Below are 144,179 nucleotides of genomic sequence, written 5' to 3'. Positions count from 1 at the left end.
CATACGCAAGTAACAAGGTATGATAAAGTAGACAGGCCATTTGTGATCATTACAGGTGTGAGAAATGAGCTGTATTCTATTCAGATTTAGATTCGACCTGAATCGGGGACAGTGATTCAATTCGTTGATTCGGATCACTGTCCCAATTCGATTCGGCTGAATATGAATCTGAAGATTCAATGCTGATAGGGAGAATCAGCAATTTGGCCATAGACACAGCTTTAAATGTTTTTTCTACATACCATGAGGTACCAGGCATGGCTTATGAACACTGAGATGGTGAGGCAGATGGAGCATCCCACAGAAGCTGGGGGGAGGGCCCCTACATGCTCAGCAGTGAACCCAGAAGTGAACCAGAAGTACTTCCGGCCCACTTCTGGGTCCACCACCAAGCATTCTGGGTGGCCCCTCCACATCCCCCAGGCTCAGTGATCAGCCATGGGTGGACCCTGGGTACCACCCCCAGTCCCAGGAGGTACCAGTTGCCAAGACAGGGGGCTACAGAGAGGCACCAGCATGCTCCCCAGCGGACCCAGAAATGGACCGGAAGTGCTTATGGTCCACTGCTGAGTGCACAGGGGACTCCCCCATGCTCCTGTGGGATGCTCCATCCACCCCACCTTCTCAGAATTCACAAACCGCCTGGTACCTTGAGGTATGTAGAAAAAACATTTAAAGCTTTGTCTATGCCCGAATCATCGAATCTTCCCAAATCTCCCCGAATCGATTCGGAGGGTTCCGACTCAATTTGGAGAGATTAAAGGGTCTCCTGATTTGATTCAGATTTGGAGATTCAGCCACCAAATTGGGCTGAATCTCCACTGAATCGAATCAGCAACCGAAGCTTCGCACAGCCCTAGTGATCTTCCTATATAAAGAGGGATAATGGTTAGAATTCAGTGAGCTGAATTTAAGTATGCTTATAGGTGTGTTAGTGAATGGGATGTTAATTAGAATCAGATGAAAAAAACAGGGAGCACATAGGCTGCATTAGTATGTTAAGTATGAAAGGAGGAAGAGCATGAGTTCAAACATGGCAAATGAAAATGATGAAATGTTTTGTGGAGTGCTTTTTCTTAGGCTATGTAATAACCATGTTTGAATGAAACTTAATATTGCCAGGCAAAAGGTATTTAATATACTATTAATAAAAACTTCCTGAAGTGTCAAGAAGCAGCTCTAAGAGATGTAGCTCTCAATGTTACTTTTGTCTCAGCTGAATACAAAACTTGTAGTTTTATTACTTCATTTATCTGGAACTCTCCTCTGCAAAGCAATCTTACCACTTTCTTTATTTTTCGTCTTACTATCTCTCATTCCTTTTCTGCCCTTTCCTTCATATATGGAGCTGTCTTTGTCTCCCCCTTCATAATACATTTGTGAAGCTCTTTCTGCTCTCTCTACAGGATGTTGTTACTGACAATTATAATTAGCGTCCAGTCATGATCCCTGAAGAAAATAACGTGCTACAGTCCCACTATGGGTTGTTGCCTCTTCAATTACTTATATTATTGTTCTTGAGAACTTGTTAAAATTATATTTAATGACTGCTGTTTAGATTCGTTTATCATGAAACCTTGTACATGCAGCTTATTCACCCATTTAGTTTGCCATCTCTCTTCCATCATTTTTCATTTTATTAAGTCTGTTACAGAAGTTCTGCCTGCTACTGTACTAATTCAGTTCTTTATACCAGTATATATTTTACTGTAACCTACCCTGGAACCTAGCTGTTATACAGATCAAAAATACACTTTGTTTCCCTCACTTCATTTTCCCAGTCAATGTGCTGTGTGTATTGGCTGAACAATTTTCTTTTGATAAATGTTAATGTTAAGTAGAATCTCACACTCCCTCACAAGTGTGCTTCTATATTGCCATCAGTAGTTCTGTCCTGAGAATGGGTCCCAACCTTGAACGCGTTCCTTTCACAGGGTGCTTATGCCCTTGCCCTGGTTTCAGCAGTTTTGGTGTTTCCCTTGGAGCTGCCCACTTGAACATGAGGATGTGGGCATCACTTTGGACCAGCCTCCAGGCTTTTATTACATATCATTCTGAGGAGTAGTGAATGCTGTTCCATGGGCCTGGTATATGGGGAGCTTAAGCCATCAAGTCACCCTTTCCAATCCCTCCCCTGCTTTCTGGAATGCTGAATTCTTCAGAAGAGGACCGGTTACTGTAAGAGTCTTCTTATTCAGTCTCCCTGCCTCTCATCCCCCACCTCCCAAAAGCTTTTCTGACCCAGAATACCCATCTATACTATTTGACTTAATTAAGGTAGTCTTGGTAGGTCTGCTTATAAATGAAGTTCTTAGAGTCTTATCTTGGGAAATGTCACTTATTATGAAAGGACTCAAATGCTATAATCTCATTCCCAGCAGTGCACTTCGGATCCACTAGTATACTACTGAGTCAAGGAAAAAATACCCAACCTAGCAAGCCTTCTGCAGGACCACTCCAAGTCGCACCTATTTAGCACATTTCTTTGACTATTTTCTTCTCCTCTGAAAAAGCCAAGATAGATTCTCTGATGTTTTAGCACTTTATGTTCTCATTGGCAAAGTTAGATCACCTTGACATTATAGCAATCGGGTAGTTCAAAAACATAAATTATTCTTGAGGCAAGCCATTGATTTTTATTATGAAAGATCTTTTCTGTCTGATTTGCGTTCCTGTCTTACCTTTTTCCAATCACTTCTCCGTACAGAAAAAATTTTCCTACCATTTTTCTCAATGGTAGAAAAGATGACCACTAGCCTCATTCTACCCATCTGCTACCTGTGCTTTCTTTCTAATCTGTTAAAATCTTCCTGAGAACATATTACAACTTTCCTGACAATTCCAAGGTAGCTAGTCTGTATTTAGTGACTTGTAATAGAAACCATTCTTCTCATTTACAACTGCTTCTAAAAGATTAGCATCCAAGCAACAAACTCTTTACATACATGTAAAGTCAGTATGAAACAAAAATAAAATCAGAGAACAGAATATTCAATTTGAACTTTTCCTACAATAAAGTTTTCTTCTTATTAGCCTCACAAGCATACATTTAACACATTGGTAACACGGGTGGATAACACCATCTCGGAGAATTCAGAAGTATCTCTGATCTACCATGTTTACTACTTATTTATTTGTTTAATTAATTTAATGCATTTATAAAACTTGAGAAATTGTCAAAACAAAACAAAAATGTAAAATACTTAAATGCTTTTAAAACCATAACTTCCTGCATAATTTTTGCCACCTCTTCACTCTACACAGCATTATTGCTTATGAATCTGTAAACATCAAAAGGCAGTAGTGTAACTTGTTAGTCTGCTATTCTGTTCCTACTCTCACAAGTCAGTAACTGCCTAGTATAGCTAAGAAATATTAACATTTAAATAAAATAAGTAAGAGAAACAGCAGAAGTCCTCATTATACAATGAATTTCCATTAATAGCTAGTGCTGATATAAAGGAACTATTATCAAATCAAATTAACAATAGAATTTTACAGGAAAGCAACAAACAAGATTTCTGATGAGTTAAGTTATACAAAATATTCAAAAATATATTTAATATTAAAGGTGAGTGATAATTCATAGTAAATGATTTATCCAATAGAAGCATTTTCTCTTTCATATGTTGACTGTGAACAGCTTATAATTGCTTCTAACTTTATCTTTTATTCAATATTTTTTCACTAAATTGCTGAGGTCCTCTTCGTTTCTAAAATGTATCGACATTCTTAAATGCATTTGATTTTCTTATTGTTACTTTTCCTCAAATGAGTATACAGCTCCAAGAATAAAGTCTTCCTGTGTGAAAATTGACATTTGAGCTAGGTTGGCATTCACTTTTTAGTAACGCACATTAATAATTACTTAGTATCCAAAATTTCCATGAATACTTAAGACACCCGACAATTTGGGGGAAGCGCACACACAAGGCGTATGATAGGCAGCCCAAGCAAAAGTGGTTCTTTCTTTGCTGGAGTGATTGCCAGTGTATCACCCCAGCTCTGTTAAACATTCTAGAGCTGCAGTTTGTTTTTTGCTGAGTTACAAATACTCTCCATGAAATCCTGGCCCCATTAAGAATGACAAAATATCCTTGGGACCTAACCATTTCCCCTCATGTTACTTTCCATGCAGGAGAGTTAGGTATCACTGATGCTGTTGCAAGCCTGAGAAAAGTTTACAGTTGCATAAGGAGCAAACAATGGAAATTCCTAAGCCCGTGCTTCTTCAGCAATCCAAAGCAATATTGATGCCACCTATTTTTCTGCAGACTCCTTCAAACAGGGTAAACTTATCTGATGGTTGGTCAACAGTAATAGTAGCCAAAGAAAGCAAAGGGGTGGTGGTCCTGAGGCAGGAAGGCTCAAATGCTTGATGCATACAGACCTGCCCATCCAGTGCCCTCATGGACCCTTTTCTCTTCCCAGCATGCCTAGTATAGCTAAGAAATATTAACATGAGCTTGTTATGAATACCTCACTCAAAGCCTAAAATAAGGAAACCAAAGAGAGGTATAGATAGCCATATTAGTCTATCAGATGCATCTCTACCATGCCTTCTGCTTAAAGGAAGCAAGTCACACTTGTCATTTGTTTCTCTAGTCAATAGTTTCATAGTAGCTAGGGTCAGGAGGGACCTGAACAGATCATCTAGCTTGACCCCTGCCACAGGCAGGAATGAATGCTGGGTTCACAAGACCCCAGACAGGTGATCATCCAACCTCCTCAATACAACAGGAAACCCCAGTACTCTGAATGGGTCTAATTTGATTTATTATGAAGTCCCCAAATAGGTTGTGCACTACAAAACAAGTGGAAATATTTATATAGCTTGTAATATGAGTCACATAAAAAAACCCACAAAGAAGTAACCTAAATCAAACGTAAAGACCTATTCTGGTTTTTATTTCATCACCTTCTTCTGCTCTTGTAATAACTATTTCTATTTCTTGAAAAGTATCTAAATTAACAATACATATACCATCAAAGGGTGAGAGAGAAATCATTTCCTGAAGAATACTTTAACCTAACCTTTACTCTGGTATCAGTTTTAGTTTATGGCCCCTTGCCTACCCCTTTTTTCATATGATTATGCGTGAAAAGAAAGTGAAACTAATAAAATATATTTTCCTTGTTTGATTGTAATATTCAATCTGACACAGCATTTTTGAACTTGATATTGTACTGAAACTGAGTTTATAACACTAAAGTAATTGGCTTTTATTGATAAATAATGTTTCATTTTCTTCAGCATTATATTTCAAAAGTGCATAGGTACTACTATACAAGCAATCAGAAATGCATTTTCAGGCACAAGAAACTAAAAAGGCACAGATTTTCCTCTTGCCTCTCCTGCCTAGCCCCCTCTCCCCAAATCTACGCTCTAGCACAGACACAACCCAAACTTGTGCTTTGATTATATGGCACTGAATCACAAAACGGAGTTTTCTCTATGTAATGTCTCTATGCTGATATCCATATAGGACTCCTCATATTAGGCCAGGGATGTCAAACTCATCCTGCCTTGTGGACCAGATGCACAGTCTGGAATGGGCCCACAGACTGCCCCTCCCTGCCCTGCATACCAGACCCAGCACCTGCAGCATCTGGGCTGGGAGTTTTTCAATGCAAGTTGCACATAGCACCCAGTCCAGCATGCAGCACAGGTTCAAGACTGACTGAAGAAGGTACTACGTGTAAAGCAGTCCTGTACCAGACAGAGCAGGCACTGGATCTGGCATGCAGAGGACCCACAGACTCCCACATGCTAGATTCAGAGCCTGCTGTTGCCAGTCTGGAAGTGCACTGCCTGCAGGACTCGCTCTGGGACCTCCACTGCATGCAGCACCCAACCCACACTGGTTGAAGTGGAAGCTGTGTACAGCTCTCATCCCAGACCAGCCAGAGTAGGTGCCAGACCCTGGACTGGCCTCACATGGGTGCCTCATGCAGAAGCCAGAGGTGGCATGTGTCCAAGGTCCTGCACACACTGCATGCAGCATGTGGGCCCACTTGGGACCCAGGGCCAGCACCAGGGGCCAAATGATGTGGTTCCATGTGCCATATGTTTGACACCCTGCACTACACAATAGATTTCAAATGTAATGAAAAGAATCCTTCTTTTCAATTGTGTAAGTGTCTGGCCTTGGAAAATATTCAACAACAAATCTATTAGGCCCAGGGTTCAGCTTGTTTGTGCAAATAATGGTACAGAGGTTCCACCTTCCCAAAAGGAAGTCGTTCAATGCATTCTCCCATGTGGCACTGGACAGATTCTACCTGTTTTTTGGTCTTCACTGGATGCCTTCTGCCTGACACTACTTCTCACATCTTTGCACCCTCTTAAAATGACTCTCACTGGGTCAAGACATAACCCTTCTTGGCTTCTGAACCAGGTAGTGTTACATCACAGAAGGAAGCTGTCTAAACTCATTCTACTTCTCCTGATGCTGCCACAATGAATGCCCTGAAAGCTGTAGCTTTTGCATGATCTGCTTTCTGATGCCACTGTATGCTCTGGGGAGTTAGGGCAGGGGGCATGCTTTGAATCTTCACATGCCAAGATGAGGAAAATCAATTTCAATGCCCAAAGGAAGAAATTACTGCTGGAGAAGGTCACTAACTACTACAAGTTGTTCTATCATCATGAAATCTTGGAAGGAATCCTACAAAAAATTAGATATGTGGAATGTGATCCGGTAAGTTATAAATAGCTTGGGATAATGTAAAAAGCACTTAAGGGAGCTAAACTTTAACATAAGGAGTAACATTTGCTTTTGTATGTTTATTCTGATAAAGGCTTCGGAACAAGAGCCTCTGTCTGAGAAGTGTATTCATATATCATGTAGTATAATATCCTGTTGAAGAAGCAACTACTACATAAAACAGAGAAAGTGTGTCATTGTGGGATTTCTGCCATATACAACTGACACGAGAGACAATGAGGAGACAGTCTAACTTCAAATAATAAAAAACCTTTGTTTTCCAAAAGTATGCCTTTCTTCATCAATTCATATTATTCAGAGGAGGATTTCCTCAGTCTTTCTTTCCCATGGTCTTTTAGGGTCTGTAATGCCTTAGGGTCCCATTGCCTTCAGTTCAAGGAATAGATGATTTGTCTTCACAGATGGTTTACACACATAGTTCCACAGGCAGAGAAGTATCTTGTGCACAAACAAGTGCTGTAAACCCTGCTATTAATGCTCATCCTGGTAGAGTTACACAAAAGAGCTATATTGCTCACCATTTGCTAAGGAAATCATCCTCCAAACAGGACAAGTTAACAAAACTGAATATATATGTTAAGAGCAATATAAAGTAATTGTGATATGTTGCTGACCAAGCTTAAAATAGATTCATGGACCCAAATAACCCTTACTAGAAGCTGGGCTCATGCGTGGACTTAACACGGCCAAATCAGATTGCTGTAATAAAAATGGTTTGAACTTAATCTGATCCAGATATAGTAAAATAAGCAGTGTCGTTAACTCTAAATTGTGTTGTGAATTTACCAATATTTGATGATTTTCTCTTAAAGACTCAGCTCCTGGATCAACCTAATCATGTGGGGGGAAAAAAACTCATATTTTTTTCATTGTGGAAAAAAAGGGGAAGTGGGAATGAATTAGGACTTTAAAGTGAAGAGTAATTGCTTGTTCTCGTGTTATTAAAGAAAGGCTTGAAAGTGCAACTCCAATTTACCTAATAGTCCAAAAAAACAAAAACAAATAAAGTTAAGTATTTTTATTATGATTTTTGAGGCCTAACTTATAATGTTTGACTGCTTGGGGTTGGCAATGTTGAATAGGTTAAATGAAGATTCAGAGTCCAGACATGCCAGTCAAAAATAATCAGCTAATCCAAGAAGTATTATTTCAAACTGGTAGTGGAACGTGTGTGGAAGGGGGAGCAGGGGCAGGGCTAAGCAAAGGAGAGGAAGAGAGAATGGAAAGGAAACCGAAATCAAAGTAACAGGAACAAATTCCTCTATATCAAACTGGTTAAAACTGTGTCAAGAACTGCCAAACATTTGGTCTGTTGTGCTATAAATGCATCAGGTAGAAGTCATTTCCCATTGGCATGTGACAAAGTTAAGAGCAGCCATATAATTAGACAACAAATGAGGGTCTGCAGACTTTTTTGCTGGTAAAATAGCTTCAGAGCACCATTGAAAAATGGCCAATGCAGCCAAAAGTTAAAATGGCAGATTAGCAATTGTAAAACTAAATTCTACAGTGGAACACAACTGTGTTTTTAGGAAAACAGGACCCAACACAGTAGCCTAAGAAAGCCTAGGAAACTGCTTGGAAATCTAATGAAAAACTTGTCACATTAAGGACATAAAATAATTAGTGAAGAAGGAAGCCACAATTAAAGTTTGCTTTAAAAAGCAGTATCACTAAATTTCCCAAACAGTAAATTCAAATAGTAAGCTCAGTAAGTTATACAGTGAAAAAAATCTCAATCATACACACCCCTCCCTTTCTGCACCTCATCAGCAACTCCACCATGTTCATTGCTTGGGGTGTTCTAAGGCAACAAAAAAAAAAAAACAACCTGGTACAGAGGTATAACATATTGCTAGGACTGCTCAAAAATCATCACCAAGTCTATAGTTTCTACAGAGCATAATAGCAGATCTAGACAGGTTGGAAAAGTGGGCAGAACACAATAGGACGCAGTTCAATAAAGACAAATGCAAAGTGCTGCACCTGGGGAGAAGGAATCACCAGCATGCAAACCTTCCAGCATGCTCAGCAGCACAGTAGTGGAAAGGGATCTTGTAGTCACTGTTGACCTCCAACATGAACATGAGTCATCAATGTGACTCAGTAAAGCTAGCAACACTTTATCATGCATTAGCAGGTGCATGACAAACAGGTTCAAGGAGGTGATACTTCCCCTTTATGTGGCATTGGTCAGGCTGCAGTTGGAGTACTGTGTCCAGTTTTGGGTGCCACACTTCAAGGGGAATATGGACAACCTCAAGGGGGTTCAGAGGATGGCCATTTATATGGTTAGGGGCTTGCAGGCAAAACCCTACAAGAGTGATTGAGGGCCCTGGTCTCTTCAGCCTCCAGAAGAGAAGACTGAGAGGTGATCTTGTGACTGCCTACAAATTCATCGGGCAAGGGAGGACAGCAAGGAATAGGAGATGCTCTGTTTACCAGGGCACCCCTTGGGGTAACTAGGAACAATGACCACAAACTGACAGAGAACAGATTCAGGTTGGACATCAGGAAGAACTTATTTACAGTAAGGGTTGCCAGAATCTGGAATGGGCTTCCAAGGGAGGTGTTGCTTTCCCCTACCTCGGGGATCTTTAAGAGGAGGCTAGACATGCACCTGGCTGGGGTTGTCTGACCCAGGTGCTCTTTTCTGCCCAGGGCAGGGGGTCGGACTTGATGACCTGCTAAGGTCCCTTCCAACCCTAACATCTGTGAATCTATGAAATTCAAGAAGGCAGGGATTTAAAAGCAGTATTCTGGTGTTACGAAACAGAACTAACATGAAGTTAAGAGCTTAGTTAGAAAGTTTTTAAAAAGTCCACAAAACACTTCCTAAAAACCCACTAAAATCTATGTCTTACCTTCATCTTAACTTTGCTTCATCTAAAGTATTAAATGATAGATATTACAGCTGTACAAAATGGCTGTGCTTCAATTTGGATTCGGCCGTTTCAGAGAACAGTGATTCATTCTGGTGTTTTGGATCAATGTCCAGTTTTGTTTCGGCCAAATCTGTTTCGGAGATTCAGCTCCGCCGAATCTCCTCTGAATCTGTTTTGAATGCGCTACAAGGGAAGCTTCACACAGCCCTACCCGGCCACACGGGGCTTGGAGCCAGGCCCCAGCGGGCAGCAGGATGGAGCTGTGGGAGGGGAAAAGGGAGGGCCATTGCCCTCCATGCAGGCAAAGAGACCCCCACACAGATCTCTGAACCCTGTCACACCAGGTCATGGGTCAGGGAAACAGCACAGAGCAGCAAGCAAGCCTGCTGGTCCTTGCCACGTGACTCTACTCCCCAGGAAACAGAGATCAGTGCCGGGGGTCTCCTCAGCACTGCTGGCCACCCTGCACTGCCCCAGCAATGTGGGACGGCACGGGGTGGGCAGCAGCGGCAAGGAAACGTCAGCACAGATCTCTGCTTCCTGCAGAGCCAGGTCATGCAGCAGGACAGTGCTGGTCCCTGCCATGAGACCTGGCTCCACAGGAAGCAGAGATCTGGGACTGCATGGGGCAGGCAGCAGTGGGGAGGGGACCCCAGTGTGGATCTCTACTCCCTGTGGAGCCAGGTCACACTGCAGGGATTTCCCAGCCCCCCGGTTCGATTCCCCAGCTCTCTGATCATTCCCCCAGCTCTTCCTGGGGGTGCAGGCCCCTGGATCTGCACCCCAGGTTTCAGCAGGCTGCCACTGCAGGCTGGAGCCAGCAGCAGCACTGCAGTCTTCACAGCACTCAGCATGGGCTGCGCCTAGCAGCTGCCGCTGGCCCCAGCCTGCAGCAGCAGCCTGCTGAAAACCTGTGCGCAGATCAGGGGCCTGCGCCCCCCAGGAAGAGCTGGGGAAGCAATCAGAGAACTGGGGAACTGAACCGGGAGCTAAATGTCAATATCAGAGCAATCCTTCCGCCCCTCTTTCCCCTCCCTCTTCTTAGGTTTTTGTTTCCCTGCAAACCCGGCTCCGAAACTCCAAAATTCTCCAAAACATTTCGGAGCCTTCCAATTTGTTTCAGAGCTGTTTCAGAGACTTCTATTTCAATTCAGTTTTGTTATTTCAGGTGCCAAAATGGCCTGAAACACCTCTGAAATGAAATGGCTGCCAAAATCTTGCACAGCCCTAATAGATATAGCATAACAAATATTACGTGCTTGAAGCTAATACAGTAACTCTTGCAAGCGAGTCTCTCTCATTTGCACAATTACTTTATCATCAGGAAGTAATAAATAATACTTGAGATATACAACATGCTAAATAAATAGTCATAAAGTCAAATTATTTGATATTTATTTTACTTGATCTTTTCATACAGTAGACATTGCTAGGGCTATTTTATGTATGTTATTATAATTACTATATTAGCATACTAGTTATCCTTTATATTAAAACACCTTACAAAAGAAAGACTTACTACTTAGAAAAAAAGGAAACAACACATTTTTTAAAATATTGTATAAGAAGTACTATGATTTTTGGATGCAAGAGAGTTACTATGAAAATATAGTATACAAAATGAATCTTCACTCAAAACTTGTACTGCATCTCCTTCCAAAAGAGATGCTGTCTGGTTAAAAGCAATTATTCATATCAACCCGTATGGAAATTAACTGACACAAAGGGGACCAGAGATACTGCTAATTTGCACTCATTGGCTGTGTCCCGTTTGTTCTGCAACGAGAAAACTGACCTTGCTCAGCGCCTCCCAGTTCTTCACCTAGGGAGAGCTGAAGGCTGGAGTCAGCACCAGTGCTAACCCCATCAGTCTTAGCTGGTGGCCTGGAGCAGTAGGGGCACAGGCTGCGCAACGAAAAGGCCTGGTCAGCAGCCAAAGCATTGCTTTGGATGCTCCAGCCTGCGTGTATTCTGGGGCATGCTTTTGAGCATGCATTCCACCACTTTTTGCTCCATTTTGGGGTGGGGTTTTTTTGTTGTTCTTTTTTTGGGGGGAACAGGGGGGGCTTTTTTTGCTACCAGGAAATCCCAGTTGTAAATTTTGGTCCTGCACTGCAAATCTGCTGCATGGGGCAAATTTGAACATTCACCATGTGCAGTTTGTGGCACCACAAAGAGGTCTGTGTCACCACAGACTGCATATGCCTGCACATAGAGACCTGCCCATTCACTGCAAAGAGTTCTAGGAAGGTGCAAAGCCTAGCAAGTGGCTTGGTCCATAAAACACATAAAAATCTCAAGTCTTCTCTGGGAACCATAGCTATGCACCAAAGCCAATGCACTGCCTCCTAAACCTTCACTAAAATTTTCCACCCTTTGTGATTCTGACAGTGCTACATTTTTGCTGGCTCTCCTCCTGGCCTCTCAGAAACTTCCAGAAATTTAAGAAAAGCCGTAACATCAGCATTTCTCGAACATTTTACAAGTTGTAACCATCACAGATTTCCCTCCCACTTGGAAGAGCAGACAGTCAAGTCTCCCAAGATTAAAAACCCAGCAACAAGCTCAGTCCAAATCTTTCTGTGTATTTGAGATAACATGATTTGAACAGACAGACAGACACAGATGATTTATACACCCACTGATGAGCAGCTAGGCTACTGAGATCACCCTCCAGGTTACTGTTGCAGAGCCCGTGGGAGCACTACTCACCCTCCCTCTGTTTCCCTTCAGATTTTTCTAGGGTCAGCAACAGGGTCCAAAGCAAAGGATCATCTGCTCCAGCCCTTGGCTAGACACAGCTCTTCTTCTCAGGTCCATCTTCTGGAGTTTAATACTCATCAGCACTCTTCATCTTCAGCCAATCTTCCTTCCAGGTGGCTTTCAGAGAACCATCTCAGCACCTACAGAAAAAATCAGAGATAAACTAAAACACTATTCCCAAAGGAAACAAAACCAACCAAACAAAAAAAGACTCCTCTATCTTTCCAAAATTCCCGTTCCCACTCCCCCTTCCTCGCACAGTGCTGCCCTTATAGAATTTCTCCCTAGAGTCCTATTATCAGTCTGGCTCGCCACAAGCTGTTTTCCATGGATTCCTCCAACTCATCTACCAAGACTCTTTCCAATCACTAGAAGAAACCCTAACCTTTCCAGCTCAGTCTTCCAAATAAGCTCTTCCAGTACTTCAGAGTAACCACCTGACCCCTCCCCACCTGGTGCACTACATGTCATCCCCAGCTAGGGCTGCACAGCTAATTGATAGCCAATGAGACTGAACCCACATTTCCTTAAAGACCCATCAGCCTCTGAGAATGAAATTAGAAAACCTTTGACATTGGCATGTCCCCCCTGCTGTGGCAGAGCTGTTTCTTTACATGTGGCTGATTGAAACTAGTGTTGGAGGATGACCTGTAAAGCGTACCAGGGAACAGAGGTTCTGAGCAGAAGCAGAATGAAACTACAAGCAGGGGCAGGGCCTCCCCAAATATTTTCCCTTTGTGTTCTTCTAGCCTCCCCCCAGCCCATCCTTTTCCTCAGGCCCCTGATGTGTCTTCTTTCTCATGCGTGTGGGCACCCATGCCAACCTGGCTGGCTGGGTAGTAGAACTACTGCAGAGGCGGGCATTGAGAGCAGCAGAGGAAAGTCTCCTTGCTTATGGCACCGTCATCACAAGTAGCTAGGCAGATTCAGTAATGAGGAATCCTTGTTCACGCCCAACAGCCTGGCTAGGTGCAAGGAAGGACTGACTTAGAGGAGGAGAAAGTACACAGGAAAAGAAACTAATGTAGTCATTTGTACTTTCAGAAGTAAAAAGATACTTGTTTCTGCTTCCTTCATCAGAAGCTACAAGCTGCATAATATGACAATTTGTGCTTGCAGGGACACCACACAGTGCAGAAAGAAAATATGGCATGCTAGCTACAACACACATTTAAAGTTAAACTATTTGTTTATAGAGATAAACCATCTATGATCAGGATGGTATTGAGTGTTCCTCTTCTTCACAGTTTAAGGATTTTGAGATGCACAGTTGTTCCTGGAATTGTTACAAGGACATTTACGTTTGGATTCATATTCTGATTACAAACTTCCTTCCCCAGTTTTTGGTGGGTATATTGTCTATGATTTTTGTTTATACCCATCTGTAGTTTTCATTCTCGTGAGATTTCCACAACAATATAGCAGAAATGGCTCAGACTGAACAAACCAGTTCACAAACCTTTACTGAAACTCCATGTTAGGAACCCCAAAAGTATACTTACAATATAGGCAGACACATTTTTGGTTGTGGGCAAATAGGTATTTACGTCCATAATGCCTGTACATGCAGCTGCCCTCAGGTCTAAGATTCCATTTGTACAAAAAGGTGCCAGCATAAACTGTGAAAGCATCCATAGAAGTCTTTAGCAATTAACCCAAGCTTCTCATCCCTTCTTTAAATTTGATTTTAAATGTGGTATTTTAAGTGTTTTAGTGACCCTTCAACACTCACCCTTTTTCTAGCCCTCAGTTCACATCATGTACACAGCACAGATTCCTATTAAATTAATTCCTGCTGGATGCACCTACCCATATACTTTAATGCGCAGCAGACTATTTTACTGCACATTAAAGCATCACATAAAAATGTGACATTGTGCTAGTGTGCAGTAAAATAGTCTACTGTGCATTAAGCATCACTAAGAAAGTGTGCAGATGTGCTACTGCACATTAGCACAGCCTAATGCACATTAATTTAGTACCTCACATTGGAGGTAGTAAATGTAATGTGCATTAGAAAAGATGCCTTAATGCACATGTAGATGAGCCCAGTATTACTTTTTATCTCAACAGTTCTTTGAGATTTTTTTTTATTCCCCTGGGCCTAAAACTCTGATGTTTTGCATTGCTTATGTAGCTCAGTTGTAAGCCTAATGAGCTATATTCATGGAGTGAACAAGCCAGTCAGTATTATCAAATGCTTATAAGCTCTAAGAGGTTTGGTTCACCAGAATTTACCAATCCAGTGATCCACTTGCCAAAGCACAGGGAATTTTTTTTCTCCATTGTTCAGATGCTTATTATTTGATCTCATTTACACTGTGACACATGAGTTGACACAGGTTGATCTCTGTGGTCTTTAAATAACAAGCTGTAAAGGAAGCATGACTGCTGAAGTAACACTGTAAGTAGATAAACCAGTCATCTAAAGCCAGTGTCATGTAATTCCCCTTTAATGCAATCAAGCCCAATTCAAGGGAGTTTAGATCCATAAGCCCTCCAGAGGCTGATGACACCCCTTACTAAGAGCTTTCTGATGACAATGTCAAAGCCGTGCAGGCCTAGATCCACTGCTACCTCCATGAGATAGAAACAGTTACGCTTGCTTCTATGATCCTTGAAGCTTTTCATTAGTATACAAAAGCAGAAGTTGGAATTTCAAAAGCATCCCCAATACTCTCAAATATAAAAAGTCAATAGTCAAATGTTACTTTCAGTAGAAAGAATGAGGTCCCAGTCACTAAACTTTGGATTTTAAAGATATGTCACACAGGCATAATGTTATATTAATAATTCCTCTATTATGTTTCTTCAATCTTTGTTTAATAAATTGAGTCTGTCAGCACTACAGGTAGCAAAACTTAAATAACAAACAACCAGTGAAAACTCATAACATTTTTACCTGGCAGTACAACAGACTCCAAATCTGATCAATGCACAGTATAATAATTTATTTTAAAAATACTTACTTACACAAAATGTCACAAAAAATATACACAATTTCAAAAAGCTTGTTATTTAGCTGCATGGCAGGAGTAATGAATCTAACCTGCTGATCTGGGTTTGCCAGGACCTATTTACATTTCCCAGATACATGGGGGTCCTTGGCTTTCCTGAGTCTCTTCAGCTCAAGTACTAGACCCTTCTGCCGTCCCCCCTACTAGGCCAGTAGCAGGGATAAACCCTTAAAGGACCAAAGAAAGTCTCTGTGCTTTCAAGGTGGTGGAGAAGTAAAATCTTTCACATAACAGGTATCAATAACTCATAATGTACATATTAAGATTCTTATACAAATATTTTCTACGGTTTACTACTGCTGTACTTGTTGTTGGTTTTTTAAAGTCAAGCCCTGAATTGCTTCTATTTCATTACAGAACAGGCATTCGAAAAGGTCTCTGTGTACAACAGGCAAAGAAAAGTCTATGGCAGGGGTGGGCAAAATGCGGCCTGCCAGGCCATTCTACCCAGCCCACAGGGCCCCTAAAAACATTTGAAAAATTAATATACATCTGCCCGGCTGCCTGTCATGTGGCCCTTCAAAACTCAATAAGCAGCCCTCTGCCCAAGATAATTGCCCGCACCTGGTCTATGGCACCATGAACTCATATCCAAGCAGAGTTTATCTGATGGCAACTGAAAGATCAGAATGTTCTCGAAGCACCATCTTGTTATGTAAAAAGATGGACAACCTCAGAGGCTAATTTGTGGTGTCTTCCAAGAAGCTACATAAGGAAATTAGGTCAATTCCACTCTCCAATATGGACTGTAGTTTCATACATATAAGGATGTATGGATATGTACGCAGATCCCATATACTAAGTATTCAATTGGGCATAAGGACAATGAGCAGACAAAGCTAGCAGAGTGTGAGCATGGGGTGCTGCCTCTTGTAAAGACTGATCATATTCCAAATCAGCAGAAAAGATGAACTGTAGAGAGACAGTGTCTCACTGACACCCACCTCTATGCAGCCCTCAGGGCTGTGCATGATGACACAATCTAATACCAAAGATTTAATCCTACACTGAGTCAGGCAAATTGACTTCAGCTGTCAAAAGATTATGCCTTAAGTGATTAGGACAAAATTCAAATCAGTTGCACATCCAGGAATAGAACCAAAAACCACTGAAGACAGCCTCCAGACAGCGCTTACATGCTAAATCTCTGTCTAAAGCAGGTATTTAGTTTTGGATACTTGAAAATAAAAACTGCTTACCAGTTGACTGACACCGTTTGCATTGCATCACCATAGCAATTTCCGACAAGGTCCTTAAATATCTGGACCACCTGTTCTTCCTTGTATTCCAAAGATGTCACTCCCTCCCCCCCACCTCCCCACCCCTGCAGTGCTTACATTTTGGTCAATAAATTATTGTAAACAAGATATTTCATCATACAGATTTTACCTCAGTTCTGTCTATGCACATTTTAGATAAATTAGGATGAAATAAATCCATTTTATTATACTACTTTGTGCCACCTCTATGAAATAATGCCTGTCCCTGTATTTTGTAAGGAATGCTGACATGCCTGAAAATGCTGCCTGAAGTGTAATCTTTGAGGATAGCACTGCTTGAAAAACCAAGTCTAAACTTGTGTTTAAGTCTCTAAGTGGCACCATTTCTGACTCCAAAGCACCCATCCCCATATAACCATACTATAAAGTTTGTGCTATAAAGTTCATACAATCGATCACCAGTCCAGCAATGAAAAAACTAACAACTAACTTTGTTTTCTAAGCATGTGTTTATTTCCTATTACAAAGCATGCTTGAGTTTGGTAATTATAAACCTTTCGTAGCAAAGCTAAATTTCACCTTAAAAGGGGCAAAACCCCAAGATAGAATCAAAACAAATACAAAAAAATTCTAAAGATCAAATGCCCTTTGAGTAATTTAGTTCAAGTCAGAACCACAGAGCCAGGCTTTATAAATTGGGGTATCTTAGGCTATATTGATATATTGAAGTATTTGGATACTAAATCTTCTTTTGGTCTATTTCTGTTCTGAAATCAATGACAAAACTTGCAAGGATTTCAAATAGGAAATGAATCACACCATGCATCCATCAAATGCATCCTGGACATACAGGCTACGTCCAGGTGTGCACGGGCATGCACTTGCAGCAGCAATAATAATAGCAGCACAAATTTGTGCCACTCCTTCCTGCTGTGGTGCACTACGCATTAGCTTTGGTGAGGGAAAAAATTATCCTGTTTTAGGCAAACTGCCCTTGCCCGGCTCCTGCCTGCTCATGGAGTACTGGAGGAGCCAGAGCACAATTTCATGAGTGGAGACGCTCTGGCCGACAGCCAGAGCATCCCCCTGAAAGACCGAGTCCTGGCGCATGTTCTTGTCATGTGCACCATGTGGCTTTTTTTCCCCAGAGCTTTTTTTTCTACTAGGATTTCACGGTGACAAAATCGCAGTGCATGGTGTGTTTTAATGTCTCCTGAACATGGTTTGTGGCATGACAAAGAGGTTTGCCGTGCCACAAACTGCATGTGCCTGTATGCATGGACAAGGCCATAGCGTGCAAATCACTTGCAGTCTTAAAGAAATACTCCAAGTTAACAGGATATTAATTTCATACATCCCATTGTCTCTAGCATAGGCTTCCTTAGATGCACAAATGTAAAAATACCTTGCTAGATCATTAGATCACTTGTGACAATTCAGAGATATTAAAGTAAATAATCTCAGGCTAGACATTGTCCCATGCATTTAAGGTGTGTCAGTAGCCCTACCACCATGATGTTTAAGCATTGTTAAATAAGGCTTTAATGGCGTCACACAACTCCGCCGCATAGCTAATACAAACTAGTATTAAAAAATGAAACCTCTTTCAGGCCACATTTAGGTCAACAAGAAAGTAGCCTTTGATATTCTCAGCCAACTGGTCCATTAGAAGATAGTCATTCAAATGCAGTCACTTAAAGTTAATTATTTTACTGAAGAACTTTCAGTCTTAGCTATTTTTATTTAAAAAAAGGAGTTGGCTGATAGGCTCAGCCATATATTTTTCAAAACTTACTGTTCACATAATCTTAAGCCAGTTTACAAAAATCTAGGGCAGTAGAAGGAAGGAGGATTCTATAATCATGGAAATTATGTTCTTAATGTCATCACATGATATGCTGGACTGTGAACATTTGCTGTGAAATCTGTACTACTAGGTGGCATGAGGCGAAAATAACCCTTAGCGAAAGGGACAAGGGTAGCTTAAAGTGTTGATTTCCCAATAGTCAAAATAGAAAAACTCCCTTGGCTTGTTCTGGCAGTACTAGTACTGCTTTAGCCTTAGTTCTGCATGTCTCTACGTGAACAAAGATATCTTTTGTGTCTACAACATCAGTGAGCTCTCCCCAAAGCTCTCTTCAACATCACCCATTGAAAAGGTGAGTGGGGGGTCTTTTTCTGAGAGCTGTGATTTTCAGTGCCACTTGGATTTTGTTCAGTTCAAATGCATAAATTGGGAAGAGGCTGAACTAGGCATGACAGTTTATTAATCAAATACTAGCTTCAGAAGAGTTCTCTACCAGGCTTATTTGATGAATAGGGACATAAGAGAGCTTGTACAGAGAGAGAAAAGTTAGATTCAACATGATTTCACAACATCTGCTTCTGTTATGTCACAGGAACAAAGCAAGAACACAATTACACCTCCTGAGTCAATGTCTATCACATCACCAGTATGAACTTAAAATAGGACAGATAAAGAGTGACTCCTTCATAGGAACATTCTCTGCTAAAACATTCGTTTTTTCCAAAATCAGGTACAGCACCTAGGCCTGGCATCAAAATTTTGGCAACAGCCACCGCCACAAAGACCACATAATGCTACAGAAGATGCTACACCCAACCCAACTCACTTTCTGTACTACTGGAAAGGGTTGGAACTTTCACTTTTTGATTTTCTTGGTTTTTTAATGGAAAATGTATCTTTACCTCAAAACATTTTTCATTAAAATATATCTTTTTGGCTTGCTTTCTGAACAGTTCTGTAACAACATAGTCAAAATACAAGTTTTTTGAAAAAAAAATCTTCACAAAATGGACTAGTTGCTTTAGCCACACCACTTTTTAGCCAGAAGATTCCTGCTGACATTTCCTCTGTCACAAATACAAAGTGCATTTCAAATTAGGTAGAACATGAACTTCATTTGGATTAAATGGGCGCGTCTACACAAAATACTTTACTGCGCAGCAAACTAAAATCCTGCACAGTAAAGCATCACCATCTACATATGCATGGCAATTAGGGCACAGTAGACTAACTTAATGTGCTGCTGGATAGTCCTGTCAGATACAAGTGGTATCTAGCAGCACATTAAATTACTGTGCTTAAACACATGTGGAGACAGTGATGTCTGATTGGCTTACTCCAGCTCAAATTGAGCCAGAATATATTTAGTCACATAAACTGCGCAGGCAGATGTGCCACTGTGATTAATTACAAGCTTGAAATCCAGTGCCATTAGCACTGGCTTTTGAACCATGGTGGGGAAGACAGAATCATAAACAGGATGCTGAGCCATATTACCACTCTGGCACAACTCAAGGACAAATAGCCTGTAAGAGGTCTTCCTCTATTTCATGTATGTAGCCATTTAGGGTTTTTTGGCCACTGGGACTACAGCTATACTGTAATGCAGAGCATCCAGGTCCTACAGCTTCAGAATGCCAAGTGCTCCTGGGAGATGAGGCCAAATCACTAGAAGGAGAGAGAGAATGTGAGAATACCAGAGCAGATAGGTAACCTAACCAGTAACACGCATCTCAAAACAGGGTTCAAACTTCCCTCCATGTTTCCAGTTATTTTTCCCCACAAGAACCTTCCTGAGGCAGCTGTCCAGCTGGTTACAGTTATGTTCCTGCTGGCCAGGATTCCCAGCCCATCTTTATGTAAAAGACTTTAAAGGGAAAAATATAGTATCATCTAACTATTGTATACAGGAGAGATTGCTAAAGTAGACTAGTGGGGCTCAGCAAAGTCCAGAATGTGCCAGATCATGTGGGTATAATTTAACAAGCTTCCTTTTTTTTACATGTGCATTTGTCACCAACTGCTCTAGCTTAAAATTAAAGGCTGACTTGGGCACCCTACTTGGGTGAAACTGGCCATAGCAAACAACATGGGAGTTGTATTCTGCAATTTCAATACGACTAGCACCTCACCTCCATGGGCCCTAGATCATATATAGGGAGAATCATCATGAATCCATAATCATTTTGAGTAACATTTTCAAAACTACCTAAGTAATATAAAAGCCAACTCCTATTTTCATAAGTGTCTTTGGCTCTTAAAAAGCCCAACTCTCACTAAAAGTCAATGAAGCTTAGGCTGTAAGTGCCTAAGCCTAAACCCCGTTGCAGGTAACAATGCACCACCATGTTACACCAGTCAATAAGGCTCAGACTCCTAGGTCACCTTTGAAAGCTCTCCTCTAGTGCTTTTTGCTTATTGCACATAATTGTTGTTGGAAAGAAAATGTATAATCTGCAATGATTTCATTTAATTATTTCATTACACTTACACCACAAATTTGAACATTTTTATTATATTGCAGCCTTGCAAAGTATATTATCATATTTCATTATGTAACACATATGCAAATTTGTCATATGAACAATGTTCTATTATTATAATGAATTCTGAATATCTAGTATAAAATTGTCAGTGTGATAAAATAATGTAAAATCTGTGTCACATTAACTGCATAGTCAAATCTCTATAACTAAAGACTGCAGTTTAACATTCATACTGTTATTCTTTAGTTTGTCTAAGCAAATTAACTATATTTGTGTAAAAAACTGTTAGTAAGATTCCATTTTCTTACCAAGCTTTCAATGTATCATTTGTTTGGTCAAAAAAGTGAAAGTTTTGCACCATCTCCTTGTCCATAATCCACTTCATTGTCCAGCTCTTCAAATAGATTTTTTTATTTGAGCAATGGATCCCAATGACTTTACTTCACCAATCATCAGGTAGTCATCAACAGAGTATAACTACTTGTCATAATTTCATACTGAGTGTTTGTTTGAATTCAGCATTGCTGTTTTCAAGACTGAAAGTTACGTGTTAGACAAAAGACAGACAAAATACAGCAGGAAATACTACAGGTATGTTGCCTTACAAAAGTACTTTTCAGCTAAATTGTTTGCAAAGCACTTTCTAAAATGTTCATTTGCAAGGTCCCATATAAGTACAAATTATCATTTTTGTTCAGTATTATTACTAGCTATTAAAATAATTTTGATACTTATGATGTAGCTATTCATTAAATCCAAGGTTTTAGTGTTTAGAAGAGTCTTATTCAGTTGAACTCTCTTGAAGTGCAGAGTTGGAATCTACATTACAATTTCCAGTAACCAGATAAAGATGAGGAGAAGTTTCCATCACTTCGTATGAGACAGTCCGGTCTTTAAGATGTGATCATGAAGTTGTCTGTCATACTGGACTTAATCCTGCTCCCACTAAAACTGGCATGTCTGTTCTCAAATGAATTAAATGAGAGCAGGATGCACCTGTTCATTCCATTTCATCCCACTCTTCATGGCTATCAACTTATATATGCGCAGTGTGTACCCTTCAAAATCAATAGCCTGATACAGACATTCAGTTGCTGCTCTTCCAGTAGAAATCATGAGTATACAGATGTTCAGGCTTTTTCTCTCATGATAAAAATGACCACTTCAGGGGAAAAATAACCTGGGCAACCATAACTCCTGGGAGAGTTTCTCTTTGGAAAGCAAATGTCTGTACATGCTGTGGCTTGTCTCAGAAGACAGCATAGCCCTCCAGCATGCCCCCCATCCTCCCTTCCAGGGATTCAGTGGGTGCATCTCCATAAGACACTTTTTTACTGAGCAGTAGCATAATTTACTGCACAGCAAGCATGCGCATCTACACTTGCAGATACTTACTGCACAATAAACTTCACTACTTATGAGTAAATTTTATACCTGCAAATGCAAGTAACAAATTCAGTCGTAAGCAGTTACTGTGCAGTAACACGTGTAGATGCCAAACCAGAGCAAATTTGCTCCTGGTCAGCCCTGCCACTAGGGGGCCAACCTGAGCTCAGCCCCAGGGCCCTGGGGCAAGGAGTCTCTCCTGCCCCAGGGCTGGACTGGCTCTATGGCAACCCCAGCCCCCAGACCCTTAAAAGCCTGCAGGCATTTTGAGGCCTGAGGCACAAGAGCAGGGAGCCTGGGGTGACTGTTGGCCTCTGCTGCCCCTGCGCAGGCCATAGGCTACCTGTGGCAGCCTGCCTGCGGCAGCCTGCCTGCACCCTGGTGCCACTGCCTGCCACTGGGGCCAGCTCCAATGGCCTGCAGCTAACCCCAGAAGTTTGCCTGAAGCCTAAAGGTGCTGTGGGACATTGCCTCACCGTGCAGCTCCTAGTTCCATGATGTGCCCCTGCACTGAGCACTCAGGCCCAGCAACAGCTGCAGGGAGGCCCTGATGGCATCTTCACCCGTGCCACCACCCGGGGCCCCAACTGGTCCATGGAGGAGACTGGCAACCTTGTGGCAAAGGGGGGTGCAGTGGCAGTTCATACAGGGTGGGTGCTCCAACTTACATGTCTATGAGGGGCTGTCAGGCTGGATGTGGGAGCATGGACACAACCAGTATATGCGGCAGTGTTGCATGAAGATCAAGGCCTTGTGGGCAAAGTAGGTTACGATCACCGACCACTACCTCAGTCAGGGAGTACCTGCAAGTCCACGTCCTTTATGCAGCAGCTGACTGATATCCACACACCCCAAGACCCAGGCTGCAGCTGTGCTGTGTATTGCAGCAAGGACGGCCTGCCCAAGCCCCCGCTCTAGCCTGACACCTATGGTAACAAGTCACCAGGGGAGGGCCCCTGAGGACACCAGCAGTCTGTCCCACTGAGCTTCCCACCCCCAGCCTCTACCAACAGCTCAGGCAGCCTGTCCCAAGAGCCACATGATCTCAGCCCCAGCCAAGAAGCATGGCCAGCCATGTCACCATCAACCACCAATAACATCAGCTCCCCCTTAGTGGGGAGGGGTGGGCTGCCTGGGCACCCACAAACCACATCCTGCTGCCTGACGAGTGATGTGGTCTCAGGGTCATCACCACCCATGCCCAGGGCTCTGTGGGCAAAGCAACTCTGTAGAAGGAGGATCCAGGACTGGACCCTCCTCCTGGATCAGCTGGGAGATGCTTGGACATGGTGGGAGGACATCACCTGCTAAGCCAGGTGGCAAACAGAGGACATGGCCTGCGAGGATGCATGGGACCAGGGAGAGCGGGAATTCAGGGCACATTCCCGGGAGTGGGACTATGTGGAGGCCCTGTGGCTGCAGGCCACACTCATGGCCAGAGCAGAGCAATGGAGGCCACAGAGGAGGACTGCCAGGTGATGGACACCATCATGGCCCTGGCAGTCACCTTCATTCTGCTTACTCCCAGGCCCCTGACCATAGCCCACCTGCTCCCTGGCAGCTGCCTACCTCCCAACAGAAGCTGCCCCACCCCCTCCTATGGGCCTGGGTGGAGGTTCAGAGCCACCACCACCTGCCAGGACCCCTGCCTCAGCCCCACCCACCCACCTGCCACCCAGCCCTTCCACCTGGACCCAGGCTGGCCATTTGCCCCAGTTCCACACAGGCGTGAAGCCAGAGATACCTGCAGCGGGGCCACAACTGCATACTGGCCCTGCTGGCTCTGGCCACTGGCTACCAGAGAGGGAGACACCCACACCAAAGGACATGCAGTCACTGTTGCCTCTGGGCAAGGCCCCCACCTACTGGGCTCACCACAGCATTCACATCCATGGGGGAACAGCCAGAGGCTGAGGTACTGGCTGCCTGCCCCTGGCTTCACCCTCCTAGGCACCCTCACCTCATGACAGCATGAACACAACCACAGCACTTCACTTGTTGTACATATTTCACATGGGGAAGAGGGTGTTTTATTGGTGGTGGGTGGTGGAGGGGCTTTGGTGTTGGGGAGAGAGGAGAATAGGCTCTGTTGCTGGGAAAGAAGGGAGAGGGAGCTGTTTGTTGTGAAGGCAATAAAGTTTTTTTCTGAGAGCTGTCCACAGTGAGCAAGGAGAATGGTGCTGGAGGTGGGGCAGGGGGGTCCATGGGCAGCTGTCCAGGAAGGCTACAGTAGGGAGTGTGAGAGGTAGCCAGTGCCTCTTCCACCCTGTGCCCTGGACCCCTCCGATGGGTATGCAGCTCGCCCAGAGTCTTGGAGGCAGGGGCCCATTGTGGCCAGCAGGACCAGAACCATGGCCAGCAGGAGCTCAGAGTATACTGGGCATCAGTGCCAGGGGCAGGGGCTGAAGCAGCCATGGCATGGGGAGGCAGAGACTGTGGCAAGAGAGCTGCCATGTGCTGGTCCCTGCACACTGCTCCTGGACAGAAAAGCAGCTAGCCAGAGAGCAGGGCTGCCTTTTAAAGATGGCTGCTGGCTACTGGCAGCAGCAGCCAGAGCCTTGAGTTTCCCTGGTGGCAGCCATGGCCCATTGCAGGAGCTGCATCTGTAGGCACGTTCCTGGGAGTGTTTACGCCCAAGTAAACTAGTCCCAGATCAAATGGATGCATAGACACACCCAGTGTGTCCTTGCTAGACTCTGCTGCTCCAACAGAAAACAGAACACACACCCTTCGCAATCCCTACATTGTGCTGCAGGGAAACACAAGATGACCATGGGCAGTCTGGGTCAGCCAATCAGACCTGCTGCCAGGAAGACTAAGGAAGCCTATAACACATGCTGAGATACACCCCCTGGCTGCATAGTGTCAGAACTGTAAGCTCACCACTCTTCAGGGACTCAACTCGAGTACATACAACCCTAGGTAGATTTTTTTACCAGGAGAACAAACCTGGAAGAATTCTCCTAGATTATTTCAAAGTGTGTACACAGTCTATAGAATGAATGACTGTCACTCATATTCAAGTATAACTACTACTAATGCTGGAAATGAGTTTCCACATGTAAGGATCAGGAGACATGCCAGGGCATATTAGTGTCTATGTTCTCTCCTACTGTCTGCCCAGGTAGCACAATGATGTTCTGTTGCTCATTCTGCTTCCTTCATGGCAGAGTGCCAAGCTCACCTATCATGGGCCATATGCTCCCAGGACATTAGGTCCAGCTTATCAATCTGTATATGCTGAGTAATGCAGTCCTTGTAGCAGAGTTTGGGACAGCCACTCTTCCTACTGCCTTTTTCAAATCCACTGTACAGAACTCTCTTAGGCAGTTGATTGTTGCCCATACATATGACATGGCTGACCCAGGTAACTTGCCTCCATGCTAGCTTGGGTTCAACACTTGGCATGGCAGCCAGTCATAGCACTTCATTGTTGGTGATTTTGTCAGACCATTTAATACCCATTGTACTGTGTAGATAGTGTTGTTGCAAGTAGTTACATTTTTTGATACGGCAACAATAAAAGGGGCAGGTCTCTAATGAGTTTAGAAGACAAAAGGGAGCATAAAAGCTCTGTAAACTTGGCATTTTGTATATACTTTGACTTCCAGCTTGTCAACAGTTTTTTTTGTAGGTGACCAAAAGTTGCGGCAGCTGACTTCAAGCGTGGTGAAAGTTCTTTGTTAATGCTGACATCATCGGTAATAGTAGGGCAAGCACAAACTAGGGGCAAGCCTACAGCCCAGTTTAACCCCATGGCCTTCAGGAAAGGCATCAGATGAGTTAGTACCCACTGATACATGGGCCTGTGTGTTGTCATGGAAGCAGTGTATGAGGTTAATTAACTTGATTGGGCAGCCAAACCTTGTAAGAAGGCACCAGAGAGCAGAGTGTCCAATAGAATCAAATGGCTTACTAAAGTTGACAAATGCAATGTACAGGGCATTTGTCATTTGGCAGCTTTCTCCTGTAACTGGCATAAGGTAAATATCACATCAGCAGTGCTGAGTGATGAACACAAACCACACTGGGATTCAAGGAGTACATCATCTGAAATAACCTGGAAGTTTCTCAGCAACAACTTACCAAGGGTCTTACCAGCAATGGAAAGGAGAAAAATGCTACAATAGTTGCCACAGTAATGTCTGTCTCCTTTGTGCTTGAAGATTGTTATGACTTTGGCATCTGTAAAATCCTGGTGTAGAGCACCATTTTCCCAGCAGAAAGTAAACAGGTCTAGCAAAGCTTTTTGAAGTGTAGGACCGCCATATTTAAGCACTTCAGCTGTGATTTTGTCAGCTCCAGCTGCCTTTCAATTTGCAATTTCCATAAGCACATTCTTAGTCTCCTCCAGAGTTGGGGGATCTTTGAGTCCATATAAACTGGTCTTTGCTCAGTTGAGTCTACTATTTGATCATTTGCACTCACAATTGAGGAGGGTTGCAAAATGTTCTTTCCATCTTTCGAATATCATGCTGTGCTCAGTCAATAGGGTGGTGCCATCAAAGAATAGAAGGACTAGAAGGGACCTATAAGATCATTGAGTCCGGTCCTCTGCCATGGGCAGGAGGTGATTGAGTTCAAACAAGCTCAGCGAGGTTCCTGTCCAGCCTTCTTTTCCACACCTCCAAGGATGGCAACTGCACCACTTCTGCTGGGAGTATGTTCTAGATTCTAGATACCTTTACAGAAAAAACATTTTTCCTTATGTCCAGCCTAAATTTTTCCCAAACTAGCTTGTGTCCATTGGACCTCGTCCTCCCAAGGGGTGCCTTTCTGAAGATTTTCCCCCCAAGATCTTGGTGTTTGCCCCTGATATACTTATAGGAGGCTATCAGGTCACCTCTCAGTCTTCTCTTACTCAGGCTGAACAAACCCAGTTCCCAGAGTCTCTTTTCATAGGCCTATCCCCCAGGACCTTGATCATGTGGGTAGGCTCTTCTCTGTACCCTTTTGAGCATATCCACATCCTTCTTGAAGTGTGGTGCCCAGAACTGGACACAGTACTCCAGCAATGGTCTTACCAATGCCAAGTAGAGGGGGAAGAGCACCTCTCTGGATCTATTGGTAACACATCGTCTGATGCACACCAGAGTTCTATTTGCCTGGTTGGTGACTTCATCACACTGTTGGCTCATATTCATCCTCTGGTCAATTGTTACCCCCAGGTTCCTTTCAGATGCGGTGTCAGCCAGTGAACCACCACCCATCGTGTAGATATGATGAAGTTCTTGCTACCCAGATGAAGGACCCAGCACTTATCCCTATTGAACCTTATCTGACTGCATTCAGTCCATTGGACCAGCTTGCCAATGTCATCATAGATCCTTGCCCTGTCCTCAGATATGCCTGCATTTCCTCACAGCTTGGTGTCATCCGCAAACTTAATCATTGTGCTTTCCACTCCCTCATCCAGATCATTGATAAAGATGTTAAAAAGTACAGATCCAAGCACTGATCCCTGGCAACACCATGGGAGACAGACCTCCAGGATGAGGCCATCCCATCAATTACGACTCTAAGCCAGTTACTAACCCATCTCACTGTTGACTGGTCCAAGCCAGTAACAAAAGGCCTTGCTGAAGTCTAAGCAGATGACATCAACCTCATGTCCCATGTCCAGCCAGTTAGTTACCTGGTCATAAAAAGACACCAGGTTTGTTAGGCATGACCTCCCCTCGACAAAGCCATATTGGTTGTTTCTCAGTACCCCACCTGTTACGAGCTTGTGGTTGATAGCTTCCTTGACAATATTATTCACCCTACCAAGTGTCCTCCATCTCCCACAGCTTTTCTTCAGTGTCAACACAGTAAAGGATAGGGCTGCGGGCCCTGGCAGCCCTGTGCCTGACCAGAATGGGCCATGGATCAGGAGTACAGTTGCCTTAGCCTCACTGTGGAGATACTTGATTCTTTCCTGCCACATCTTGGTTTTAGATGATATTTTAAATTGGAAGGTGTTTAATTTCACTGCAGCTGGCTGAGGAACCACCAGGATTGGTCCTTCTTCTGGGGCTCCAACCTCCCCTACACCCTGTGCTATCCAGATATTGCAACCCTTGGATGGTCATGCCCTTGGATCTCAACGGGTGACTTGACAGGTGACTCCTTTCTTTTTCTTTGGCCTTATAGGCTCATGGTCACCTTGAGCCCGTTTCCCTTGGTAAGATGGACCATTGGGCCCAAAGAGTCCCCTGGCAGAGGGTTGTAATGGTCAGAAGAACTAAAGAAGAATACAGGATTTTTACTCTGAACTCAGGTAAGTCTCTCCAAGCTTTGGGACCCAGCAGCTTATGGGTGGAGTTTATCCACAGCTGCACTCTTGGGCCCAGAGGGCAATGATGTCTCTCCCTTACTCGCAGGGCCTGTCCTGTATGGGTAAAATGAAAAAAAAAAGGAACCATGACTGGGCTAGCCTTACCAAGGTGTAGAGGCTCCCTTCAGCCCTGAGTGCTTCCATCCCAGATCAGCATCTCCCAACCAGGTCTGAACCCCCTAAACCTGGGCCTTTTCTTGGCCCTGCCAGGTTAAAGGTGCCCAGACACTCAAGCACAGTGTCCAGCCTGTCCCTTTATTTTTCCCTTAGCCCATGGCCAGTTCCTTACTCTTTTAAGTCCCAGAGGTTGGGGTCCAGCCTAGCCATCTGTCTTCCAGTTAACCCCCAATGAAGAGAAAGTAAAAAAAAAAAAAATGGTGGAGAGAGAAAGAAAAAAAAAAGAAACAAAACCTTAAATTGAGCACAGCTGCTTCTCCTGCAGCCAGCTCATCTCCTGGCAAGGCTTCCCACCAGCTCCCCCCACTTTTCCTGTGGTGAGCTCAATGCCAGTATCTCCTGGCTCACCAGAGCTACTCCAAACTCCCACACTAGCATGCAGCCGGCTCCCCATCCTCCAGAGCCTCTCCCCTGGTGTCCCGGTGCTCCTGCTTCTCAGCTGTCTCTCCAAGCCTGTCTTACTCCCTGGATGGTCTCAGTGGCAGGCCTGAAATACCTGCACAGCTGTGGGGTGGTCCGATCTGGACCAAACAGCTGTGAATAAAATGTGATTCCTGTGGCGTTCCTTGTTTTCTTGGTGTCGCTCATTGCAGCACGGCAGGTGGGAATCCAGCTGCAGTGGGTTCAGCTGGGCTTTTTCTCTTTCCTTCACATTCAGGATTTTGATTTTTAAAGGATTCTACAGCTATGAAAGAGGAAAGGTTGTTCAATTTAATTTGATGCCACAAGGAGTGCTTGAATATTGTTGTCATTTGCATCAAACCTGTCCACATTTGGTTGAGTTGGGACACCAAGGACTTCTTTAGCTGTTGATTGCACAGCAGTTCAAGAGGTGCCTCACCTTTCATCAACAGTTCCACTTGCTCTTGTATTGACACAGTTTGATAGTGCAGCATGAGTGGAAGTTGCTAACTGAATTCTCTTCTCTTCTGTGCAAAGTTTCAAAAGATTAACATGGTTTGGTTTTGGAATAGATTATCTGAATGTTTGTATGCAGTCTATAAACAATTATCATAATCCTCACATGGACAATGATTGACTCAAAGTTTTATATTGGAGTACTCCATTACCCACTAAGACTATCTGATCTGTTTTGAGTAACATAAGCCCAGAACTCCCCAAGTAAGGGTGTGGTCTATGTTGGCTTGGAAATGGCATTTGAAAGTCTGTTTTTCTGGGAATTGACTTATAGGTATATAAATATATGCATTATAAGGTTTCAAGATGGGCAGCAGGGGTTAATTGATTTCTAAAGAGCCTGGGTTTCACACACACTGTGTCTCATAGCCCTGGAAGTAAACAGGTTGTCTAGCATGACAAGGCCAATAGATGGACACAGCCTGAGAATTGTGGGGGGCATGCCATAGCATGAGATCACAGCCTTCAAGGCAGATAGGTTATCTAACACAAGAAGGACACAGAGCCTGGGAACCAAGGAAGTATGTACCATACTCTCCCATAACATGAGATAAGTGACACCAGCTACAAGGCCCAAGAGCAGCACGGGGGGCTGAGTCCTGGTTCGGTGGAAACAGATCAAAATAGGAGAAGGCCGAGAAGGCTATGTGGACCACAGAGAGACAGCCAACCAGAGATAGCCATAGATGAAGAGTCATCAGGAGTCATCAAGGAGGGAAGGAGAATACAAAAGCAGAGACATGAGATTAACAAAGGGTCCATCCCTTTGTCCTGTCGCATCCATCCCTCTTCTTCCTCCCTGTCTCTCCCTATCCCTGAGAGGGGTCCCCATCCCCATCCCCTGAGAAGGGTCCCCGAGGCCACCATGGATCAAGGGCATGCCAGCAGCCTGTCTCATGCACCCCACTGGAAGGCAGCTGTGGGCCTCAGCATCCAACCTCCAGACTGCTAACACCCAAGAGAGAGAGCCTCAGAATGGAGCCTGCATCCTGACCAGATGTACTTTGACTCTGATGACAGCCCTAGGATTGGTACATATAGAATTACTTGACTGTTTGTATTGTTGCTTCTTTGTTATCTCTCTATATCAACTGGCAGGTGTTGTGGTCAGTCTGAGGGTTATGCTCACCTGGAACAAAGGTATAGGGTCTGGGTCCAAATCCAGTGCCAATGGTCTAGAAGTTCTGTCTTTGTGGACAAGGATAAAAGTGTAGTGTGAACAGAACTAATAGGAGTACTATCACTGAAGTTCTACAAGGAGAAGCATTCACTGGGAAATAGCTATATTGAGTACTATACTGTAACACGTCCAGTGCTCCAGGAGTGGCCATGACGCCCCCTGGCAACTACATGGCTCCTGTTCAGCTCTAGCTTTAGGGTCCTCCCTCCCTTCTCTCCTACCTGCTACACCATCAACGGAGAACATCAAGATGTTCTCCATTGATTGTTGAAAGGGAAGCTGCCCAAGCAAGCTCCTCTCTATCCTACCAGTGAATCCCTCTCAGACTTCACTGGTCCTCAATCCTGTCCTCACTCTAAGTTGGCCCTCCTGACTCATACATGTCCCCCACAGCACCTGTATGAGGCTAATCACAGCCTCTGACCTCCCCAATAGTCATGCCCATGCCTTGCAGGTGTTAGCATATCATTTTGTCCCTTATACAGGCTTCAGCTCTCCCGGCTTCAGACTCCCTTTCCTCTAGCTGCAAGACTCCAGCCCTGGCCCACAGATATGGGTCCAGCTCTCTTAGTTTCAGCCATTAGTCAACAGTGCCTCTGTGCCCCTGGCCCTTGCATCTCTTGTTCTGCGGCCCTAGCCCCAGAATTCATCTTTCTGGGAAGCTGGTCCACTGGCACCTGGTCTCTGCCATTCTGGGCTGATCTCACCCTTCCTGTTTCTTACCCCCTGGGCACTTGTTTACCCCTCACAAGCTACAGGTCCCTGACCATAGTTCTCACCCCTCTGGGGCAATTGTTTCACCCTTCCCAAGCTGGGGTCCCTGATCGTGGTTTGCACTCTGCTTGGGCACAGGACCCTTGGCCCTGTCTCTGCTACCCTTGCCATTTTAGCCTGACCCCTGGCTGGGCTCAAGGCAGTCACATGTCCCTTAGGCATAGCTGGGACCTCCACTTCCCCAGTTACCGCAAACCCAAGCCAGCAGTTAAAACTCAAATAGGAAAACATAGGCACTCTGGCTCTAATGCAAACTCTCAGCTCACTGGCTGCTTCCTAAACTCTTCCTTCCTTCTGGGTCTCAATCCATCAGCAGGCTTCAGTTCCTTACATGCTGTTCTCAAGTTTAGTGGATCTCGCTCAATCAGCCAACCAGCCAGCCAGCCACCTCACTGTGGAGCTCCTTCCCCTTCAGGCTCTGGGGGTTGACTGCCTGGGCTCAAGCCCTGGGTTTATGCATCTCCCAGGCCCCACCTCTCTCCAGTTAGGTGACTCCCCTGGACAGGCTACACGTGTTCCCTAAGTAGATTTGCTTACTGATCTCAAGGGTAGCCTGCTGCTGCTGATCTAGCCACTGTAGCATTGCTTTGTCTCCTAAGCTGGATCCTGCCTTGCAGTACTATTATTGATCAGCCAGCACTGCAACAGGCACTCTGCTGCCCATCCAGGCTCTGCTTTAGTGAACTACTGGGGTGCAGCTTGCTCTGCCATAGGCACTCATCAATAAATCCCTGGGGACCTGCTCTTCTGCAGCCTATAATGGGTAGCCTTCCCCACCTGGGGATGTTCCTGCTGCTGTTTCTCCCTTAAAGTAACAGGAGCCTTAGGCTCCTTGTTATAAGTACATTAAAAACCAAATCTACATTTCAAATCTACATTTTATTTTTTTAAAGAGTATTTGTTTACCAAGAGATAATGAACTTCATAAGCCATAGGCTATTTTTATTAATAATGGCTGTTCAGACAGAACTACAGTAGAATCATGAGAAAATGACATAGAATCAAGTCTTGTCAAATGTGTGATTAAGTCAGCATCGCAACTATTGATTTGACAGATCACCTTCCTTTTCTTTACCTCTTCATAGGCACATGAGTTTAAAGGACATTTCATTATCCAAATGATATTCCTTTGTTTAAGTCTTCTATGTGTGAGCACATCAGTGTATTTATAACTGGGTAACAATTATTTGGATCTCCATATTTGTTTCATATTCTAAGTTTGCTCCTGTTCTTTTCAGTCTATTAGTGTCAATTAGGCTTAAAAAGACATGTGAGCCTGACAGGCAAAATCTGACAAAATGCTTGGGTTGATCTTCCAAAGATCTAATGCTACAGTATTTGTTTTTGATAAATGACTGCATTTAATAAACATTTGTTTGCACATTTTTTATCATGCTAATTAATATAATTACTATTATTTCTGCTATAAAACTACTATTCCATTTTGATATATACATCACTTACATATGTATCATTAGTATTTTGCATACTGGCGAGTTGAAGAAGTGCTTGGACTTAGGGATAGAGTATTATCCTTCATCCTGCAGATAATTAAGCAACTTTCCACTGAAAAACATAACAGTATAGAGCAGTTACTGTTTCTCTAACCACAGGTACTAGACAGAATGGTTTAGTGGCATTTTCCATACAGACCATCCAGTTCAGTTAATGGAACAAGTAGACATATTAATATCCCACTCGTTTTTGTTTTCTTAACTAAAAGTAATGGGGGATTTTTATTCCTTTACTCGTGCTGAGTAGTATCTTACTCCACAAGTGATCCTATCAACTTCGTCAGTGGGATCAGGACTGATCCTTTTCTGTACAGTGCTTAATTTTATTTCCTTACTTCAAGTAATCACCCCTTATCCTACCATGAACAATTCCTCTGCTGCCCACAGGGGGACTATTCATGGACCAAAATGTGTAATGAGTGTAAGGGTTTCTGAATCTGGCCTTAAATGCATGCCACAGGTGTAAAAACATTCACTACAACCATGCAGTGGCTCTACATCTGCAAATCACAGGAATGTAAATGGAAGATTCTATACATGAAAGGCTAGAGAATAGGGTATTTGAAACATAATTGCACAAGATGCAATATAAAATTGCTTTCTGAATAGAAAATGTGCAATTTTTTTTAAATAATTTATCTTGAAGGAAAAGTAAGCTGATGAATTTTAATATATATTTCAATGTTCTGTGTTGATGTCCCAGTATTGTGATGTACTGCAGTGTGTGTCTGCATAACTGTGCAGAGGCAAGCAAAAACCAAAACCACCAATTTCAGTCTTTGGTGTCATTATAGTATCAAATTTATATCCATACATAAAATGTGGTAACAGCCCTGATGGCAACTTGTTACTTTACTATACTCACCAGACTTTAAAGAAGTATTTGGCCCCAGTATAGTGTCATTTCATGATACAACTGAACTGGACAAATATTCCCCTTTGTACAACTGCAATTATCTGAAATAAATAAGAGATAAGATATTTTAAATATTCAGTGGGCAGTTTTAACAGTGTGCCAGTCACAATACAAGAGAATTTCCTTATTATGAACTACCTTCATTTTACAGCACTGTGGGTACATTCTCCAAGCAAGAATTCATCTTTTGGTCAACTTCATGTCAGTGAAATCCAAAGCTCTAAGCAAAAGCAAAAAACGTAAGTTAATTATGTCTTAATCATCTACATATACTAGTATCTAAATATATAGATATTTTTCTGGTTCTGTGAAGTAGACCTTTTTTTGGCATGTAGGCAAGCCAAGAGGCCATACCTAGATTCCTTGCACAGCCAACACTTCGACTATAGTCTATGGGAGTTCCAGGTGTGCAAAGTATGCAGAAGCATATATAGTCAGCCATTCTTTATGGATATTAGCAAAGAAGAGTGCCAAGCCTAGTTTAAACAGGGATACAACAGACATTTGCATTGCTGATGAATTATATTTGATGCCCACCACATCTTGAACAATAAATACTCTTTCAAATTTCACTGTAGTTTAAGCTATAAATAAAAACATGGGTGCTGTAATATCATTTAGCTAGCTATCATTGCCAGACTTTCATATCTCTTCTGTTCCAGTGTATGGCTGTATTAATGAGCTATCATATCATTATTTTAAAATAACCAAAATTTGTTCTGAAATCCTAGAATTAAATGTTGGATACAGAATGAGTACACCAAGAGAGGAGAGTTTACCACTTTATTAAAATTGTGATTGTTCACATAAAGACTCAACCAGGTCACATATTAATAATTATCCCTGACAATCTTTAACATCAGACTAAACCCACAAGTGAAGCAATATTACATCTCACTCTCTCATTTATCTTTACTGCTTATGGCCCCTCTGTGGTCAGCATGCTGTGAGCTTCGTGGACATTTAATTATGAACACATCATAAATGTGGCTGACAAGGCAGAAGCTGGGTTCAGATGCTCCTGGGATGAAGGCAACATTGTTGAAACCACTTAGACTTGCAGTACTTTCCTTCTGTTACAAACATGTTCTCAGTTACCATATACGCTTTGAATACAGAGAACCTCCTTTCCTTTCTCATTTCGGATTTTAGTTTTATCAAGCATTCGATCACATCCAAGCAATTTTCATGGTCTTTTAAATATATTTACCTTTCAAATAAGAATGGTGTAAGGGCAGTGCCGCTGTCAGTGTCATTTTGATTGTTGGGAAAGGAAGTGGAAATATAACACCCAAGTAAATCATCCTGCTCAGCAAGGTCATGTGATGGGTGTCTCGAGGAGCTCTAGAACATAGGAAGAAAGGTGATCAGTAGCAATTATGCTTCCTGGTCCAAGGTGTATTACTCTTCTCACCCAGCGCTTGCCCCCAAGAATGCACAGGCGTAGGCTAACCAAGCCCCCCCAGCTCCTACTGCACCAAAAAGTACTGTGGGTACATTAGTTTAGATTCTGCCTGGTTGCACTGAGTAAGAAAAGAGGCTCCCAGAAATTATACTTTTAAACTAGAAAAGTTCTACCATAACATGCACATAGGGTTTTTTCCTTTGCTTGTTTTTTTTTTTTACAGAAAACACTGCATAATGATCAAGCCCATGGAGGATGTGTTTGATTTAAGGGGAAAAAAAGCAGGGGGAGTAGAACAAAGAAATCCATTGCCACCAACAGTGCAGGACTAGAATCAGGGCCACCCGTTTTGAGAAAGAAAATTAAACACTGTAATATTGTAACTCCAGTTAGTTTCATATTCTCATAAAATACCTTTCCACCTCCTTCCTTCATTTTTTTTTAATCTGAGGAAAATTCCCCTATATCATATAGTAGAAACACTTTTCTCTGTTGCACTAGTAGTCTTGAAATATAATGCATAAAGCCTTTAAATCCCCATCAATTTTAAGCTTTACTTTCCAAACCAACAGTTGATAAAGGAGCATTCATATTCCACACGCATGTCAAAGATGACATATAAAGACGCCAACTCTGAGGTGAATTTTTGATAGAGAATAGCCACTATGTTGAAAATTAATTAACACTGTAAATTGATAGTAAACAATAAAAGCTAGGCTAATGTCTAAACACCTAACTAAGAATAAATGTGCATGCAGAGAACTAACCAGTGTCATGTTTCAAAGCAACTGTCCTCTGTAGTGCTGAGGTACATATTTCTATACCTCCCCAACAGACTAGAAATAGAAAAGACAAAGCATATAATAAAGCCAAGCACAATGAAAGAGCTCTGAAGAGAGAGCTGAAAAGTAGCTATCATGTTGGCAGATAAATTCTACACACAATTATTCATTCCTAGCCTCTTGACATGTAGATTAATGAGTTTGATAACCCAGGCTTCTAAGAAGTAGATTCAACTCTGTTTCACTAGCTTTCTTCTCCTCCTTTAACTACAAACAACACTTTGGTCTATTGAGAAAAAAACAAATCGATACATTTGCACCAGTCATCAACATTTTTGCAATTGAAGATCTATGTCAAAAATATTATATTTACTATGGGATGGGACTCTTTACAGGCCCTGTCAAGAATTCACAGGGGATCATGTGATCACTGGAGGGAGGAGTTTTGCTTCAGCAATCTGTGCTTCCACACCAAGTTCAAAGTCACATAGTAGTCAAGAAAAAAAAAAAATCAGCTATTCTGCTAGTTATAATGACCCTGTACTCACTGCAATGTGTTGTGTACATAAAATTTTCTATTTCTTCCCTGAGGCCAAATGACCTTTTGTCGACACTTTGGTTAATGCTCACTGATCAAAGTGTATTTTAAAGCAAGTACTGTATCAAATTCCAGCCATGATAACTTTACAAGGGGCTGTGTCTGTCTTAAACCACTACACACAGGGATGCACTCCTTTAGCAAGAATAAAAAAAGGCTAATGGCTTACAGATTTATTCTTTGTTAAGGCAAGCTTTGCGCAGTAGAAATGTTTCATTCTTGATTGGTGAGCAGCTTTAAGTATTTGTTTCAACCCAAATGTTATGAGTTCAAATTCTCTTGAGTAATAAGGGTCTTATGCAGCTGCTTGGGATTTATCAGGAGTTTGGGGGTTTTCTTTATGTTTTTTTCCCCCTTTGCTTGGTTAACTGCAGTGGAATGTCTAGTATTCGTCTCTCTAGGAAGGAAAAAAAAGAGAGAAGTGTTTTCTCATTTCCCTCTGAATAAATTATTAGCATTTTGCTTAGATAATGGGATTTTTGGCATGGTGTTGGTAAAGTTTAGTGCCATGTAATTATAACATTTTTCATCCCCTAAGAATTCTGACAGTGCTGGGGTGCACATTGTAGTGGGTGGGGAAGTATTCAGAGTTAACCTAAGCCAAGGAAAAAGTTTTAAACACCCAAAGACTCTAGATAGTCCATAACAAACTACCTGTATAAAGAAACTGCAAACACACTCAATAGAGTTCAAGTGTAGTTTACTCCCTCTGGTAGGCAGCAATATTTTTCACAGTCTGTAACAGGCTTTTTACTGCAAAGAATCTTAGCAGTTAATGTTTTAATTTTTTTATGCTTGCTGCATGGCTCTTTACTGAACTGAGTGAACATGCTTTTGAATAACACATTACTTTGTACCAATCACTGTAAAGCATTTTCTGACCTAGAGCTGAACATTATTATAGGAGTTCAGTGTGTGTAGTATTACTGGATCTTAGTTGGTATTAAATTCAGTTAAATTCCATAAAAGAAAACAGAAGTAGTTTTAATTGTGGAATGCATTGTGGTTTAGGCAGTGTTTTCTCTTCTCTTTAAGTATCTGTTTTAAACATTCTGGATATGGAAGATGGGCTATCCTGCAGTTGCAGTGAGTGGAAGTCATGGGCTAACAGGATCCTTTCTTGTCCACAACTTATGCCCTGGTGCCACCCACAAACTCCAAAAAAAACCTGAAAAATTGTGTATGCAATAGTAGGGGTCTATGTTTGGTTATGCACAGTCACGTTTGTTATCAGATATATTTTCAGATTAATGCTTGGAAACCAGCTTCCTAGGATGCTACTGGCCCACACTAATGAAATACAAGTGAGAGGAGAAAGCGATGTTTTTGTTCTAAAAAAAAGCTGAGGGCTGAGGTTCTGTTAGTCTAATAAGCACCTTGTGCTGTTGTGTCCAAATGTTACAAAGCCCTGAATGCAGGAGTGGCTATACAAGAAACCAATGGAAATTGTATTTACCCAATAGAACTGTAGCATCTTCATTACACTGTCCTTCCCACTATAAATGGGTCCATTACAGACCTCAAACAATCTGTGCCACATAATCTACGGAGTAACTTCCACACAACTGAGGGGCAGATGGGTTGCTTTATTCAAGCAGAATGAATGCAAAAGCAACTTCTGGACACTGTGGTTTCCAAGATGTGCTAAACACTCATCTCCTCACTATTGCAAATTCCCACTGAAGTCAGTAGGAGTTTGCTGCCTAAGTAAAAACTGAATATGGGCCTTTTTTTAATTCAAAATTAGTTTGCAAGGTTTAGGCAATTTTATATACAGATTATTTTATTGGAGAAGCTGATTATTTTTATTTAAAACCCTCTCTCAGTCAAATGAGTTTAGGTACAATATCAGCTACATTTTCAATTCATGTTATATCATGCAGGTACCTTCCTGTCTCATGTGAGTTTGGGACTCCACAGCAATTTGCAAACAGTATTTGCATGCAACAGAGAAAGGAATGATGACAGCAGCTACTGAACTCAGCTGCTTGCTGCCATTAAAAACGCATCTTAAGACTACCACAGATATTAGACTGGATAGACAGACAGCAGGGCAAGCACAAGCAGCGTTTCACTTGTACCATCGGAAGCCGCAGCATTGAAAATTGGTGTTGTGGAAACAATGCCCTGAGTATAGATGTGTGCGGGATTTATGAAAATGATTCTGAGGAAGAATGTCTTGCATTCGAAAGCTTGTCTAACTTTATCTCGACTACATAGCTGATCTAATAAAAGATATCACCCTAAGAAACACTTCTCTCTCACCAATAACAGGGAGCACCTGAAGTGAACCTAGACTCACAGTGAAAAGACTTATCTACTGATCTTTTGGCAAAGCCAGAAGACTGAACACCTGAAGCTGTTATCACAATGGCTGCATAGTGCATGCTACCTGCCTATGGACAAGACCAGAGACCCTCAGGAACAGATCTGAAGAGCAGAGAAGGGGGAAAGGCAAATTGATGCAAGAGTCTAAATATAATGAGTATAACATACAAGATACATGTGTACACTTGACCCAACCCCTACCATTGCATTCTTTTCCATTTCAAGGTAATGTTTTAAGAATAAATTTGATAAACTGTAGCAATACAGAAGAAATAACATTTTTTACTCCAAGAATCAACCCTGGTGTTTCAGAAGTGAACACTCTTACTGTCCCCCACCCCCAAACAGATTCACAGGATTAATATGAGACTGGCTTGAGGGTTTTACCAGTAACTGCTGCAAAACAAGTTCTGATTGGTTGATTCAGAAATTGGGATTCTGGGCAGTGTTTTATAAAAGGATAATGTATCTTTAAGCCTAGGTGCCCTTCAGGGAAATGTATTGGATAAATGTCTTCTGAAAAGCCTGTAAATATTCCATCGCCTCACTGTCATTACTACCATGAAATGATAATGAAGCATGAAAGAAATATAATTCCATATTCAGATGACAGCATTAGCCTTCATAAGCAAACTGAAATATTTATTAGTAAAATGTTCGGTATCTACGCCTGTAATCTAAAAAAAGGACAAAAATGTTTTATAATAAAAAAGAGATTGAATGCAGAGGTAAAATCTGGTTGGCTGATTTTATTGCTTATTATTAAATCCTGGCAAAACAATTATTTTTTTCTTTTCATTAGTAAGGCACCCAAATTAAAACTATGCCCTCAGGCTGTGAGGTTTACAGTAGTGATTAAAAACAAGAAATTGTGATGCATGGGGTTTTTGACAATGGCATAATCAAATTCATTCATATTGTTCAATCTTTCACTGACAAATATTTTTACAGTGAAATATACCAAACAAAGAAGCACATACAACTACTATCAATACAGAGAAATTAGGGAGACTTCTTATTATTTCAGTAGTGAATTGATACAATGTTTCTATAATCTTGAATACAAACATTATAGTGTAGTTAATTAGGGTAATTATTGTCTAAATTGTGCCTAATTGTTTTTTATACTGAAAAGCATTCCTGAAAGAAGCCTCTTGGATTTCTACAAGGCACAGAAGTGAATATTGTGTAGTTTAAGTATTTAGATATAATTTAATAAGTTTTGATTGTATTTCCTATAAGTCAGAAAATATATCCTGAAGCAGGCTGAGACAGAGATAAACACAAGCCATATGCCTTGACCTCTGTTTCACCTTATTGAAAAAGAGGCGTAAAATAGTCATTTAGTACACTAGCATCAGAGAGCATTCACGTACTCTAAGCACATTCTTTAAAAAAAGGTCTTTGAAGTGAATGAAAAATTAGAAATTCAAGTGACCACGATCAATTCTGAAACACTGCACAAAATTAATTACAGTTTTGCATCAGAAGCAAGAATGTAGATTTCAGACAGTCTGTGTCATTTATCTCAAGCTGTACAATATACAAGGCGATTAAAAAGCCAAATCTGTTCCCACCCCCCAAGTCTAAGGCCTATCAGAGGCTGTGAAGTACAAATGATTAACTCCAAATTATTCAAGGGATTGTACAGACGCTTCAACTTGAATGAAATTTGCGGCAAGTCATGGGGGCTATGGAGGGACAGATTTGCTGCTCTTTATCAAAATCTAGTCTGACTATCACTGACAGAATCCAGATAAATTGCATAGTAATCTGGCAGTGGCTGTGGAAAGCTTGCTCTGCAAAATCCAAATCTCTAATTTCTATCTGTTTTTAATTGCTTGACTTAAATTTGCATTTTTATACAATTGGCTTAAAGGATTTATTAAGTTCTTTAGGCTACTCCAATAAAATTGGGTCCCATTTCGCACGGTATCTTAGAAACCTACTTACATTAAATAAGCATATTACAAAATATTTACCGCAAAAAAAAAAGGAAAAGAAACAAGATTACTTCTTATATGGCATTCAGAATTTTCTAAAGAATACACATTCCAAGGATCCCTTTTTAATTCCCCCAAGAAAATATCTCATACCAGAAAGAACTGGATTGCACAAAGAGTGCAACCAGGACAGACAGATGGACAGTCAACACAAGATAATTAGTGAAGGGAAAATGCATGGTCTGCACCAACCTTATGAAAGGCCTTGAAAAGCAGCGAGTACATCAACGATTCTCAGCCAGGGTACCATAAGATCCTTTTAAGTGTGCTGCGAGATGCCACATAATATTAGCATGATTAGGTATACAAACATCTACACATGATTCACAAGATAAACCCAGAGATTTCAAATAGAAATCCACAATATGAAAAACATTCTGACCTGTTGTGGTCTTCCTGAGTTCTTTGCAACACAAAGGCACAGAAAGAAGTGCAGCTCCCCAGTATAACGCATGGTGCTTCACAGAATATGTCACGAATTAGACCCTTCCTGCCAACCCAACAGACATTAGCTGTTGGGTCAGGGAGAGTGAGGGATCGAGCTTCAATTTGGAGCCAATCCAGCAAGACAGGCTATGTCTCCACAGCCTCATCCTCTAGCCCCCACTCCTCCTCCCAGCTCTAGTGCTGTCTCAAGATTGGGGGGTGGGGAGAAGAGAGGGGAGGGAGGTCAAACTGATGTTTGCTCAGCCTGTGCTGGAGTGGGGGCAGGTGGTTTGGAGCCCACCTTGGGAGGCTCCATTCCACCCACCCCGACTCGAGCACAGGCTGGGCTATCACTGGTCCAAGCTCCCTTCTCTCCCTTCTTGCTCTCTCCATCCTGAGACAGCACCGTGGATGGAGCTGGGCTGCAACAGCCCAACTGCTAGAGCAGACCCAAGTTAATGAAGATGTTCTCCTTCACTTCTAAATTAGTCTTTTCTGTAATAGGCGAAGATGCTTCCCACATCCCCATCCGCAGCAGCGTGCCTCAATGTTCTGTCCTGGCTCTCACAAAACATTTAGATTTACAACAATCTTAACAAAGTTCACCCATAATTCCACATACATTTAACCAGCACCTGAGAATACCTCCATTTCCAACCTTTCTTCATCCTTCCCCTACATTTTCAAATACAAACTTAGAAGAGTGCAATGGAACCTGATTTTACCCCCAGACACTCCTTCAGTCTACATTATTACCATGCAAACAGATGATCTCATGACACTCCAGTAACAACACCACAAACTTTTCCCACACATTCCTCATGCTTGATACATAGTTGTATTCCCATCCAATGGCTCTCTGCCCCATACCTTGCTCACTGTTTGTCAGAATGCAGGCAAGAACTCAAATCAAGTTAAAGGGCACCAAAATGCAATATGCACTAAAATACCCTAGGCTTCTAGAGCAGCAAGTAGGGCCTCCTTCTTCCCCATGTACCTCCCCGCATCAGAGTGATCAAGGTATGTCTACACTGCAATGTAGAGGTTTTACTGCAGCATATTGGAGCCAATTTGACCTAATTAGCTCAAGTACCAGTAGCAGTATAGACTTCAGCATAGGATATGTAAACTGACCAGAGATCCAGGTTTTGTATTATTGCAGTTACGCTGGGTTACTTTTGGTACCCAAGATAGCTAGATTAAAATTGGCTCAGGTAGGTCCTTATAAATTTCTACTTCACCGTGGATTAAAATGCAACTGTAGTGAAAGATGTGAAGACAGTTGCCTGAGCAATATTACTTTCCTTCAAGTTTCCATGTGCTCCTCTAAACTATATAAAGGAAAGTACAAATCCCGTTAGTATGTCTGTAAATAAATCCCCAGTGCACCAGGTAGCAACTCTGCAAAAGTCCATTATTGGTAGGGGACAGAGAGATGATGAGGGAAGGTCACTGCCCAGGTTCCATGCTTATAGTCTTACATACCCCAGGGGTGCAAGCAGTCAGGGTTAATCTGAATGATGCAGCCATAAGCAATATGGGATAGAGACCAAAATCTTATGCAGAAGCCACTTTGCTCCCTGTGCGTGACTCCTAAAATTCTGCATGAGGTAGGGCAAATGCCATTTTTATCCTGGCAAACATTTGCTGTCTCTGCAATGAAAGTCGAGAACTCTTCTTGGCCATTGCATATAAAGGATGGGCTAGCTCAGGGATCGGGAAAATATGGCCCATGGGCTGGATCCAACCTACCAGTAATTCCATCCAGCCCACAGGGCCCATCCATAAGTCTTCAGTAAGGCTTGGCCCTGGACTGCCCCGCTGAAAGCTAGAGTCTCCATGCAGGAAGTGAAGCGCTGCTTGCTAAGTAACCAACCCCCCACCCCAGCTTGGCCCTAGCCCTTAGCCAGGGGCACTAGAGACAAGAAGCCGCATTTGCCTGGTCAACCCAAAGCTGTTTCCAGCCCTCCCTCTCTGCAAGAGTGGAAATTTAGGTAAGGGCCCCACTCGGCCAGAGTCCAGGAACTCCTGATGGGGTAAAGGGCGCTGGGAGTGCAGGGAGCCATGTGCCATGGGGCCGGGTAAGGCTGGCCCCACACACGGCAGGAGTGTAGCTGTGCACTGCCACTACATGTGGCCACGGATTCAGGCAAGAGCATGGGAGCTGTGCACTGTGGGACCAGCCCCACATGCTGTAACCATGTGTGGCTGAGGACTTGGAGCATGGGTTCCTCCCGGAGTAACAAGGAATAACGGCCATAAGCTGTTTGAGAATAGGTTCAGACTAGACATCAGGAGGCACTACTTCACAGTCAGGGCGGCTAGGATCTGGAACCAATTTCCAAGGGAAGTGGTGCTGGCTTCTACCCTGGGGTCTTTAAGAAGAGGCTGGATAGTTGGGATCATATGAGCCCAGTATTCTCTCCTGCCCAGGACAGGGGGTCGGACTTGAAGATCTACTTTGGTTGCTTCTGGCCCTACATCTATGAATCTATAGGAGCTGCAGCTGTGGGGCCACCAAGTGTGGCCAAGGACTTGGGCAGGAGCACTATGGAGCTGGGTGGGGCTAGCCCTGCTTGCTGCCACCACATGCAGCCAGGGAGTTGAGCAGGAGCATAGGAGCTGTGCACTATGGGGCTGGGTCAAGCAGGGGGAAGGGCACCTATCAAAGGGTAGGGCTACCCTTGCAACCCTCGACAACTCACCAAAAGTCATTAAGCGGCCTTCCAGCTGAAAACACTGCCCACCCCTGGGCTAGCTCCATGCTCCCAGAAAGTCAGATGAAGCCTCGCAGACCCAGTGATAATCCTAGCCACTTAACAACAACTGCCCAAAAAGAGGAGGGAGTCCCTGGTCCCAAGAACATCCACTATTTTTAGGCTTCCATGGTGGGGTGCTTAGGTGAGAACCATGCATCCATTTTTTGTAGCTGTCAAAATGAGTTCCCTTATATTGTGCCACCACAAATAAGCAAGCTATATCTTTATGTTCTCCTGAAGAAACCTAGTATATGTCATAGCTATTTAGCTCATCCTTTGAGAATATGTGGGATCTTCACATATGCAAAAATACATCTTATTTTGCTCTACAAAAGAAAACAAAGGCTGACAGACTCTGCAATTTTGAACTACATGTACTTTACGTGTAGGACACACATGCAACACTGAACTGCTTTATTGAGCCCTGGATTTTTATTCACTTTAACACAAATCGCTAGGGAGGAAAGTATAGTTTAAATTTATAAATTTATCATAGCCTAAGCAGTGAGTAATACAATGTTAACAATTTAAGTTTGAATTTTTGAAAATACATGCAAAGTAATCAAAACTCAGGATACATCTTACATGGTATCCAGCCTTCCTTATACTTTCTGACAATTTTGCTATTACTTTTTTGTACTATTTCATTCCATTACTATGTTTTTATAAGGTAATTTATATAAATCTTCTGTAAGATTAGAGATAAAAATTCCATTTAACTGTTGAGTGCATCTTATACGAGTTTCACAATGATACATAATTTTCTAGCAACAAATTTCACATTCACCTCTGGATATTAGAATGAAGTAAGACCTCCAAGATTTCTAGTGAAAGTTCCCCATAAAGCAGAATATTTTTATTTTTGTCCCTTGATATCGGAAGAGTATGGTAACATAAACTCTAATATAAGAAATCTTTTCTAATACCACAATATTTATTGTCTTTTCTTAATATTAGAAGCTTCATATTTTATGTTAGCTTAAGAGTTAATATCTGATTTCATTTTCAGCTAAGGAAAGTGGTTGGTCTAAAGTGCCCCTCCCTTTTGACATTTCTCATCTTCAATTCTTTCAAATAACTAGGGTGTCAACAATTGGAAGTAGGAAGATGCATTCTGCTGAAACAGGATTCCCTAAAGCCGATTCTTGCCATAGTCAGTCAACATCCATTATATACTTTCATGGTTCTGCCAGCTCAACAATGCTGTGGCAATGTGTCAGCTTTACAGAATTTCATTCAGCTGCAGGTTGAAAAAGCAACTAGTGTTTCCTTGCCCTGACTGCACTAGCTTTCATTACAGAAACAGGGCACTGATTCTAACATAAGGACCTAAGATCAACTTCAGGCTCTAACCTAGCTTCTGCAGAGCTTCTCTGAAATGTTAGCTGACAGCAGAGGTGAGGCTAAGTATGTTCTCAGTGTCTGGTCACAAGGTTATACAGGGCCTGGCTGCTTTTACAAGGATTGCTCTCATCAGTTCTATCCCACTACCAGGAAGGTACGCAAACGTCAATGCACCTCAGGTAGGCGTATCAATTTGATTTTACTTCTTTGTTGTGCTGGCACCACGTTTGAATGTTTAGATGCTCTAACGCAAGTCGCATCAGACTCCAGGAAACTCAGATATTCCAGACTTATGTGCCTAAAAATGGACAAAACAATTAATGTCTACAGGATTCCATTCCAAAGGACCACATTGCCCACAGGTGATGGGCCAAAGAGCTGAAGACTAGCTTGAAGCCAGTGATAGAGAGCAAAAAAGGAAATACAGTAAATGACCACTATTTCCATGATACAATCCTGTTCATTCACAAAGAGTATAGAAAGTCTTTGCTCACAAATGTATTTTACCAAGAATGCTCACTTACTTGTTCTCTTTTTTGTTCTTTCAGTCTCACTCAGCTTTTCTCAAAGCCCAGTTTCCAGGGCTTTTTCTAGCCAAGTCCACAGCTTTTCTGTCCCTTTTTCCTCTGGTTTTTCCCCAGTTTCTTTCTCTGATTCTCTGAATTTTTGCCTCTGTTTCACAGGCACACAACCCTGTCCAAAACAATAATCAGGACACTCCTTATAACAACAACAAGGCTTTCATGAATATGCATATTTGTATTTCTGGAGGTGATTCCACCACATATTTATGGTGGAAGTTCCTTTTTTTCCACGTTCTCATTCCATAAAGGAGCTTAACTGCCTTCTTACAACTATCTTTAAACTAGCAAGTATTCTCTAATCTTAAAACCAAAGTACATTATTTTTAACTCTTAATAGTGTTTTCCCTGCATTCTTGTGAAAGAGTTTATAGCTTCAGATCCAATTTCCACGTGCTGAAAGATTACCATAATTTCTGAAACATATTTGCCAACTCAACCAGGCCAGATACAAAATCCCTACCACTCTAATATTTCCTTCTCACCAAATTTACCTGGAAGATTAAAGAAACATGCTCAAGGCCCTCAATTCTGTTGTCTTAATGGAAGCAGGTTTCCACTCTCTATATCATTAAAGAGCTGGCAAGAGTGTGCATAAAATCATTAGAAAAGAAGACCCAGTTCTAATCCACAAGAAATAAGGTACTTTAAGTAACTAAATGCTTGAAGTAATTTTTGAGAGAAACTATGAAAAGAAATGCAAACTATGTTAAAAATGTCATTGATAAGGAATGGTCGATATCATTTAGTATTTTCACATTCTTTTTTCAGGACACTACTATTTTTAAATATTTATAACCACAAATAGGATGTTGATGTTTTGCAAGCTTCATACATGTTATAGCATTATATTTTTAATTCTATGTCATAGAAAAGACCTATATTTGACCTACACATCAACAATTATGTGAAGGTGATTTATATAAACACCAAGAGAATAAAATCCATCTAATCTGAGAATAAAGAGATTACCTGACTGAATTCTTCCCTAGTGTAACTCTTCACATTTGATCAGCTTCTTCTAAACACCAAAAGCCATGCAAAGTGAAATGTATAATTAAACCATCATTATTACCCAGATTATTTAATACTGTGACTCCACCCTGAGTGACACAACACAGGGATCTCCATTGCCACTTCAGGACATACAGAGATAGGAAACAGCTGACAGAATGTGATAAGATGTCATAAATATATAGGCACATCATCTCTATAGTATGGAGGTATGAAAAAGTATTAACTATTTATTCCTCTAGGAACATTTACAATAAAAATAATAATACATTAGATTGAGTCACATAAACTAATGCAACTGCTTCAACTTCTTTCCAAACAAGCCAACAGTACATAGAATTTTACATGATGAAACTGGGCTTTAAAATTCACTGTGATTAGGAACAGTGGGGCTAACCTTTTTGGCAGGTGTGCCACAAATTAGCCCCCCACCCTCTGCAAGTGTTACTCTATAACCCTTTCCCCACCTTATCTGCTGTTCTGCCTTCTGCTCCCTGCCCAATCTGTGCTGTTTTCTGCTTTTTGCTCTATCTGCCACTGTGCTGCCTGTTTCTCCCCCTCCCCCTCACCCCAAGCTGCACAAAGAGGCTGCTGTGCCAGTTGTGGCACTCGAGACACAATTTGGCCACCCCTGGATTAGGTAATACTTAAGGACCAAACCACAATCTGTTTCATAAACAAAAATTGTCTTCTTAAACTGTACCTAAAAACAAAAATTGTGAGCTATTGCACTCACTGGAGCCACTGGGTTAGTGAGCACCATGAGAGATGCAATTTTAGTTGGATGAACTGCCTGGAGTTTCCATGCGTTGTTCAACAAGTAGTTAAACTTGCAATCTAAAAGAGCTTCAATAACTTGGAGCGGGCCAACACTCTGTCAACAAAAGACACAAACTGCAGGCCAGTGCCCTTTAAGCACTCAGAGAAACTCATCAATCTAATAGGACTCGCAAGCTGCAAACAACTATGTGAACGACTAGAATCAAACATATTCCCTCAGTCAACAAGGCAGTCATCACCTGCACCATTCTACTGTTTCTCCCAGATTTAGTCTTACCTAGGCAAAACGTCTTCAAGCAACGCTTCAGTTTTTCTTCTGTCATATTCAGCTAGTTCTCATCCAAACTCTCAATATGCCAGCGCAGTACAAATGCACTCCAAATAACATTTAGGTGATTTAAAGAGCAAAAAACAAGTCATACAGGCTTCCACACATCAAAATCATTTTGCTCAAATCACTCAACCTCTCAAGAATGAACCCATAATGCTGACTGAGCAAGCACACAAAGAGGTCCCAGGACAGTCCATATGGAATAACCACCTGTAAATTGCACTGATTTGACAAAGCTATCTTTTACTGCTGCAATGGTATCACACAATAAGTTTGAGTTCATTATTATATACAGCTGAAAAATATTAACTTACCGAGCAGCTTAGCAATCAAATTTAGAACTTGGCCTACCAGTTTGTTTGTAGATGAAACTAACCAAAGGTTCTGTGAAATCTGTCTTTATTTCATTAACTTAGGGGGTGGGAAGGCAACAACTGAAACTCCTTATTCTATAATTGGAAACTACCTAGAAGTTAAAGATAAGTTATTCTAGAGCATAGGTACAAAATAACATAAACCACAATTGTTGTCCTAATTTGGAAGGGGGACAAATCTACCTAGGTATTTGAGATTAAAAGCATGTGTCATACAGAACATTTGACACTTTCAGAAATTACTTATGCAGTGCACACTTCTAAATTCCATTTTTGTGTATCTCAAATATGCGCTCTGTGGTATAATACGAGTATAGGGAAATGCTTTATAAAAATGAAAATGCAATTGTCTGACCAATAAAAGGCATTCCTGTATGTAATCCCAGTAATAGATTTTTAAACCCTTACCATTGGTGCATTATTATATATTCATGGTTATTATCTTGTCCAGTTCTAAATCCTGAAAGGTTAGATTGTTTAAAGATTTGTTAGCTATGAACTACTTAAAAAAGCAAAGTATTAAATTTGCCGCTAATTGAAAAATAGCATTTTATCAGATTCTCCTTTGATGTTATATTATAATGATTGTACTTAAGGTACTCACAATACTTCAATAAATAGTGAAATTAAAAATATAACATCTTTAGGGCTTTGCAGAGACTGTGGCTGTTAACAATTTATGCTGCTTTTTTTTAACCATTATTTTCTTATATTTCCCACAATGCTTCACATCAGAAGCAAACAGAAACTGAATGATTACCCCAAAGTGTGCTAGATGAACTGGAAAAAGTCTATTCAAACAAAGCTCATTAGTTTTGATACCTCCAGGGCTATGACAAATTAAGCGGCTGGTGAATATGCTTGCAGACAAAAGGATGATGCAAAAACTAGGGCTTGTGCTAGGCATTGTGTCAATAAATTCTACTGAAAAAGGTAAAAATTACAATTGAAGCTAAAATGGAATCCCTTTAAGGAACATGTACAAAATATATCATCCTTTTTTCTTAAATACATTTATGAATGATTGTGCTATAAATAATAGAGGGACAGCTTATTGGCTACTTTGAATGTGTACTCTGATGGGTCAACAGCGATCTTTGCAAAATTTCACCCCTGAGTTAGTAGAACACATACAGAGTACAGAGTCTTTAGACAGAGTAGTCTGGATTGTTTTGCCATAGTGAAAGTTTAACTATATTTCAGGAAAAGGCACAAACACCCTAAGTTCATCCCATTTATTATAATATCCTGCACTGAATGGAAAACAGCCATCACCAAGCTTATCATGGTGCCTTTTGAATTTTTCAGTGAGAATGAACGTGAAAGTCAGTACAAACACTGGAGATTTATATCCTCATTCAGTACAATCTGATCTGATTTGATCCAACGTGATATAATACAATAGGATATCCTATTTCAAGCTAATCTCAAGGCATACATTACACCTGCTGTTTGATGATTGTACTGGATATGTTCTTGTTGTAGGTTAAAAATGTGCATTTCTCACAGTTTGGATCTGACCTATAAAATCCACATTGCTCCCTATGCACCATTCCCACATATATTGACCACAGTGTGGCATTTCCTTCTGTCAAACTCTAGATTACCATTCTGGCAAACTCAAAGCAGGAAGTCAAATTTTTATCCCTGTAAGATCACCATGGGCACATCTACATGAGACCCTAACAGCACAGTAGGCTAATAATACTGCGCAGTAGCAAGTCACAGCACAAACAGTGCTATGTAACAGTGCTACGTAACAGTAATATGCTACTGTGCAGTATTATTAGGCTACTGCACAGTAGCATCACTAAAAAGGTGTGAGCCAGTGCTACTGTGCAGTAACTTTGGTCACTGCACATTTATTTAATACTTGATTATACAAGTAGTAAATTAAATAATGAACATATAGGCATACCCCATGAATCCAAAGTATGTCCATTGGCTACTCAAGGCTGTAACCAAGAGCAAAATGTGGCCTTTGGAATCAACTTTCCTTTCTTTTGCAAACTATATTTTCTTAACTTAATGAGCAAATAATCAATGAGCAAAACTTACATGTCTCTTAATTTAAATTCTCCAATCTCCTTATCATTCATTCGTATTTATGCATAGCTACAGGGTTCAAGCTGAGCAACAAGCTAGTAATTGTATCTGGGTTTATCATACAGAAAGTCTCTCTTGTTCACAGTACATCACTACAAGAAATAGCGTCCCTTTATTTTGGTTAGCATTGTCAGGGCAGCACCGGCTGAAGCCAAGGGACTCGGTGTCCAGGTGCCTGCCCAGGTCAGACTTTTACTTGCCATCAACTCACCGCAGAATTACCAGACTCTCACCTGCCACATCTTGATGTTTTATGATATTTTGAATCAGGAGGTATCTGACTTCCACCACAGATCAAGCGAGTGTCCAGATAGGAACTTCTTCTGGGGATCCAACCTCCCCTACACCCCATTCTAGTGTGACTCTGATATTACTTCACAGATTGCACCCTTAGATAGTTTCATAGTTTCATAGTTTGTAGGGTCGGAAGGGACCTGAGCAGATCATCTAGTCCGACCCCCTGCCATGGCAGGAAAGAGTACTGGGGTCAAATGACCCCAGCTACATGTTCATCTAACCTCCTCTTAAACACCCCCAGGGTAGGAGCCTGCACCACTTCTCTTGGAAGCTGGTTCCAGACCCTCGCCGCCCTGACTGTGAAGTAGCGCCCTCTGATATCTAACCTAAACCTACCCTCTGCCAGCTTGTGACCGTTATTCCTGGTCACTCCTGGCGGTGCTCGGGGAAACAGTGACTTCCCCAATGCCTGCTGATCCCCCCTGACTAGTTTATAACAGGCCACAAGATCCCCCCTCAGCCTTCTCTTTTGGAGGCTGAACAGGTTCAGGTCCTGCAGCCTGTCCTCATAGGGCCTCCCCGATTGTCCCCTGATCATACGAGTGGCCCTCCTCTGGACCCTCTCGATGCCGTCGACATCCCTCTTGAAGTGCGGCGCCCAGAACTGGATGCAGTACTCCAGCTGCGGCCTGACCAGTGCCACATAGAGGGGGAGGATCACCTTCTTGGACCTGCTCGAGATGCATCTGTGGATGCATGCCAAGGTGCAGTTGGCCTTCCTGACTGCCTCTCCACACTGCCGGCCCATGTTCATCTTGGAGTCAATGATGACCCCCAGATCCCTTTCCGCCTCCGTGCTGATAAGAGGGGAGTTCCCCAACCTGTAGGTATGGTGCCGGTTGTTCTTCCCGAGGTGCATCACCTTGCACTTGTCTGTGTTGAAACCCATCCTATTCTAGTCCGCCCACCCTTGTAACCTGTCTAGGTCAGATTGTAGCCTGTTGCATCCTTCCACTGTTCCCACTTCCCCCCCACATCTTAGTGTCATCAGCAAATTTGAACAGGGTGCTTTTTACCCCCTCGTCCAAATCGCTGATGAAGATGTTGAACAGCGCGGGCCCGAGGACCGAGCCCTGCGGAACCCCACTGCCCACGTCCTTCCAGGTTGAGAAGGAGCCATCCACTACCACCCTCTGGGTGCGGCCCTCCAGCCAGTTGGCGACCCATTTGACTGTGTGGGTGTCTACGCCACAGCCCCCCAGTCTCTTAATGAGAACAGGGTGAGAGACAGTGTCAAAAGCCTTCCGGAAGTCCAGGAAGACTATATCCACTGCTACCCCTGCATCTAATGATCTGATCGTAAAAGGCCACCAGGTTGGTCTGACAGGACCTGCCACTGATGAACCCATGTTGGTTGCCCCTAAGCATGCAGTCCCCTGCTGGCCCCTCCTGGATGTGTGCCAGCATAATTTTTTCAAACAGCTTGCCTAGGATCGAGGTGAGACTAACCGGCCTATAGTTTCCCGGGTCTTCCTTCCTGCCTTTTTTGAAGATGGGGACCACGTTGGCCCTCTTCCAGTCCTCCAGTACCTCACCAGAGCACCACGAGTGCTCGTAAAGTTGTGCCAGGGGACTTGCAATGACCTCGGCCAGTTCCTTTAGAACTCTAGGGTGGAGATCATCCGGGCCGGCTGACTTGAATACATCCAACCACTCCAGAAGCTCCCTAACTAAATCCTCGCTAATCCGTGGCCCAGGTGTGCCTCCCCCAGGGCCCGAGGGGGGCCCAGCAGGGAGGTGGCTGTTTTGGTCCCTACTTAGGAAGACAGAGGCAAAGAAATCGTTAAACATGTTAGCTTTGCCATCTGGTGTGACGACCACGTTACCCATGTCATCCTGCAAGGGCCCCACATTACCCAGGACCTTCTTTTTACCCCCTATGTATTTAAAAAAAGACTTCTTATTGTCCTTAATCTGGGAAGCCAGTCCCAGTTCCATCTCTGCCTTGGCCTTCCTAACTGCCCCCCTACATCCCCGAGCAACTACAGAATAGCCCTCCCTGGTGATGACCCCTTCTTTCCACTGGGTATAAGACTCCTTTTTAGCAAGGAGACCTTCCCAGATTCTTTTGGTGAGCCACAGAGGCTTGTGTGCTCTCCTGCTCCCTTTGATCCTCGTTGGGATTACCTTCCTTTGGGCTTGGAGGATCGTCTCCTTAAGGAGCGACCACTCTCCTTGGACACCTGGCTCCCCACCCCCCCGGGACCTCAGCGCTTCTCCAACTATCCTCCTTAGCTCGTTGAAGTCTGCCCTCCTAAAATCCAGGGCCGCTGTCTTACTGCATGCCTTTGCCACCTTGCGCTGGATGGTGAATTCCAGCAGGTCATGATCACTGTCGCCCAGGTGGTCGAGCACTCGCAGCCCCCTCACCAGGTCATCACCCGTGGCCAGCACTAGGTCCAACAAGGCATCCCCCCTGGTGGGGCTGTGCACCTCCTGGGTTAGATGGAGGTCCTGCACTCTGGCCAAGAACCTACGTGAGCATTCAGACCTGGCTGACTGCTCTTCCCAGCAGATGTCCGGGAAGTTCGGGTCCCCTATGACTACTACATCCCTAGCCTTCACTACCTCTGTGAGCTGACCCAAGAATTCCTGGTCAAGCTCTTCTCCCTGGTTGGGAGGTCTGTAGTAGACTCCCACCATTAAGTCCCTTTCACGTCAACTGCCTTGTACTCTAACCCAAAGCACTTCAGAGTGCCCCTCCCCTGGCTCCTTGCTTATTAACGAGGATGTGTATTCCTCCTTAATATAGAGTACCACACCCCCACCCGTCTTTCCTATCCTGTCCCTCCTGTACAGTCTATAGCCCTTGACACTGACCGCCCAATCACGCGTTTCATCCCAACATGTTTCCGTAATCCCCACTATGTCCGGGCTGGTGTCAGCCAGCAGGAGGGTGAGTTCCTCCTGCTTATTGCCCATACTACGAGCATTTGTGTAGAGGCATTTGAGGCCTCCTGTGGGTGTGTGTGCTGACCCCCTAGTCCCAGCGTTACCCTGGCCCCTCTCTCTTACCTGTTTGATTGCTTTTCTCATCGGTCTGGGCTGGGCTGTAGTTGTGGGTGCTGTTTGGTCTGGCAGTCTGATATATCCTCCACCCTCATCTTCCCCTTCCCCCAACGAGCCTAGTTTAAAGCCCGCCGGAGGGGGTCCGCCAACCTGGAAGAGAACACACACTTACCTTTAGGGGAAAGGTGGAGCCCGTCCCACCCCAGCATGTCTCTCGTCATGATATGCCAGTCGTGGTTGAGGAAGCCAAAGCCCTCCTTGAAGCACCATTCCTGTAGCCGCCAGTTGGTCTCCGTGATGTTCGTTTCATGTCGTCTGCCTCGTCCACTCACTGGGAGGATAAAAGAGAAAACCACCTGTGCACCCATCTCCTTCAGCATGCACCCCAGAGCATGGTAGTCCTCCATCAGGCGGTCAGGGCTCCTCCTGGCCGCATCGTTAGTACCCACATGGACTAGGACCATAGGGTAATAATCAGTGGGCTGGATTACGGTCTGGAGCATCCCTTTCACGTCCTGAATCCTCGCTCCAGGTAGGCAGTATACCTCGCGTGCCGAGGGGTCCCGGCGACAGATAGGGCCCTCCGTACCTCTCAGGATGGAGTCACCAATGACGATCATGCAACGCTTCTTCCTCCTGGCCTTCTTGCCTCCTTTGGCTTGCATGGGACGCGGTGTGCGTGGAGTTGCCTCCTCCCCGGTTTCGTCCTCTCCGTCCTCCTCCTCCAGGGCTGCCAGAGCTTCGTACCTGTTCTCCAGCCGGACTGTAGGAACAGGTGCTGCCACGTCCCAAGCATCCCTGGCACGGGAGGTGACCGTCTGCCACTTAGCAGTGGAGGGCTCATCTTGAGGTGTGTCCTCCTTGGTCATAGAACCCTGCAGGGAAAGAAAATAGCTATCAATTTCTTCCTCTGCCTCCCTGATTCCCCTCAGCCTGCTAACCTCCTCCTGGAGCTCCCTCACCCGCACCTCTAGGGCCCTAAGGCAGTCGCCTGCAGGACAAGTGTGGGGGTCCCCAGTCCCTGCCCCCCCAGGCCTTGCTGGGCAGCTCCCACAGGCCAGGGGGTTGGGGGATGCCAGCCCCCCTGCGGTCTACTGCAGGGGCCCTGGCAGCACTCTGTGTTGACACCATCGTAGGAGTTCCTAGCTGAGTTCAGGTCCTCTGGCCCTCACTGACAAGAGTCGGTCTCTCGGCCCCTCCTGCTCACCCTCCGGCGCAAACGCCGGTGCGCTCTTACAGACCGCGCCTGTTTGCGCGGCTCAGGAGCGCGGCTCCCTACCGGCTCAGCTAAGAGGGATCCAGGGGGCTTCCCCTCTGGATCCGGCTCAGCTGCGCCAGCCCCTCTGCCCCACTTACCTTAGGGGGATCAGCTGCTGCTGCCCCCGCTGCTGCTCCACTTCTCTCGCCTCTGCTCCGGGTCCGGTAAGGGGGCACACGTGTGTGCAAGACACCCGTGTGCCTGTGTCCTAACTCTCCCCGCTGCTCCTTGCTCCCGAGAGATCTTGATGGGCGCCTTGTCTTTGTTCTTTCTTTATCTTTCTATAGGCTCATGGGCATCTCAACAGAATGAATCAACAAAATGGACTAAAGAAGGACTTTCCTTCAGCCCAGCCAAATCACACTGTCTCGGGTCAAAAGGGGCAGGGCACCACTCCCTTCTTTGGTGAGGCCCCCCTTCTCAAAATTAACATAAAAGAAGAACCTGTCTGGGTTTTCGCTGCTTCAAGTCTGATAGCCATCATCTCTTGACTAGAGGCTTCAGTCTGTGCAGTAGACTTCACTCAGGGCCTTTCCTGGACACCGCACGCATGCCGTGTGTCCAGCCCTTTCTCTCTATTTGTCCCAGCTCATGGGTGAATGTACTTTTCCTTTTTTCCTGGGGGTCAGATCTAGCCTACCTGGCTGTCACTTGGGCTGATCCCCCTCTGGTCTCCCACCGAGAACTAAGTAGTAAGAAAAAGAAAAAAAAAACTAAACAGACCTGAGTCCAAGTGTAGCTGCCTTGCCCACAGCCAACTCATCTCTGGTCAGGCCTTTCTGCCACTTGCACCACTCTCCTTCTTGCAGAACCACCAGAGCCAGTGTCTCCCAGCTCACCAGACCTCTCCTGAGCTCTCTCCCCAGTCTGCACCTGGCTCTCTGGGGCTCAGAGTCTCCCACCCCAAGTCCCAGGATTCGGGACTTGGCTCTCCCACTTCTTTTTTCAGCCCTTCCAGCCCTCACGCCAATCTCCCGCCATCACTCTGAGACCACTCTAGCCACAGGCAGCAGCTGCTCTAGAAGTGCAGCTCTCTTTGTGTCCTCCACTCCCTCAGTGCAGCATTCTCCTTCTCAGCTGGCTCGTCTCCCCCTGCAGTAAGTTCAACGTGTCTGTCTTTGTTTTTTTCATAAGCATCAAGTTAGATTGACAGATATAAAATAAAATAGGTAATAAAATGTACACTCACAGAATGAATGACAGTACTTGACTAAATATCATTTAGGATCAAAAAAGAAGTTACATTTTAACAGACTACACGTTTTACTTAGTGTGGAGTGAATCTCAGGCCCAGTTCATGAAAGTGTGCTTCATCTGGAGCTGCACAGATTGTAACAATGTAACTTTGCCATCACTCGGCTTTTTCTGAAAGTGGTGCTTACCTGCTTCCCTCTGACTCTTTGTGTTGGCTATAAAGGACCAACTCTCAGGATCATCATAAATTCTAGTTCATTAGATAGGATGTGAATCATAAATGCAAACTTGAGTTATGAATGGTACTGGTCACCTTAGCGCGCGCACACACACACGTACACTCACTCATTCAAACCCATGTCATTTAAACCCATGTAGTATAGTGTATAGTAGATGCTATAGTGATTGTGAGATATCTACCTATCCGAGGCCCTGGAGTCTGCTGTCGATAGTCAGCTTCCTCGAAGTGATGTCTTCTCAAGAAGGGGTTGGCTGCTTGTCCTTCTGTCTTGGTAGGTCAGGTGCTGGATGAGAGGGCACCACTGAAGGTCACACTTCACTGACTTCTATCCCTTTCTGGCACATTTGTGTGATCCCACAGCATCATCATGACTGCCCAATCCAGACATGGCTGTCCTACATGGGTTTTGAGTAGTACATGACAGCTGTTAGTCACAGGGGTCTCCTGCCTGCTGGTACCTGAAGTTTTTGGATTCCACCCTTGACATTGATTTAATGGCTGTATTGTCATGGGTTACAGGAATAGTAAATAGCGTGGGTACTTAGTTCCAGGAATCAGTTTCTTGGTTTGATTAGTGTGGCAGAACACCTTTGGGGTGCTTGCCACATAGCAGGGGCTGCAGTAGGCTGGGGCAGAGCCCAGCAGGGAAGGCAGCCAAGTGAAGCCCCCCCAGATCTCATTTTAAGGGGGGATGGTGTAGCAGAGCACCTTTGTGGGTGTTTGCCACTTGAGGGCTCTCATAGGCTCCAGGGGGAACCTGTTGTGGAGAAGCAGCAGGGAAAACTGTGTGGCAGGGCACTGTGGGTGCCTGCCACTTTAAGATCAAAGCCAAGCAGCCAGCAGATGCTTGAGGCAGCCATTTTAGATCCCTAGCTGCCTATATAAACAGCTCAGTTCCCTGCTGGCTGGGGGGATGCAGCAATGTTGCCTGGCTGCTGATATCATCCTGGAGGAAAGGGAGAAGCTGTAGGGGATGGTTAGGAGGCTCCTGGTCCTGGTCATGACCTAAAACTGCACCCTGCTGGGAGTGGGTGGCCTGGTGGAGCTCTCAGTGGTGCGGCAGCCCCCAGGAAATGCTAGGCCAGTGATCACCCCAGTGAAAGACAGGTAGGGGCACCTTAACTCTAGCCCTCACCTTTGGGTGGATTATGTGACACCAGAGGTAGTTGGAGCCAGGCAAGGCTACAGCCACCTGAGCCCAGTGGAGAGGGAAGCACCATGGCCCCGAGTGAGGGGGGCAGAGATGAGTAGCCCTCAGTGAGGGGGCAGGGGGCAGCCCCAGTAAGGGAGGTGGAAATGAGGACCCAAGTGAGTGGCCTGAGATCTGATGACCTAAACAAGGAGGTGGTGTGGAGCCCCGAGTGAAAGGGGCAGAGATGAGTAGTCCCAAGTGAGGGGGCAATGTGTAGCCCCGAGGGAAGGGGGCAGAGATGAGTAGCCCTGAGTGGAAGGGGGTGTGTGCAGCCCCAAGTGAGGGGAATAGGCCCAGGTAGGTCTTTGGATGCCTGAGGCTGATGTTTGGGCCAGAGGGTAAGTAAAGGGGGCTCAGCCCAAGAGAGGGGTGAGTCCTGACCCCAGTAAGTCCTCCACTGCTGGGAGGCTGAGTGTGGGTCAAAAGTAAGATCTTAAGTAGCACCATGACCTGCTGCTCCAGGGGGGGAATGAGAGTCCCCTGTGAGACCCTGGAGCATCAGTCATGGTGTGAGGTACCCCAGCTCCCATATCTAGGAAGGTGGACCCGAGAGAGAATGTGAGGCTAGTGAGGGAGGCTGGAGGTGAATACTCCCTCAACTGGTCAATGCTGGGGCCAGGACCAGGAAGGTCAAAAGGGCCAGGGGCCCACCACAAGGGATACCCAGAGTAGAGGGCCTGAGGTCCCGCCTGGCCTTGGAGGTGAGGCCAGGGCCTGTGTGGCTGAAGGTCCTGTGGGGATCATGCCCGAGAGGGGAGATAGCTAAAGAGAGCTCAGGAGCCCAAACGATGGCAGAGCCGGCCACCTGAGCAGAGGGATCAAAGCGGGGTCCTGATAGGAGGATTCTGGAGCCCGGTGTGCTGGTGTGATTGCCATCTGCAAGGCATGGGATGCGGTGTAGGAAAGGTTCAGAGCTGCAGATAGCACCCCCTGGCATCAGGACAAGAATGGGCAGCCTCCCGCTTAATTAACAACAATTAATTAACAACAAGACATGGCAGACAAGTCGGGGGGGCGCGCCCAAAGGCAAGTGGGGAACCTAGCACTGTGGCTAATGCGGGGAGCCCCACTTTGCCACAATTAGCTTAAAATGGGTCGTAGAGTTTTGTAATGGTAAATTCATCTGGCTAAGCTATTGTCAATTAACAGCCAGAGGTACTTAGTTTGTCATTCATACTCTTCATTCATATTCACTTTCATTCAAGGGACTGCCCAATATAGCAGATTTTATCACTTTACAATTACAATTTCAGTGCAGATTTTAACAATGGTCCAGGGTGTAATTTCATTCTACAGGGAGTACATTCCTTAAGGGTTTAAAAGTATAAAATATAAAATACAAAATGCCATGGTAAAGGTGAAACAGATGAAATATAAAAATGCACTGTGAGAAATATACCAAAATGCAATGTTATGTAGTGAGGATCAAAGGTTACTGGGGACAGTAAGTGAGTTATGTTAGCACCATGATATATTTGCAGTCTTTCAAGTGGATATTTTAGTTCTTTTGTTTTCTTTAGTGACGCTGAGCTTAATTTATATGTAGATGTAGTTTGTACGGTTCTTCTACAGAAAGCCACTTCAGCTTTCTGGCTTGCTCTGAGCCTTGCCACACCCATGAATGTGCTAGGTCTCTGCCAATACTTAGAAAGAAAAAAAATGCACAAAATGAGGGGAGGGGTATGCAGCCAAGAGAGGACTTCTGTTGTATCAATGTCCAGAAGGGAAATGTACAAAGGGGGCTTTCTGCTACAGCTGAAGCTTTCCTATTCTTTCCAAGCTTTCCCAAGCATATAGGTGTTATATTTTTTTTCCAGTGATCTATAGCTTTAACATAAAGGAATGACGTGTCCTCCAAATAATAAACATGAGGTGCTCCAAGATTTTATTCAAAACTTTACAAGAAACAGAAATCTAGTATGTCTTTCCTTCCCCCTCTCAAAGATGTACCCAACTAGATTTAACTTTTCTGAGGCCCAGAAATTAACTTTAAACAAAAACCATGGATCTGAACACCTTTGCATTTTGGAATGCAAATTGAAGTTCTAATTTAATAGGTCAAACAAAAAACTAGACCTGGTAAGATTTAGAAATTTAGAGGCAGATATGAATCTTGATGCTGCAGTGCCATCTCTCTCATTCACCACTTTAACTCAAATTAAGGGCTTTTTAAAAATAAGTTACTTAGAGGAAAACATCTCATCCTAAACTTTTCTCTGGAAAAGACCTTTCCCCTCCCTATATTTTGTAGTAGAGGCACAGATGAGGCTGCATCAGCACTGCTAAGACCACATCTAGAGTACTGTGTCCAGTCTTGGGACCCCACTGCAAAAGGATGGGACAAATTGGAAAGAGTCCAGCAGAGGACAATGAAAATGGTTAGGGAGCTAGAAAACACGATTTACGAGGAGAGACCAAGGGAACTGGGGTTATTTAATCTGGAGAAGATAAAACTGAGGAGGAGTTTAATAGCAACCTCCAACTACCTGAAGGGTGGTTACGAAAACAATGGAGCTAGACCAGGAATGGGCAATTATTTCAGCCAGAGGGCCACATGGGGAGTTTTGATGAGCTGTTGTGAGCCAAGTCAATCCCCCCACAAAACCTCACCAAAACTCCCTAGGGTTTTGGGTGGGTGGGGAGCAGTGTTCAGGAGTGGGATGGGTGCAATCTGCCCCCTGCACACCCTGCCCTGTGGTGGGGTTGAGGGGGAGGGGGTGAAGTTGATAAGTGTGCATATGTGGGGGTGCTGCTTGGGTACTATGCCCTGAGAGCCAGCTGGGGGTGAAGGGAGGCAGGAGGCATGTGCAGCAGAGCTCGCCCAGTCGACAGCTCTCCCCATGGGGCCAAACCCAACCCGAGGCAGCCCACACCATATTCCAGCCCACACCCATTGACCCAGGCTTGACCCCAGCCAGCGCGCAGGGTCTGGCAGGGCTGTTCCCAGTGCAGCTACAGCTGGCTGGGTACTGCTCTGCTCCCCTTGCCGCCTGCAAGAACTGCCCAACTGAAGCTTCCTCCTCACCCATCCTCCCAGACTGGTGCAGCAAGGGCAAAAGCAGAAGGAGGAGCCACTGCTGGAGGGGAGCAGAACAGCAACCACTTGGCTGAGGCCCTGCTGTAAGATGCCAGGGCCTGAGCCAGTGGGACTGATCTCCCCCTCACATCCAGCAGCAGCTCCTTCTCTTGCTCCTGCCCCTGCTGCAGCACTCTGGGTGGGGGGGAAGCTTCAGCTGGGCAGCTCACACTGACACACTAGAGGCGAGGGGAACAGCCCTGCTGGAAGCTGAGCCTGGGGCAGGGCCTGGGCTGGTGGGCACAGGCAGGAGTGTGGCATGGGCTGCCCTGATAGGAGCATGTGGGGCTTGGCCACATGCAAATCACCACAGGGGCAGCTGCAGGCCAGATCCAGTCAACTGTTGAACTGGATCCAGCCTGTATTTTGCCTACCCCTCAACTAGACTGTTTTCAGTGGTGGCAGATGACAGAACAAGGAACAGTGTCAAGTTGCAGCAAAGGGAGTTTACATTAGATATTAGGAAAAACTCTCGCCAGCTGGGTAGTAAAGCATTGGAATGGATTACCCAGAGAAGCCGTGGACTCTTAGAGGTTTTTAAGACCCATGTAGACAAAACTTTGGTTGGGATGATCTAGCTGAACATAGTTGGACTAAATGACCTCCTAAAGTCTCTTCCAATCCTAATTTTCTTTTATTTTATTGTTCTAATCCCAGTTCAAATCAATTTCTTCTCTAAAGAGGCACTCCCCAGTTACCTTCAAAATTCTGAGGAGGATCCGTTCTATATCCCCAGCCTGAAAGAAGGAACACGTTCTTTTGTCTTCTTCTTGCTAGTGTATAATGAGAGAAGTAGCACAAACTCCACCCTGTAATCTTCTATGGTACTTCAGCCCACAGCAGACTCAATTTTGAGACCAGATCGTCACCCTGAAAAAACAACTACCAATTATCAACTTCCTTTTCTTGAATTTCAGTCAACAATAATGTAAGAAAAGAAATTCACAAAATACATCATGGAAGGGTTTGACGGCTTTTTTTCTTCTTTTTTTCCAAATCTTGAATAGAATTTTAAATTGCTATCTTGTAAAAAGAGTTATTATTTTGTTATACACTGAGTTTGTTATACAAAAGAGTTATTTTGCTATACAGTGTAGGGAATTTGTATGCTATATCTTAGTCGCAGAGAAAATTTTCTGACAGAAAAGAACAGTGTCAGGAAGAGCAACCCTATATCAGATGCATTTTGGGACGATCATCTACATTTACAGCCTGAAAACTAAAGACTCAAAATGCCAGAGAAATTTACAGCAACAGAAATGTACAATTTTGCTGAGTACTTTAATCAAGATTCACTTTAATTTATTATGTTTGTATATCCATAAAACTTTATTCTAACAGCTGTTTAGTTGAAAATACTGCAATCTTCCTATTCACCTAATCTCCAGTTTGACCCCTGGCTCTGTACCATGCACCTGCCTAAAGAGGGAAGCAGGTCAGAAACTTACTTCAGTTTCTTAACAAAAAATAATACCTACAAAGTTCAATTCTAGGGGCCCCTCTAGACATTCAAGTAAAGGCATGATAGGATTTATACATGATCTGCACAATCATGTCTCTGGCCATGCCACACATGCATGGCAGGAGGTGTGATCATGGAATCCAGCATGAGATTTTGCTCATGTAGCTGGTCTAAATTAATTGCTCAGTTAACCAGTTAGTTGAGTAATACATGTAACATTTAGAGTTGGGTTGGGGAGGGGGCTCGGACTGTGTTCCTGCCTAGCCCATACCATATATCAGGAGTGGCCAACTTGCAGCATGCATGTCATAAGTGGCACAAGCAGCCTTTGTGTGTGACACACAGCAGATCAGGGAGGGGACAAGTAGTGCAGTGACAGGGCAGGAAGCAGAAAGCACAGCAGCAGATTGGGTAGGTGCCACAGATCTGGAAGAACAAAACCAAGCAGCAAATTGGGCAAGGGAAAGGGATTGGAGTGGCGCTCAGAAAGGATACAAGGCTAATTTGTGGCTTGCCTGCCAAAAAGGTTAGCCTCCACTGCTCTAGATGCTCTCCCTAAAGAGTCATTCCCTTGTTCCTTGTATCTAGGAAGGACAACAATCCACTTGCCTATGGTAAATTAGCAGAAGTTGCTTAACCCTAAGGCAAAGAAATGAACAGCTGCTAATAGAAAAAGTGCTGAAAGCAAACAATTCCAGGCTATTATAATCATGTAATCTAAGAAGTTAGGTTAGGTACTGAAACACCAACACTGCCCTGTACTTCCTTCAATCAAAATGATGCCCAGATCTAGTTATCATGTCCAATTCACTAATGCTGTTTTCAGAACACTAAGCATGGACCTATAGGACCAAACTATGAAATGCTCTATGTAGAATCTCATTTCTCTCAGAAGCAGAGAATCAGAAACGTTGACAAATGGTATCCAACACCTCCTTCAAACTGACCAGATGGGAGTGGGTACCCAAAAGAATGTCCATAAAAGAAAAGTATCCCAACTGCTACAGCTATCCTAAATAGATTAAAAAAAAGAAGAACAACATAGGGAACTGGGTAGGCTGCATTCGCAGAACTCCAAGAAAGAATGAAAAGGGAAGAAGCAAATACAGCCTAGTAGATACTGCTTTGGGGGCATTTGGATCAGGAATAGGTATTTTAAATGCTGGAGACATCCAAAACTTGGAAATCAGTGGGAGGCGTCTCTCTCAAGCATGGCAAAATCAACTGGCAGTAAATTCAGGGTTAAAGAAGCTGGAGAACAGCACAATCAATTCTGAAAAGCTAATTTTTGGACAAAAAGCTTTGGCATTAATGCAGGCTACCACTATGCATAAATGTGACATGGGCCATGGGTTGCCAAGTGGCTGAACTACAGATAGCTGAGGAAATGAAATCCGTGATACAAGATGCATCCCAAAACATATGGCCTCCTAGTTGGAACACAGTGGTTGGTAATACAGATATGCCTTGGGTAGACTGTTGGAAAGTAAGTCTAGTAGAGTGCATCTTTAACTGGTATCTAGCCTAAATCTGCTCTCTGTCAGTTTGTTACCATTGTTCCTTGTTACCCCAAGAGGCACCCTGGTGAGCAGAGCATCTCCAATCCCCTGCTGCATCCCCCTAATGAATTTGTAGGCAAGATCACCTCTCAGCCTTCTCTTGCAGAGGCTGAAGAAGTCCAGGTCCCTCAGTCTCTCCTCATAGGGCTTGTCCTGTAAGCCCCTAACCATACGAGTGGCCCTCCTCTGAACACTCTTGGGTCTATCAACATCCTTCTTGAAGTATGATGCCCAAAACTGGATGCAGTACTCCAACTGCAGTCTGACCAATGCCGCATAGAGAGGAAGTATCACCTCCTCAGATCTATTTGTCATGTATCTGCTCATGCATGACAAAGTGCAATTAGCTTTGCTGATGATTTCGTCACACTGACAATTTATGTTCATCTTGAAGTCCACTATGACTCTGAGATCCCTTTCTGCTTCTGTGCTGATGAGAGGGTCATTTCCCAACCAGTAGGTGTGCTCAATATTTTTGCACCCTAGGTGCAGCACTCTGCACTTGTCCTTGTTGTACTGCATCCTATTGTGTACTGGCCACTTTTCTAACCTGTCCAGGTTTGCCTGCAATCATTCCCTGCCCTCCAGGGTGTTCACTTCACCCCACAATTTAGTATCATCCACAAACTTGGACAGAGTACAATCCACACCCACATCCAAGTCACTGATGAAGATATTGAAGAGTACAGGTCCACAGGCCCTGTACCCACATCCTTCCAGGTTGATACCAACCCATCTACTACCACTCTCTGGGTGCAACCGCTAAGCCAATTTGCCAGCCACTGGACCATGTAAACATCTATGTCACAGCCTCTTAATTTATTTATGAAAATAGGATGAGATACTATATCCAAGGCCTTGCTAAAGTCCAAGAAAACAACAGCCACCTCTACTCCTGTGTCTAAGCATTTTGTGACCCTGTCATTAAATGAAACCAGATAGGTCAGGCATGATCTACCTGCTACAAATCCATGCTGATTTCCCTACTATATTATTTTTCCCGCTGGAGTCCCACAAATATGATTCTTCCTAATCTTTTCAAAGACCTTTCCAAGGATGGAGGTGAGACTGACTGGCCTATAATTACTTGGATCCTCCTTCCTCCCTTTCTTGAAAATAGGGACCACATTGGCCCTTTTCCAGTCCTCTGGGACCTGACCCAAGTGCCATGAGCACTCAAACAGCTGTGCCAGTGGTTCTGCTATGACATTGGCCAATTCCTTCAGTACCCTCAGATGCAGCTCATCTGGGCCTACTGACTTGAATACATCCAGTCCATCCAATTGACTCTGTACCAAGTCGGCATCAACAATTGGTAGGCTGGTGTCCTTCTGATGCCTGTCTGAGAACCCATTAGTAGACTTATCTTGAGCCCTGTTCAGGAATACTGAGGCATCTCAAGCAGGTCCAAGGAGGTGATACTCCCCTTCTATGCAACACTTGTCAGGCCGCAGCTGGAGTACTGCATCCAGTTCTGGGCGCCGCAGTTCAGGAGGGATGTGGACAATATGGAGAGGGTCCAGAGGAGGGCCACTCGTATGGTCAGGGGTCAGAAGGGCAGGCCCTACAAGGAGAGGCTACGGGACCTGAACCTCTTCAGCCTGCACAAGAGAAGGCTGAGGGGGGACCTAGTGGCCATTTACAAACTAGTTAGGGGGGACCAGCAGGGATTGGGAGAGCCCCTGTTCCCCCAAGCGCTACCAGGAGTGACTAGAAATAACAGTCACAAGCTGGCAGAGGGGAGATTCAGACTAGACATCAGGAGGCGCTACTTCACTGTCAGGGCGGCTAGGAGCTGGAACCAACTTCCAAGCAAAGTGGTGCTGGCTCCTTCCCTGCGGGTCTTTAAGAGGAGACTGGATGAACACCTTGCCAGGGTGACCCCAGTACTCTTTCCTGCCATGGCAGGGGGTCAGATTTGATGATCTACTCAGGTCCCTTCTGACCCTACTAACTATGAAACTATGAAGTGCTGGCCAAGTAGGTTTACTCCTCCTTGATAGCTTCCCCCTGCTTCCACCGCCTATATGGCTTTTTTTTTCCCCTTAGGCTCCCCCAGATTTCCTTGTTTAGCCAAGGACATTTCTTGGCTCCTTTCCCCCTTTTCCCTCATACTGGGACCATCATCCTCTGTGCCCAAACGATTGCTTCCTTTAAGACCAACCACCCTTCCTGGACTCCCATCCCACTACTCTTCTGCAGTACGTCATTGACTAGGCTCCTAAGCACACTGAAGTTAGCCTTCCTGAAGTCAAGCACTTCCACCCTACTAGTTATTTTACCCACCCTATGCCGTATGGTGAATTCAATTGATTGGTGGTCACTGTCCCCAAAGTGACCACAAATCTGCAGCTCCCCTACCAGGTCCTCTCCTGTAGCCAACACCAAGTCCAGTAAGGCATTCCCCCTAGTGGAACCGTATCCCACCTGCATTAGGTGAAGGTCCTGCACACAGGTTAAAAACCTATGCGAACGGTTGGATTTGGCTGACTGTTCAGACATCAAGGTAGTTTCAGTCCCCCATGACAACCATGTCCCTAGACTGTATGGCCTCTGAGAGCTGCCTCAAGAATTCCAAATCTAGCTTTCCCTCTTGGTGTGGTGGTCTGTAACAGACCCCCACCGCCAAGTCCCTTTTCCCACAACCTCCATGTATCCTAATCCACAATGCCTCAACTTTCTCTTCCTGTGATTCCATTTTGATTAGGGTAGATGTATAATGTTCCTTTACATAGAGAGCAACCCTACCTCCTTTCCTCCCTACTCTGTCTCTTCTGTACAACTTGTAGCCCTCAATGTGTACCACCCAGTCATGGGTAGGGTCCCACCAGGTTTCCGTTAGCCCCACTAAATCAAAGTTATTATCTGCAAGCAGAAGTGTGAGTTCTTCCTGCTTATTCCTCATGCTCCTAACATTAGTATAGAGGCATTTGAACCCCCCAAATGCTGCATTTGGTGCCCCCCATTCTGATGCCCAAAGGGCCCCTTCATACTTACCTGGGGTGTACTGCTGCATGTCTGTCAATTTGTAGGTTCTAGACTCTCTCCATCTCTTGCCTCTCCATCCTCCATCATACTTAGTTTAAAGCTCAACGCAGGAGGTCAACCAACCTGTAAGAAAAGACTACTGTATTACAACTACTTATATCTACTTTTAAAAGATGACTAATGAACCCTTCTGGATTTGAACCTACAGTTGCAAGAGTTTTACTTTTAGCCTAATACAGGGAATAATTTTTTTCTCACAGCATCATGAAGAATAATATCCCAAAAATTCAGAATGTTGAATTTGTCTCACTAAATAATTTTTTCATTCTTCCCTACACTAGTGAGTTATTTAAATAATTTAAATAATTTTTCAGTTGTGCAAGGCCTTTCTTTTTCTATTTCATTCTTCACACCTCCATTGTCAGTCACTTCATTATCTTTATTTTAATCACTGTCAAGAACAGAAAGCATGAAAGGCTTCAAGTAACATCTTCCTAAACCAAACCCTTTTGTGTTTTATTAGTCACTAGTGATCTCACATACCACAGCTAGGCTCAAGCAGTGAAATATCAAGAGCATAATTCTTGCAACTTTTTGAGTATCATAAAATCTTACTGTGCATATCATCCAGACTGTTATGATGTTGCTTCTGTCTTTTGATATGGCAATCAACAAACGTTTATACCCACATGTATAAAATACATGAATAAAAGATGAAACACATAAATACAGCTACAAAGTATATATAAAAAAGATCTGATTCATATAAGCATTTAGGCTATAAAGTATTTTTCCACATCATCCTGCCAAGTCCATCCAATCAAACACAAAATCCAGTTCAAGGAGTGACTTCATCAATTTCTTCTGACCTAAGTTTCATCAAAACTTCATTAAATTAGGTTCCTTTTTTAATCAAAAGGTGATTTATGGCAACACTGCATGTTCCTAATCAAAAAGCACTCTCAAACTTTGGGAAGACAAGACCTTTTAGCTGAAAAAGGTAACAGTTCCAGCAAAGGCAAAGTTACAGGATGAGTAGCTATCTAATGATATTCAAGTGTGATGCGGGTCCTTGCGTGACCTTTGGTGCACTTTCCTTTCAGCTCATTTTGTATAAGGAGAAGGCGTGGACTCAGCAAATTCATTACAAATAGGTGCAGGGAGCAGGTGTTAATGAAGAGGTAACAAAAGGCCCCAGGAATGGAAGATGATCAGAGCTGCTGTGGCCAGAGGGTGAGGGACTCAGAGGGAATAGGAACTTTTAGTAAAATTTATAGCCTACCTTCCTGTGCAGAAAGAAAAATAACCGTTTACATTACCCCTACCCCCAAAGTGCCAAACAGACCTTTTTGCCACTGTAATCCCATTCTGCAGTGTTAAAACTGAGTTGGGAACGCTCAATAGTTCACATTAATGCCATACACAGAAAAAGGGAGTAGAAAATGACTCTTAGGCTGAAATCTGCTGCTGAAAGGACAGTTGGGTTTCTTGGGAACAGGGGAGACGCTTACAGGTACTAGTCATCCGGGGACCCTTGGAAAATAGAGAGAGAAAGGTAAAGCATATAAATTAAGATTAAATATATAAATTAAATATAATATTCAGAAAAGCTCACTCAATCTTTCAACAAGAACTATTTTTTGGAGAGGAAGGATATGTATGTTTAATAAACTCCACAAAAGTGAACTTAAAAGATGTTATTTTTAAAATGAAATGTAAAATTAATGTGCCACTTTGAAACAGCAATGAGACAACCATAGTGGGTGCATTTAGTAAGACACAAAACCAAATGCATTCTAGACTTACCAATACAACAATAGTCTAATATCCACAATGCTGAGGTTTATTCCTAAATTTACAAGTTCACTGTGTACAAAGTGCCCAATCCTATCACCATTAAACTCAGTAGCAAGTATCCCTAAATCAAAAAGTACAGAAGAAAGTTAACCTGGATGATTGAAAGAAGAGTAAGAAATAGAGATGCAAGATACACGTTTATCATCTTATGCTGGACACATCTGCCTTTAGACAATAGTTGCATGATCTAAGTTGCTGAACAAAGATAAAATGGTGTGAAAACTCTTCCTACAGACATTGCAACTGAAGTTCACCTTCACACTGATGACACTTTTTGTCTGCTTTTTTAAAACATATAAAGATAGTGTCGCCTAGTCTGATACTGCCAAATCAAAACCAGCCTCACTTGAGAACTGCAGAGAAGGAACCTGCCAGATAAGAATCACCAGTATCAGTGTTCTCACAGAAAATCTTAACATGAATAAAGATTAAAAAACGAGAGAGAGACAGATCTAAATACTAGGAGCTCACTGAAAAAAAGAAGGGAGATTTACCTTTAATATCTACTCCTTAAGGGTAGAGTCAAGTATCTACTCTCCTAAAGGAGATATCATTATGGCAGGACTTCCTTTCTTCAATATTGTGCTCTCCACCATGGAAGACATAAAAAATCCTTCAAGTTCCAAGAGATGTTGAATCCTATAGATTCTTGTAATAGTCTGAGGTAAATGCCACCTTCTTCTATTGTTACTCTAGAAGCGTAGAACAATAACTATAACAAACAATCAAAATTTTATAGGATTCACATGCAAATTGTTGACTTAAACATGTCTCTAATTGAAAGCAAGAACGTTCCAACTAAACTGCAGAGAGTATTGTACTGGAAAACATGATATTTCACTGCAATGAATAAAAAATGAATATATAATTACAAATAAGCTACTTATCTCAAGAATATAACTGGATGAAGTTATGAATCAATTTAAAACTTATCCAACCACTTTTGGTGCTTTAAACCCCTTTTTGAATCCATAAGTAAACACATGAAAACTCAAACTCTAAGAGAAATTAATTTTTCTAAATAAGATTACTCCTTCCCACTTGATCTGGGGTTTAAATTATGCCAAATATAAAAATTATCTTGATTTGCTGGTAACAGGATTAGGTCTCGCTAAGACACCCCCAGGTTAGAAAAATAAGCTGTAATAGAGGTTAGGGAACAAAATTGAACATGCATCAGTATAAGTGATCAGAAACTGGTTCAAATCCATAACACAACAGAAGATCAATGTGTATAAACGACTTTCAAAATGGCTGAAACTGGTTTAAGATAAACCTGGATGGATGTAGTATCAGACTTAACTGATTTAAGTTAAATCAGTTTATTGAATTTCTGTCCCAAATCCTCTCCAGATTGATGTTAACTCACAGTTCCCTAGTTTTCCAAGATGTTTTGCACCTTGCCTGCATATCTCCCTTGCAGGGTGAGCAGGCTAGCCTTGGCCCAAGCTGTCTGCTCCAGCTGAGGAGGATGATCTGCTCTAGTATCCCCCAGCTTCTGGCCTGGGCCACTACAGGCATGTGGCTGCATTTCTTGAATGAAAAGTGAATGTTCACTTGCTTATTGGTTCAATCTATGCAGCTTAGACTAACCTGTGAAGATTGAATTGATTCAGCCTCAGGCTTTTTTACTGCCTATACTTAGCCAGAATGGTTCTCTTGGGCTGCTTGTACACACCAAGGGGGTTTAATTCAGTTTAGTTCTTCCTAAATTGAAATGGTGGGTTTTTAAAAACACTGCTTCAATTTAGGGAGAATTAAACTGAACTAAACCCCTGTGGTGTGAAGACAAGGGTGGGGGCCCAATCCTTACCTGCATCTTTGGTGGTAGGGAGGGGTGGCAAGCTACCAGTAAGCTGAGCAGTCTTTGAACTATGTGGTGGGCCCCCCAGGTGGCACCTGCCTGCTGCACCCAATCTGGGTGGTCCCAGGGGTTGCCGCAGCTGTAGATAGAAGCACTGAGCCCCCCACAACCACAGAGGGAAATACAGCTCAGGTAAGCAAGCAGGCTCGGGCGGGGGGGGAGGGTGGAGATCAGGCTCGCTGCTTTTTTTTCTTCAGTGGAGCCTGCACAGTCTGCCACTGGGTCCCACAGTCCCTGAGCTTGACAGAGCCTGCCAAGCCCCCAGCACGTAGGCTTCCAGCACCCCATGTACTGCTGCACTTTGTTAGGTAGCAAACTAAAACCTGGGAGGTGTTTTATGTTGCTACATACCAAAGTAATTTAAAGCAGAATACACGGCCAAGCATGCAAACGACAGTGCCATTAAAGCAGAATATGCCACTGAACGTGCAAACAGCAACGCCATTAAAGTGGTGCAAAAGAGCATTTAAACTGATTTAAAGGCCAATTTTTTGGCCTGTACAAAGGCCCTTGGTCTCTCTCCTTAACTGTCCTCAGAACTGCCAGGCTTCTCTTTCTAGTCTAATCCATTCTCTGTTTAAATATCCCTGTATCTCCAAAACCAATCTGCTGATCAGTGCTATGACCAGTGCCATTCACTAGCTCTCCTCTATTCTGTCAGCAACACTGATGCTCACTACTAGACAATTGTGTCTTCCAACTTCATTAAAAATATTCACATCATTATCAACCCAGTTCAGTTCATTGCCTCTTTCTGAAAGTACTTGCCAAAGGAGGAAAGGCAGAGTGAATGCTCTTACAGTCTGTAATCCTCCAACAAAAAAACTGAATGTAAATAACAAAAGTTCCATTAAAACCACAAATGTAAAAGTTCTGTGTTAGTTTCATAGTTATAGTTTTATAGTTTCCAGGGTCGGAAGGGACCTGAACAGATCATCAAGTCTGACCCCCTGCCCTGGGCAGGAACGAGTGCTGGGATCATAATACCACAGCCAGACAGCTATCCAACCACCTCTTGAAGACTCCAAAGTTAGGGGAGAGCACCACCTCCCTTGGGAGTCCATTCCAGCCCATTCCAGAGCCTGGCAGCCCTAACCATAAAGTAATGCCTCTTGATATAAAGTAAAGTAATGTCTCCAATTATAGGCCTCCATAAAGCAATGCCTCCAATTATAAGCCAGTCAGTCTTACCTCAGCCCTTGGAAAGACCTTTGAGAAAATTATCAAGGAGCACATCTGCAGGGGCCCAGCAGGGGAGATAATGCTCAGTGGCAACCAACATGGGTTCATTGAGGGCAGGTCCTGTCTGACTAACCTGGTTTCTTTTCAGGTCACAAAGTCTCTGGATAAAGGTGTAGACATCATCTTGGACTTTAAGAAGGCCTTTGACATGGTTTCTCACCACATTCTCTTTAAAAAAATGGTGACTGAGGCATTGATGCTTACACAGTCAGATGGGTGGCAAATTGCCTAGATGGTCGCACCGGGAGACTGGTGATGGATGGGTCATTTTTGACCTGGAGGGATGTGGGCAGTGGAGTCCCCCAGGGCTCGGTCCTGAGGCCTTTACTGTTCAACATCTTTATCAGTGAACTAGCTGTGGGTGTGGAATGCATGCTGTCCAAATTTGCTGATGACACCAAGTTGTGGGTGAGGTGGGCAGGCTGGAGGGGAGAGACAGAATCCAGCTAAATCTAAACAAATTACAGAGGTGAGCAGATGAGAATAGGATGGAAATCAAGGTACTGCATCTCGGGAGAAGGAACCATCAACATACCTATGGGCTGGGGAACACCCTTCTAATCAACATGGTGGCAGAAAGGGATCTTGGAGTCATTGTTGACTCCAGGATGAACATGAGCCGCCAATGTGAGGAAGTGGTCAGTAAGGCTAACTGCACCTTGTCATGCATCCACAGATGCATCACAAGCAGGTCCAGGGAGGTGATCCTTCCCCTCTATGCAGCATTGGTCAGGTCACAGTTGGAGTACTGCATCCAGTTCTGGGTGCTGCACTTCAAGAGGGATGTGGCTAAAATTGAGAGGGTCCAGAGGAGGGCCACTCGCACGGTCAAGGGGCAGCAGGGCACTCCCTACAAAAAGAGGCTAAAGGGCCTGAACCTATTCAGCCTCCACAAGAGAAGGCTGAGAGGGGATCTGGTGGCTGTTTACAAACTCACCAGGGGGACCAGTGAGAATTGGGGGAGGCTCTGTTTCCCCGGGCACCACATGGGATTACTAGGAATAACGGCCACAAATTTTTAAGGAGAAGGTTCAGGCTGGATATCAGGAGACATTACTTTATAGTTAGGGCTGGCAGGCTCTGGAATGGGCTCCCAAGTGAGGTGGTACACTCTCCTACCTCGGGGGTCTTCAATAGGAGGCTAGACAGATATTTGGCTGGGGTGATATGACCCCAGCACCCATTCCTGCCCATGGCAGGGGGTCGGACCTGATGATCTGTTTAGGACCCTTCCGACCCTAAGTACTATGATATCAAGCCTGAACGTAATCTCAATCAATTTGTGAAATGTCACAACCCAATTAGTTAAAAATAACAAATAAACCTAAACAGGAGAGCATTATTACACATATAAGAAAAGTTGTTTGTTAGATGTATAGATATTTGCTTTGGATTAACATGTTTGCAAAGGATGAACAAGTGCAAATGTCCCATTCTAGATATAGACCTTTATTTAGAGGTTAAAGGAAATGATTGATTACTGACTATATAATAATTAAACAGTTAGATTTTGACAAGTCACTAGTTTCCAAATGCATGGGTCATTCACAGAACCATGCATTTTGTCACTGGATATATGATTGTCACTAAAACTAAAGTTGTTCATATCAGTATTTCACTTCCTTGAATCTATTCAGACCTCCTATCAACCATCAGTTCTAGGGCAACTTGCAAAATGGAATGATGAGCATTTGGCTGGCTACCTAGAAAAAAAAATTACACCACCACAAATTTGGAAGAACTGAACAGCAAAAATGAAAAAATACATATTTGAAAATGGAATAAAACAAAAGGAGAAAGAGACCTAGTTAAAGTGAGCATCATCACAAAGAGCCACGTGTCAAACTAATAACACAATTTACAGAACTGAGAATAATAAAAGACAAAGCTTTTTTATATGATTGTCATTTCCAAGGATAGGAATTATAACACTACAAATTTTAGGCTACATCAACAGGTTAACCTTACCACAACTGTCAGTGGCACCTTCAAGCAATGGTATATTGTTCTGGGTGGGCTGCATCCTAAACCAGAGTGTTCCAGGCTAATTGGCCCTGTCATTCAGCAGTGCTAATTAGCCCACCCTAAGCCTTGTGCGAATGCAGCTACATGGCTTCTAGCTAGAAAAGATGCATAAGGCCTCCTCTCCATTTTGTGTTCATATAAGATTGCTCCCTACAGTCTATTTTCTCACATTTAGTCCAGTCTACATTTAAATGCCTAAAGTGATAGAGCTTCTCCCAGAAGTTGCATATTTTTCTCTCCAATATTTTTCTTAACATCTTGGCAATGTTGTGTGCATTAGTTGGTAGCCCCAGGCAACTTTTAACTGTGCAACTGGAACTTAGGCTGTAGTTTGTGTAACTATCAGTGACAATGACAATATTACAAGGTCATTTTGTATCATGTACATACACAAAAAGGGTTTTCAACATCCAGCCTACTGGTCTCAGCTTTCTACTTTTTTCTACAGTGGAAAATATGGGAATGGTTACAATTAGCAGCCCAAAAGCACTATGCTGCATACTGGGCACCCTTCACATGTTTAAGATAATTCTTAGGAAAATTTGAATTCACCACGCACATATTTAAAGTGCAAATTCTGGTAGAACCAAAATTGTATCAATTGCACAGGAATATTTTGGACATTTTTTCAAAGAATACCTAGGAGTTCTCCTTTCTTGTTACGGGTAAGTTCCAAGAATCCAAACCAAAAAGGTATTCAACATTAAAAACTTCACATGAGCCTAGGAAATGTAGTGGAATTGCAGCTCACCCCAATTAAAACAAGGTTTTAGTATGAGTCCAGTGCCACAAAAATTTGCTTTTATCTGTTTCAGGTCAGTAGATAATTACAAGTGTCCAGGTTTGACACATCCTATTAATGTATATTTTTAAACCTGAAACCATTTATTGTGCAAATATGGTAGAAAATAGAATTCTTTGGTTCAGTGATTCTGATGTTTATTCTCTTGGTTAAATACCTATAACTTAAATTGCACCGTTTTTTCCTTCTATTATATGTGGAAGGACAAATGAGGTACTGTATATCAAGACGGCTCCTAATATAAAACATAGTAGGGCTAGATAGATTTGGTTTCTCTTGCAAAATACAGTTTGGTAGAAATGCAGACAGAATGATTCAATCAAATTCATTTTTGTTAAAGAAAATATTTTTATTTTACAACTAATGCAGTGCTCAGTGCAAGTAGTACCTATTACAGTGCTAGAGAGATATGGGTGACCATTCTCTTTTAAATCTTACAGTACATACTGGAGAAGGACACAAACCATAGCAAAGAATCAAAACTTCTTCACTTTAGAACATGGGAAAGTTCAGATATATATATATATATTTTTTTTTTTTTTTTTTTTTTTTTTTTACAGGATGGAGGTTTTAGGCTAGTTCTACTCTAGAAACACTTGCTGGCATAGGTAGTTGGCAGCATGTGATCTGATTTTGTTTGGTTTGGTATGTATAATTTGAGTTTTGTTTTGCTTTGCTCTGGTTTTTGACAATATTTTTATACCAAAAAGAGACTTGGTATTTATGCAGTTGTAGTGGCACCAAGCCCACAAAGCAAGTTGAGGATACCAGGCCAGGTTCAAGTACTAGCAGTCAATAGCTGAGATATCAAGACAAAGGGACAGAATCAGAAAGCCAAAAGACAGGCCAAAGTCCGAAGTCAAAGTTAGAAAGCTCAGGACCGGGAGTTGAAGACTAAATAAGTGTTGAGAGCCTAGGCAATTACCACAGGCCAGAATGAGCCACTTTGAGTGGCCTATTATTGCTGTCCTACAAACCCCTTAAATTGGTGGCATAAATTAATTTTATGCTCCCTGTATGGCATAGCCCATGGCGGAATGAAGGCTGATGAGCCAATAGGCCATGGGCACATAAGTCACCCTACAGCAACTGAGAATGATAAATCTTCACCCTGCACATATAGGACTGAGTTATATACAGAGATCCAGGTTTTCTGCTTGCCATGGAAAATCGTGGATTTTCTTCTTTAAAGGTGAAAAACCTGGAAAACTACAGGTTTCCCTTTGCAGGCTGGCAGAGTTCCAGCCCGCAAGGGGCTGGGAGAAATGGGATTCAGGGCGCAGAGGGTGCCATGTACAAGTGGAGAGCAGCTCCCACAGCTCCCTTCAGGTAAATCTATGGGAGCAGGGGGAGGGGCACAGGCAAAGCAGCAGGGGGCACAGGATACATGGCATGGGGGTGGAGGGAGCACAGGTGATGCATGTGGAAGCAGCGGGGTCACATGCCCCCTGAGATTTCTGCATTTACAGTGGGGTGCAGGGCTGCAGCCAGGCCACACCAGCTCCAAGCAGGAGCCGCCCTTGCAGCCCAGCAGGTGGGTTATGGTGTGGAGGGAGCACTGCACTGCCATGGGCACCAAGGTGAGGCACCCCCCCGCCGCCCACCCAGCAGTAGCGGCGGGGCACAACTCCACACTGCTGCTGACACCATCCCTCACCTTGGCGGCCATGGTAGAAAGGTACTCCCTCCGGCTACACATCCCACCCACTGGGCTACAGAGGCAGCTCTTGCCTGGAGCTGGTTTAGCCTGGCTGCAGGCCCACACCCCACATTAGGGGGTGGCATGTGCCCCTCCACCCATTGTCTGTGCCCTCACCCCCATTTCTCCACATAAGCACCTCCTTCCTCACACACTGGAGGGCTGTAGCTTGGGAGTGAGAGGCAACAGCATGGGAAGGGGCAAGGGGCCAGCATATCGGGGCTGCTCAGCACCATAAAGCAGTGGGAGAACAGCTGCAGCAGGACTCGCATCTAGATGAGTGAAGGGGGCAGTGGGAACTCTGATTTGTCCATAATAACAAAACCAAAATCAAACATCAAAATAAATAAAATGAATTCTAAATATCTACTATATAATGATCAAGACGCTGCTAGGCTTCCAAATTGCTTTAAAATGGGAAATATATCAATAAAACATTGTGTTAAATTTATACTTGCGTATATAGTGGTATTTCATTTTAATCACAGAAAAACACAGATTGAGTTTTTTTAAAATCAGAAAATTTGGGTTTTGTTTTTTTTTTATCAGAGAATTTTAGATTTTTAAACAGATAAAACCAGTATCCCTGGATATATATGACTATGCTGACAAAGCTTTTCTACAGTCTTTTGTCTAGCATATATCTGTTTTCATTTCATATGTATATCCATGTTTCAAATTATTTTTCTTAAAATACTTCCTTTTTAAATAGATAAAAAAATCACTAATATTAAATAACTGTACTGTTTAGATTTATTTCCTTTTATGTGAGGCAGATAAAAATTCTAAAATTCTTCCCCAAAGTTCTGTTATTCTAATTTGATATAGTTATATTTGCTCTTGATTTTAGTTGCAAGATGCATACATATAGTCAGAGGCAATGTCAGGGGGCACAGGGAAAGTGTTTCCTGTGCCCCCCTGACAGGGAGCACTTTGGCTGTGCTGGCAGCGGAAGTGCCCCCAGTGGTCACCAACTACCTGCTGAGGGATCCCCCCTCTCCCAGGCATGCCTCACTGGTTCCCCCCCCAGACTTGGGAGGCACCAGTCAGGGTGCCAGTCACCCATGAATATAATACTCTCCAGATTCAAGTTAACTCACCATCCTCCAGCTTCCCAGGATGCTCTGCACCTTATGCCCATCTTGATTCGAATATCTGCTCCCCCACTGCCTTGACACATGTGCCTGACATTGAATGCAGTGGGGCTTCGCGTGACCTCTGGAGGAGACCTCGATCACTCTGGGGAAAACCTCATACTCACCTGCCATGACTTTGGATGGATCCTCAGTGGTGGGGTCTCCTGTTGAGGGCCCCTCAGGAACAGTCACACATCCTAGCAGATATACATGGGGCTCCACCTCCCCTGCACCCCTTCCATACACCAGCCCGTGTGACAAGCCACTTGATCTTTATGCGGCTTGCCTTCCAGTCTTGTCAGTCCCTGAACTTCACTCCCCCTTGTGTTATCGATCTTACTTCTGGGGCCGCTGGATGCCCAACTCTTCTGGATCTCTCTGGCTGCTTGTTAACTCTGTACACAGCTGTCATCTTTGGAGTGCCGCCCATATCCTGCCAAAGAAGGACTACAGGCAACAAACAAAAAAAAACTAATATAAAGAAACAGATGCCAAAAGGAAAGAAGGAAAAGAAAAAGGCACCGAAGAAAAGGGGCTGAAAAACAAAGGGATGGTTGGGCTAACCAGCCCTTCTACCCTCCCAGCCCTAGAGCCTGTGCCTCAATGTGTCCCTTGACACAGGTCCGGGTCCTCGCCCCCATTGAGGTCCTCCTCTGCTATTTCTCAAGCCGGCTCCACTCCTGAATGCTGGTACCACCTGTAACCAGTGTGGGGAGCCTCCACAGCCTCCAACACTTGTCCCTGCACTGGATCCCCTGTTGCTCACTGGAGCTGTCTGCAACCGGCGTGGGGAATCTTTGCATGCTCCATTGCCTCCAATGTTTCCCCCATTCTTCCCTGGTGCCAGCTTTTATTCCCACTGGGCAGTGTTCCTTCCTGACATCACTCGCCCATGCTGGATCCAACTTCAGATAACCAACCAGCAGGCATCTGTCCCACCTCACACACCCATCCTCTCCACAAACTCCTGCCACACATGCACACATACACATGCACATGCACAGCCTCACATGCCCCACAAGCTCCTGGACAGTCCCCAAGCACTGGCCCTCCAACCTCCACCCCCCCCATACCCTAGACTTACCTGCATCCAGCTGCCAGGGCTGCTCCCACCACCATGCTTCTCCATGGTGCCAGCTGACGAACTGCACAGATGTTTCCTCCTAGTGTGGCTCATCTTGCTCCCAGTGTCCTAAAATAGGTAAGTGGCACTTTATTTGGGGGTTTTTCCTCTGGGGTTGGGTTACCCCTGTCCCGGGTTCCCCCTTGGGGAGGGTTTTTTGATCCCCTGTGCTTGTACCCCTGAGACACACCTCCCCCATAAACCACTCCTGGAAGGGTGGGCAAGCTAACTTTGGTCCAAGCTGTCTGCTCCAGATGTTCAAGGAGGTACACTTTAGTGCCCCCCAGTTTCTGGCATAGTCAACTGCAAGCATGTGGCTGCATTTCCAGAATCAAAAGTAAATATCTGTTCACTTGCTTAATCAGCAGGGATACAGGTTTTCCATTTCCCATGGATTTTACCTTTTACTGGAGGCAAACCCAGATTTTGCATTTTACTGGAGAAGCCCATGGATTTTGCAGTTTGGGGACCAGCCCTCTGCAGGCTGGCAGAGTTCCAGCCTGCAGGGGGTTGGGAGGGAGCAGGAGGAGGGCAGTCAGGCAGGGGCCTCCATGTGCATGTACATGGCATGCCCAAAGGCAGCCTGAAGAGTAGTTCCAACAGATAAAGTTAGGGGGGGAATTGAGCCCCCATAGGGAAGGAAAGGAGAGAGTTGGGCAGAGCTAGGGCTAGGGCTCCTGCCTAGCTGGACAGTGTGTGGGGTTTGGGCCACAATGCGCAACTGCAGAGCCCCAGCAGGGAGTGTGATGGGGGCCATGGCTTGTCTAGGGGGCAGGCAGGTGAGGCCACCTCCCTACCACTGCACGCACTCCAGGAAGGCAGGAGGTACCCATGCCCCCAAGATCTGTGCAAAGGGTGGGCATGGGCACAGGCTGTCCCATCCTACTGCCCTTCACTGGGACCTCCACAGCCCTGTGGGTGCAACCCAATATGGCAGGGAACAGCAGAGCCACACAGAGAAGCTGCCTGTGACTGCAAGCTCTGCGCTGAGCTGGTGGTGTACCCCCTGCATGTGTGGCACCTTTAAGGGGCACAACCCCATACCACTGCCCCTGCTGCAGCCACGCATGCAGGGGATGCATCACCAGGGCAGCATGGCACTCACAGTAGCCGGCAGCTTCTCCATACAGCTCCACTGTTTCCTGCCACACCATGTCTCACCCATTGGGCTGAGGAGGCACTGGGAAGGGCAGCAGTGGGGAAGCCTGAGGCCACAGCAGACAGTGTGCACCCACCCTCTACACAGCTCTGGAGGGTGCAGGTTCCCCCTGCCCCCCGGTAGTGCCTGCTGTGGCATGGAGCTGGCCCAAATCCAGCCACCTGATCCAGGCTCCACTCGACTACAGCAGCCTGCCGCCTCCTGCAGGGGGAAGGAGACTGCAGACCCAGGTCCCTGGCCCTATAGCCCTGGCAGCTGGGGGCCCCCTCCAGCAGGGATGGGGAGGCAGAGGGCTGTGGTTGAAGGGCAAGGGGCACCAATAGGGCTGGGATTGCTATGCAGGGGAGTGAGAGGCACAAGCAGTGCCAGGGGCCTGGCACCTGGACACCTTCCCCCAGCACCAGCAGGCATCTGTCCCCACCTCACATACCCATCCTCTCCACAAACTCCTGCCACACAGGCACACATACACATGCACACGCACAGCCTCACATGCCCCACAAGCTCCTGGACAGTCCCGAAGCACTGGCCCTCCAACCTCCACCCCCCCATACCCTAGACTTACCTGCATCCAGCTGCCAGGGCTGCTCCCACCACCCTGCTTGTCACATGGTGCCTCCAATCGCCATCCACTGGTCACCTCCAGCCCCAAGCAGCTTCTTGCCGGCTGTAAGGCTGCCAGCCTGCAAGGGGAAACCTACATTTTTCTCCTTCAAAAGCGAAAATCCAGTTTTCGGCAGCAAATAGAAGACCCAAATCCCTGCTTATCAGTTCAATCTACACAGTTTAGACTAACCTGCAAAGATTGAATTGATTCAATCTTGGGCTTTTTGACTGTCTGTACTTGGCTCTACTGTTCAGCAAAGAACTATTACTTTTTTCAATCAGGAAATCTCTTGCTATTTGTGAGACTAAGAATACATACCTTTATTAATTCCCTTAGAGGTTAACAAAATGTTACAATGTATTTTCTGGCTGCGTACTTTCAATAGTTTCAAAAGAGGTGGGAGATTTGCTGCTTTGGAGTATGCATTTGCTGTTATTCTGATGCTCCTGTAACAATGCAAATAAGTTAAACTGAAGTAAGTTTAGCCCTAAAGGAAACAGAGTTAAAATTGCAACAGTTTTGAAATGCTTGTATAGCCAAAGGAGCATGCAAATGTAACAGTTACAGGGTACGGTTACCAATCAACTACATGTTTTCATAACTGCACAGGGGTCGGTCCAATTAGTATGGCTACTTGACCTGCTACTGATTTATGACTATTGGGAGGCAAGAAGAATAATTTCTAAGCATAAAGGCTGCAGCCCCAGTTCAGCAAAGCATTCAAGCATGTGCTTAACTTTAAGCATACAAGCATTCCTACTGAAATCACTGGAAACACTAGATTTAAGTTAATGTGTTCAAATACTCTGCTGATTTATGACCTCTTATAATTATGTGGGTGGAATAATTTAAGAAAGTTTGGAAAGTTTTCAAATAAAACCTACAGACAAGATTTTTTTTTTAAAGTGTGTGCCTAAATTTAGGCTCTTAAAGCCATAATTAGGCGCCAAAATAAAAGTGGTCTGATTTTAAACAGCAAATGCTTTAACTGCTCAGATGCTCAACAGCTCATCTGCTAGTGGGCTAGGCTGGTGAGAGCATATCACACCTATGATTTATTCACATTCCAAGAGAAAAGTCACAATCTGGAGATTCACATTACACATTTTTGTGCAATTAAACTTGCAACAAGTAATAATTTTAGTTAGTATTTTTAATAAAACAAAGATTAGTATTTTCATTGGCTTAAATCATTTTTATGAATACTGTTTCAGAGACACTGTGAACACCATTCCACCGCTGTAAGTCTACGTCACTGCAAATTTATGCCCATATAAGAGTCAGAATCTAGCCCAATATGCCTACATAACAGTGTATTCTGAACATTGCATATTCTGATACCACTCAGGTATTAATTACCTTGCACTGTCGAGGTGGCCTATCTATATAGTTTGCCTTCTCTACTGCATATTTTACTCAGTGACATATAACATGCAGTCATTAAATGAAATGCCATGAATGCTAATGTCTAGCCCACAGTATATGTGGGGAAGAAAACATGTTAAAATAAAGGAAAAAATATTCTAGGCTGTGAAGTGTAACAAAAAAGGCCCATGATGACAGTTTCATCGGAAAATAGCAGACTGAGACATATTAAAATTGGTTTATTGTCTCCCTAATGAGGCAAAGTATGTAAAGTCCAAAATACTCTATAATCAAAGCTACCAGGTAGTGTAAGCTTTGAAAAATGAGAAGAAAATCTATGGCTGTGTAACCCAGGTGGTACTCCAAGAGGTACCCCCTCTCCAATTGAAGGGATCAAAGCAGGTGCACAAGCGCTGTGGGAGGTGTAGGGACTCTCCTCCCCTTATAGAGCAGAGCCAGGCCACCAATGGGGACCTAACCATATACCTTTTAATACTGGGAACATAACAGACATAAATCAGAGGGTATAGTGGACACTACAATGCCCCAAGGGGGCAGGATTCAACAAAGGTTAGACACTTACAACCATTGACAAAACAGGGTAGTAAAATATAAAACACAAACAGCAGAACAAAAAATACGGGTTGGTGAAATATAAAAAGGCACAAAATGCAAAGTGTCAAATGACAAGGAAACATAGGGCCTTGGTACCTGGAGGAAGAGAAGGGGGGGGGGGGAAACACAATGGCCCTTCTCCACTGCAAGATGATTTGCTTCTTGTTATTTCACTCACCCCAAGTCACCTCTGCTGGGACTTGAACCCAGATCTCCCAGTGGTGGCACTACAGTTGAGCTGCCCAGCCCCTGACTGGAGGAGCTGGGAACCACTCTGGTTGCTGCTCAGATCCTTGCTGGAGTGGAGAGGAGCCTCTCCTGCTGGCTGCAGCCTCTCCTTGGAGATCCTGGAGCGCAGTGGGGGGCCTCTCCTGCCGGCCACATGCCACTCTGCTGAGGGTCCCACTGCTGCCTGCAGGGCCTGCTCTTTCAGGCTCTTCCGGGGCACTGCTGCTGCCCCGCTGGCTCAGCTCTTGCCAGCTCTGTGAAGCTCCTTCCTTGTTGTCCCTTGCTGGTCTCTCCTGAGTCAGCCCACGCTGTCCCTTTTATCCCCCTCCAGGTGACCCAAGGGGCCAATCGGGACACAGCGGGATGAGTCTCTGGGGCCTGATTGGTGTGGAAAGGAAATCCCAAGTCCTCCAATCATCTTTTGCCCTTTCAAAACCCTGGGCTAGGTCGCTGCCAGCCAGCCCATCACAGATGATAACTAACAACTTCTGTAATTGTTGGCTACACTGGAAACAGTAGACTTACCTACTATAGCTCTATTCATCTTTTGTAGGGCTGTGCAAAATTTCTCCGGCAGTTTTGTTTCAAAGCTGTTTCAATGCGTTTTGAGCTAGAAACAGCAAACTTGAAATGAAACAAGGGCACTCAAAACATTTTGAAAGTTTCAAAACATTTCAAGTTTTGAAGCTGGGCTCACTCACTAGCAGCGGCAGCCTCCTCTCATGGAGTGCACAGATCTGGGGCCCACACCCCCAGGAGGGCTGTGGGGCTGTCCCAGACTCCTCCTGGTGCTGTGGGCCCCTGGAGCTGTACACTGGATGAGATGAGGCTGCCACTGTTGCCTGGGACCAGCGGTAGCAGCAATCTTCCCTGGCACTGGGCGCAGGATGCACCCAGGGCCAGTCCCAGGCGGCAGCCTGTGCCTCCTCTCATCCAGTGCATAGATCCAGGGGCTCATACCCCCCAGGAGGAGTCCAGCTTACCCCCACAGCCCTCCCAGGGGTTCAGGCCCCCAGATCTGCATGCTGGACGAGAGGAGGCTGCCACTGCCAGCAAGTGTCAGGAGTTTTGCTTTGAACAGTTTGAGGTGCAGTTTCCCAGTAACCTCTGAACCTATCTCCTTAAGACTTGGCAGACTTCATGCCCTGAGAAGAAGCTACCATCCCTGAAATTTTCATCCAAACCAGGCAAGAAATGACACTGTTTTAGGCATTTTCATGATTCCCCATTATAGCCTATGGGTGAAACAGAAACTTGTTGAAACAGCGAAACAGTTTTGATGAAACGAAATGGGACAGTGCTAAGAAATTAAACAAAACAATAAAATGAAACACTGTCCCTTCAAAATGGTGAAATGGCTGTCAAAACGAAACAATGGTGTTTCACACAGCCCTTTTGCTGTATGATGCTGTCCTTAGCATTCACTCTGCACCCAGTCTCAAAGCACAATACCTGTACTATTTTCTTCCTGAAAACTCTTGTGAGAGGCAGTCAAGAAGGAATACTATTTGTACACTAAAACACCATCGTCACTTATTTAGTTATGTGAAATTAAAATAGTTTTTGTAACTGTAATGAATCATCTCCTTTCTAGTTCAGTCACAATGTCATAGAGAATCCACTTTTCTCTGATCCACATCCTTTCACCCAGACTAAAGCTAAATCCTATATGAATATGGATCTCCTAAGTAAGGATTATCAATCTTTTAAAGATTTATCAATCTTTGGACAGCAAGGACCAAACACTCAGTATGTATGAAAACTGCTTTTATATAACTTTTATATAACTTGATATAACTTTTATATAACTAAGCAAGAATGTCATGACTAACTGGCATGCTATTCCAAATTTCCTGAGATGCTAAGTGAGTGGCCTTCCAAAGAGACAAGACTCTCAGCATGTATGGGGAAACAAATCTCAAGTCCATCCTCATGTAGTACCCCAATAGAATGCCTGAGAAGTAATATATCAGAATTTCCTACCATACTTTACCATTATGTTTTGTCCCTAAACTATGCTCACTGAAGATGTATGATAAAATTACCTAGATTCCCAGAGGCAAGGATCAGAGCCCAGGAAGAACCTATTGCATTCCAAAGCTTGTCTAGCTTTCTCCCAGCTACAGAGGTCTTTCTGAACCACCATAGCTTCAATATCACACTTACATGCATACATTTCAGTTTATACTGGATTTCCTGGGAATCTAGTAGCATAAGTGTGATATTGGATCAGAGCCCAGGAAGAACCTATTGCCTCTCAATTTCTGAACCACCATAGCTTCAATATCACACTTACACTACTAGATTCCCAGGAAATCCAGTATAAACTGAAATGTATGCATGTATCCCAGCTAGTAGGTTATATGATTCTCTGAAGTGTCATGCCGCTCAAGGCAAGTTACACTGGTTTCCTGAATGTTCCTTAGGTATTTTGTTTTCAGCTTCAGGGTTACAAAGATATGAGTTGGCTTACCAAATACTGGAGAACAGAAAGCAGCTTTGCTTGATTGTAGCTTTCTAAAATTAGAAAATTTTGCATAAAACTATGTTCTCTACTTTTGTATTCCTGATCTATAATATTTCATGGGTGTTCACATTATGAAGGTTTTCTGCTTATTTTTTATATTCTGCATTAAGATGCCATATATTTAAACCAGATTTTCAAATTTAGCTGAGTGCAAATAAAAATTCTACTTGTTCGCTTGCCCAGGGTGATAATTATTTTTTATGACCTTGTCAAATATCCTTATTTTTTTCATCAATCATCATGGCACAAGGCAGGTAAGTAGGCTTTGTGTCTTGGCTGGTAAAGTTTCAGGATAATTTTGCAAAACTCAAGTAAAAATATGTACACAATTGTGTTTACTTAATTTTGAAATTCTCTTCCTAAATCTACAAAAACATTAGCACAGAATATTAAAAGTTATGAAAAAATCATTTAAAAATTAATTTAAACATTTAGAACTCATTGGATTGAATTATAAAAAATATATTTTAATTAATTAAGCAACTTTAACTTTATTGCTCATGACAAAATAATGATGACTTTGTATATGAATGTGACTTACAATCCACTGAGCCTTCATTGTGTAAAATGAAAAAAAAATGCTAAAATGCCCTTGCTGTGGAATTTACAGAAAACTCATATCCATCAAGAGTTTCTAAAGTTCATTGTAGCTCATGTGGGTGTCTTGGAGCCATGACCCGCAAATGAAAAGAAGCAAGAGATGGCTAATGCCTAAAAATATACAAGCTGGTATAGGCTTCAGCATGTTCAACTGTAGTTATAGCAACTTGTGCGGCTAACAAAGAAAGTTGGTTCTGATATTGATATTATGATCAAAATAATTTAATAACATAAGCTATGAATTCACAAATGACTGTAGAAATTAACCCAGTGCTCTGGCTAAATAGTATCCTGGGTCCTCACAGTCACAATCCTGCAAAAAACCTGTGATCATTCTAGCAATTGCTGTTTTTGAGCTGCCTTCCAAGTGACTTCTTTTACTATGTTGAGTAAGACCTATCACCTGTGTAAGAAACACTTCACAGAGAGCAGGGGGAATTTTAAGAGTCCAAATCTATATATGAATAATATTTTTTAAAATGATATTTTAGCTCTCTTAACATGATTTGGAAGCTGGAAGCAAGAAGGCACCATTTTTCCTGCAGGTTACCAGTGATCTATGGATGAGACTTTGAGGTCTTTTGATGTATATAAACTGCGTGAGCGCTACAAGTTGACTGTGAAATTCTTTATCACTTCCTTCTCTAAAAGCCAGATCTAAGGGCCACCACAATTGGATCCAACCATTTACTTCCAAGTGTGAGCTTCTATTAAGTCTCTTAAAGGCATAATCTTCCACACGTAGACCTGTGCAGTAGTGGACCTGCTGGACCCTAATCCTGAACTCCATACCCAGTGCAAAGCTTCAGTCCCTGATTCTATTCAGTGGAAATTTGGCCTGATTCAGTGGCCAAATCTCCAATTCTGAATTGAATCAGAGAACCCTTTAGTCTCTCCGAATAGAATCGGAACCTCCAAATCAATTCAGAGAGATTCAGACATAGAAACAGCTTTAAATGCTTTTTCTACATACCTCTAGGTAGCAGGGGCTCATGACTGCTGTGATGCTGGGGTGCATGGAGTATCCCACAGAAGCACGGGGGGTTCCCCAGCATGCTCAGCAGCAGACCCAGAAGTGGAGCAGAAGCACATCCAGTCCACTTCCAGGTCCACTGGGAAGCACGCTGGGGGGCTCACCCATGCCCCTCCCCTGGCTCAGTGATTGGTGCCTCCTGGATCTGGGTGGGGCACCCAAGGCACCCCAGTGGCCAATTGTTGAGCCGGGGAGGTGCAGGGTGGGAGGCCCCAGCGTGCTCCCCAGCCGATCCAGAAGTGGACCAGAAGTACTTCCAGTCCACTTCCAGGTTCACTGCAGAGCAGGTGGAGGGCCCCCCCAACACTCTTGTGGGATGCTGCATGCACCCCAACATCACAGCAATCACAAGCTACCTCAAGGTATGTAGAAAAAACTTTTAAAGCTGTGTCTATGTCTGAATCGCTGATTCTCCAAATCAGCATCGAATCTTCAGATTCGGATTCGGCCAAATCAATCAGGGACATTGATCCAAATCAACTAATTGAATCACTGTCCCTGATTTGGGCCAAATACGAATTGAATAGAGCCCACTTCACACACCCCTAATAACAAGCTTTCAGGTGGGGGTGGGGGGAAAAACTGAATTTTGAATTACAAAGTAAATTCTGGGAGAGAGGGAGATGTGAATTTGAGAAATCTGTAACAACCCTTGGAGATCTTTTTCCTATTATGTAAATTATAGACAGTTCAACAGGCAGAACTGGAAAAATAATATGCAAATTAGTTAAAATTACATTGAAATAAAGATAAGTTTTCTCACTTGAGTTATTCAGAGTGTCACAGAATTTATAGAAATGCCCAAATAAACTGTGTTTCAAGGATATTTTTGAATGAAGTGATGCTTTTTTTCCTTTCATTATTTACCCAGCCCTCTTTGTCACCTTATTTTCTGCTTAGCTGTATTTTTTTGCTTGCAATTTTGTAAACTTCTGCAAGAAAGCAGAAAGCTTGACCAATCAACACTTTCTGAAGAGGCTTTATAAAGCTCTCTCTAGAGATATAGCCTGTTGTCATGATGTCATACCCCTCGATGTGCACATTACTTCAGAGGCAATGAAAAGAAAAGCTATCCATACAATGCTGAAACCAAAAAATCTGCATCACTTACAATTATCCTAATAAATCCCAGTGTAGAAAGATCACAAATAATCCTAAAGAATCCCAGATACAAAAATAGTAATGGTTTCATTTTGTCTACACATTTTCCCTAAGACTTTTATGTTACAAATCAACCTCCAGGGAATATAGCAAAAGCTTTTAACATCTGAAATAAAATAGTACCAGCTGCTAAGTAAATGTCCTAATTCTATGTTAATATCTGAAAAAAATTCTCAAATTCCATATAAACTGCATACGCCATTTACTATAGTTAAGCACTATTTTTAAAGTAATACCGGATTTCTTTTTTCTGCAGTTTTATTTCAGGAAAATACAGTAAAAGCTAACTTCCCTGGTAGTGCCATCTCAAAAGACTTACATCTCTTTACCAGCATAAGGAAAGTGGAAGGGAAGAAAAACTTAAAATGATTGCAAACTAAAACTTGAATATAAATGATGTTATAAAACCCCACTTAGTACAGTGCTCTCCTTTGTCATGCACAGTCGCTATCATGTGGCAATCACAAGAAATCTATTCTTCAAGCACTAGCTCTTACCCACTGCTCAAGACCCACGGATGCTTTTTCTCCAGATGGCCTAATGATAATGGCTTTTCACAGATCAGCTGCAAAAAGTTGCTTGTTTTGTTCTCACTTCAATGAAGTAAAATGCCAGAACCGCCACAGTCAAGTTAATCTCAAAGAAAACAGACGTAATGTACATAGAATCAAGGGAGTTGTCTAAACTGTGAGTTTGTAAGATGCTATGTACACCTTTGGGACTACTGACCTGATGCAGCGTAGTTGAGTATCCCTAACTCCCACTGATGTCAGAATCTCTCAGGATCAGGGCCAAAGTAAATAGAATGCCATTGGTAGATCAGGAAAGCAGAAAACAATGGAGCCACCTCCATAAACTTTTTGGTTTTTTATATTTAATTACAAGGCCAAGGTCTTCCATGAGTCTGTGCTCTACCTAGTGCAGGATGGTAGTGGAGGACGGGCAATTTGGTACTAGTTATTTCCCATAGATTCTGAAGGCCAGTCTGTGATGATCACAGCATGAATTAGAGCAGCCATGGAGCTCCGGTAACATGTGGTATTAGTTTATGGTATGCCAGTGGAGGATAGGCCTAGAGGAACAGAGATGTGTCCCAACCCTGGCCCAGCCCTTGGACCAGGACAGTGGAGTGGTAGAGGGTTTTAAATTACTTCTGGCTTTTTTTAGGCATGAACTTCTCACACCTGCACTATTTTGGCCTGGGAAAGAACATCTAGAAGCTGGACCCCTTGGATTACCCCAGGCCGGAAAGGGCCAAGCCACATTGAAGAATTAAGCTTTTACATTTCTAGAGCTTAAACAATTATACCAAAAAAAACTGGAAAAAAGAAAAAATAATTCATATTTCTACAGAATTAATTAGTCACAAAGTTTTAGGATTACAGCACAGCTTGTTATTTTGTATGTTCCTGCTCTGGGTATACAAGAAGTACTAACATCAATATGAGCAGGATCAGACCCCAATACTGCTTCAGGTAAAAAATGTCAGGGAACAAAATTATAATTCAAAATGCTATTTTGGAAAAGACTGGTTCAAATTTTAATTGGTAGCATTAGCTACAGTGATAAATAAAACTACTGAAGGCATCTGTGTTTTAATGTTAAAAAAGAAACCTGAAAAATAAAGCCAAAGCTATTTCCTAAGCAAAGGGGAAAGGATACATTTTTCTGTTCCAGAAACCTCATTAAAAAAAAAAAACACTCTTCATTTTTAGTTCAAAGTTTTTGCAGTTTTTAAATAAGAAAAGAGCACTTTTCCCCTCATGATTCTCATTCCATCACTATAGTTATCACAAACATAGAAATAATTACATTTTACCTGATGTTAAATACAATTGTACCTCAATATGTTCAGAAGCCCTTTTCAGTTGTGTAATGTATTAGCTAGACATTGTAAAATTATCTAAACTTAGTACAGGGTGCTTGAAAAATAATAAAGTGAGAATAACTACTTAGAATATCTATAAAAATGAAAGCCAGAGTATTTGCCATTCTTATGAATTCCTTCTCTTCACACTGCAATACTTTTTGAATGTTCTTTTAAAAATCTATTCAAGGTATCCAATTAGTCAAATAAAAATTCTGTTTAATCTTTTCAGAAATGCAGACTGTACGGTTTTGAATTAGAATCATCTCTTCCCCCTTCATACTAATAGTAAAGAAACTGAAAACTTCTACAAGTGAAACATTTATTAAAATGAAGTTTACAAAACTGCCTGTTTTGCTCATCCACACTGGTTATAGAGCAGTTTGATCATATCTGAATGAAATTGCTGATGAATAAATTCACTTTCTTTTTTTTTTTAATTGCATATTCACAACACTGAGAAGGCTCTCAATTCTTAACATTAAGCATGATCACGTAAGGGGAATAAACAGAAGTGAACTTAGGCTTCATCTAAAAGAAACATCCTCAAAATATTTAGTTTCCTGGAATTTTAGAGTTTGAGATATGTCAGTATTTCCTACTATGAGATACTGAGGAAAGTATTAAACCAGATCCTAATTACTGATCTATTTGAAGGAATGTGACTCCCTGATTCTGTGAATGCAGAAATTCCTAACAAAATAAAGCAAGCATAATTAGATATCAAAAATGTATTTTTTTCAAAAGTAAACCCTGCTTTTACATGTGCTTGTATCAAAGAGAGTCACGCTGAAATCTAAAGGCTTTTAGAACATTTTTTCTACGAATTTACAGTACACAACTGGAACAATTACACTTTCCCAAAGACAAAGCAGGAGGTCTCATATTGTTAAGTCCAGTTCCTTCCTTGTATTACACCACAAGTCGTCTGGTTTTGCTCTCTCTCTTCTCACAAATGTTACTTTAACTTCTCATCATAAAAAGCAATGATTCCAATGTTTATACTATGAGCTACATTTATCTTTAAGAGCAAGATGTTGAGTTTAGTTCTAATGATGAAAAAAGCCTTTAAAAATGATAACTCATCACAACTCATTATGTACTATAAAGGCCACAATTTAAAGATTCTGTAATTCCAATGAAGATCATTTTAAAGTAGATATATAGCAGAAAATAGTTAGATCCTTTGACTTCAGTTATAATTTTCCATTTTGTAATTTAATACTCCTTTAGTTTATATTTGCACATTAAAAATATAGCATCTAAAAGTCCATCATTAAATACTTTTAATAAGTGCAATAAATAAGTTTTACAGTATGAATAAATCTAAAAACAAAACACAGCATAAATTGTTAATCTTAGACTTTTTCTCATTAATTGCAATACATAAACATATGTTTTATACAAAGATATTTGCCACAAAATAAGTATAATAAATACAGTTTACCACATGTATTAATCTTAATAGTTACAAGCTGTTAATCTTATATATTAGGTAATAATTTGCAATAAATAATTGTTTATTATCTTGATGTTTGCTTGTCTTGGGTTTTAGCAATATGCAATAAAGAAATGCAATTTTGAATAATTTGATTGTAAGACTGCTGGGAAAATACTGTAAGTTATAATTAGCTGAGGGAGGATTTTGTTCACTAGACGAACTATAGAGATATAGTTCAATAACAAAAACATGCATTATTGCTAACATAAATAATTTAAAAAGTTAACTTCAGTTTCAAGTAATAAGAGATCTTTAAAACTTACGTGCAAATAAAATTAGTAAAATATTTCACATTCTTTAGTTCTTTCATTATTCTATATTCGAAGAAAAGAAGGGGCAAAAAACAGACAAAGAAACTTTCTGGTATCTTCTTGTCAACCTCTGTGTATGAGTACCAAGCCATCTGTACATATGTACACGTTTTCTGTCTACGGTACTTGTCTGGTCAGAAATACAGCAAATGTTTTCTTTAGTATCACACTGCTTTATACCCTAGTATACACTCTGTAATATTTACTAATCATAGTTCAATTGTTAGTTTTATATATAGGTAATAATTTGTCATATAAAATTGTTCATTTTCTTGATGTTTGTTTATCATGGATTTTAGCTATATATAATAAATGCAGTTTTGATAATCTGAGTGAAAGACTTCAGAATAAATATAATAAATGTTAATTGGGTGAAAACATTCTGTTCACAACAGTTTACCATCAATAATTTTAAAAGTATGTTTTTCAGCAACAATTGCAATCTTTACAGGGTCTTACAGGTAGCACTGAAGGATTTCAAACTTAAAATTGTTTTTATGGGAAGATAGAAAGTTATACATATCTATTGGAGAAAGGCTAAAAATACTCAGTTAAGTACCAGGCCTAAAGCCAAGCAGAGTTCTGCAAGAAAAATGGGATTGCATATAGGTAAAACTCATAAAGCAAATATATCTATAGCTATGCTCACCTGGTAGATGTCACCACTTAATATTCCTTCTAATTCTGTGGTATTCTTTTGATAGTAGCGTAAATACTAAATACAAACATTCAAGATGGTAGTACCAACAATTAAAAGGCAATTCAGTTAATAGCATACCTTATTGACATGCACCCACATTTGTTTGCTGTCACCCAAAATACCGACATTTTTTGATAGTATATACAGAACTGAAAAGTCTAATATTCTAATAGGAAATGTACTACAAACCACGATGCACAATTTTTGTAGTAGTAGTGGTGATTTATTTACAGCTTCCAAAGAAACAGTACAGTAAACCTGAAAATAAAACTATATATATGATAATAAAATTATATAATTACAATTTTTGTAAGCTCCAATGTCTTGGGGCAAACTCAGCAATAACCCCTTTGATTACCTTCATACAATAGCAGCATATGGCCAGGTACAGGCATTACACTTTTACCAGTATAACTGATCTGAAATCAATCTATATCCGTAACAGAACAGAAGTTCAGCACACAGACTGGTTTAAAAATAGTGGAACCCAGTCTAAGATTTGCCCTCCACCCCAATGGGCAAATGTGTGCTCTGTTTGCTACTCATCTAAACTACACCCTTTACAGGAAACCATGCAATTTAGATGGATTCCACCTCAGGTTTTTTGAATGTCTGTACCTAGCCTATGTGTTCTGCTACTATACATACAACATGCAAATAATAGCATGCTGTACGTGTATGATACATATGTGATGTGTTTGGTGTAAAGTAGAAACTTTTAAAAGACCAACTCCTGTATAAGCAGCTTTAAGTGCAATACTGCTTTTCTGAATGCAAGGTTGAAACAAATATGAAATTTTATTTGACTATGGTTTTAATGCCATTTCACTATGTATGAGTTTTCCTTAAGCAGGTTTGACATTCAGTCCATATTGCATACAGTTTAAGAAATTATACTGCAGATAGCTATGATACAAGTGCGAAATAAAATTCATTCCTCTTATTCTACTCAGAACACAATTATACAGTATTACTAACTTTATAACTACAGTTGTTCTGATAGCTATCTTCTAATATACCGTGTAATGTAATATGTAGCAGTTTAGTGCATTTTTATTATTGTTATTCAGTAGGATAGAACATATGCAAAGTATTCTGAATTCAACAATGACATGTAACCCACTTTACCCGTATTTCAGCTGCTGTTGTTCCAACCGTTCCCTCTGTACAATAGTACATACACACAGACAAGTTCCCTTTTTAGGTGACCTTTAATTTTAAAAAATGCAATCACTGGTTCAGGACAGAGTGAAGTATTCTTATATTACTAAGAAGAAAGTTTAAAACACATTTGAATCCCCTACATTCATGGACTGAAACAGGCTTTACAAAATGGAAGCCTCATGTTGTACAGTCGTTTGGAGGATGATGAGAGAAGCTTTATGTTTGCTGATTGGAACCTGGAAAATATTTCATTTGTTCACTTAAATATGCAAAATTCCAAAAACTTACTAACAATAATAATGCAAGTTCCTGAAGATTTTAAAACTGACCTTAACGTATTTCTTTTAAAAGTCCCAGTGTTGATTCACTTTACAGCAGTGACAGTAGGAAGGTGTGTGGGCACATGTGGACAAACACGTAAAACAAAATGATAACTGAGTGTGTACAGTAGGAGCTGGAAATATAAATAAGAGTTTAAATACTGTAAAAATCCAGATACACAATGAAAATGATCAAATCACACTTAAGAATCATTCAAATTATGACCCAGATCCCACTTGCCTTATTCATATGAATAATCATATTGATTTTAATGGGATTCTTTAAATGATTAAGGCAAGGAGCTTTTGACCAGATGTGTATATACTGTTGTCTGTGGTCAGAATGAATTTAGAATCCCCTGCACATAATATTTAAGAAAAACTGCTACCCAGAATCCTGAAACTGATATAAAGATCAGTTCAGGCACAGAAATGAATGTGTTTATAAAACACATCGTAGATGAAATTAAGAAGCAGAATGTTCAGTTTACTAAGAATAGAAAGGAAATATCTTCAAAACAAAAATTTTGTTTTCCTACTAGATGAAAGGTATTTGTTAAAAAGCAAGAGCTAAAAAAAGTCTACTATTCAAATGAAAGTACTGTACTACAAAAACAGAGTTAGACAAGCATTATTAGAGGTTTCACAGCAGATGGAAAAGCTACTTTGTTGTAGCCTAAAGACGTAAAATGCAATACCAGTCCCTAAGTGGCACTGGTACAACTGTGGAAATCATACAGCCAGATGAAGCACATAAATTTCCCATATGAACAATTGTTTTCATTTTCCTCCCATGCTACTAGATATTATAAGTGGAAAGTAAAACACAAGTAAATATGTTCATTCCACTCTTGTGATCAGTGATAAATGAAAGGCTATTGAGCCTGACAAAGGTCAACCATGGCCTCATTGCAGTTTGCTGATGCTCCTGTGTTCTGCAGGTGCATGTGCCTACACTCCCACCAACAGGTCACAAGTGGTATTGTTTCTTGCCTGATTTTATCCAATAGTTGTGGTTTTCGTGTTGCACCACTCCTATTATTTTACAGAAGGGTTGCTGTTGATGTATTGCATTTTTACCATAAGTAAATAACAGATTATAAAAGTTCCACACTTTTTTATAGCTAGACAACAGCAGTGATTGAACCAAAGAAGACAATAAATAGCAGGACCTCACTGTAGTTAAAAATTACAAAGATTGTTATAAAGAAAGCTGACTGGCCATGTCTTTCAGGACAAAACTTTCATCTTTGATTTACGATTTCATAATGTCCATAAAATGCATATCAAGCAATCATTTTATAAAGCTGTTAACAAAACCTACCTCTGAAGAAAAGTTTACTGAAAATCTTTTGAAATGTAAGATTCTTGTTAGAGAAGAGAATAGTATATAGAAATATTTTTGGATTTCCTAGTAGTCTTCCTTTCTTCAATTCAATGTTTACTATTAGGTGTTTCCTGAAGCAAAATATAAGTGTATCAAATAATAGCCACAAGGTAGCCGACAAGGTCAATGGCCAAAACCAATTCACTGCAAATAGCAATATACACCAGTAATCAGCATGCAATTCAATAAACTTAGTAACTCCACAGTGTTCCCTTTTCTGGTCCAATAGAAATACAAACATCTTGGTGAGCCATTTATGCCGGTCAAATAAAGGAATCTATCCTGGAATTCCTATTCATTCAAACATTATACTTGATTGCAATCATTATTTTGTCTGTAAGAATTTCTACTCTGATTAAGGGTTACTGGACATAAAACCATTGCCTCTCATTTTGCTTATTCTGAAATTGCTTAAAAACTTTTGCTTCTCTATTTCTGTACCAAGTATTAGTTTTACACATTAGATTAAATTTATATTTATTTTTATTATAACATATCTACCACTGTGAAACACTTAATATATGGTGTCAACCAGAAGGCATTTGTTGTTATTATTATTACTATTATTATTAAGGAAAGAATCATTACACTTAAGAGAAAGAAATCACGATGTAGAAAATAAAAATTGCATCTGCACAACAAAAAATTCGAAACTGTGTTTTCAGAATTCCTACACTTCTAAGCTAATGTCCACCCTTCCCACCATTTGTATTAAAAGATATGTCCACATATCCATATAGTGATAAAGTCAGAACTAATGTTCACTCCGTTTTTTTTCTTGTTCAGGCTATGAAAATTTTCTTAAACAGCTGCTAAGACCTTGTGAAAATCCACATAAGTTCTTTTGGATAACTCTTTTAAAAATGCCTAACTAAATTAGGCACTGAATTAGGTCCCATTTAAATAATAGCTCAGGAATTTAGAAACCTCAGACTTACTGAATTTTAACCGGAAAACTTTCTCTCCCGGGAGAATCTATGGGCATAGGCCTAGTGCTGTGCTAAGGCTATAATACCTCCATCCCAGGCAATAGTGTGCAGAGAGTGGGGAGTTACATTTTCCTCTGGTACACCAAAGCACAGTCCTCAGGCAGTGGAGACATGCCCTGGTTTCCTAAGTGCCCAAGTCATTTATGCCCTTTCAGAACTGTTATCCACTATCACCATGCAATAATACATATTGCTGTTCTCTCTTTATTCCTTAGGATCAATAATATCTGCCAAAATTAAGATCTTTTTCACCCTGGGGACTGGGTGGTCCTTTTGCTTATTCTCCAGCGGAAGGGAAAGGAAACAAAAGAGAGAAGTTAGTCAGAATGTGGTGATAAATAACATTACTTTAACAAGAAATATACTTGGGCATTTAGAAAGCCCATCACATTGTATCCCCACCCCTGCCAGAATCAGGCAGAGAAATGCAAACAATAGGTTTTCAGTAGAATAATAATCATTTTCAGAATGCTTCATGCTGCTTCAGCACCACTTACTTATTTAAAATGAATGTTTACAGAATACACTGGACATTTATCATCATGAAGTACCAAGTCCTGCCATGTAGCTATATTCTGTGGGACTGACCGAAAGGTCAGCTCAAAAAGGACACCACCAAAAAAAAAAAAAAATCAGGTCTTTAAATAAGGCTGATATGCTATGAAAGATGAGTGTCTGTGCTTCAAAAGAGTTGCAGCAGGTATGCACAGCAGCTCAGTGACTATAAATTGCAAGGTATGCATTGTTCCATAGCATCACATCAGATAGGTCTGAAGGGAGGAAAAGTCAGCAGCAGCCTTTACAGATCTTCCTTGATCACTGCATCAAATCAACAGGGGTCAACCTTTTTGGCAGGCATACCACCAATTAACCCGGCACTTTTCCCCAGACCACAGGGGCTGCACCCAGCAATCTGTCCTCAAATGTATAAGACCCCATGGGATTCATGGAAGGCTAAAACTGGCCCTCTGGTTCCATGCCAGTTCAGACTCCTTTAAATGAGGTTGTTGGCAGGTTGGAGGCTCTTACTGGCTGCCCCAGAACCCCTTAACACAGAAGCAGGCAATTATTTCAGCTGGAGGGCCACTTAACAAATTTGGGTGAGCAAATGAGGGCTGCATGGGTAGCCATACCCTTGAAAGTTGCCCCGTCCCTAGTCACCATATTGGGACTAGAAGTCCCGCACCCCAACCCCAGACCTTTGCCACCAGAAGTCCCTCCCCTTGCCCTGGAAGTACTCCTTTTGGGAGGGAGGGTGCTGCAATCTTGAAACTAAAAAAAAACAAAACCCTCCAAATCATATACAAAAAAAATAAAACAATTACTATAACTTATTTTAATGTTGGTTTAAAATATTTTTGTACGGATTTATGTGCATTTGTCAAGTGACTCTAGAAGTGGTTGCACAATTGCTCAAAATACAGTCCTACTCCAGTATATTGTGTGTGGGAAGTAAGGGGCTGTATGTGTGGGGGGAAAGTAGGTATGTTCATGATGGGAGAGACAGAGAGAGAGAAACAGAGGGAGAGAGATGGAGAGAGAAGGACAGACACCAGGTCAAGCCACCAGCTCCATTGCATGGAGCTCATGCTGACTGCAGGTGAGTCTCATGCGATGTCAGCCAGGCAGACCCTGCGACTAGGCTCCTCACTGTTGCTACCCCAACATTGTGTCACCGCTGGCCCCAGGGCACCAGCACAGGCTCTGCATTCTTGCTTACCGTCACCGCTCTCTCACTCACCCCTGCCATTCCCTTGCCACTTCCCTGCTTTCCCGCTCACATGCCTGCCCATCTCTGCTGCCACCACTTCCCAGCTGCTGCCACCACTGCTGCAGCCACTTCCCACAGCACCCCTGCTGCTTTCTGCCGCTCCCCCCACCGCCACTTCCCACCACTCCCCCATAGCCACCACTTCCTGATGCTCCCCCTGCAGCTACCACTTCCTACTGCTCTCCCTGCCTGCCAACACTCCCTGTGGCCCCCCTGCAGCCACCACTTCCCACCATTCCCCCTGCTGCCACTGCTTCCCACAGCCCTGCCCCCACTCCCCCCACTTGTCACCACTTCCCACGCACCAACTGGCCACTGTGGCTCCAGCCCACCCAGGCCAGCACCACATGGTCCCAGCTGCATGGGCTGATCATGGTAGTTCCCCCCCCCAAGCCAATCTTATCTGACTTTCCACTAAGATGGAAGGAGGAGGGCAAACAGCCAAGGTCACAAGGCCCAAAGCCACAGAAGCTTCCAGCTGAAAGTGGGGGCAGCGCTGGGAGCAGGGCAGAGCTGGGCAGGCCTTGCTGCTCAGCTGCTGAGTCCTGCTGCCAGTTTCCACTGGGTCCTGCTGCCACTGGTGCTTTTGTCATCTGTGACAGGTAGCCACACACAGATAATAATTTTCTAAATTTTTTAGAGGCCCTGTGGACCAGATAGAATGGCCTGTGGGCCAGATTCAGCCCATGGGCCATGTTATGCCTGCCCCTGCCTTAACACATCAACAGAAGAGGGGGTCCTGACCTCTCCTACAGACCTAAGGAGATGATAGGATTCATTCTATCAGTACTACCTTGCAATCGTGTCCTCCTTTCTCATATAAATATCAAGATTGTGATCTACAGATCTGCATATGGAGGAGATCTCACACACACATACACAAAATGTATACAAATATGTGTATATACACATACACACAGATATATATATCCTCCACATGCAGATCTATAGATCACAATCTTGATGTTTTGCTTTGGGGGGGGGGAAATAACCTAAATTCTAGGGCTTTAAAAAAGATTTGTATGCAAAAACGTTGAAAGAACATGAAAATCAGAACCTTAAATTCAATTTTATTAAACAATAAAAATATTGCAACTGAGAAATAAGCCATGACAGGATATGTCCTCCATCTTGTATTACATAATATAGATAAGACAATACGCTCTAATGTGACACATCAACTACCAGATTCACAAACAAACATTTTCTGGCTAAAAATACATCTGGTCAGGAGCTTCACAGACTTGAGATATTTGCTTTAAAAGCTTCACTGTATGTAAGCAGAACTTGGGTTGCCCGTACATGTGCTTGTTCACGTTCTACTTGGAGTGCGTCAGAGTTCCATGTTCTAATTAGACTGCTCCAGCGTCACCTCACAGCCATGTGCATTAAGCCCCACATGTTTTAAAATGGCCGTGGGGGCACTTTAGCTAAACGCTGTTGAATGAGCTTTGGATAAAGCATCCTGCAGCCATTTTAAATGTGTTGGGGCTTAATACACATGATAGTGAGCTGTTTTAATTAGAGCAGCTGTCCAGGAACAGCTCTAATTAAAATGTCCAACCCCAAGCACATATATAGGTTGGATTCTAAACTCTGTCTGTGTCTCTACAAGAAATCTAAAGGTTAAAACAGTACCTGCAACTGAAAGGGATTATTCTTTCCAGATCCTTGAAATTACAGTCCTCTATGTCACATGAATTCAGAGTGTCTAATCTCCACTTAAGCATAGCTGCCAAACTTCTGTATGTAGTAGCTCATCAAAAAAGGCCACATACAACTTTTCATAAGGTAGGACTTGTTTATGGAAAAGTCCCCTGCAAATAGAGGGCCACATTTTTTATGCACAGCACAATGCTCCAGTGTGGTTCAGCAGGCACGAAATTGCACATGCACATCTCGTGAAAAACTATAGATGCAGGAAAAATATTTTTCACCAAAAATCATGTGATCCAAGTTAGAAAGCAAGAGCAACTACATATATGTAAGCAGGGTTGAAAGTTAGTGTGAGCTGGCAAACGTGTACTTCTATTGTAGTATGTTTTATATAGCTTACTTTACCAAAAAAAATTCTATTAGCATTGCATTATTAATAACATGTTACTGCTCTCATGCATAAGAACCACCTCTATGGTAGAAACAACACATCACCAAAAAAAAAAAAAAAGGAAACTAAATACAGTGCTAATATGATACAATGGAAAATTGCTAAACAATAAGATGGATCACTGAGAAAATTTGATATAGATTTCCTGTAGTTTTCCTGCACTATTTTCAACCCTTCTCACAAGGGATACAGCAAAATGGCAATGAAAAGTGAATTTCCTGCTGTTACAGCTACTTTGGATGCTCATGCTTCTGTTCCTGTGGAGCCAGCTTGGATCAATTTCAAGAAAATAGCCTTTATCTACACTTTTGCACAGAAAACACATTTCTATTTTGAGGAGATGCAGCATTTGTCTGGTGGTCAGTATTTTAAACAGCATTATAACATTGTAGTAACATGCATACAGTAAACTGGAGCCCACTGGCATGCTAATGTTGAGGTAGATATTGTATTCTTGAACTTTCCATATATAACGTAGAAGTATTTCATGCAATTCAAAATTCTTAATTTCATATACTGTTTTTCTCATCAGCATTAAAAAGCCTACAGATACATGGCAGCACTGTACCTTTTAACTATGTATTGGAGAAAGAGCTAGCAAACTGTATTTTAACTCCTTACCAACAACAGACAAAAGTGATTTCCTCTCCTTCATTGATTAGCTATTCCTCATGTTGGCAACATCTTAAATGCACAGGTATGTGGATATGATATTTTCTCTGTAGCATGAAATGATAGGTTAAGGCCCAGTCCTGCTCCATATAAAACAATGGAAAAATTGGATCACATGTCTTAAATTTATATTGACTTAAATTGTATAGGATCCGGCCTGTAAAAAATAAAAAAGCAATGTATAGAATGACGCAGCCTGTGTAATCCATACGAAGGGAAGGATCCTGTTCTCAATCGATTCAACAGGGTCAATATAGGACCCTAAATGCAAAGTATACGCATTCATTTTTTACATCTTTTCTTTGAACAAAAATACTGTACACATTTTGTGAGTGCATCTACAAGGGAAATTAATGCACCTGGATAAACTCCAATACAGTTTGTTCCAGTGTTTATTGCTCCTGGGTGCAGTGTTTACACATGAGTCTGAAACTGCAGCATGTTGAGCTGTGGCAGCGCTGCCCTGGCTAGCAGGAAGTCCAGGGGGGTCAACCTGCCAGACTAGAACTGCTCCACCCTGGCTCATATTGCTGCAGAGGGGCTGGCTGGGGGTGGGGTACAAGGGTGCAGCCCTTCACTGTAGTACCCTTGTGCCCCAGCCAGCCCTGGGTCACTGTCTACACATGGATTGCAGCAGAGTAAATAACTCCACCATAGAACAGCACTTGTGTCGGGCACTACTACCCTACAGAAGTGTTTATTAGTTTACTCCAGCCTAATAGTGCCACACTTGTAGATCATGATGCTTTATTGCAGAGCTAATTAGTCAACTGCAGTACAGCACTTAGGTAGATGGCCCCTATAAATCATACATTCCAAATACAAAATTATATTTCTTATTCAGTGACTATCGGACCTATAAGCACAAAAAAGAAAAGCATTCTTTAAGACATGTCAAAAATAAACTCAAAAATGGACCCAGCACCTCAAATGATTACAGATGGGTCGTGAGTTGATAAATATAGGGCCAAATCCTGCTTGCCTCACTCACGGATTTCAATGAAGCACAAGCGTGAGTAAAGCAAAGAGACAATGACCTAATACATTCCAGTGGAATGAACAGATTCATCCCTAATCTGACATTTCTTTGTCCATTATACACAGGGATTCACTACTGACAATACTGCTGCCATTTTGAGTGCCTGTCTTTTGGAAAACCAGCTGTGTACATGAATGTAAATGTCACTCTCTGTTCCAGAGGACACAGCCACAGCTGTACAGCTGGTACACAGCAAAACGGCAAACTTCTTTACTTTGTTCACATGTAATTTCACACTAAGGTTCAGATATTTGTAAGGGGAAAAGGTGGAAATGAATTACTTCGATTATTGTTAAAACTTAGATGCGTCTCCTCATAAAGGGTTCAAACACAGAAAGTATATTAGGTGTAGTTTCCCTCCTATACACTCCATAAATCTCTGTTTCTTCAATATACAATTCAAAAAAGCCCCAAATTGCTACTGCTATCATGATAAACATTGGAAAGTTCTGCTTGACCTTTTATTAACATTTTTCTATACCAATATGGTTCTTTTGCTACAAGCACCCTAAGGAATTATGAAAAATACTTTTTTCTGTAGTTTAGCCCATGTGCACTTAATAGGCTCACAAATATAATACCATTATAAAAAAGAAAAACTGCCAACACTGCTAAAAAAATTGTCATAACACTAAATTATTATATAAATATAAAAGGAGTATGTCTGTAAAATATTCACTCAATGAACATCCCAAGGTGATGATTTTGCTATGTTGTTTTTATTCCTAGGAGATCCATAACACATTTGGATATGCCACATGTCACCACATGAATCAGGCAGTTAATGCATGTGCTTTTTAGAAGCAGAGATGTCTTCCCAATAGAATGTGCTATAAAAAAATGTTGAGATTCTGCTGCTTTGTCTGATAGGCATAATTTAATGTCTTGCTTATAATGCTGCATCTTAAGGAAAAATATGCACTGTCCTATGTAGTTATTTACAATATATTACTAAATCTATGCAAATATATTTCCCTGAGCTTGGTATTATATAACAAAGGTCAACAATGTTTGAAATATTTTGAAACATATTCCCAATATAGTTTGTATATAGCACTAATGTCCAATATATGCACATACATCTTAATATATTTCTAGATTTTTCTATTCATTGCATCTTACCACAGATTACCACTGCATACATGCATTTTTTTGTTTCAGAATACAGAATTGGCCTATCCAGCTGTAGCTTTTAAATAAGATTGCTAATTATACAATTGTTAATAGTGCATCAGTTCAACATTGTAAAGCATCTTAGCACTATTTTAAAAAATAAATAGCACGCATTTCAACAATAAACCAGTTTGCAGTATCTTTAAAAGTAGATAAAAGTGTTAAGGTTGTTGTTATATTGTTAATTCCCTCATTTCCACCATTTACACATATATTTTAAACAAAAGATATGCAATTTTTTTGGTTCCCTCCATCTTTGGGGGAAATTCCATTCACATGGCTGCTTCTCATTCCTACCAGTACCTTTACACTGACTTCAATGAGAAGGTATTGTTGTAAAGGAATGATATTTGACCTTTGTTCAGCAAGTGGTGAAAACTTGTATCTGGGGGGAAAAAACGGAAGTAGCTTCAAGGGAGTAGACTTCAAAATTAAGCAAGACTGCCTTTGCCAGAACTTAGATACTATTTTCAAATCCAGGAGTTCAAGAAAAATCCAGTTCTGAGACGCTTAATCTTTAACACTAAGCAGTTAAAGGTTTCCCCAAATCTATAATTCATTCAACCTAATGTCTGTATTGAAATGTTAGAAATGTTCATCCATCGACACTGATATTTAATTAGCATATTTCTGAATGTTGCACACCTGTGATTTTAAAATAAGGTTTTGTAATGCAATCATAGTTAAGAACTAGTTTATATAATTATTCTAAAAAAAAAGTCTGCTTATCTGAATGAATATAATATTGCATCATTTTAACAGAACACTGAATAGATCTTAATATACATCAGTAATGCTACAGAATTACATATTTCAAACAGAGTTGTAGATTTTCTAAGGCCAAAAAGGTAATACTGATTATCTGGTCTGACCTCCATCATAACATAACCGAAGTATTTCACCCATTAATTCCTACACCAAGCAGGAAGAGAAAATGGTTCTTTTAGAAAAATTTCCAATCTTGATTTCAAGATTCCAAGTCTTTATATAGTTCCACAATACTAATATTATATAATTTAATAATACTTTCGTAGCATTGTAATAATTAAGCTGGCACCTGGATGAAATAGTCCAAAAACCCACAGTATTATCACGAGCTGGCTTTTACCCACCTCATTCAAGACACAGGACTGATCAGACTTCTAGAAAAATTCCAGCCAGCCCAAGCAAACTGCTATCAGATAACAGTAAGCAAATCTATTGAGCAGGCTCCTGTGGATGTGATAGGAAATGGAGCCATTGTATCTGCTGCTGGACCAGCTCCCACTTTTACTATCACAGGTTGTGTTGTACCGATGAAGCCATAAAAGAATTTCTTTTGCCCAATGGTTACTAGGCAAAAAAAACTTTGCAGCTGGTACAAAAAAGGCAGTTGAACCTAGTCCTGAACACTGCAGGATGGGAAAGGCAGAGACCTCCCAGTGTCTTCTCTTTCAGAGAAATACTGACTACCATCCTCATAAGAAAGTCAGGACCAGACACTGGGGTAGTGCACTGTGAAGCACATGTTCCTTGTTAATATTTGCTATTAACTTTGGCTGGCTGGAGAGCTAGACAGGCTCTTTAACATGCAGACCAGGTGCCACTACTAAGTACTATGAAGAGATATCCACTTACTACTCACTGCTTGAAGTCCTGCTGACCATGCCTCCGAGTTGCGGTACCCCTGGGCAGCCACAGTCACTCCTCTCTGCTGTCACAGCACTGGCTGGCACAGGGAAGTGGGAAGGCCTTTACTTTTCATTCATGCCCTTATCCAAAGTATTCTACTGTCACTCCTTCCTTGTCAGACTGCATCTCACTAATTCAATGAATCTTTTGGACATGTGATGTCATTCCTCAGCAGTAATGTAACTGAGGGGGCAACCTGGACACTGCCTTTGTTGGGGGTGCAAAAGAAGCCACCACCACAGTGGCAGAAGACCACGCTGCCAGAATCGGTACAGCAGCAGCCAGTGCTGCCCTGGACACAGATCTATGCCCCTGCACTGTCCTTTCCCTTTGTCCCCTTCACAGTGCAGTAATGAGTGTCATTAATGTCATTGCCCTAAACTTGCATAAATTCTGGTCATTTCCATTACATTGTATGCTCCAGTGTTTAGTATAGCTTCTAGCTCCTCATGCTTATTTTAGTACTCCTTGAACATATTTTTCAACTTTTGATTACAATCTTCATCTGCCTTCTTTAACAGAAATTGCTGAAGCTTCTCATAATAACACCTAGGATCAAAAATTTCCTTCTGTTTAAATGGATTCTGATTGCAAGTCCAGGAAAAATTGGTGATCTTCAGATCAGAGATTTTAAGTTTGGCGCCTCTTTTCAACATAAAACATTCACTTCTCTTTCAGGATATGATATTTGTGGTTGGCACCTTAGTTAAGTAGCTAATCAAGAACTTGTATCAACTTTGAGCAATATGAATGAGTTCAAACCTGTTTACAAATTATATCCATACTAGCCAATTGCCTCTCAAGGATGATGGGGAGGCGAAGTGGGGGAAAGGGGCTGGGATGGAGTCCCACCACCTAATGCCCCAAGCTGCTGCTGTTCTGCCTCTTGCAGGGAGCAGGGACGGGGAGCCGAGGCCAGCGCTGCCCCCGCCCTCTGCCCAGTCCTCGGCATGGCTTCAGAATCATGTCAGCGCTCCCACATGCTTGAAGCACTCTGATTGGCTGTTTCTGTCAGCCAACTAGAGTGTGAATAAAGTGTTATGGCAGACAGACAAGACTTAGGCTATCATAACATTAGAATTATCCAAATTTATTGCAAGTCCTTCCATTTTCTATGAGTTATGCCATTTCTCTTTCCTTGCTTTGCACAATTTTAGGTGGACCATATCTCTGCCATAATTTCGTTCATAGGAAAAGAGCCCATAGGGGAATTATTATGAAATTAAAGCAGTGGTTCCCAACCTGCAGACCAGTACGGGAGCGGGACAGGGCACACGGAGCTGGCTGCCTCCCTCCCAGGCCTGCCCCGCCACCCAGCTTTAACCCCACACATCACTGCTGCCAGCAGAAGCCACTCACCCAGGTGGACAGACAAGGGTCCAAGCAGGGGGCTAATGCCACAACCCAGCAGCCAACCCTTCCAGTGGTTGAGAACCTCTGATTTAAAGCATACAATGGAGCTATACCTAGATTGGACCGAATCCTGATCATTCAAATGCTCCCATTAGCTCCAACTAAATTACCTTGGTGTACCAGGGCCACACAAATTGAATCCTGATGAGAAAAGTAGGTGTGTCCCACCATGCTAGATCTAGAGACAGTAATGAAATATTAATAAGACATCCCAGTACACACCCACATACCTTACGGAAAAGGAAGACTGTACAGATAACAGTAGAGAAAATTAGTGCTCCTAACTGGCAGATGTTGATCGACTCTTTCACTATCTCTCACCAGATGTTAGACATTGTTTCCAGTGACATATTTTCCATATGCACTTATGAGATTTGCCCTGAAGAATCAATTAGGTCCTCTTGAAAACACACTTAAGTCAACATGTCATTATTTTGGTGATGTCATAACGTACATTTGTATATATTGTGCAATCAGGAAGACAGCTGTCTCTGTTTACAAGAAGCCCAGTACTATTTTGGAGTCAGGGAATTTGCCCTAAAAAGACACTAACCAGACTCTCTATACCACTCTCTGCATTGCTCCCTGACACCAAACTGAGTTTGGCTTGCACTTGCACCTGAGCCCTCACCCACGCCTCTCTACAGATACACGGAAGACATGGAGAGGGCGTTAGTATGGCTCAGTGTATTTGGGTTGCTATTAGTAAAGTACTTGGATATCACAGGGACCAAACAGAGTAGGGGAGGGCAATTATTTTGGGCTGAGTTTTAGCAAGCCATCAAGGGCTGCATGACAGGCAGCCAGGGGCCCCTACATTTTTAGGGGCCCCACGGACTGGACAGAATGGCCTGGTGGGCCACATCTAGCCCCTGAAATAGAGAATGACCATTCTCCTAGATTGCCCTTAAATTACCGCATCCCTGGGTAGGCAAATTGGCCTGTATATTTTGAAAGAAGGCAGAGCTGCCCTCCCATCCCTCCAAATATACCAATTTTGCCAAGTTTTACTTCCCTCTTTCCCTATTAGATAAGAGGAGCATCAGACCCACAATCTGCAGAGGCTCTAGAATGCCTTTTGGATGAACAGACTCAACGTAACTAAATCAAAATGGAAAGTTGCTATTAGCATATATTACTAACATCATGATCATGAACCGTATATTGCCTCAAGATACAGACACCATCATCCTCACATTCCTTAACATGAAGTTAATATTTGGCACATTCATTATCTTAACAAAATATTGATAACAAACAATTAAGAGTACAAATTTGTCAATGAAGATATGGTGACCAGAATCTATTGGTATATTACAGTGAGCCATTTTAATATAATACTCTGGTATCTAAACTAATTTAGCCTTATGATTTTGTTTATTTTCCTAAATATTGTTAGTTTCTATCAGTCAGATGAGTTTTCAGGCACTTACATAACTAGCATTAAAAAGATACATTTAGCAACTACAATTGTTAGCATAACAAACGCTATAGAATCCAGGGGTTATTGCATTCTCCCAAAAGTGCTTAAATAATAGCCTAAAATCTGAAGAATTACTTTAATACTTCAATAAAAATAACCCAATTCAAAACATTTTCAAGGAAACAGAGCTCCTTGCTCTAGGCTACCGAATAATGGCTGAAAGAAAGTATATAGCTTGTCACTTCTGATTAGAGAACTGTGCCTCTGTGCTTTGAATGAGAGGCATGTCTGGTAATAGGAAGTGCAGATATTAAATTTAATAAAATAATGTGGAATACGATATATATGAAACTTGACCAAGTATAGCACAGAATGAAACATACATTATCCTGCTCAGTCGACTACTGTGGCCTAGCATCCAATGACAGACTTAATTTCTATTTTCAAAGGAGATTACTATGAAAATATAATTTTCAGATTATACAAATATTTTATTAGACTACATAAAAATGTGACCAAAATTGCCTGACATATCTACATGAATGCATAACAACAATAGTAGGAAATTACTAGGACTGCAAACTACTCAGCCTTAAAAGTCCACAAAAACCTATCATCTCTGAGGTCATTATAAATAATTTGTTACAATGACTCTGATGCTGAGACATCACGGCATAACTACTGCAGATCTATTTCTTTCCTGTTTCAAAAACCCATTCAGTTTTCCTCTAGCAGAGTCAGGACTCATACGTTACATACTGTATATTAGGAAGGAAGTGCCTTATCTCCAATTGCTTCTTTATTCCAGCATTCCAACACAAACAACAATATTTCCTTCCCATATATTAACCCCCAGCATGTATTTTCCCTAGTACCTTCAGTTCCCGCTCTCCCCTTCATAAAGCCATACAGTACCCATGATACGACACTCTTAAGGGATTTAAAAAACAATTCAATGAGCTAAACCCAGTAAACCCAGAATTAAAGTTCTTGTTTCCATATTTCACTTTCAAAATATTTAGAACTTTGACAGATATGACATTATGTTTTCATTAAAACAGCTGATTTCAAAATGCTGCACTGTGCAAAAACACCATAAACAGTTTATGATGAACTGCCACACTCTTAATTAAAACAATAAATCCAGTGCACAATATTTGTGCAGCCTCTGGTTTGACCTTTGCCTCTTGCTATCCACTACTAAAGCCGCTGCCTCATTCTGTGCACCAGATGTAGAAGGTTTTAAAACATGATCTGAAAGGCATTAAAGATAAAATAAGAGAAAATGTGCCATTACTCTTTGCAGTTATGATTAATTCAGTTCATATTTTACAATCTGGTTATGGAGTAAAACTGCAGACTTTACATCAAGTATTTGCCATTCAATATACCTAATGTATAAAAATGCCTGATATTTTAGAAAATGGCACAAAGCTAATTCACAACCACCACATGAAGGACAGAAATACAAATAATAAAAGAGGACAGTGATTAGCTATCCATCTAAAATAACAAACCTATCTCAGCCATTTTGATGGTCAGTCTCTTGCAATAAATACATCTGTTACAACAAAACAACCCAGTGCTTTCTCTTATCTACCTACTACTAGATTCTGATTAAAATATCCCTTAAATCTATCAAGTCAGCTCTTTGAACAAAAACCAAAGGGTATTAATTAGTGATGCTATAAGAATTTTTTTCTTTTTTATTTCTTTTCTTTTTGCCTCTCTGAAGGCACAAAATTCAGTGCAGTAACAAAGTCTTAGATTCAGAAACCACTTCAAAATCCTCGACTGTGGAAAGTAAGCATACAGAGTAAAAAATCTCCATCCTACAAATTCATATTCACCAGAATAGGCATACTGACTGCAGATCATTCATTCCTCCAGTTCACCCACTACCCATATGAGTAAGTTTGCAGGAACAGGCCCATGGTGAGCAGGATATTCTGTTCAGAACCTGCTTTGGACTAGTTTGCAAAAGCATCAACTTAAATTTTCTCAGTTGCAAAAAGAATCAGCTTTTCAACTGGCATTAAAAAACTTTTCAGTGAGTTTTAAAAGGAGATTGATATAAAGATGTTTCACCTTCAGAGGAAAAGAAGTGAAAATGTTGACACTGTTCTGAAGGAACAAATTCAGGATTAAATGCAAGTTCCACACATGTCCCAACTACTTACAATTCCACGCTACACTGTAATAGAACAAATTCAACACACAAAGCTCCAGAGAATTACAAAAGGAAAAAGACTTGCTTTGCCAGTTCTCTTTGACTTGCTTACAAGCAGGGGTCATGGCACTCTTTCTTCCTGAAGGCTCTAATTTACAGGCACGTCATTCTGCAAGTGAAAAGAAACTACTTTTAAAAAATCCCAATTACACATTAAGAAAAAGCAGATTAGTGCAAATGTGCACATATGCCTTTCTTGCAGTTGCAGGTCCACTACAACTTTAATTCAAGTTTTGGTTGCTTTGTTGTACAAAAAGATATGCCACTCTTTGGAGAGCATAGAACTTCAACATTTTGTTATATGCAAAGACTGTGAATAGGCTTGGAGTAAGAAACAAATCAACAAACCACACACAACACACTTTCTATCATTTCTATGGCAAGGAAGCCAAATATAAGAATGTTATTGGGGAACACAGACACACAGTATAAACACTGTGTGAGAACAGCATTACTGTCATTTAGCTACTTGGGGTTTGCTTGATTTTGTTTGTAAAAAAAAGACAAGGACATTAGTTTAAAACCAATCACGAAGAGCAGTTTTAGAGCAGGGTTCAGCAACAAAAAAAACCTCACAAAACTGGTTGCAATCGCCCAAAGACAGTTTTCAAAGAAATCTTCCGTGCAGGAATTTGAATATAATCATGTTTTGATTTGATCCCTGCATAGCTATGTATCTTCATGCTTCTCCACAACGCCATTGTATTGTAAAAGCTTCCAGTGTCTGAAAAGTCTTAAGCTAAAACAGATTAAACTTGAAGAGATTTCATTCTAGACTTGAAAATATATATCTTTGTCTTTGTTTTAGGTGAATTATCAAATGTTTTAGTCAAATTCTATTGTGCTTGGAATGGAGATAAAGACAGCACACTCATTTTTACTTGTGACTTTTAATTATACATTTTTCAACAAAAAGTAAAAAAAGTTTAGATACAGCACCACCTTACTGTGACCCCTAGGAAATGGCCTTACCAATATAATTTTCAGAAATTATATAATAACATAATATAGTGTGAGTTTTAATTAAAAATTCTGCTTCCACATTTCAACTTTCAGTTGAAAGTCTAAATGGAAACCCAGGGTAGTTTAAAGTTTTTCTTTCCCTTTAGTGTTGCAAAAAGTACAGAGATACGGTAAAGAGCAACAGTCAGACATAAGACAGTATGAATTCTTGTTTCTGGAAAACTATTTTTTTACCTCTATACTTTTTTGCCTCTTTACTTCTGCAGATGGCCACAACCTTCATACAGCATTTCAGACATGCTACTGTTAATACAGCTCTGTTTGTTACATGTTGATACGGTGAAATAAATATGCTGCTAATACAAGCCTACAGGGGTTTATTGCATGATGTGAGACAGACTTCACATGCTCAACTTTCCTTTATATCCTGTAGGAAGGCTTCCAGAATCCATCCCTAAATTCAGCATGACAAAGACTTCAGTGGCCCATTAGCAAGCAGTGCATCATGATTTGACTATTTGTTCGTATTACTAAGCAGTCAAATTAAATGTGAAGTCTTAACATGGGCTATCACCCTCTAGTTCAGGAACTGGAAGCCATTCTGGCTAAATACAGACAGTCAAAAAGCCCAAGGCAGAATCAATTCAATCTAGGCAGCTTCCTCTAAGCTGCGTAAGTTAAACTGATGATAACCAACTGAACTGACATTTTTTCAATAGGGAAAGGCAGGGGAATGCCTGCCCTGACCCAGACCAGTAGGCAGGGCTGCTAGAGCACATCTCCCAGCCTGCTGGCCATTGCCAGCCCAGCCAAGTGTCTCCAAGCCCCTACTGCCCACCCCCCGGAGGTTCAGGAGCCCCCTGCCAGGTGCTGGCTAAGTTTGGGGGAGCCTCTCCGTCAGAAGTTTTCCTCCAGCCTGGGTACCCCAGCCCAGGCAGCCCTGGAGAGCTGAGGGGAATTCCCCACCTGCCCTTCCCAACTGCTGATTGTTTCAGCTGCTGCCACAGGAAGGAGGGAGAAGTAGACCAGCATGGGAGCACCAGAAAATCCCCACCTTGGGGAGCTTCCCCTCACCCCAGTCCAGGATCCCCCAGCCCAGGGCAGCCCCAGGGAGCTGAGGGGAATTCCTCCCCTCCCAAGCCCCAGAGCTGTTTGCCTTAGCTGCTGTGAGTCTCAGGGATAGCCCTGGACAGCCTCAGGGAGCAGAGGGAAATTCTTCCACTCCCCTGCAACTAATTTTGCCTCAGACTCGCAGCAGCTGAGACAAAGCCAGCTGCAGAGGAGCAGAATCTCCTACCACTCTCTAAGGCTGCCTGAGACTTGCAGAGGCTAAAGCAAGCAGCTCTGGGGTTTGGGGGGAAAGAATTCCCCTAGCTCCCTAGGGCTGCCCTGGGCTAGGGCATCCTGGGCTGGGGGAGCAGAAGCCCCCCAAGGCAAGCACTGCCCAGTGCCCCAATGCTGGGCTACCTGGGCAGGCACCTGGCTGAGAGGACTTCTTCTCCTTCCCTCCTGTGGCAACTGCTAAAGCAATTGGCAGCTGGGAGGGGGGAGGGCTGCTGAGGGTCCAAAAAGCCCACCACAGGGGCTTTCCCTCCCACCACATCCTGTGTAGACCCTGGCTAGGGAGGCCTAGGAGTCTGTTCCCCTATCCTCCCCCACATCCCTATGGGCTGACAGGAGCAAGCTAAGGAACAGAAGGGTGAGGCAGTCCCTGCTCTACTGAAGCAGACATCATAGCCCATGTGTGCAAAGCATCCTGGGATGCTGGGGGCCTGTGAGTTAAGTTGAACCAGGAAGGGGTCTGGGACAGAAGTTCCATAACTTGGTTTGACCTAAATCAGTTAAGTCTGATGCTACATCCAAGTTTATCTTTAACTGGTACCTTTAACCTTTTTGAGACTGGTTTATGTCCACTGAGCTCCTTTTCTGTTACAGGTTTAAACCAGTTTCTGATCATTTAAACCAGTTTTTGTATAACTTCTCCCCCTATTTTCTGAAGCCACAAGCAACATGCAGTTTACAGAAAGTAACAGGAAGTCAATAAAAACACATGCATGAAAACCTCACATATGCTACACAATTCAACAAAGGAATGAAGTTCTCTGACAAATGAAGAAAATCAACTGTCAGGTTTTTCAAAGCTCTGTCTTGCTGACTCTATGAACCATTTGTGCACATTGCATTTGACAGTCATTGGTTAGAAAACAGAAATCTGTGACAGCAGCAGGGACCAGAACCCAAGGTTCCCCTCCCCAGGGAGTGTCGTAACTAAGTATTAGGCTACAGCAATGGTCTCAACCTTTTTTAGACTTGAGGCACTTTTGTGAATTGAGCAGAAGCCCATTTCAAAACTAATTTATTATAGTGCTTACCTGCCTGAGGAGAGGCTAGGAAGACAGTTGAAGACCCAGCAGGGAAGAGCCTGCACTGCAATGACTTCTGGGAGGAGAAGTGGCTGGAAGGTAAGACACTGTATTTTTCCTCACCTGAGCCTGGACTTATCTTGCCTATCTCCTCTCTCCCAGCAACCCCCTTCAAAAGTTGTTAAAGCACCCCAGGATGCCACAACCCTGGTTGAGAAACACTGAGCTATAGAATTGTGTTCACCTTCACTTGCTCTAATTCTGGTCCCATGAATCTTGACTGTCCAGTGGGCCAGCTTTAACAGAAGGAATGGAGCCTAGCTCAGAGCTTAGCCGAGACCAGGAACAGACCATATATGGCCTGTGGGTGGGATTTAGCCTGCCAAGCCATTTCATCCAACCCTCCAGGCCCCTAAAAATTTAGAAAATTGATTATTATCTGCATATGACTGCCAGTCAAGGATGACAAGGCACCAGTGGCAGCAAGATCTAGCGCGCACCAGCAGCAGGACTCAGAAGTTGAGCAGCAAGGCTCGCCCAGCTCCACCCCACTCCCAGCCCCATCCCCCCCCGCCTTTGGCTAGTGACCCTTTGGCTGTTCCCCACCCTTCCTCCGTCCAAGTGGAAAGTCAGATAAGATTGGACAGAAGAAGGGGGTGGGGAACTCCCACAATCAGCCCATGCAGGGGGGAACCGTGTGGTGCTGGCCAGGGTGGGCTGGAGCCAGAGTAGCCAGTGGATGGGCAGGAAGTGACAGTGGGCAGGCCACATGAAGCGGCAGCAGTGAGGGGGAGCAGTGGGAAGCGGTGGTTGTGGGGGGATGGCAGGAAGTGGCAGTGGGAGGGCTGTGGAAAGTGGTAGCAGGGAGAGCAGTGGTGGCAGGAAGCAGAAGAAGTGGGGAAGCTGCAGTGGGCGGGGGGCAGCGGGAAGTGGTGGCAGCAAGGGAGTGGCAGGAAGTGACAGCAGCAGGGGAGCAGCAGGAAGTGGCGGCAGCAGGTGGGGCTGCAAGAAGCAGAGGCTGTGGGGGAGGCAGCATGGGGAGCATGGCAGCAGTGATGGGCAGGCATGCAGGAAGGAAAGCAGAGAAGCAGTGGGGGAGTGGCACCAGTGGGTGGGAGCATGGAGCCCATGCCAATGCCCTGTGCAAGCCAGGACCCAGGGTGGTGCAGCAGGAATGCAGAGCCTGGGCACAGAGTCTACCTGGATGACATCACATGAGGCTCACACAATGGAGTCGGCAGCCTGGCCCCATCTCTCTCACTCTCTCCCACCCCCCCACCATAACCCCATACCCTCCAACAGCCCCCACCCCAACCACATACCCCACACCCCACCATATTCACGCACCATACCCACACCCCAGACACCTATCACACACCCCGACGCTCCCCAACCACACGCCCCCACATACACCCCCCACAATATACAGAAGTAGAACTGTATTTTGATCTATATGCAATCATCTCTAGATACAGTTCATAAACACACATAAACCAGTGTAAAAATATTTTCAACTAAAATTAAAATAAGAATTATAGCATATAGTTTATTAGTTTTGGGGGGTGGGCGGGTTGGTTTCAAGATTCCAGCATCCTCCCTCCCAAAACAAATACTTCCAGGGCAAGGGGAGGGACTTCTGCTGGTAAAGGTCAGAGGTTGGGGGACAGGACTTCCAGTTCCAATATGGCAACCAGGGGTAAGGCAACTGTCAAGGGTGGGGCTACCTATGCAGTCCTCAACAGCTCACCAAAATTCATTAAACAGCCCTCCAGCTGATATAATTGCCCACCCCCAGCCTAGATGCAGCCTAGTTCTGAGCCTAGCTCTTGATGATTATAGCATTCACCTGATCAGGAAATACTAGGCTCTTCAGGGTTACCAACACTACTGATATTTGGCCTATTTTGTGAATTCTCAGTTCCTGATTACATGAGGCTCACAACTTCATCTATAAAAAATAAAACATTTCCATCTTCCATGGCTGAAAACTAAAGCTGAACAATATTACACAACTCCATCCTGCAGGCTCAATACATGGAAAAGTACAACGAATGTAATGTAAACTTTCAAAACCAATTTCGTGATTTTAGGAGGCCAAACCTCATTATTTCTGAATATTTGAGGCTAGTAATAGTATCAGCCTTGTACAAGTCTCAGGGAAACTTATGAGCCCCATTAAATAACTACTAGCACACCAGCATATTGAACAATTTGTCACACACACACAATCCATGCATATCATCTGGGTATATCATACTTCCAGTCAAACCAGCTATTTACATATACCTGTAAATAGTATTTTTAACTAAAAATCCAGTCTATTCTGTTAAAACCATCAGTACATGCTATACAAAATATGTGTTTCTCTGCAACAATTAATTATCATTCCTTCCCTTTCTTGTAAGTCTATTCAAAGAACTTAATCAGTTTTGATCAGGAACCTGGTGTATAGTCACCCCCGCAGAATAAATGGCTTTGCATAACTAACTACAGTTCCAATTCAGAAAGAATGCTATTTAACAGATATGAAGATGAAGAGTGGCCCATACAGATCAGGCCACTCAGAGGTGGGAGCAAAACTCCCTTTTCAACCATGAAATACGGTTACCTCCTGATTAACTATATTTTCACTAAATAAATATACAAAGAAAATTGAGTTATGCCCAGAAGGGTAAAGCAGCCATGACCAAGCATCATTGGCTTGGCCATTTGACAAACCCAGAGGCAACTGAGGCTGCTCCAAAGCTAAAACTATAATTACCTGGAAAGTTGAGCAAAATCAACAAAGGTATAAAATAACTCTGCCCACCACCAGGAATCCCCATTAGGTCTTTTGACAATCAGCCAGTTGGAGACAATAAACAGAGGTTCACTGTGATGTAAAAATCAGAAGACCAATTAAAAAAAATAACACTCCTGCAAGTCTTTAAAAATATATAAAAAGGATGATGGAAAGCATATAAATTAATCTTCTAAATAAAAACATTCATCTTGTTCTCATTTGCACAGCACACATCACTTCTATGAATAGACCTCTGTTCTGTTTGTCTATTAAACATAATTTTACAAATAAAAAATTATTGTGAACATTTAATAAGATGCTCTTGTCTGATACAGGGAATGAACTATTTACCTAGATTTTAATAATCTTAAATTCTGCTAAACAAGTCCAATTTCTGGAGATGTTGACCACTCCAGCTGGCTTCTATTGAAGCTGTATATGCTTAGCATCTCTGAAAATCCAGTCTCTAACTCTTTTCCCAAAATGTGCTGGTGTTTAGAGTAGGGATTTGGACACGATAATGCCCGACTGGTGTGTGTAGTTTTGTCTTGAACTACTTACAGATAGCCAAGTGATATAATAGGCATAATGTCACCTACTTGAACTGTTCACAATTCTCTTTGAGTTACTATTTCAGTCAGCAGATTCAGGAAGATAGCACTGCCCTGGTTTCCCATCATGTCAGGTAAACTCTTTTATTTTTTTTAAGTTGCATACTCTTAATACATGCAAAACCACCTCTGTAGCAACTGGGTTGTATTTGGAAAGCTCTCCTACAACTAGATGCCTTGGACCTTTTTCTTTAAAGTGAAAATTAAGTTCTGTAAAATAAAAATGTTTGTATTCCACCCACACTCAAGATCTACAGAAATACCTTAGATCAGCTTAATAGAACTGAATTTATGAAATGTTCATTTCTACAGGTTCTAACTTATTTCCATTTTCAATACCTTCTTCTTTGGGCTGAAAGGATTAGAAAGCTTGAGAAGAATGGATTAAGAAGAATAAATTATACTCTGGAGCATACCATCATTAACCTTCTGTCAAAGTGGCTGCAAGAAAAGTGGATGAGTGAAGATTAGCATGTGGAACAAAGGGGCCATGAAGGGCACGTCCAGACGAATGCAGTTATGCAGCGTGTGGTACTGCAAACACGTTTGCGGCGCCACAAACTGCACAGTCTCGTGTTCTGCGCACTGCAAGGGCATGCTGCCTCAACGTGGGCTGCTCCAGACTTTTTTTCTGCCCGGTTCTTTGACCCCTGGATATCCTAATATCCTTTTTTCCTAATCTGAAAGGCCCCTTTCACCTGCAAGGTATCTGAAGTAAGAGCAAAGAAAGTATGATTAAATTATGGCTATCCAAAAAAAATGACACATGGAAATATTTACTGACTCGTCTAAACATGGCAAATTGCATAAATTTAATAGATGGACACCATGTTTCACTGTAAATAGTATAAATATCCTGTTTAAAACTGGTGAGTTTCTCCATGGATAACAAGTATATCTAACTTAATTCAATGGTGGTAATGTAAAGCAGTAAGTCAAGTGTACAGGCAACTGGTGGTACAACTGATCTCTCTCCCACTATTCAGTTGTCAGCTGCTGGATCCACTTATATAAATGCTATATACATAAGTGCACATATGCATAGTCTCAGTGTTCAGAGCTGCAAGTGACTTCAGTAGAAATGTTGTCTGCTCAGTATTTTGGAAACTCAAGCCTGCATATATATTAGTGAGGAGGCTGAGTGCAGGGTGATGTTTATGGCTAAGTACAGAGATTCAAAAAGCCCAAGATGGAATTGGTTCAATTTTTTGCAGGTTTTTCTAAGCTGCATTGCTCGAATCGATAACAAACTGAAATGACATTCAGTGTTTGGGTGGCCAAGACAAGCAGAAGCCTTCACTGGCCAAGGTCAGAATCCTGGAGGTGCTCACGCGCACCACCCCTCATGGCCAGCTGCCTAAGGTTGCTAAATGCAGCCCAGTGGTAGCCTAGGCTGATTGGCTGCTGGACACACACCATCCCCACTGCTGTCAGCCACAGGGAGAGGAGAACCGACAGAAAATCTCTCCCCAGCCCCTGCTTCAGAGGGAAACCATGCCACCCAGCCCTGGCCCACCAGCTGGGGTCTGCCTGGTGCGGGAAAAATCCCCACCAGGGGCTTTTCACCGCCACCCCGCAACCCAAGCCTGACTAGTAAGGCTCAACCCCACCCCCTCCCAGCCCCACACCTATGAGAAAAGGGGGATTTCCCCTCACGCCAGGCAGACCCAAGCTGGGTGGGGGGGAGGATGAGGATGAGGCTGGGCCAGTGTGGTTCCACACCCCCCACCACCCACCCCTCTCACAGGATGGGGACTGGGGAGGGGGTGAGGCTGAGCCAATACCAACCCACTTGCCTGGGTGCTGCTGGGGTGAAAGTCCCCACTGCTCGGGCTTTCCTTCCCCTTGTCATGTACAGACAGAGGGTTAGGGGGGTCTGGGAGTCTATTCCCTAGTCCCCGCCGCATCCCACTGGACTGAGAAGTGCTGGCAGGGAGCAGAGGCTTTAGTACCTTAGCTCTGTGGTAGCTGAGAGAGGTGTCATCTCTGCTCCACTGGAGCAGACAGCACAGGGCATCCCGGGGGACTGTGAGTTAACTTGAAATCTGGAGAGGATCTGGGACAGAAGTTTGATAAAACAGTTTGACCTAAATCAATTAAGCCTGATACTACATCCATCCACGTTTATCTTAAACCAGTTTCGGCCATTTTGAAAGCAGTTTATGTACAATGAACTGTTCTGTCAAAAATTTAAACCAATTTTGGATTATTTAAACCAGTTTATGCGTAACTTCTGTCCTTAGCCTAGATGACACAGGCTAACAATTTAAGATCTCAAATATTTATAGAAAAAAATATGTACATTTGCATTGATAATTTTTACTGATCCTCCATTACTATAGACCAAGGGTGTCCAACCTTTCTGAATGTGGGGCCAGATCATGAACTTTTTATCACCCAGTGAGCTGGCAAGCCATATTCATATTTTATCACCGCATGGGCCATATGTTGGACAAACGTGAAATAAGGCAAAGCTGGCATAATCCCCCACCTGTGCTCAGCTAGTGACAAACTACAGTAAATGATGTCCTGGGCCAGCCATCTCAACAGCTGGGGTCCCCCTTCTGCCTACTACGACCACCATTTGAAGGCAGCCCCAGAAGATATTTGACAGCTATGTTAAAATATGTGACCAAACCGACGTAGCCAGTCCTCTTACGCAGGCCAAGGGACCACCTATGCCACTGCTTCCCCAGGCCTTGCCCATACCAGCAACACCATTGCCCAAAGTCTTGGCAGTGCTCGGGCAGATGCAGCTGGTGCCCAGCCAATGCATGAGATGGGGGATGGTAGAACTGTGGGAGTGAAGTGGGTTCCCAGCCTGGCAGGGTCTCAGGCCTGGTCTGCCCAGGGAAGCTCCTGGCAGGAGAAGGCCTCGGGGGAACACGGGCCGTTCCAGTCCTCTGAACTTCCCTGCAGCAAAGGCAGATGGCCCCCAGGAGGGGGCAGGCAGCTGCCGTGGCAGGAGAGCAGTGCGCGGCCCAGCCGCAGGGTGCAGCAATCCCTCCTCCCCCGCAGGCTGGCGCTGCCCAAGTGGGGCCACAGCTAGGCAGCTGCTACACTGCAGCTGCTGCACTGTAGCCCCTCACCCACCCACCCACACGGCCCTGCTTACCTTGGTGCCTGGCCACCCATGCACGCAGCCCCGGCAGCCTCAGCACTGCGAGCCCGGAGTGTGGGGCTCGGCGAACACCGGTTCCTGCCACCTCACCCCACATGCCAGGATACTGCCTGTCATGGCCCCCCTGGGGCTACCCTGCCGAATCCCTGTGCCAGGCGCCGGGCACCACGCCCTGTTCCCACCCCATGGTCACTGAGCCTGGTGGGTCCTGGAAGGTGGGCAGGATGCCAGGGGTAAGGGTCCAAGCTGGAGACAAGTAAAAGCAGATGCTGTCCCCAGCTCATCCCATCAGGCATGAGCAGGGCAGCCCTGCACTGCGCAGCCCTCGGGGCAGCGGCAGGTCACAACTCATGTGACATGGGAGGTCACACGAGCCCAGCTCCATGGGGGTGAGCAGCTCCCCTCCTTTTCCCCACCTGCCTGTCCCGAGCAAGGGACCTTGGGCCTCAGAAAATGGCTTGGCGGGAGGCATGGCAGCCCACAGGCCATATGTTGGACAAGCTTGCTATAGACTATCCATTGACTTTAGAATCTACCTAAGACAAGAAAAATTTGTTCAGATGACACCTGACTCCAATCAAAATGCATACAGCTACCTTTACTATTACCCAAGATGTCCATTTAACATCATGATTGCACTTTTACAACTTTGTAGAAAAGTTAATAACTTCTATCCTGGAATTCTGTTGCTCACAAATTTAAATTCTATATAATATAACAAACTGATCCAAGTAATATGGGACCCAATTCTGTGAGGTTTCAAGTGGTCTCAATTCCCTTTGATTTCCCTGGAAGTTCAACATATATAATGATGTGCAACAACTCTATAGCAATTTAAAGAATATCAATCAGAGTCAAGTCTTCATAGTACTTGATGGGATCTAATTATTTTCCTATCTTCAGGAAAAACTTTAGTAAGAATAGTCAGACCATAGTACAAACTATCTAGGAAAGTTGTAAAATCTCCCTTATGAAGATTTTCAGGAGTTTAGATGGCAAGCTGACTGAGGAATTCTACATCCTGTATCTATGCATGGGTTAGACTTTGAGGCCCCTTATAACCCTATGTTTACTTGGGGTAAACAACTTCTTTTTACATCCTTTTATAGTAATGGAATGACTGATTTTCCAAACTGGATGATTTTCTGATTGCAAGTTCCAAGTTCCTACTGTTAGAGTAACATAAGTATATTTTGGGTTGAGGTGAAGGCTGTTAGGTTAATTTTGTATATTATGGAGTAATTTGGGTGTGTAATGAGCAGCATTCCTTTCTATTTGGATTTGATTTATTCACTCATTTTACCTTTGAGTTTCACACTTATTGTTAAGGCTACAGTAAGATAAAATTCATTGGACATTGAAGAGTCAACTGCACAGTAAATGTCACAGTGTCTACATGTGCACCCCTATTAGGGATCAAGAAACTAATAAACTCTGCAGAAAAATCTCCAGCTGTGGAGCAGTAGTGCATGTGTAAACACTGAGCCAGTTGGCTGGGGTAGGAGGGTGCTTTAGTGGCAGAGCTGCCTGCCAGCTAGCCCCACACTGAAGCACGCTTGTGTCCCAAGCATTGCCTCTGCTGCACATTGAGCCTGGTTGGAGCTGACAGGCTGACCCCCCTGGTCCCCTGCCACTTAGGGCTGCTGCAATCAGGCTCAAAGTTCTGTGTTCTGGGCACAAGTGTAAACTGCATGCCTGGGAGTGGTAACTGAAGAGCAATACACTCCGTAGTTTATTGCTGCGCCCTAATGGCACAGGTAGACACACCCACTGAGTATGATCTGGCAACACCTTCTAGCCAGGAGAAGAGTCCTCCATTCCCCGTGCTAAGAAAAAAATGGCCCTGTCTGAACTTAGATTTAATTTCAGGAAGAAAACATTTATTTTTAATTCTCTGAATGCTTCTTCAACTACATTTTTCTATATTATATTGTGCTAAAATTCTAGTTTTTGTGGATATATAAACACTGGGGTTAATACTAGTGTCAGGTTCCATATATGGAATTAAGGAGGCCATGGTAAAGATATGGCCAACATATTCCCTGCATCAACAATGGCCCTTTGGCTCCAAACCCTAGAAATCAAATTTCTTCTGAAGTCTTCAGTATTTAGCCATCAAGCTGAGAATTGTATACACCTAAGACATTATCTTCATAGAGAGAATAGGGTTTTCTAGATCCCTAATGAGGAAGATTGGTCCTACTCAAAGCTTATACTGTATAGAAAAAGATTCATTGAGAGAAAATGCACCCAAAATAAATACCTATTACCAGCAGCAGAACTGGGGGGAAGTGACCAAGGTAGTTGCCCCAGTTGTCACCACTGGGGGAAGAGACAATCCAAATAACCATCACCTCCCACCATAGCAGCAGCTGACTGCTGTCAGCACTGTGACACACACTGTGACTGACACTACCCGAAAGCACAGACCTGTCCTGCTATGCCTCTGACTATTACTTATGTTACCTTACATGCTATTATTGCAAACTCAGACAATTCACCTCTTCTGGCCTACTTTATAATTCTGCATTATACATGCGGAAAGTGTAAAGTGGTTGTCAATGTAACTTATTGTGAAGAGATTAATTAAAACAACTAACCTTAGTTGAGGCAAGATAACCTGAAATACCCCATTACTTGGTTGACTTGAAAATCTTAATCTGTAGCTGAGTTTTAGCACATGATTCTGTTGGGACAGATACAAGTGACCCAGAGCAAAAGTGAACAATTCCATACAAGATGTACTGAATTTTTCTGAATGCTGGGAGTGATTGAGTCAAATCCTGCAGGCCTTACTCGGCAAAACTTCTGCTGAATTTAATCAGAATTCCACCTGAGTCAGATTCAAAGAACTTCCCACTTTAAAAATTAGTATAGGCCTTAAGACTGCATCTGGACCACACATAGCAGAGATCAATAGCAAGCACTGGACAAAGAAGGATATTGCCCAAAAAAATTCCCATCAATATGTGGGGGTGGGGTTTGCCCTTACAAATGACTTTTGGTAAGTATAAGACCTGGGACCATGGGGAAAGAAGAGAGATACATCTCCATCCTACCTTTTATTACTCCATTTATGTCTCTCAATACAACTGCTGGACTAATGTATTCTCTCTCTCAACTTTTTAATTGTGGTAGCACCACTGAGAGCAGGCCCCTTGAAGTGGGGGCACATACTGATCCTGACCTCCCGATGAGCAGCTCTGAATTCCCTGATCTTGTTATGAATTTTTTTCCCCTCAAATGCAAGGCTGTGAAATGCATGAAAAGTAAGTAATTCAATTAAGTAGCTATTCTGAGCTGAAAAAGACCATTTTGTTAGAACCAGTGGAGCACTAGTTTAACCCTGGTGCTCAAAATTCCCAAGCAAGTCAGCACATTAAGCCGGCTCTTCAACTTAAGAACAATTACTGTCATTTATCAGCCTGAATAGCAATAATGCACAAATCGACAGCTTTCAAGAGGCAAAGAGCGAGGTAGGTGTAATGATATGCAAAGCCACAGCACTCTACATTTTGAACTGTCTTCATCCCATCAATACATCTCCTAGTACCTACAATTTATCAATACAAATGTGGTGCCCAATGAAGGCAAGACCAAAAAGATAAATATGAGCAGGGTGAAATAAAAGGTTCAAGATGTTTGAATTTTATAATGATGAAGTACAGATCACATTCTTACTGCATTTTACATGCAGTGACCTGATCACATCAAGTTTTATTCAGCAAGAGGAAGCCAGGATAAGAGATCATCTTTCTTTCAGATGGTTGCAAGCAGCTGCTGCTTCCGTTGTTTCTTTCTTCTTTTCTTTTATTCCATTTCTATTTCAATCATGCAGGAAAGTAGCTTCATGGAGAAGGTTACTTATACTGAAGTACATAATCATATCAGTATTTTTATCTCAAAGATTCACAATCTATGGAGCTGTACAGAAGGCATCATGTAAATATGGATACCTTATTTTATAGCAAACCACACTACTAGAAGACTGTGAAAAAAAATAATAGTAACCAAAAATTCTGGAGGAGCACATTAATATAATTCTAACAAGTATTTCTACCACTGACTCTATGGCACTATGACCTAGACACCAAATTTGGTCATATGTGTCTTTAAGAAGCACTCTCAGGGTGCTCCCATACTTTCAAAAGTGCCCTTCAGCCCCAAACCCCTCTTTGCTGCCTACTACTAGACCACTGAGAACAAATTGAGATGCTCTAAAGGCCCTGCCTTACCTAAGTCTTGCAAGCTTTTAGCAGAGGGGATTTTTGTAAGTTAAAAGAATCACACCCTTGTCTGGTCATGCTTCTAGAAATTGTAGGTCCCCTCTTCCATGGAAGAAGCCTGCCTGCATAGTCAAATGCTCTGAAATCACACTTCTCACTGACAAGAACATGTAAACTATAAAAGATAACAAAAAGATGTGTAGCAAAGCCTCCAACTTTTCTTTTTTTTATTATTTAAAAATACATTCCCTCCCCTTCCCCAACCATTTCTGACTTTCTCTCTGCCCTCTCTATCCCTTATAAGTAATTACAAGTAGTACTAGGTAAACTCTTATACTCCCTTATAGTAACCCCTTTTACCTCACCCAGGAACAGAGACAAGACCCAACATTTGAAAGATAAAGAACCTACAGGAACCCAACATTTGGAAGACAAAGACCCTACAGAAACCAGCAACCCCACCATTGTGTCCCACCAGACAATGAGGACACCTGGTTCTGCATGTATGCATCTGAGCAGGCCTGTCCTTGCCTGGACATGTCCTTCCCATAACAGACACAGGTAGCCCACCCCTATAAATGAGGTGATAGAGTGTGATCTCTTTAGGACACCCTCACTATCTGAACCAGCACTACACCATGCCACCTATCCACCCAGAGGCCCTGTCGGCGACCCCTCTCTGGACAACACCTTACTGGCTATCTCACCCTGCCTAGGTCCCACACAACCAGCAACTGCCTGCCTAGCTGCAGCATGCCATCCCAGAGCTGCCACCACCACTCTGGTGCCACTGCCAGAAACATCAACAAGGAGCTCCATGTTGCCACTGCTGGGGCTGCCATCACACCCCTGGGCCTCCAGCCCTGCCACTTCTGGGCTTGCCACACCAGCCAGGACTGGTGGCTGCATGTCATCCAGCACATCTGGGATGATAAACATTTGCATGATCTGAGCCACCTTCCGGGACTTGTTCCAGCAGCTCTGGCCCCATCTGGAGTGGCAGGACATCAGCAAGTGCATAGCCCTCCCTGCCGACACCCAACTGGACCTCACCATGCTGAAGCTGGCCATGCTTGCCAGCCTCTGGTATGTCAGAAACCTGTTTGGCATGGGTAAGGCCACCACCGGGGAGGCCATCCTAGAGGTATGCAGGAACCTTCAGGATGTTCTGGGGCACACCGTGCTTTGCGTCCACAACACCCTGGCAGTGGTGGTGGGGTTCCAGCCACTGAGATTCCCCCAGTGTGTCAGGGCCCTGGATGTGACCCACATCCCCATCACCTACCCACCTCACGGAGGCTGGCCCTACTATAGTCCCAGGGGATTTCACTCCAGGGTCCTGCAGGCTGTCATGGACCACAGCAGCACATTCATGTATGTGAGCTCTGCCTGGATGGGCAGCACCCATGATGCCCATATATTTTGCAACTCCAGCCCGGCTGGACTCATGGAGAATGGGCAGCACCCACCAGATCTAACTCTGCCCTAAGCCCGTGCACTGGAAGCCCACCGAGCGCTGCTCCCTGCATGGGCTTGGGGAAGAGATGGATCTGGTGGGTGTTGCCTGCAAGCTGGTGCAGCACCCATGCAGCTAGCACCCCACCCAGGCAGCCCCACCACCATGGAAGGAAAGACCAGGCCCCCCCACAGATCAGAGGCTGCATGGCCCACAGGCAGGCTCCATGGGGGGGGAAGAGGGAAAAGGTGGTAAGGGGCCTGATCCTTCCTACCCCGCAGAGCCTGCTTGCCTCTCCAATGGCCAGGGGGAGAGCTGCCAGTAGGCCCTAAACTGCAGGGGGCCCAGGTCCTTCCCTCCACAGTGGCAGTGCTGTGCAAGGCTGCCCAGGTGGGCTGCTAGCACGCGGGTGCTGCTCCAGCTCAGAGGCAGCACCTGGCCTGATCCAACTGTCCTGCAACCGGAGCTGGGGCAGAACCTGCCCGCTAGCAGCCCACCCAGGCAGTCCCAAGGGGTGCCACCACCATGGAAGGAAGGACTGGGGATCCCACACAGCTCAGGGGGTACTCAGTCTGGTGGCAGCTAGCCCCCCAGCTGTGGGAGATGCAGGCAGGCTACATGGGGGGGAACAATCGGGCTTCTCACCTTAAACAGTGACAGAGGCCCCTAAATTGAAATGGTGAATTTTTAATCATCACTATTAAAAAGCCACCATTTCAGTTTAGGGGACAAAACCCCCATCACATGCACAAGCACCCCAGGAGAGCCACTATGCACCCACCATCAGGGACCAGGGCACCTAGATGTCATGGCAAGTGCAGCAGGCAGGGAGGCTCACCCAGGGGCAACAGCAGCCAGTGCTCCTCTGGTGCAGCCAGCTCCCTCTCTGGCTGGTTTACTGATAGCCCTAAGTGGCCAGTCCCTGCTGGTCTCTCTAGCAGAGGAGAAGTGAGGAATGTTATTCTTTTGGGTATCTTACTGCACTGCACTCCAACATACAAGACAATGCACATGAATAGTTAAACTACTTAGTCAACTTAGTCATCATTTACAAAGTGTAGTAAAAAGGACTGTTTAGGCAAGTACATAGAACTCAGTGTATACAAATAATATTTATGATCAACCCCAGATTCATGGTATACAGAGTCCAATGTGGATAATTTAGTACACTACATCAATCCCAACATCTTTTTAAAAAATGAACAGAAATAGCAAATTATTTTTTTAAATATACCCAAAAAGAAAGTTTAAATTCAATCTTTTTATTCTGCAACAACATTCCTTTGCACATTTTATGAGACTAAGGCTACCATTGAAAAGTTATTAGAGAATAACTCTAACATTCCACAGCTACACACAGAAAGATGCACAAGTTCATGAATTGCTCACTGCCTTGTAGGATCAAGTCTATATGGGCTCACCTCAGATCCTGCTTTTCCAACTAGCAGAGGAGAAGTGAGGAATGTTATTCTTTTGGGTATCTTACTGAACTGCACTCCAACATACAAGACAATGTATGAAATCATAAAGCTAGCAACAAAATAGGTGAAGCATGCTACATTTATGATTCATATGCTTCCGTTCACCCAAGATCACTTCCTTGTCTAGTGGTAAAATTTTCAACAGTGCCTGGACAGAACTGTACTGCAAACTAACCATGCCAATGATGTCCTCAAACATACCATACTGCTCTCTGTAGGCTACCTCCTGAACTGGAAGCAAATATAGCCACTTTCACCTCATTCTGTGACTGGACTAATTAGCCATGACCCAGCAGTGTTAATTATCCCAGCTGAATGTTCCTACACTGCTTCTGGTATAGGAGGTAAGTCACAAAATAGCAGTTTCTTTGTGGGTACTGCTACCTATTATGCCAAATTTGCAATGTAGACTTGCCCTACATGACTTCTGAGAATAGGATTAGCCTCTTAAATCATTTTTGCAAATTGTACTCCCATATCACATAAATTGATATGTACTCTACTGATGTCAATCAATATCTGCAACATACGCAATTTCTAAATTGCTATCAAGATAACATTACTGTGAATCAACTTTTTACCATGCAACATGAATTCAAAACTGTTGTTTTCCTAATATATTTGCAGGTCACCTTTAACTAATAAAGTGATTCTAGACCAGGATATCACCAGATCTTTTGAAGAGTGCCGTCAGGTGTAAGGAGGTAAGTGAGGTGTTAGAAGATAAGCCGATAAACTAAGAAGATATGCACAGGCTCAGGCTGGTGTCTGCCTAGGTGATCTTCCTCCTATTCTCATTGCCAGGTCCTTCTGCAAAGAACTAAGCACAGTGGTCTATAAATTAGTTATTGAAATTGGGTGCCACTCAGTTCATTGGTGCCACTCCAAGAGCTATGGATTGGTGCCTCAAATCCCAAAAGCTGAGAACAACTGATCTAATATATAAACATTTTTGCCATGTTAGATAAATGGTTGATGTCAGTTTTTAATGGTGATTTACATGCTTATTTACATCAGCATTTTTGTTTAGCTCTCTCACCTATTGTAATTCTCAGAATATATTCTACATTCTACATGTATATAGAAATTGAAATCAGAATTCCTAAAGTTTCTCTTTTCAGCCAGAAGATGGAGTCACTGTTTTCTTATCAATATGTTTATCACTGCTGCTACTACTACTACTACTACTCTGTCCATATGAGTACTTTCAAGACTCAGTTGCTTACCACCTCAGTAACACAGAATTTGATTAAAAGGTTCAAGGTATACATCATGTAGAATACAGGGATGCTTTATCTATAGGAAATGGATTCTAATAGCTTAATTTGTGTCCTTCTCTAGAATTTATCTGCATGCAATTATTGAGGCTTATAATGTACTTTTTTCCCCAAGAAATAATGTAATGCCAAGATGTTAATTGACAGATGGATATGCTTTTTTAACCAAGTTACTTTACATATGCTGCTATGATTCATCACTTATCAAACAGAACCATTATATATAATGCTGTGTAGCATTATATATAATCAATCCTCAGACTTATCCATATTATCTTAAATTCTCTACTTTGTCTTTCAAATTTAAGGCTTTTGATACTGGTGAACTAATTTTGATAACACCACAAGTGAAAAAAATCCATATACTGTATGTGAGTCTTTGGCTCCTCTTAACATTTGTATCCAGAACCTATAGATTTAGCATATTACAGATTTCTTACTAGAATTATTTAATTTGAAACTGATTTCCAGTAGATTCTAAGTGATTTGATGCGGCGTTATAAATTAGCAGATATAAGCAACAAGCCCCTTAGTTAGAGAGAGAGGGAGAGAGAGATAAAATTCAGTTTATCAGACAGAGAAAAAACAAGTTATGTTTTTTTCAAATAAGAAATACAATATACTCTGGGTGGCTAAGAAGAAAATACCGTCAAAAAGATTGAAGCTGAAATCTTTTAGGTTGTTTCTTTTACTGCATAATAGCACAGATATAATAATAAAAATTCATCACCAGATACCACCATTATTGCAATAAGTACCATTCCATTCACTGTTTTCATATGAATGTCACTCTTTGAATCCAATCCTGCTCCCATGAAAGTCAACTGAAAAATCTCACACTGACTTCCCTGGGCAGGATCAGTCCCTATCTATGGTTTACTGACAACGTCATTCTTGGTTTGCTACTGCAAAATAATGCATTGTTTTGCAAAATTTACTTACTAAAGTTATATCTGTTAGATCAAAAATGGAGCAAGCAAGAACACTGCTCCAGAAGAAGATAAACAAATTGTAAAGAACTTTCTTTTTTGTTCTCAGAAAAAAAAAAGAAACAACCTATGAGAATTTATTTCATGTGCTTTCAATACAGGTATAAGCAGGAAGAAAGAGGAGTTTCAAACTCCATATGGGACTACTTGAAAAATAACACATTGGAAAAGCAATTTGACAGGTTACATCATCAGCTCTAAGAGTGAAAAACCTACCATTTAACAGCATACTAATTATTAGGATTCCTTGGAGTGAGTGATTAGTATTAAAAAGGTGGTTCATGAACAACTAGTATCATAGAAGGACAGGTGAAAAGAAGTTTACTATAACCATACAAAGGAAATTGTAATACAACTTTTTACGATGCACTTAGAGAAAAGAAATATATCAGTGTTTATTAAACACACACACACACACACACACACACACACACACACACACACACACTGAAATAAGCATCTTAGAAGGAAAATGTTAACAAAGATTCACATTTTTCAAGGGCGGGTGAACTCATGTGTTTCTTTGTAACCGTTTTTCTTCCTGTGTAGTCTTCTACTGATTCTTGCCTACTTCCATTTGTGCATCACCTATGTATGTATATATTGGTCAGATGGGTCCCAAATGGAAAAGCAATTTCTGAACAGAAAAACCAAAACATCCTTTTTTTTCCTAATTGAAGAGTTCCTCTGAAGTTTTTATATTACAGATCTTGAAACTTGTGCAGTCTTTCTCCATAAATCGTTGGATCTAAGATGGATTTTATTCATTGGAGCAAATTCATTATTGTTTATTGAGCAGATATGTCATTTCTTAGATGGACTGTACAAATTTCCTTTATGAAATACATTAAAATGAAATAATTTCCTTCAGAGCTCAGACACCGTTACACTGTTCCTCACTTCTTTTGGCTATTGAGAAACATGGAGTATATGAACTGTACCACCCACAGAGTTTACTTAAATTGAAGCATTTGTGTTCTGCTTTGATACAGAAATGTGTGTCTGTAGACCTTAAACAACTTAATACTGTATGGGAAATTTTATTGTAAATGAAATAAAAATGCGAGATAGTACTGACATCAATGAGCTACCAACCCTAACTTTTCCAATATTTAATTATGCTTTTCTTTAAGAAAGATAATTAATACTTGACACCAATGGATTTGTGCCCACTTATGACAAATCTATGGGGCTGAATGCTTTTTTAAAAGGCTATCTAAATGGATAGTATTATATGAATCATACAGTTATTTTACAGTCCCACAATAATATAACTAGCTGATAACTATTTGGAAATTATTCAGTGACTAACCTTTAATCACAAGCAAAGTATTTCAACAATCATACACTCTTTGCACATACTTATACCTGACACAACTACTTCCTGATAGTCTATGGCAATCTTTTCCTGAATATATATATTTTCTGGCATTTACAGAAGGGGCAAGCAAAAAAGACATCCCAGTGAAAATCAGGCTTACCTCAATAAACCTGCAGGGTATATTTCCTTGTCTTTTCCCCTGAATATTTGGAAGGCATTAAGAGTTAAGGGAGGAGGTCCAGATTTCTTTATATTCAATCATTTAAAGCATAGCAAGCAAGCCACCACCTAAAAGTCAAATAAACGTATCAGTGATGATTCAAGAATATATCCCCCACAGGTGTCCCATATGAGAAAAATGCTTCAAAATGATCTGGTGAAGTTAGTTTGATTGGTTACAGTTTCAAAAGAAGTAAATAATTATTTTTCATTTCCACTACATCTAAATTCTGACATATTTGCAGCACATCTATGCATAGCACAACCCAAACACTGTTTAACTAAATACGTTCACTTAACCACACATTTAGGTTTAAATAAATACAGGAGAGACAGCATACTTTTACATAAGAAACAATAATGCAACATTTGTTCCACTATCAGATATTTGTTAAGGAAGATTTTAGTGTAAAATAAAAGGTTCTGTAGTTTGAGTCACAAAAGGTTAATCATTTTGTCTTACAAACTTTGTGTTACTTCCCATAAAAAACATTCACCCACATCTCTAGGTCAAAAGGTGGTATCTTTTATTACCATGTTACCAGGAGTCATGATGGTAACTCCAGCCAAATAAGAAAAAACGCCATTGCCATTATTTTTATCTACAGTATGTAGTAGTAAATTTATTGAGCAATAATAGGTATTGCCACAATCACTCTAAACATTAAAAGTTAATTTTTGCATCCTCTTCCACTAATCTACTTACTTTAGTATCAAATGTAAATGATTTCTTTTAATTAGGTGAACTACTTTGGGGAGATGTTAAACCAAGAGAATTACTGGGACTGTAAAGTGTGGGGTATGGCTAGAACTTACATGATTGCATTAAGAGATTGGCAATTTAGGAAGAACACATTAAAAAGAATTCCAGCTTCTGAGACCTTAGACTGCAAAAATCCACACAAAGGAAGAGGCAAGACAGTCCCATTGCTTGGCATATTTACAGAAAAAACAGAAAAAGCACGAGAAAATATGTTGTAAGGAACAATTGTGCATTAGCAGAAGGAATAAACTAGACGACCAAATCGATCTTTCTCATCATTAATTTTTATAATTCTCAAACATAGTGCATAGCTAAAATGCAGAAGATATGCCATTGCTCTTTTTCTTCTGTTTCCTTTTTATTCTTTCTCCTTCTATGCTTAAAACAAACATAAAGTGCCTGGTGTTCTGCTTCATATCTGTGAATGTAGAAGTGCACAAAAACATTTTGGGGTGACATAAATAGAACAAAGGGTAGCCTGCAATCCGATTTTATAAACCCTTTCTTTAGGATCCAGCACAGTAGGCAGGATCAGAAGAACAGCTACTTTCTGCAACATTATTTACCTCCTCAAGCTGTCCAAGATTACATGCCTAAATCAATATTGATGCCATGCCCTGTAAGGCTCAGAAGGCCAGGATGATGGGGAAGCTGTGAGAAGTGGTAAAGCATTGACTCTGGCAATGAACTGCATTTGACAATGCAAATCAGGTTGGTTTTGCCTTATCATCACCATTCTCCAGTAATTAATTTAATTAATTCAAATATCAGCCATCTGCATTAGGAGAGGAAAAAAGATAACTGATGTCTGGCAAATACTCATGCACCTACATGTTCATGCTAGTGTACACAAAAGAAATATATTGGTCTATTAGCTTTGTCTCCTCTCTCTCTCACTCGTAGTTAACATTGCTGTTTGAGCTGCCTGCTACCTCTGTTTGTGCTAAAACAGCTAAAACAGCTAATATAATATGGCAGAAGTAAAAAAGCTGAAATACCAAGCTCAGCACATTTGATTGGTGTTGCATCAATGAATCCCATACATACACTGTGTGTAAGAAGAGGAATGCATTATTGCATAACGTTCTTAATTGCATCTCTCTCTGCAGGATTCCATCGGAAACTCTGCATGTTGTATCTTTATAAGAAATATTATGTTGGGAGAATTTAGAAAAGCAGAAAGCTAGTAAACAAATAGTCATTGTATATTATGCATTATGTATTTATATATTTATATATTTTATATATATATATATTATGCATTATGTATTTAATAACCTAAATCTTTCAGCAGTCAAGATAGTCAAGATATTTATTAAACCTACTGCAAGGATACTGACTAATATGCTCAGGATGAGTAAATGTAAAGTAAATGTTTTTACATGTTCCTAAAAGATATCAAGCTATCAGCCCTAACCACAAATACTGTTTCAACTCCCTGAAAATTGTCAAGGTATCATTTCAGCCACAGATGTGTGTAAATGGACTTGGATTTTAAAATATTTTAAAACATCGTATGGAAAGAGACCAGCTTTCTGAAGTAAACTATAGTGAAAAGATAAAAGGGTGTGTCCTCTGAGAGCACATTGCTACTGCATTGCTGGAGGACAGTAGCAAAAAGATGCCCACTTGTTCACTCATTAAATGACTTTCTTAGATTGTGCATCTAAATTCTCCCATTCTTTGAAAATTATAAGGATAAAAGATTCAGTGATAGACGATGTATTAGAACCTAGAGACAGAAATTACACATAAACTAGTATAAGAGATCAGAAACTAGTTCAAATCTCTAACACAACAGAAGTTCAGTGCACATAAACCTCTTTCAAAATGGCCAAAACCAGTTTAAGATAAGCCTGTGATCAGTGATCTGGATGTGGAAAGCACACTGTCCAAATTCACTGATGACACCAAGATGTGGGGCAAGGTGAGCATGCTGGAGGGGAGGGACAGAATCCAGCTAGATCCAGAAAGGTTACAGAGGTGGGCAGATGAGAATAGGATGGAATTCAATGAAGACAAGTGCAAGGTGCTGTGTCTAGGAAGAAGGAACCAGCAACACACCTATGGGCTGGGGAACACCCTTCTTGTCAACACAGTGGCAGAAAGGGATCTTGGAGTCATTGCTGACTCCAGGATGAACATGAGCCGCCAATGCAAGGAAGTGGTCAGTAAGACTAGCCGCACCTTGTCATGCATCTACAGATGCATCACAAGCAGGTCCAGAGAGGTGATCCTTCCCCTCTATGCAGCGTTGGTCAGGCTGCAGTTGGAGTACTGCATCCAGTTCTGGGCACCGCACTTCAAGATGGATGTGGCTAGCATTCAGAGGGTCCAGAGGAGGGTCAAGGGGCAGCAGGTCAGGTGCTACAAAAAGAGGCTAGAAGGTCTGAATCTATTCAGCCTCCACAACAGAAGGCTGAGAGGGGATCTGGTGGTCATTTACAAAGTTACTGAGCGGACCATCGGAAATTGGGCGAAGCTCTGTTCCCCTGGGCACCTCCAGGGGTTACTAGGAATAATGGCCACAAATTGTTAAAGAGAAGGTTCAGGCTGGACATCAGGAGACACTACTTTACAGTTAGGGCTGGCAGGCTCTGGAATGTGTTCCCAAGGGAAGTGGTACTCTTTCCTACCTTGGGGGTCTTTAAGAGGAGGCTGGACACATATTTGGCTGGGGTGTTATGACCCTGGCACTCGTTTCTGCCTCGGGCAGGGGGTCAGACCTGATAATCTGTTTAGATCTCTTCTGAACCTAAGCACTATGAAACTATGATATAGTTTCAGATTTAACTAATTTATATTAAATCTGTTTATTGACTTCCCAGCCCAAATCCCCTCCATATTGAAGTTAACTCACAGTTCCCCAGCATCTCAGGATGCCTTGCACCTCCCCTGCAAACTGCCTCTTGCAGGGTGGGTGGGCTAGCCTTGGCTCAAGCTGTCTGCTACCACCAAGCAGAGAGGCATGGTCTAGCTTCCCCCAGGTTCTAGCCTGGGCCACTGCAAGCATATGGCTGCATTTCCAGAATCAAAAGTGAATGTCTGTTCACTTGCTTATAGGTTCAATCTACTCAGTTTAAGCTAAACTGCAAAGATTGAATCAATTCAGACTTGGGTTTTTTGACTGTCTGTACTTAACCAGGATGTGTGTGTGCATGCACTGAAGGTAGAAACTCTAGACATAAATATATTTGGATTATTTTACTTGGAATTGGTATAGGAATGAATAAGCAGAGAGAAAGATGGCAACTGTTAAACCTTCTGGATTATGGCATATGTATGAGAGGTCACCCAGACCTTCAACACATATGCCTAAGCAGGAGTGGAGGCTGCCCAGACATTTGATCCTCCCTTTAGGCCACTGAGACAGAATCCAAAGGCCAGACTAAGCCCAGACATTTGGTGCCTCAATGGCTGTAGTTGTATAAGCATCCAAGAATCAAACTCAAGCCTCCTGTGTAGCAGACAAGGATTCCACCATGGAACCACAGGAAACTCCATCAGGAATGAATCACAGCCATAGAAATGATTTGTAAGTTACTGAGAAACTATGTGAGATTCTGTCCTGCTTCAAAGTAAGTTGCTGAGGAAAAAGCATCAAATCAAGGAACCACATCTGTGTGTTGAGGGACCTCCCCTTGTATTGATCTAAATTCCCAGCCTCACAATTAGATGGCCATTGTTGTTTGGGAACTACCATAAGAAGGTATTTCATTGGTTAAGGTTCTCAGGAGGCAGGGTCTAGAGAAATGGGAAAGAATGTGACCATCCCACCACTATCCCCATTAAGTTCTGAGACGTTAAAGCATCAGCTGTATTATTCTTTCCTAGGCCTTGTAGATCTAGTATGTAAATTCAGAGCCTTAGCATAAAGGGTTCTGCCCTCCTGCAGATTCCAGAGAACCTTGATTTATATTGTAGAACCACAGATTTATGCAAGGAATCAAAATCTTCCACCTCCCATTGAATGATTTAGTAAATAAGGTACCAAGACTTACTGTATTTTAAAAATCCCTTTGTGCTGGTTCCAGAGGCTTTCTCCTTCCTGCTGTTTTTATGCCGTGTACCTGATGCAAAGCTCAGGAAAGTCATTGGAAAGACTCCCACTGATTTCAAGAAGCTTTGGTTCTCACGGCCTTGACCATGGATATGTGGATACATCTGCTTAGATGTATCCCAAGACGCTCCACAAAGCTAATTTTTGTGGGGAGGTGTGGATCTCTTCTTAGGAAGTATGCTTTGATTGGTATCATTAGTTTTGTGGCACAAAATCCTTCAGGCTTACTCAGGTCAAATGCAGTTCCACTGATGCCAATGAAAATCTTGTCTGAATAAAAGTATTGATTGAGCCCATAGTGAATAGGTGGCATCTTCCATATTCCTAGTGCAGAACAATAAATAGAAAATAAAATTGGGAAGTTGTTTTACAAAAAAAAGATTAATTTTCAAATCACCTAGAATCTTTTCATTATTCCTAATACCTGACAAAGTCAAACAAACTATTTAGCAATTTGTAGAAACAAAATGAATGAGTTTCATAAATGCATACAAATTAGGGCTGTGCAAAGCTTCGATTCAGCAGACGTTCAGCCCAGTTTGGGGGCTGAATCTCTGAATCCAAATCTTATCAAAAGACCCTTCAATCTCTCTGAATCGATTCAGAGACATTCAGAAAGATTCAGAGATTTGGACATAGAGACAGCTTTAAATATTTTTTCTACATACCTCTAGGTAGCAGGGGCTCATGAGCGCTGTGATGCTGGGGCACATGGAGCATCCTACAGAAGCATGGAAGGGACCCTCAGTGCACTCGGCAGCAGACCTGGAAGTGGAGCAGAAGCACTTCCAGTCCACTTGCAGGTCTGCCGGGGAGTGCATAGGGCCACCGCAGCTTGGCGACTGGTGCCTCCTGGGTCTGGGGAGGCACCAGGGTTCCTCTGTGGCTGATCACTGAGTCGGGGAGGCGCAGGGGAGCCCCCCAGCATGCTCCCTCGCAGACCTGGAAATAAACCGGAAATACCTCCGGGTTTGCCACCGAACATGTGGAGGGCCCCCTGCACTCCTGTGGGACACTCCATGCACCCTAGCATCGCAGCAATTATGAGCCATGCCTGCTACCTCAAGGTATGTAGAAAAAACTTTTAAAGCTGCGTCTGTGGCCAAATAGCTGATTCTCCAAATCAGCATCAAATCTTCAGATTCAAATTCAGGTGACTCAGATCAGGGACAGTGATCGGAATCAATTAATCGAATCACTGTCCTTGATTCAGGTTGCATCTGAATTGAATAGGGCCCACTTCACACACGCCTAATACAAATATTTATCTAATTTTGTTTAAAAAAATATAATAAAACATGCATTTTTATTAAAATCCTGCTGCCAGGATCATTCAGTAATTTGTACATCAATACATTTAACATTATTCATCAATGCCTGCCAACATTTATTTCATTGGACCTCAGCATTCCTTCAGTTTGATTCTTAGTGCACAAATGAGCTGTTGGAACCATAAGTGTTGCCTTAACAGTCTGGTAGTTAGCATGATACTGTACTGCTAGAACAGGCTCGCTTTGCTGTGGTAGCCATTTCCTCCACATCTTAACTGTGCAAACACTCAGAAGAATCAATATCTGCAGCTGCTGAGTTTCTTTTGCTGTACTCACATTCTCTATATTATAACACATAACGAATGTCCTATGTGAAGAGTTTTTCCTTTCCTTTCTGTTGTAGTCTCTAAAAGTGAATGCACAGTTAGATAGCAAGCGTTCAAACACCTGAAGTGAGAGTATTTTTTTAGTGAATTTGGTATCTACCCTATAGGTTGGGATTGCATGGATATTAGGGTTTGAAATTCAGGAAGTCTAAAAAACAGTGTACAGAGAAATGTGCTTTTTCCTAATCAGCATATTAATCTGAAAACTATTAGACATGTATAACAAAAAATGAGCACCAGTCAAACACTGTAAGAAACCACAGTATTTTCAGGACATTTATGCTGAATATGCATTGTGACAGCTCCAGTATGCTGTATTTTCACACAAGTCTTGCTGTGAGCTGTATACAATACCCTTGAAATGGATTTTTTACATTATTAGCTAGCTCCCTCTAGCACCAGATTTGCTCCAACACCTCACAGTTACAAACTCTTGGATGTAATTCCCCACTCCGGTCCTTTCAACCCCATTCTAGGCAGGCAATTAATTAAAACAGGCATGAACAGAGCAGGTGCACTGAATCAACTATGAACCAAGAAGAAAGCTTTGTTTTTCTAACATTTGCTGCTTTCTTGTGTAATCACATAGCTCTTCCATAAGGAAGGTTCAACCAACTTGCTTTTTGTACCCTGTTAGTGCCACTCCTGATTTGCTATTGAATGATATTGCTCTCACCCTTTCATGCACTGTATTTGTGCAGCAACTGATATTGATCAGATGAAGTACACAAACTCAGCTTTATACAGATATGGATAATTCAGCAAAACAGGGCTATTTTGAAATTACTACTGCTACCAAGGGGAGATTAATTCCCTTTTGATGCCCTCCTTTCAGCACCTCTCCTTTGATTCATTGTTATCACAGGACAAATTAGTGCAGTACATCGCCAACCAGTATGATATTAAAATTGGACATTGTTCTGCCTTTAATATCTGAAAATAAAGTAGCAGATGGCTTTTTTATGAAATAGCTTTCATGTCAGAGCAACAAGCAGCAAAATTCAAAACATCTTTTTGTAACAAGTTGCTCTTGTTTGGTTGTGCATCTGGATCAAAATCTTTGATGCTGGAAGAGATTACACTTTACAAGAAAAGGTCAAAACATTTAATGGTGAGTTGAAGCTAACAGACTTTGCAACTTCATGTGTTTTGGAAATCTAATCTTGAAGGGCAACACGACATTATGCTTGGTGAAAAACAAATGTTGACCAACTCATGAATGAGCTGTTCAAACAATATCATTTGCCAAACTTATTCAACTAAAATCAAACTGTCCTTTTATGCCAAAAAGTTACTTCAAACACTGTTTCCAGTCAACTTAGGCTACAGGGCCTTCATTCAGTCCAACTGAAGATAATGGAAGTAATACATCAGCTGAAGCTGGATCCAGCTCTACAACATGCTCCAAGGGTGAGGCAAAAATACAGCTCCCCGCTGTAACTGAGAACACTTTGCAAGAAGTGTTCTGAGTTGCAATGATGCCCAGACCAAACAGAAGTTCACTGTTGGTTCCAGGGGGGAGGGGAATCAAGTTGCTGGCTACAAGCCTGTAGCCATTTCCTCTAGCAACAGCCCCCTTCTCTGAGCCTGCTCTGTTTTCAGAATGGGTGGGAGGAAAGGGAGCAGAGGGAGCTCGGTGAACTGGAGCACGGGGGCTCAGTGAACTGGATCACTGGAACTCCCATATGTGTGGATACCTTTAAGAGTGTTATGTATAAATTGTTGCATTTGCCAAGGGATTGCAGGAGGGAACAGCAAATCACTAGGATAAGAAGGCTCTCTAAATAAACAAGTTTTATCATTTTATAAGTTTAACTCCTTGGTCTTTGGAGAATAACACACAGTCCAAGGGGTGGGTTGCAAAGAAAGACAGAAAAATGGAGCAAGAGGAGTTAAAGCTGTCTAGCAATGCAGCAGAAAACTGGAATAATTTTAAGCACAGCTTCACCATATATATGATGGCCAGTGGAGCTACAGACAAGGAAGATCCACTCAAAGTAGCTTTTTTTTTTCTTTTTTTTTTTAAATATAGCAGGCCCAGAAGCTCTGTGTTTATAATAGCCTACAGCCATCCTGATTACAGATACTTTTCTTTCAACTACAAATAGACATACAGTACATGCCAGGAAAACATCTACTTATTGCAGATATGTTGTCAAAAACATATGACACAACAGAAAATGACAGAATTCCAGACTCAGACATAGTACATGTTAATCTAATTAAAAGAGTGATTCCTGTCAAAGATAAAATGTGGGCACTAACTGCAGAAGCTACTGCTTAACATTACAAAAAGTGATAATAACTATTTGCCCCAGTTGGCCTGGAAAATATATACCTAGCCCCTACCCTCAGTTCAAGGAAGAGCTGTCAGTACTGGGTGTTTGTTCAAAGGCCCACGACTTGTTGGTCCAGCAGTGCTAAAAAAAAAGGCATGTTAAACAGAATACAGGAGGGGCATCTAGGCTTTGAAAAATGGAAAAGGAGAAAAAGGCATGCTCTGTATTGGCCCAACAGAAATAATGACATAGAAGATGCTGTAAAGGCTTGTGTAATGTGCCTAAAATACAGATCTGCGCAACGAAAAGAACCCATGATGGTCATGGAGGACCCTGTAGCTCCGTGGTATCAAATGGGCATTGACTTTTTTATACAAGAAGGGAAAAATAATGTATTAGCACTGGATTATTATTCTCACTATCCTGAAATTGCACTGCTCAAAAGCACAACAGCAAACCATGTCATAACTCACATCAAATCAATTTTTGCTAGACATGGGATTCCACAAATTGTGAGAGCAGACAATGGACCTCAATTCAACTGTCTTGAGTTTAAAGAGTTTGCAAAGAAATACAGATTCCATCACAACACTTCAAGTCCAAAATAGCCAATCCAATGGTCTGATGGAAAAAAGTGAAGAAAATGGTGAAAAAGCTACAGATTTACATTGATGTTTATCTGTCACTCTTAGACTACAGGGAAACACCCATGTAGCATAGATTGTCCCCAGCAGAAATGCTGTTTAACAGGAAACTCAAAACCAGGCTGTCAAATTTTGTGGATGACGCTCAATAGAATGAAAAGCAAAATGTTAAAACATTTAAAAAATTCAACAAACTCAAACACAACTGGTGCTATGACTTGGTGTTCTAGGGAATTATAACAACTGCACAACAAAGATGTAGATGGATGAATATGTAAACAAAAAGCACTAGTTTCCTGTTAAGTAGCTCCCAGATCCTATAAAGTAGTTACACCAGAAGGACAGGTGTTAAGAAAAACAGACAACACTTCCAGCTCATAAAGGGGAGAAAAGAAGCAGTATCCTGAGATTCACCAAAGGAAACAGAGCTAACATCAAAGCAAGAAATGACAGAGAAGTAGACAGGGTTTGGATTACACTTTGACTCTTGGGGAGGTTCACATAAAAAATTAAACCAGTTCATTGATTAACAAGCCCACCTAAGTGAAGGAGCAATCTGATTGGAGACTCCCCACCCCCCAGGTTATGATCTTCAAATCTTACAGGGAGGCTCTCATCTCTTATGGAGGGGCTCAGGCTTCCCCGGCGCGCACACACACCCAAGCTCCCCCTTAATTTGCACCCTGGAAGTAGAGACATGTGAACAAGGAAACCAAACAAGAACTGAACCAATAAGGACTGAGAATGCAAAGAAACTGAGAAGACCACTTAGAGCTAAAAAGCCAACACAAAGACTAATATAGACCTGTTAAAATGTGCTTTAACTATGGGTTGAACTAAACTGCCAATGTTTGTATTATATGGGGATATGTTACATGTAAAGGGGGAAGATGTGTGGATACCTTTAAGAGTGTTATGTATCAGCTGTTACATTTGCCCAAAGATTGCAAGAGGGAATAGCAGATCTGTAGACTAAGTAGGCTCTCTGAATAAACAGGCTTTATCATTTTATACATTTAACTCCTTGGTCTTGTGAAAATAACACATAATACAGTTGCCCCATGCTCCAGCAGGGGCTGAAAAAAACCCAGAGTGAACTCCCTCTGCTCCCTTTCCCCACTCCCATGCTAAAAACTGTGACAGGCTGGCAAGTAGTACAGACATAAGTTACAGAAGAGACTCTGATTTGAAACACCTTCATCTGAACTCTCATGCAAAAAGGATTCAGATTTTCACCCAATTCGCCCTTTTTTAAGCAGTCTGCAGCCCACACACGTGTGTTTTGTTATGGTTCTAGACCACTTTCTGTGGCCAGATTGGACAAAAAATTGACACTTCTGTCTTTGCCCCAAGTCGTTTAGTTTTAGGCTGAGCCTAAATTTGCTCCCCATAAACTTGAGGAACTTTGAGGAAACTTGAGGAACTCAGCTACATTGCCACTCTTCAGTCTTCCTTCCCTGAGTGCAAATGAACCCTCCTGTGTTAAGTCCAACTATCCTGTCTCATGGTGGTTGGAATAGTTGCACCAATGTTGATACATAGAATAGTTTAGTTCAATTTTTAAATGTTAACTGAGCATTCCACTCTCATTCTGCTACATGTAAACATTTCATATCTGATAGGTGCTAAAAACTAGGAGATGCTGAATCTCTTTGTAGGCTAAAGTATTAATGAAAGGCCAAATCCTCATGTTACTACTTTTTTTTTTCAGAATGGCAGGATAGTTCACAGAAAATTTTTTCATTTTTAAAAACAACCACCTTTAAAATTGGTCCCCATCTATAAGTGAAATTCATGCTGTTATCTGTCAGAACTGATCTCCCCTGCTATATTTAAAGTAATCTTTAAAATGCTTCTTAGGTATAACTAGGGGGCAAATCTGGAGTCTATACTTAGTTTTTAATCAGTCTTTATTTGAAAGAGTTTCACACTGGCTGCGTCTACACAAGACGCTGACTGCGCAGTTGTTACACAAGTACTGGCTGGGTCTACACAAGTACTAAATGACTGCACAGTAACTAGAGTTACTGCTCAGCATCATCACCGAATGGCTTTAGGTGACTCTGACTGTGCAATAGCTTGTCATGTCACGCTTCATGTTACGTGACACTACTGCACAGTAGTAACAAACTACTGCACAGTTAGCACCTTGTGTGGACACGGCTGGGGAGTTTGACTTGAGTAAAGACTGGGAGAAATCATGAATAAATATCTCAATATTTGGACCAAACTTTGGAAACTGTAAACAGATCATACCAATTCTGATTTAGAGGAGTTGAATGATACAGTTAAGATAAGAGTGTGAGGAAATGGGAGGGAAAGAAGAGATAAGAAATGTATGTACTGAACAGATGATGACAAGTTAAAAGAGATCTAAAAAGAGATTCCAGGAAACAGTTTGGCTGCCTGAAAAAGAATAACACCTCAATATAGAAAACAACAGGTTAGTGCCAGATATAAAGCCCTCCAAATAGGACATTATTTTAACACGTTGAAATCTGCACCATATAATTGATTTGTACTATCAACTCTTGTGATTCTAGTCTCTTGTGAAAGATGTGATTAATACATTTATATCACTCTTGCCGTATCTGTTTCAACACTATTCAACCCATAAGAAAAAATATGTTGAGACATGAGCAAATGCAAGATAAATCTTAAAATCATTTTAGCTACTCACTTTACTCCAACGAAAAATATTTGGTCTGAAAATACGTAATTTCATGGCTCAATACAGTGAAAGGTTTTCCTTACAAAGTTAAATTAATTGTGGTCTCTCCATCTCCTAGAGGCAAAAACTGATTTTCTAGAGTCCGTCCATAGCTTCCCCACCATTTTGCCTGTTGAATTGTGGTGACAGAACTTGTGCTATATCTTAATGTCAATAGTAAAAGGTTTGGCAGTTCTAAAAACAGATCAAATATTTTATTTTGTTAAAGTAAAATAAGTGCTTTTCTTGACTTGGAAACACAACTGGGGAAAAAAGTAGCAGCTTTCAAAGTCCACAGAAGTACAAGTACTGATTTTCTGAAAAGCCACAGAATTCTTGTCCCTTTGAGCTGCTAAAAGATTGATGTATGATTTGGAATAGAACAATAATGTCAGAAGAACTGGAAAGTACACACTAGACAGTCATAAGAACTTCATTTGACTTGTATTGGCAATTGATTTAAATTGAATTGCAACTACCCATCAAGGTCAAAAGTGCTTTCTTGACAGTACAGACCTCTGTGCCAAGTGTAAATGTACACTGTTTGTTTTGTTTTAACCAATATGTTCAAATAACAGAATAAATATTCAAGTTCTGACCAGGTTTTCTAATAATTTTCTTAAATGTTCTGGATCATGTTATTTTAGTAGGGCAATATTATTGAACACTCTGGCCCAAAATATTTAAGAGTAGCAATACAGTTTACTATTTATTCTTTTCTTTCATTTCAAATTATTCCACCAAATAATGAAATCCACTTTAGCAGCCATCCCACTGATGTATTTAAATAGACTAATATATAGGAGGTGCTATAGTTCAGTGTAGTACAGTTTACTTCGGATTACAGCAACAGTCTGACTTTCAAGACAACAAGGTCCTACCAACAAGCCTGGTAAAAAACATTAAACCCAGGTTGCGCCAAATCCTAAAATACTGCCTCTGGGCCTAAATCTGGGAAATGCTAAGTGAATCCTATTGGGGATAGTGGAATTGAATGTGGAATTGATTTGTTATATTTAAGCATCTTCAAAAGTAACAATTTATTTATTTATGATTTCATTAACAAAATGTATGCGTAGAGCTCACTACAGAAAAATAAAGGGCACAACTCAGCTTTAAGTGCTGACTTTCAAGGGGCCTGACCCTGACAGATGAAGGGTACTGACCTTGTCTGTCTAGTATATATCACTTCTACATATGTGTGTGAGGGGTTGGCCTGGTCAAAGTTACATGCACTACAACCAAGTAACTTCCCAGCCCTGACCTTCAGCCACGCAATCAG

General features: G+C 42.5%; 1 long non-coding RNA gene across 1 annotated transcript; it reads right to left on the bottom strand.

Moving 5' to 3' along the window:
- Nucleotides 1-29,287: 29,287 nt before the first annotated feature.
- LOC149857182 (uncharacterized) lies at nt 29,288-30,867 on the bottom strand. The gene is made up of 3 exons (XR_016444228.1): nt 30,833-30,867; nt 29,627-29,714; nt 29,288-29,470 (listed from the first exon to the last, which is right to left on the bottom strand). It is a non-coding gene; the product is annotated as an uncharacterized LOC149857182 (long non-coding RNA).
- Nucleotides 30,868-144,179: the final 113,312 nt, after the last annotated feature.

This window comes from Crocodylus siamensis, chromosome 9, assembly GCF_052110815.1.
Source record: "Crocodylus siamensis isolate JL-2025a chromosome 9, ASM5211081v1, whole genome shotgun sequence".
Lineage (NCBI taxonomy): Eukaryota > Metazoa > Chordata > Crocodylia > Crocodylidae > Crocodylus > Crocodylus siamensis.
This window is presented reverse-complemented; position numbering and strand designations above follow the sequence as displayed.